We start from the raw sequence: 144,179 nt of genomic DNA on the forward strand, positions 1-144,179 counted from the left end.
AGAATGAAATCATACAAAATAGGGTGAAAGTTGTGGTAACTAATGATAATATGTAAAGATTTCATTTAGACATGTTTTTATAAAATGATAGAGTTTTGAAAGGGTTTATTAAAGATTACAAGAGGTCTGAAAGAAAGTGTCATCTCAACCACATGGTACAACGTGACGATCATCCGCACAAGAATGTACAATATGTGCATACTGAGAGAGAGAGAGAGAGAGAGAGAGAGAGAGAGAGAGAGAGAGAGAGAGAGAGAGGTTTCCCCTTTTTTGCCTCTTTTTCCTCTCCAGGTTGTGCAGACTCCAAGGCTACAGTGGGGCTCGGCGCAGAAGGTCATCCACGCACGTCTCGGCATCACAAGCCGGTCACATGCTGCCGTAGCCAGGCACGGGATGCAGCTTATCCCACTGCAGGAACGCACTGGCGCGCACGGGAATGAGCATCACAGGATGAGGCTGTCCGCAGGGCTCCTCTGATGCTCAGATGGGCTTTCCAAGAACACCATAACTCTAGATATTTTACTCAACCATGTGATTGGCCAAGTAAATATTACTTAATGATTTTCTCTTAAATCTGCTTTTCCATCCAGACCAAACACAAGAGGGCAGTGTGACCTGTTATTTGTTAAAAAAAAAAGAAAAGAAAAAAGAAAGAAAAAGAAAGAAAGAAAGAAAAGAAAGAGCAGTTTGTGCCAAAGTGCCTAAAATACTGAAGAATTTTCTCCCAATCTCCATGTCCTCTTAAGACTCAGCAATGCATTTTTGTTCTCTTTAGGGGACAAGAGTTTCACAGCTGTACTTAAAAAAATAAAATAAAATAAAAAATTGACATCCACTGCAAAGGACATTCCAAAAAAATATAAGAAAACTAAATAACACTAAATAAAATAAGATAAAATAAAATAAATAAAAACTGTATCAGAAAAAAACTGTTGCATCATGCTGTTTCTGATGAAGGCAAATATTTAATGTAAAAAAGCCAAAACTTTTACTTTTACTTGCTGGGTCTCAGTAGGATATTGTGCATCTTTATAGCCCTATACCCTATTTAATTTCAGAGTCAAATATTGCCTTTGGATAGCTTTAGTTGCTTTTCTTTTTTTTTTTTTTTTTTTATTCTTGTGTCCAAGAAAATGCAGACTATTTCCACATACATTCATTGGGAATGTTTGTACGACAACTGAATTATTGAAAATACATCTTGGATTGGCTGAAAATACATCCTCACAAAGCTGCAAATACAGCTGAGTTCACGAGGAGTTGAATTCTTGAAGTTTTGTGCCTCTCACAAGGCTGTGACGCTACATATATGTGATGATCTTCTAGAATGGGATGCTTTCCTGTACACTATGCAACATTATATAATCCTCACTTTGTCTATGGGTATGTAAGCATTTGTGAAAGTCTCCCTTGGTGTAGAAAAGTACAACCTCAAAGCTATAACTATGGTGCACACAAAAAAATGACAGACACGTAGTATCAGATGGAATTTTTTTTTTAACTTTAAAAGAAATGATTAATTCTCTAAAGGGATGCATTTAGTGCTTTCCAAAAATCAGTTTGATTCATTTAAAGAAATACAAACTAGGCGATCAGCAGAGATTTTGTGCAGGGAAATGTGTGCATATAACTCTGGCTATATATGCATGACTACCAACACATCAACACACATTTCTAACACAGGGTCAACCTGATAACTGGTTAACTGGGGCCAACATAACATTTTATACACTGACAGCATCAGCAGAACTTTACAGCCTCCACCAGTCCTGCAGAGATGTATAAAGCCTGTTAGACCCTGGAAATACATACAGTAATAACTACTATTTTTGTATGGAGGCACCATAAAAAAGGCCATGAAATGTCATACTGTCGCCATCTGAAATAATTCCTATTAAAATGAAAGTTACTTTTATACACTGTTGTCCATAAAGTTGGAATAATTTAGTTTTCAGACACATTCCTCTTTTTATTCCTGTTCATACACATCAGTAATCACATTTGACCAGGTATAATGATTACATACTGAGTCCCAGTTACATATTATCGATCAAAAACAAATCACAGTGTAACAATCACTTCATGAGAAAAGGTAAAAATATTTTAATCCAACTTTATGGCCAACAGTTTAGTTTACATGGACTCAACCTCAAGGATCAGATGCAACATAACATAAACATTAACGCAACTGTTAAAACATGACTTGGACCATTTTCCTGCACGATGAAAACTTTTATGTTTTGCTGTTAATAATTACTCACTCTTACTTATGATGGAGTATTTTCATAGAATTTTATTAAAAGGCTCCTTGTATAAAGGATCTGATTACATCCTTCCCACTAATCGCAGCATGGTTCCTCTAAGCATTAGAATATGCTTCCATTATGAGACTATGATTATTAGACTGTACTTGATTTAATTCATTAATTTCCATAGAAACCCAGTTCAAATTAACCCATAAAGACCTGGTGCTACTTTTGTGTCAGTTCCCAAATGATTTTTTCCTCTCTATTTAACCTTTCTTAAGTGATTTATCACCATTCATTATAATATTATCCTCTGTATTTTGCATTTTTCACTGTAAATCATGTATTTTCCTAAATTAATTTTCCTACATTTAATTCAAAGGTTATTACATCAAAACTGAGAAAACTGAAGAAAAAGTCACATTTTCATCAAAAATATCAATAACTAAATGTAAAAACAACTGTCTTCATCCACTGTTATTGATCCAACTCTATGGGTTTTACTAGTGAATCAACGTTATAGAAGATGACAGTGTTTCCACATTAACTCCGGAGCCTCTGAACATCCAAATGGGTCATATCTGATGAAAGATGAGGAAAGATGACAAACTGCATTTTACACCAATTATTTACATGTATTGATAGGATTAGTGGATCAACAGGTATTACACAGTTTTGATCAGTAGATGGTTTTGGTCACTGGTGGATATTTGGGTCTTTATGAATTAAAACCCTTCTGCTGCTTTCACACATGACTGGTTAATCGACCTGATTTCTATCACAGACTGAGGCTTTATTTTCACTTTGTTGTTGTTTGTGTTTTCACTAGAAAGTATGAAAATGTGAATCTCTGCTTGATAATTATAGAACTGCTTTTAAAACAGAGGGAGTTGTAGTTGTGTTGAGTCACCTGCTGTTACAACTGTGGATCGAACATGTTGTCTACTCCACGGGAAAGGACTCCACAGGTGAATGACAGACACATAATCCACTATTATAGGCCATTTTCAAGCATGAATGAATGAAACTGGTTGCAGATTTTGAATCTTTCTTTTTTTTTTTTTGTTAATTTTACTCTGAATATTTTGTGTTTTTGGTTTTTGCTCAGACAAACCAAGGCACCAGCAGGGCCATCGAATTTTAATGGGTAATGATCGTTGCAACTATTATGGGTAACTGCAGACTAAAACGCTCTATTTTCTGTTTTCATTGGGATTGTGCAAATTGTATTTTTCCATGACTGCTGGGTAAATTTTTTTCATTGCTGCCACATCTCCACTTTGTGTGCTGTCCCTGTTATCAGACTTTCAGGATAGTCAGAGACACTATGACAGCTTGTCAACCTGTGCTGACAGCTAACATCGACTGGGAGGCTGCTTTAGTTTGTATGCACCCAGACTCTGGAACAGCCTGCTGGATCTGAGGATACAGTCTATTTTAAAGAGACTTGAATTTGCATTTCTATGCATGAAATTTGATTTGTCAACACAGCACTGGTTATAACTTACATAAACATCTGTCTCCTGCAGAGGGTTATTTAATTGTGGACAGAAATCATTATAATAATTAGCTATATATCTGCCTGTGAGATCATTTCTTTTTATTCATGTATGTTTCTATGTGTTTCAACATTTTTACAGACTTGGGCATATCTGCGTCTAACGGCAAAATAAAAATGTTCAGATATGTACTGTAATTTAAATGCAAATAAGGGGACAGGATCCCAACGAGCCAAATGTGGGGCAAAGAGTAAATTGACTGCAAATTTTGCAAATTTTCAATTTGTGCACAAATTAACACACAGTTTGTCCAAATACTATATCTAAATGGCAAAACCTACACTTTTAATTGACCGTATCTTACATTAACTTGATTCATTTTATGTCTCATTAAGGTGATAACAAATCAAGCTAAGGTCTAAACCCTGTCTTTTTCTCTGAGATGGACAGTTGGACATGCTGCTTATCTCCACAAACCAACTCCTAATAGTCATACAACAGCAGAAGATGAAAAACTGCATGAAGCTGCATGTTATTTTTCTAACTTTCTGAAACGTTGGTTCAGAATTTAATACATTAAGATGAAAATTTGTCCATCGTCTGCTTGATTTGATATTTTCTTTCTTTTCTTTCTTGATGCTGTGACTGAAACAACCATGTGCATTGAGAATTTGGAATAGAACCTCAAAGTGAGTCTCTAATAACTGACTTGAGACAAATAAGACATATTAAAACCTAATCTTTCAGGTCAGTGAAGTAAGAATCACATCAATGGAGTGAATCTTCGATAAGTGGCGTCCCGTTCTCTTCCGTGCATTATGTTGTAGTGCATCATAGTTTTTTTTTTTTTCTGTTTGTCCTACTTAGAGTGGGGATATCATAGACAAGTGACAACCCTGTAAATCAGCTGTGTGTCTATGGCAACCATGGGTATCCACTGTTATTTTGAAATACCATTGAATAATTGATTTGCAGACTGTGACACTGACTCTGTTGTGTTCATGATTTGTGGAGGAGTGTAGCAAAAAGGAGATTTTTAGCCTATGGATGTTGGCATGCATGTGATGCACAACGATAACACACAAATAAACAGAACACTTTGTGCAGGTATGTTGCATAAGGAGTCCCTGTAGCTGGTGTAATGTTATTTTGCTCTAACTGGGAGTATGTCATTATAGGATGTACTCCAGTGCAGCCCACGCACTCTGCTTAACATTTCCAGTGTCAGATACACACATTCTCCGCAGTAACTGGATGAACTCCACGTGTCATACCTTTTAACCCAGTCCTCTAATTCAACCTACTCAGCTTAACACTCATTGATTTGTTTCATTTCCATCAATATTAATTCACTTATTGATCCAAATTGATGCGAGTCAGTCAAGTTGCAAGTGTTCCTCTTGATTAATGTGTTAAATGTGTGTGAAAAGAGGGAAAGCTAAGGAGACAAATTGCTCTGATATATTAGCTTCCTGTTGAAAATGTTGTCTGCTACAGCAATGAGGGGGGTTGCCTTGGAAATGTGACCCTGGATCATTACAGCATTTCATCAGACCTAAACAGCTGTATTTAGAGAATCAAGGACAAGATGTGATGTGACAGCAGACAAAAATGTCCCATGTGTTCAAGCTCCGTCGACAAGAGAAGAGGGACTTTGTTATAAATGACTGCGTCTGAAAATCCAGAACATTTAGTCAGGCAAAATCTTTTTAATGTCTGGTCTAATGCCTAAATCAAGCTGTATTTTCTTATGTATTAAACACAAGGTCATTAGTCACTGGTACATACATAATTTGGATCGATGGCAAGTGTTGAAAGCTGGTCATAAATTATAGTATAGCAGCATCAGTATGAGGTTAATGAGCTTTACAGACAACAGGAGTTTAAGAGAATATGGATAAAGGCTGCAGTTTATGGTCAGACTGTAGACTGATGGACCAGTGCTAATCGGTTGCAATAATTTCACTGGACAGGGACATAATATGTAATAATAATAATAATAATAATAATAATAGCTTTATTTATATAGCACCTTTTAAAAACAAAGTTTGCAAAGTGCTTTTGACAAACAAGTAAAGGGCACAACAGCAGGATACAAGATGTAAGTAAAAACACTAAAACAGAAGCAACACAATAGGAGAGATGTGTACAACAATGCACAAACATGACACTTCAAATAAATTAAATGAATTGGAATAAAGAGGGCAGGGATAACATAACATGATGCTGTCAAATCAATGCAAAAATAAAGACATGAGATAAAACAACAGCATGTATGAGAATATAAACCAACAATCAAACAGGATAAGATTCAAATTTTTGAAAAATTAAAATTTAAAATTAAAAGGGACAAACATCACATAAAAGCAACTCTATAAAAGTGTGTTTTAAGAAGTGATTTAGTGATTTATGTGTGTTAATTTTGCTGGATTGAGAGATGCCATGTTGCCAAATGTATGACTGCACTGAACAAGTGTGTGATTTTAAGAAAATGACCCACATTCTAGGATAAATGTTGGTATTTTTGTGCTTTCGGTTACGACTCTTAAAAACATCCATCAAAAACACATTAGATCTAAGAGTTAGAGTCTGATCAGGTGTGAATGTGTGCTTGTATGTTAGCCTGTTAGACCATTAAATTGTGTTGAAACAAGCTCAGAAAAGTGACAGTCAGAGTGAGAAAATGGAGAAGCAGAGGTCAGGGTTAGTAAGGCTATCAGCCTATCAGCTAAAGCCGCATCCAGTCTGCGTGTGTATCACAGAAAGAAAGCGTCTGAAACTGTGTAGTAGTGTGTGCATGTGCATGTCTATGCTCTTTTAATGGTCCACTAATCCCAAATGCATTTGGCTGGAAAATTAATCCAGCCCTGTCATAGCCAAGCTTTTAAACCCCCCTCCACCCTCCACCCTCCCCCTCCTCTCCCCTCAGTCTCTGTGTCTTCTTTTCGGACTCCTCTCCATCACTATCATCTCCAGATGGTATCTTGGAGGTAGGTGTGACATCGACAGAGAGAGAGGGAAAGACAAACCCAGGCGGAGAGAGGGTGACCCTGCGCGGCGCGTGTGGAGCCTCCTCATTGGAGCGCGTGGAGCAGGAGGGGACAGGAGAGAGAGAGTTCATTTGTTGCCATAGTGAAAAAGTAGATTAACCACCGCGCGCATGATGCTCTGATGGATGTATGAGGGATGCTGTGCTTCTCCAGGAACAGTCACCTGTCCTGCAAGCAACGGTATGTGACTATTAACTTACATTTTTTCCCCCCCTCTTCCACTCGTGGAGGAAAATAACAGCATCGCGAGGAGAAAAAGACATGTATTGGTATGAAGTCCACGAATGGGGATGGATCTGGAGTGGTCACCTCTGTTAGAAACTGCGTTGCAAAACATGAAATTAAAACAAATCCACTCTTAAATATGCAGAAATCTATTTGTAAAACTCATTTAGATCCAATGCAAACTGTGCTGATCCAAAACTATAGGCTGTGTTAGTCTTTTCAATGATCCTGAGTGAAATCCTTAGTGAAATCTGGTAGCGACCTAATTGCACATATGGTTATGTTTAATCTCCGATAAATCCTTCTACTTTTGCTGCAAGATTTATGTCGGGTAATGCTCGTTTTTTGGAACTAAAGAGAGTTGAGACCATTTGGTGTTTTGGTATTGGCTTACAGGTCACAACAGAGTTGCGAAAAGCATACATTAAACATCCGATATGCCCTGCAGACATTCGTGATGAAAAAAAAAAAAAAAACATCAACAAGTTTGATATGTAGGGTATGAAAGAATCAAATAGAAACACAATCGCATCAGCCTATAGGTGGGGTGAAGCAGATGTGTTGCCAGATGAAATGCCCCAGCCTTTTTCAGTGCAAAGCCTAGAGCAGCCTGTGGTTCCTGGCAGTATAGTGTCAGTGTGGCTGCAGACGGCTGCAGAGGAGCGGATGTTTCCATTACATTTGTATTGATTTTCTATCTTTAATGATTTGATCTGTGTGGGTCTTTTAGGTGGACGCCAGGCTAAGCTGTATAGGTTAATGGTGCTTTACTCCAGTGACCGCGATGAAACTTCAAATGTTATCGATCTCCTTCACTGCATCGTTACCCCAGCCCACAGTGTCACCTCTGATGTCTATTTGATCACACACAGAGAGAAACACAGGAGGCAGCATTCATCCCTCACACCAGGATAATTCATGGAAATTAATTAGACTTCTAATAAAATAATGAACTGAACCCATGATAAAGTTGCATTATTTCCAGTAGGTCTCTGCAATAGAATGAACCCTACTGTTTGCCGTCAGTTCGGTTATATGCTTCATAATTCTGTCATTTGGACCAGTATAAGTTTCCCTTTATTGATCTGCCAGTATTTCAGCTACAAATAAAGGCTTGTACAAAAACAATATGCATTATGGTAAAAGGACCACTGAGACAAACAATATAAAATGGTCTATTTTTCAGTGGCTCAATATGCTTTTCCATAGCAATTATCACCAAATAAATTTAATATTGACATATTAAACATAAGGAAATGGAAGCACTGATCCTCACATTATTTATTTATTTGTTTGCACAAACATCTCCTAATTTATTTATTATTTGCTTGTGGTCATCCTTTATTTATTTGGCCTAGTTATTTGGGCATCATTAATTTCACAGTTGTCTCCTCTTCATTGATTATTTTTTTTATTATTTTTTTCCCCCATCATTTCCACCAGTGTGTAGCAAAAAACATTATGTAGCAAAGGGTGCCAAAAGATTTGAGCCATTGAAGTCCAAATGGTAAATTTAGGTAGAAAAGTAGTTTGATCATTCTAAGCTTCTGTAGACACATGGCTGTCTTCATGTATAGGACTCACTCAGGTAAAGAAAATTATTCTTTTCAGGTGGTTTTTCTGTCATGGAAACATAATTTTGGATATTGTATCGTATTTCTGCATAATGTCACTGAATAGCCTATTAAATAATGAACCAAAGAGTATAGAAACAAAGAGATGAAAGTCCAGTGATGCTTATTGAGGACAGCTTTGACTCCAACATGGTTTAGGTGTAGCTGCTAACAGGTTAATGGCAACACATTGACTATTGAACAAATAATAATTAGCTTTCACCTCTTATCAATAAAAATTGATTGAGCATGGGCAAGGGGAGATAAAAGACAAAACTGGTGCTTTTTGAATACCACATTCAGTATAAAACAGCAGAGAAGATCTGTTCAAAATGTTCCAAAATGAAATGAAATGTGCAAGTATCCTAAAGTTGTAGTACTACTAATTGGCACTAGGGGTGGATTCAAAAAAACCTGGTTCCCACAGATTGATAGTCTCTCTAAAAATACCAAATCAGTATTTTTTTCCCCCCAGGAGTCAGTCTGGACTCATTTCTCTTATTTGGAGCCTCTAATAAGTGATCTGGAGGTCCATGTTTAAATCATTACTCAGTTAATTAGATCTCAGGTGGAATAGAGTGCTGAAGTCCTGCCCCCTGAACTTGTAGCCCATGGGACCCAACTTTGGAAAAAAAAAAAAAAAAAAAATCACATTATAGTCAATAGCAAGAGAGAAGATGTTTTTCATCTCGTCAGAATTATGCTGTCATTTTCACATATACTGTTTGTGAATTTAAAAGATAATTTCACATGTCAAGAAAGTCAGAGTTTACTACATAAAACTATTGTTTTGGTCTCATCTTTTATTTGTAATTTATTTTATTTTTGTCATTTGGAGGTCTTGAAATTATTAGTCTGACAAATAGATCTCAGGTAGAATAGCAGACTTTGAGCAAAATCAGACTAATATTTTCAAGATTCATGGTATCAATAAACAGCAGCCAAGGAACTATGCAAATTTAATAAAACACCCTTTCCTGACCAGCAGCTTGGCTGTAGATACGGGTACTAGGTTATGCTAACTAGACCATAAAATTGCTTTGTTTTTTCATTTACTTTGTTATGCCATGCTTGATGAAGTTTATAGATTTACTGGCTCATTACGCTAACGTTTAGCATTAGCCTACCCATTACCCCTCGCTCCGCCCCCTTTGTGTAAATATGTCCACTTCCGGCTCTAAATCGGCGGCTGAAGAATCGTAAACTGTCGGCTCGTGAACGACAGTTAAGTAATTAATGGTCTGTTGTTTGACTCATCCTAGCCAGACACGCAGCAATACTGTACAAAGTTAAGAGTAGTTTGTTAACCACTTTCACCTAAACATATACAGGTGAGAGGAAACAAGAGGAAAGCGTTTACAATGCAGAATACATGTACCGTAATGCTTGAGTAAACGTAGTGCAGAAGCTAGCCAGGACAGAAGAAGAAGAAGAAGAAGAAGAAGAAAAAAATGAAAATAATGATGGGTGAAAAAGTGGTTTGAATGTGAATTGTAGAGGAATTAGATAAAATGACGAGGGAAATGTTGTGGATTGATGGAGATATGTTGCGTGAAGTGGATGAGAGATGGACTATGTGGGAAAACACAGGGCAAGTTCAAAGTACCAGAGATGTGTTTGGAGGGAGGTGAGTGGAGGGGAAGGAGAGAGAGGCGGAGGGACAGAGGAGGGGATAGGGGCTGGGAGAAAGGAGAGAGGTGTTTGGAGAGAGGCTCAGGTGTGCGTGACTAGAAAACGGAGGAAGCTCGCAGGCTGCACAGTAGTCAGATGCGGCTCCGGTGTGCTTGACATTGGACTCCACATTATCGCTCGGATCTCTTTTTCCCACTGAGAGTTAAGTTGAAATCTAATTATCCAGCGGGACCCACGCCAGGGGGACACAGACACATAGGTGCACATGAGGTAAGACTCTGTTTTGATGTGTACTTCATTTAATCCTTTAGACTTATCTTGCCTCTTGGAGTCTTTAAACCATTGTTGTACTGTTATTTTCAGCAGTCCGTGCTGTTTGTGTAGAGTCTTATTCGCAGTGGCGCTCGGACTAGGTGCCCTTAAATGTAATCATAAGGTAACATCCCGTATCGGTGTAGCCTAGTTAAAGGAGGCAGCCGATTGCACTGGGGAAGATGTCATTAAAGAAGGGACCGATCAGAAACCCGGTTTTCATCGGCGCATACTGTAGCCATGTTCATTTTAGACGGTGTCTCTGTGATGTTTTGCACCGTCCTCTTGCAATAAAACGGTGTCTGGTCGTTTGATTCGGTGCAAATGATTGAGTCTGATCTACCCATTGCGGTTGACAGATGCAGTGCTGCGCCAGGCATTGTTGCTGTCTCTGAATTCAGACCAAATGCTGTAGTTGAATGATATTTCGAAGACAATCAAAACACCTCTATTGGAATGTGCATTAAATCACCAAAGCTGCAGGAGCAGGAGTGTAAGACACAATGAGGTCGCTTTAAACCGATTGAGACGACTCCCAGTATAGGCTTTGAGTCCTTCTTGAAATTGAGCAGAATGAAGTGATTTGAGGTCAGGGCTTGTTTGTTGGAGTTGAGCAGGCGCCGCTCTGTCACACCTTGTCTGCTGCAGCGGCAGGTAAAGTCGACACTGTGTTGTGACCCCGTGACAACAATGACTATCCATGTATTATTGATACGGCTTAACATCCCCACAGGGAGGCAGCCTTCAAGTGTGCATGCAGGACTCAACTGTGCTGTGCTTGATTCATGCTTTGGGGTTTATTTAACAGGAAAAATAATCGAACGTGGCTGCACTTTCAAGAGGAGTCACTGCAAAGAAAAAACAGTACGTGGACGTGCAACCGGTACATGGAGTTAGTGTCTACATCCCAGTCACTGACTATGATCTGAGCACCAGGAACAGAACCCAGATCATTAAACAAAACAAGTCAGAGATTAGTAATGATGGAAATAAACGTTGCCGAAACATAATGTTTTGCTGGGGCACAGGTGCAATAAATAGTACTTCTGTCCACTAGAGGCTCATAAATGCACAGTGTCACATGCCTACTCAGCAAACGCCTTCCCCAAATAACTTGAAGTTTCTAAAATATTTCTGTTTTTGTAAACCGTGCACATAACAGAGAAAAAAAGCATTGTGACCTATTTTAGTTTCCTGCAAATAATGAAATAATAATAGGAACCTAGTTTAGTTTTGCAGAGTGTTATTGATGCCTGTTTACTTTGTGTGTTTGTTTTGACAGGAATATTCCAGAACATAGTCCTTTATTAAACACCTATAATCAATTTTAAGAAGCAGATTTCTAATATTGGCTTCTGAGGTGAGGATGGTTGCGTATCTTAGAAATATTTGGATACTTAAATAGGCTGTTTCACCTCTGAAGAGAATTAAAGAGAATAAAATGATCCTCTTCACTCTGAAGTACTGTAAGTATTTGCACATGCATTTACATGGTATATAGTGTTTGCATTAGCATGTTAGGTCCCTGTGTGTAAATATGTGTGTGCTGATCGCAAACAATTAAATCAGGGAAGTTTCGGTAGCCAAAGCCAAGCTGCACAGATGAAGCCAAGAGCAAAGAATGTATCCCTGATCCATAATTAATTACAAATGCGTCATACAGAACAAGACAGAGACAATAAATGTGTTTGTGCACGAGAGATACTTTTTAATAAATTGTAGTTGTTATTGTTCCTGTTAAATGCACCGTAAATTAAATGCTTTCTCAACACATTAAAACAGTCTGTCAGTGCTAATGAAAGCCAGAGAGGAAGAATGTTTGTCCCTGCCCATGTTATGCGTCTCTTTAAAAGTTGATTTGAAAGGTTTTATAATGCCCCTGTGTGTAGTTTAGACAGACTTAGAGATATAAATGCCTAATGGCGTGTGTAAGATGTTTGTTTAGGGAATGAGGATTTGATTTTCTTTTCCTTTCAGCTACAGTTAGGCCTACGCAACAAGAGGGAGACGCAGAGGGGGAGCGTGACGGAGAGTCTCAGCATGTTTGTCACTAAATGTGTGAGAAATCACAAAAGAAACAGTGGCTTGTCTTAAAGAGAGAGAGAAATGAGTGCTTTAATGGTGCTTTTGTGAGTGGTGATTTGTATATGGTGTAGGAGTCGGGGGAAAGGTTTAAGAGAATAGGGTTTGGACATTTGAGTTGCCACATTAATGTTCCCCCTGATAGAGACAGTGTGACAGGCAGGCAGACAGGCAGGCAACACTGTATCATAGAATGATGTTAGAGAGTGCTGAGTTTTGTTTGATTTGTTCATTAGTTGAGCAGCAGTTAGCTGTGTTGCCATCCTGGCTGTATGTTAATTACGTGCAGTAAGACTCTGTCCCTTGATGCTTCTTTTTATCGCTCTCTTCTTTTTTATCTCCACTGTCTTGATCTCTTTTCCTCTCCCTGTTCTTCATACACTTCTCTTCTCTCCCGTGCTCTCTTTCCCTCTACCTTCCTTGCAGTGTTCGTGTCTTCTCCCTTCATCTTTCTGATTCCTGTTTTATCTGTCCTCTTGTTCGTTTCCATCGTTTCTTCAGCATCCACCTCACCCTGTCATCCTATGTTTTTGTGTTCACCATAACCCCGCTTTGTCAAATTTCTCTCTTGTTCTCCTTCCTCGACTGTGCAACATCCCTGTCACGACCTTGATCCTGTTTAGCATAGTCAGTGAATGCCATCCTTTGCTGTCTAAAATGTCCCAGCTCCCCTGCTGGTTACAGTCAATTAAAATGTTCTAGTGCAGTGAAGTAACATATCTAGTAGCTTTGAGGTTGAGCAAATAAAATCCTACCCATTAATGCAAAGGAATGACTGTTTCAAAGTTTACTTAAGGGTCAAAAGTTGTTTCTCTCCTATCTGGTTGACAGTTTGCCTGTGTGATTGTTGAGTTATCCACTTAGAGGCTGGTTTATCCACATTTTGCAATGGGGGTTTTTCATTGTTACTTTACTTCTATTTGCACATCATTAATGGCTTTCTATAATTTATAACAACAAGGTGTATGCAGTAGTCTACCTTCTTTCCTACAACAAACGGAATACAGAATACCCTGACTGCACTGTTTGTGCCAGAGGACGTATGACATTCTTTGTTTCACTGTAAAAAGCAATACAAGCTTTAATGATAAAGCAGTGGCAGAATATGAGTGTTACCCTCGAAGTCTGATTTGGATCGAGTTGTGTGGAAGGCACTTAAAAAATGATATATATTTACTGAAGCATCTCTTGGATTTATCATTGCTTTTCAACAGTAGTGTTTATCTTCTCAGACCAAAGCAAGAAGAAATTAAAGTGAAAAATGGGGCTGTCAGAAGTTTTATGTGGCCTTGGTGGTGTCACATCTTTTCGTATGAATTAAACTTGTCAGACAACTGGAGATTACAGATGGAAACAGTAACATCAGATATGATGTTGGGGTTGTGTTTTTGAGAAGTTCAAACAGGGATTCTGTGCAGTGATTTATTCCCCTGGAGAAACAGGACAGAATGCAAAGTCATGCTTTTTGTCTGTTTTTATGAGAACCACTGAGAAAAAAAGAGTATTGTGCCCACCACAATACTCCAATGTTAACAAAGGGTTTAATTTAGTTTAATCTACTATTTTAACAGATAAATGTACAGAATGTACAGTAGCTTAGAAAACTGAGGATGTAATAGGCTGAGAACTACTGTCAATCAGTTCCAGCTCAATCAAATCATGAGGCCAGTGACAGTTATCATCTATAGTTAAGTTTGTAATGTAATTAAAGCCATTACCAGTCTGTTTCCATCTGTAATCTCCAGTTGTCTGACATTACCAGTCTGAGCGGCTGTGTAGAGTGGAGTCAGCTGGTAGAGTGGGTCGGCGGTTCGAATCCTGGCTCTGACTGTCCACATGTTGAAGTGTCCTTGGGCAAGACACTGAACCCTAAATTGCTCCCAGTAGGACCTGGTAGCCTTACATGGTGGCAGCTGCCTACTGGTGTATGAGTGTGCGTGTGAATGGGTGAATGTGAGGCTTTGTAAAGCGCTTTGGGCACTGTGAAATTGTATAAAATGTGCTATACAAGTGCAGTCCATTTACCATTCCATTAAATGTGTTTCAAAAAGTCTTTTGAAGTTCACTTAAAATTGTGTCATATAAAATGAAATGTATCATACTATTCAATGCTACTGTGTTGTTAATGTGAATATAGTATCGGTTGCAAAGCTGTTTTTTATTGTAAGTGTTTTCTGCTCACAGGTTTATGTGAACAGGTCTGTCTGTCATCTGTTACTGTGGAGACCAACTGTGCCTTGTATTTGGGGGAGCCGGGGAGTTATTACAACCAATGAGACTTAGCCCATGTTTTCTTTTGAATTTCACAGGTTGCACTGCTCCACCTGTCTCAGCTGTTGCAGTGATGGTCCCACCTTGAAATCGGAAGGAAAAGAAGAAAAAGGGAATACATTAAAGTTGTTGGCTTTTGCAAACTTGTAAGTGCCACGGGCCTGTGCAATGGCAAGGAAAAGTCTTTTTTTGGCAGGTCGTTTCCTGTAACGCCGCTCTTCTGCAACTCTGATATTTTCTCCACTTTTGATTCCAAAACGGACCAAGACGATGCTTTGGCTGCTGGTTGCTGTGTCTATTTGGGTGGGCCCTGAACAAAGTGACTCTGCCCAGTCCAACGAACGGCGAGTTGTAGCACACATTCCTGGTGATATCATCATTGGAGCGTTGTTCTCTGTCCATCATCAGCCGCCTGCTGACAAGGTCTGTTTCCATGTGATGGTTTGTGTCTCCTAAGCGCTTTACACGCTAGGAACATGATGACTAAACAACACAAAAATACAAAATGTTTTCCTGATTCACATTATTTGTACCTGTGCTGAAGTGAATTTTAGACTGCTACAACATTTGTTTCACGAAATTGTCTGAATAAATTTGCGTTAGACTACCCATGTAGCATATAATAGACTATGTTCAGTGCCTGGATGGAAAGCTACAGCCTGTGGTGCAGCCAAACACAGTCTTCAGCCTATGATCACATGACATTGTCCTAGTAGCTTCTAGTATAGACACAAACAATGAACAATAAAAACAGAACAAGAGATAGGCATAAAACAATATCATGATGAACTCTAGAACCACTCAAAAAATAAAATATGTGAAATCCCTGCTCAATAGCATGATAGAAAACATAAATAGTTAAATGACTCTCTCACACTGCTTGTTTGTGATTAATATAATGTTATATTGACTAGCTTAGTTTAGCCAAACTTACAACATCTACTACCAATTCTACTGCATCTAAAAGTAAACCACTGAATTACTCATTGTACTAATGGACCTGTTGTTAGATGATGCTGTTTGACAATGTTTTTCATTTATTTATTTTTAATAAATAAATTGCATGGTGGCTAGAAACATTAAGCAAAACATCAGCCATTGTGCCATTGTTGTTCTGACTAAACTGCTGTTCTTCTGATGCTCAGAAAAAATGAGTGTATTATGAAAATATCTTTGCTGTTTAAGATTTATTTTCTGCATGAAAGTACTCATCACAAATTAACCACAAACACAATTCAATGTTTGTTGTGTTTTCCATATTCTTTTTGTGCTGGCACTGCAGTGTAATCCTACTGTCAGTGTAGTCAAAGCAACAATGTAATCTATAGTGAGTTGAAAACCTTTTGTTCTATTTAAATATTTGTTGGACAGTTAATATTTTAAAATGGGTCCATGAGCATTCAACCACCATTAGCTGCTCCAGGAAGCTGTAGTTTGCCCACTGACATTTTAGCTTGTTCCACCTCATTGTGAGTAATTGCAAACTGCAAAATTACTCTGAACTTTGATCACTGCACCAGTGTGAGAATAAAAATGTTAGTCTGACAGAAAAGCAACTACTGGCAAAAACATTTAAAATATGTCTCAAGTTTTTAGTTGAGAGTATATGTTAGTTCATTTTCAGTTTATCTCCCACCCCATCTTTACAGGTACACGAACGCAAATGTGGCGCAGTGCGAGAGCAGTATGGCATCCAGCGGGTGGAGGCCATGATGCACACGCTAGACCGCATCAACGCAGACCCGCTAATCCTCCCCAACATCACCCTGGGCTGCGAGATCCGGGACTCTTGTTGGCATTCAGCTGTGGCTCTGGAGCAAAGCATCGAGTTCATACGGGATTCACTGGTGTCGTCCGATGAGGCTGAGGAGTGGGGTGGCGGAGGATCCTGGGGAGGGGGAGGAGGTGGGGGATCAACTATGAAATGTGCTGACCCATCCGCCACCCCGATGCGGGGGAAGAAACCCATTGTGGGTTTAATTGGGCCGGGGTCGAGCTCGGTGGCCATTCAGGTTCAGAACCTTCTACAGCTGTTCAACATACCGCAGATTGCCTACTCCGCCACCAGTATGGACCTCAGCGACAAGGTGAGACATTTTTGAAACAGCACAGATAATAATGCAAAATATGCTATATCACAGAGGAGAATGTTATACTTTAATCTAACAATAGTCGCTTTTCCATTGGACATATGCATAAAACTTTTCCAATATTTAGTAAATGTCAAAAAAACAGAAGTGCATCATGTCGGTTTTTCCATTAAATCACAAATGTGATGATTTGTTTATTTATTATCGCGAGATGACATAAGAAGTCATTCTATAAACATGGTGACGAACGTAAATATCGTGTTGATTTACAGATATATTCATTATTATTATATATTACCCCTCTATCCCGTACTAAATTGAAAAATGGTTCAGTTTGCTGGTGTGCCCACACATATCGCACCATGTTTCTTTTAAAACTCTTCTTCTTCGCTTGTTGTAACATCTATCAACATTCGTTCTTAATTTTTTTTTTATTCACATGACTCTAGTTGCGGAAAAAGGTTTTTCCATTGCAGTTTTGTGTGATATACTAAATGCGCTATGCCCGAAAAACCACCTTTTTCCAGTGCAAAAACTTGTAATCGAAAAATGGGAGTTTTGGCGAAATTGTCGTTTTTCCATTAGGCAAATTTTTATGCACAAGTTACTATATTTGTGCAATTTGAAGGTCAATGGAAAAGCGACTTGTCACACAAACTGACTTGACTGATTATTGAAAGTGTCACTCAATGTAAAACTGTGGGCTCATAATGATGCTTAAAATAACAATGTGGATGATAATCTCCAATACTAGTGCCTGTTAATTTTGTTTTTGCTGTTATTTACTCCCCCTTTTGGGCCACGGAAGCTAAAAAATCGGTGTAATAATAAGTCAGCAAACTGTCTCGAAGACTTCATCACGCTAGGTTTTCATGTGCATCCTTGGTTTCAGACATTGAGTAATTTGCATGTCACTGATTTAATTTCTGTCATGTTAGAGCCTTTACAAGTACTTCATGCGAGTCGTGCCTTCAGATGCCCAGCAGGCAAGAGCTATGGTGGACATTGTGAAGAGATACAACTGGAGCTACGTGTCTGCTATCCACACTGAAGGTATGTCCTCTGAGATACTCCTCTTTGTCTTGTCCTTTATTCATCTCTCTGCCTGAGCCTTTCTAGTTATAATTGCCCTGTAGTTTAGCTCCTTTTTTTTTTTTTTTTTAACCTGAAATATTTTACCCACAATGGCTGGTGGTATTATGCAAAACTGGACCACGATTCAAGTCCTTGAATGCTGTTGAAGGACTAATTCTGAGGATATGTGCAATGCCTTACCAAAGAAAAAGTGGATTTTTTCCTTTCAAATAAGATGAAGTATTTTTAGTCCAAGGACAAGAAGAAAGTGGAAGATAAGGGAGAGAGAAACGTAATTGACTGGAGTGGTTGTAGCAACACTGTAGCAAAAAGGAGGAGGAGGTGATTTTAAAGGTGATTTTCCAGATTATAAAGGGGAATATGCTAAAAATGGACTTTTTGTAGATGAACTGCACAAAGGGATACTTTATAGATAAAAGATGATGGAATGATGGGTTTGGCAGATAAACTGACAGCTACAGTAGATGGAGGACAATGTTCTAATACACACAAACACACATACATACTAAGGACTCTTGATCCTGACCTGTGGCATCACCTGAAGGCATTACATCTTTACACAGAGGTGTGAAATGGAGGGGAAAAAATGATAGGTCAGTAAAACAGAGTGACTGTAGCCTCTCAGCTCCTGTGTATATGTCACAATCGAAAAGACCCTCAACTCCAAATTAGTCCACTTTCTATTCCACTGGTGTGTGAATGTGTGTGTCTGTGTGCACAAGTGTGTTGTTGCATAGGTGTAGATTTCAGTGTCATTTAGACTAACTGCATTAGTCCTATCCAATAAAAACATCCACAACAGGTGGAAATATTTAAGGAAGGAAATATATAAACCAAAAAAACAAAACAAAGACAAACAGCTATAGCATTACAACAGTTTCCTCAAATATTGTCTGTAGAAAGTAGTAGAAATGGTCCTGTTTAACAAATCCTTATTTAGAGCTGCTTCTTTTGTGAAGTTAAAAGTTCTACAATGTCATAAAACGTGACACTTTCTTTCCTGCCGTTCATATAGACCCTGTAAGCTTCTACAAATGGCAGTTTCTGGGAAAATGTGACACACACCTGCAGTGACTGAAATTTGACAATAACACTTAAAATGGCTGATCTAGAACAACAAAATGTTGAAAATTGCTGGATTATATTGTTAAGTGTGTTAAATTTTTAAGAAGTATACAGTGTGTTTAACTGGCAGCACATTATACAACAGGAACTGGAAGTTTATCCCAGTGAGGTGGATGTACACATGTGGAGTCCTTCAAATCAGTCTTCACTGATATGCAATTTGTAGGTAAATATCTTGTGTAAATAGTGTGTAAAAAGTAAATGTATCAATACCAAATCAACACAGAAGAACATGTATCTCAATAATATGGTCATTGAGTACTTAAAATTTTTAGGCTGTAATTATTAGATAAACCACATTAATGTTACCGTTGTTAAATAATATTTTATAATAATAAATAATATTATTTAACCTACATACATATTATATATATATATATATATATATATATATATATATATATATATATATACATATATATATATATATAGGTTTTAAGTAGTTTATTTCCAGCCCTTTTTTTCCCAGAATGTTACTCCCACTGGTTATAGTGGAATGGATATGAATGATGTCCTGTCCTGCTGTGCTCATAAACTGTAGCACTAATCATGCACAGCACAGGCACTGGATAATGCTACCAATCATGAAATCAGGGTTACAGCAGGAAATATGAGAAATGGTCTGTTTGTGTTCATGTTATTTCACTGACTCTGCAAACTGCAGCGGGTGACGTTTGAAGCGGTGGAATGAATTAGCTGATGTGCTGTTACCCTTGGATGTTCTGTTTTCATGGCATGGCTAATTTTCACAACAGTATTTATGGACAGCTATGGGCTCTCCAGAAAACAAACCAGTTTGTGCGTGTTCTTTTAGGAATTAAACTTTACTGTTGGTTTCGTTTACCTTCGTTGTTAATGAACTCATGTTACTTATGAATGTTCAACTCTTAAATTCCCTGACCCTGTCATCTGAACTACTGCTCTGGGCTAGGATGCTCCTAAAAAGACATGTTGAATTTCAAAGAGCCTTTCTTGGTAAAATAAAGGTAAAATAAAATTTTTGAAATATATTCTAGAGATGACCATTAGATCTGAGTTTGGGGAAAGTGGTGAAAGCTGTTTCAGTGTGTTTCTGTGCGTGAACTCACACCAATTTACAAGAGAGAAAAAAAAGACTACACTTTACAGCTGCGGCATTATTCCTCGTTGGTCAGTGTTAAACCTACAAGGATGGAGGGAGTTCATAAGGAAGTAAGTTCATAGGTGTTTAATTCTCTAATGACATCCCCTGCATTTCAAATACTGTCAGAAATGAGCTATAATTGGATTCTTTTTGAAAATGGAAGATTGTTGAACTTAACATCTAAGTCAAAGTAATATACACTAACCAGTTATATTAACTTAGCTTGAGGACATAAAAAGGTGCAGCATGCTTTCAGCTGTTAAACTTTTTAAAATTGTCATGGTACAGTATAACAAGCGACCATACCATGCTCATAGTTTACAAATAAGGTTGTCTTTATAAACTGTTGCAAACTGTGCCCATAAAGTCTGAATAAGATATTGTTTGCCTCTTCTGATGAAATGATTGTGATGTGATTTATTCTTGATAGATAAAGTGTAACTGGGATTCAGTATGTAATCATTGTACCTGGTCAAAGGTGATTACTGATGTGTATAAATAGGAATAAAAACAGGAATGTGTATGAAAAGAAAAGTACTCCAACTTTATGGGCAACAGTGTATAAAGTTAACTTTCATTTAAATAGGAATTATTTCAGATGGCAACAGTATGATAATTTGTTGCCTTTTTTTATGGTGCCTCCATGCAAAAATAGTAGTTATTACTGTATGTATTTCCAGGGTCTAGCAGGCTTTATACATCTCTGCATGAGTGGTGGAGGCTGCAAAGTTCTGCTGATGCTGTCAGTGTATAAAACTTTATGTTGGCCCCAATTACCCAGTTAATAGGTTGACCCTGTGTTAGAAATGTAAGTGCGTTAGTAGCTTCTATGCATGTGTTTGAGGTTAAAATAGTGTTAGTAGTCATGTGTGACCAGAGCTATATGCACGCGTGGCACTGCTGGAGACACAGTAGGTCTGAGTCCGTCTGATATAATTGTGGAATAGGGGAAAAAACTCTTGGGTGTTTGCCTAGTTTGTATTTCTTTAAATAAATCAAACTCATTTTGGACAGCACTAACCAACTGCACAAAAAAAAAGATGTCTGTTTTTGCTCATAGTTACCGCTTTGAAGTTGTACTTATCGAGGGAGAGTTACAGTTACATACTGATAGACAAAGTGAGGAGAATATTAACTGTTAGTTGCTCAGTGGCAGCTTTATTCCAGCAGAGTACATCCTGTGAGCCAGAATAGTGAGTTGGGACAGTCATGGAGAGGAAATAAATGGAGTCTTTACTGTGGCATACAGTATCAATCTGTAAACATCTCTATTAGATTAGACTCTCCTCAACCTGACATGTCAAAAAGTATTTCATCACTGAATTTAATTTTAGTTAGACGTGAATTACTCAGTAGTAAACATTTTATTAACCAAATACAAGTCATCATTTCTGCTGTGATGCATGTTTTGTTCATACTAAACATGTATCAGAGAGGGAGAATGTATCAAACATTCTACACCAGTAAAAACGTTGACCGTTTATATATATATAAACCAAATAGAATTATAAACGAATTAGCTTCATTTCTCCCAAATGAACATTTGAAGGATTTCTCTCGCAGATGTTAAGACATATTTGCAAATCTGTCTGTATTTGTTTATGTAAATGATGGGTTACAAACAAATCACTCTGCGTATTTGTAACAATATGGTGTCAGAATAACATTTGTCTTATGTTTGACATTTATTTCTCTGTGTGAGTTTGGGTGTGTGTGTGTTTGCTGGCTGGTGCACTGCTACAAATCTTTGTGTCAAGTCGGGGAGTGCGTCTGGGTAAATGCCTTTCGATGGCGAGGGCATGCTCACAGTTGCGTGCGCTAGTGTTTTATTTGGGAAAGTGTTGGTCTTTGTATTTCCTCAGACAAGCAGGTCTGACCTTGGAACCGGTCCTCAAGGTCAGCTGCTGCCTCCTCAAACGCAATCAGTCCCAGACGCCGAAAGCCGGTGAGGGAGAGTGGCAGAGGGAAGATGGAGAGAATAAGGATGGGGAAGAAAATCGAGAAGGAGAGAGAGAAGAGGAGGACAAAGAGGGGAGGCTAAAGGAGGACGAGGATGGGAGCAAATGAACGGTTTATAAAGGATAACACGGAGAGGAAAAATGGGGGTTGGGGGATGAAAGGGAGGATGAGAGAACAGGGAATGCAATGATAATGGTGCTAGAAAAAAAACATAAGACGGAGAAGATGGTGTATATGTGTGCTTATTTGTGTGTTGACTTGGAGTGCTTGGAATAGATAAGAGAGCGTACAGGAACTGCAGATTCAGAGAAAGACGAGGGTGAAGTTTATAGAGACTCATTAATTCCCTGCATTAACATTTTGCATCTGGAGGCGAGAGACAATGGATATGAGAGAATCTGAATAATACATGTAATATCAATGCTGCAATTAGATTTAAAGAAATAATATTTTTAGTTTGAGAAATGCTGGGAGTATATCTTTCTTACCTGGAGATGCTCTATATTATACTTGCATAATAAAAGCATGTGATTATTGTATTATAACCCTATAGTAAATGTGCAATTCAAAGATCTGCATTTCTGGGCCACACAGTGTCATCTCAGTTATCGCTGTATTGTAAACCTCTAGAAACACTGTTTTAGACACTTTCTTATCCATATATGGTCGATGACGAAAGAATTAATGAATCTACATAATGTAGGAGGTTATACAGTAAGTGTCAGACAAACTATACTGTAGTGCAGGCTTTAATAGATGCTTTATTAGACAAAAGAGAAGCGGTTAAGTCTTCTCAAAGGAAGGCTTTATCAAATACCCTGGGAGTAGCCTTTGTTTGTTGGCACTCCTCTGTCTCATCTGCCTTTGGAAGGGGAAAAAGAGGTGTTGTCCACTGTCAGCATTCTCCTTACACCCACCTCTGTCCATTCCATTACTGCTCCTAATCTACAGTGTATGCACACAAGCTAATAATTTGCATTTCCACACAAGCTCACATCTGCAAGTTTCAATGGAGTCCATTTCAGTGAGGAGAAATAGCACTGACCTCAGTACTCCTTTTGTTTCTTCCTTTGAGTTTCCCTTTCTCAGTGCACACTCCGGTCACTTCAGTTCACTTCAGCTCAGTGTGTTTTATTGACATGTGTCACCAAAGCACACTCCAACAGAAATTGATCAATCTCTCAATGCATCAAGATGTCAACATTCACGCTAGCTACTCTTTTTTTTTTTTCTTTTTCCCTTGTTGTATTTCTCTCTTTCATTACTTTCCTCTGTCTGTCTTTATCGGTTCCTTTGATCCCCATGCATTGATATTCTCTGCCTTTCCATCCGCTTTGTTTCCTCTCTCTTTTTCCTTTTTCATCCTCATTCACTCACTCTCTCACTGGCTCTGTAGCCTGACATGCCATCTGCCTATTTAACTGTGATGGCCATTGCAAAGCTGAGGAAAATGAAAGTGGGATCGGATGGGGAGGGCGGCGCAGAGGACTGAATTGGAAGGAAGAGAATGACAGGATCTGCTCAGGTTTTTACTGTTGTCTCTGGCAGTGTTGCCACAGGCTAAAGATTCAAAATGGGTCATGGGCCTGTTTCTGGTGGGTCCCCATTATAACAAGAGCCGTGCTGTCTTTTAATGAGCCTGGGTCACAGCAATACATTCAGTCAAACTGGCCCAGGGTCAGGTTTTAGAACCCACATTCTCTGAATCCATTTAATGGTGTCTGTTCAGGTGGAGAGACATTTTCCAGCTCCATCCCTGATATATGTGAAAAAGAATTAAATTGAGTTTTCCTAGTAGCTCAGGCGCTAGTAGGGAAAAAAATGTCAGTGCTGTTGCCATGGTAAACAACATGGATGGACGGATGTGCCAAGTATGCCATTACTTACACCTCTGTATAAACGTGCAGCCTGCATACAGTTTTTTTTTTTTTTATAATATCATCCTTCCCAGAGTATACCAACTATTTGTTTTCATTGTACACAGGATGATAAAAGTTCCAAGCCTTCCATAGTGTTCATTGCTGGCACTCACTTTAACAATATTTCAATTAGACCTCACTCACAGAAAGTACATCCTTCTCCATGGACATGAAATGCAAAGACAACTTTCTTGGTAGGACGTTATTATTAGTAATGGTATGAAGGCTTAGACTTAAGTTTTAGTTTAACTTAAATTAACATGTACATAAACATAAACATGTAATTGATCTTATATTTAAAGATACATGTTTTGGTTGATGCCACTAAACCTTAAGAAAAGGTATCTAGTTTTGAACACTCCTCTGTTGTTCTGCGACTACAGCAATAAATGAATAAAATTAAAATAATAAATTAGTGTTTGAGATTATGAATCATGAATGAATGTCGTTGAATGACAAAGGAAAATGAATTGCGGTTGATTAAAGTCAGGAGTTTATATTTATCTGTGACTGATTGTTCAAGTCAGTTCTGTCTAACAAAGTTGTAGTTTTGTGGATGGAGAATATATTTATGGAGCATTTACAATTTAGAGATTTCAAACCCTTCAGCCATTTTTCTTTTCAGTCATTGTGTAATACTTTAACTGGGTTAAACATAGGAGTTTTCAATCTTGCAGAAGGATACTTTGACAACATAATAATGGGGTAAGGACATGTCTCATGGAAACTTTCCTCTAACCATGAAGTAGGAGGAAAACCCCGCTGTGAAATGGTGTTGTGGGTAGTGATGGGTGTGGAGTTTGAGTAGGGTAGGGGGTTACCTGTCCAACTGTAATGCAGATGTCCTTAGGTTAGATCAGAAGAATAGAAACAAAATATAGAGCTTAATTTGTAATGGTACTGTAGTGTAGACAGATATAAGTTAATTCATAGGTAGCCTGTTCCATCTGTGTTGTCATGGTAATGCTACACAGTGCTTTTAGCAATATACACGTGCTTTACATCAACGTAAGAAGAAGAATTTCAGCTAGAAGTTCAATAAACCAGTTGTTAGAAAACAGAAAACAACAAATGACAGCCACTTAAATGGGCAAATATCTAAACCAAGTTAAAAGTCTGAGACCAGCATATGTCATAATGTCACAAAACGAAAGACCGGTGTGACAAACTTCGCGCCACTAAGCTAACACTAAAAAGAATAGTACAAGTATTTATTCTTTGCCACTAAAGGTCACTGAAGGAGCTAAAAAGAACAAAAATAAAGGTCACATCATGAAGTGATGATTATGACTTTTGTCTTACTTTTGGTGTTTTCTGATTATAACTTGGTTTTATATTAACGAAGCTTCTGCTATCGGCTAATCCATTGTTTTGTGTTACATTGAAATGATTCAGACTAGAAAAAAATGGCCCAAGGTTTAATAGGTTGTCTGGGGACTGCAGTTTCGGGACTATGCTGTCCTTACATGTATACAGGTACACGAGTAGTAATCTACATAGTGAAGGACCCAGTTAGTTTTACTGTGCCTGTTAAAAAGTCTCTAATGACAATGAAAGCAAGAGTCTGATAGTTTTTTTTTAAGGCTTGGATTTGGACTTGAGCGTATGGGACCCCTGGCATAGAAGAACTGTACTGTAGTAACATTTGGCAGCAAACTCAACTGTACTTCTCATTGTCAAGCAGAAGGCCAATCTGGTTTTATACTGTTGAAAATAACCATGAGGCACATGAGTACACAGTCATAAGAGTCTTGTGTAGGGAACCCTAGTCTAGCGATTAGTGATTATGAATAAAAATCTCTTCTAGCAGCTTCTTCACTGAAATTGTTTAAGCCTTACTCTACTATGAACACCTTAAAAAAGCAGTTCACTACCCATCTGTTCAGGCTTTAGTGCTGTTGGGTGGTTTTGCCCTTTTATCTGTAGTCTTACTCATTCTTTGTCTTTAGTCCTGTATTTTATGTCTGCTGCCTTATCTTCTTATGAAGCTCTTTAGGACAATCTGCTCTGAAAATATGTTATATAAATAAACTTAGACCGAGGTGAACCAAGCTTAATGTTTGGTATCCCACTAGCAAGCTAGTAAATAGATATCCATCAGTCCTTGAGTGTGTAATTACATTAGCATATTTCATTACAATTTTCCCCTGTATCCAGGATAGGTAAACATCTCTACAGTTTCAGGTGTTTGCAGTTTGTGTTTTGATATTTTAAATTCATAATATATGCTTTTATGACATTAAAATACACTTACATAATAGTTCTTTATAATGTAGGTTTATACAGATGGATTATGTGTGTGATGCTATAGTGGTCATGGAGGGTGTTTTTTTACATTTGTATTTGTGTGTCTAATCTTTATTGCCATATTTGATATTCAGCTGCTGTAGTGACAGTTTGCTGAGAGTTTACAAAGGTTGAGAAAACGAGAAGAGGTTTCTTTGACATGAGCATGCCCTTTACTAAATAATCTTTATTTTTTTGAACCACAGTTCATGTTTTTTTCTCTCAACTGAAGCAGCAACAGGAGGTGATTGGGACCAGAAAGAGGAAACAGATATGGAAGGAAGAGGCAGGAAAGGGAAGCAACATGTAATTGCATGTGATAGCATCTGATAAGAGTGACAAGAGGATGAAGATGGTAATTGAGTAGGATGGAGGAAGAGTAAGAGGAGAGGGAGAAAAGGAAATTGGGGAAGAAAAACCTATCCTGAACTACCTGTCACTAAGCTGTAAGTTGGATTTTACAGCAAACAGAAAGGTGAAGGAGCAGGTCAGTTAGAAGCCCCTTCAGCTTTATATTTATTTATTTGTTACTGTGAATTATATTTTATCAGATGAATAACCGTATAGAAAGACGATCAAAGAGTGGGTGGATGGGTACACAGAGAATGTTAGAAATAGACAGTGAGAGGGTATTGTTCTTGTTTCTTTTTTATCTTTCAGTTTTGTTACTTCTTTTGCTCGAAGCTGTTTTTGTTCTTTTTTGTTTAGTGTTAAAATATTAAGTTGGAAAGTAAGGATTGAAACTACACAGAGAGACAAAAGCAGCAACAAGAGGTAAAGTGGCGGGAGGGGGATAGGGGGGTGGGATGATGAAAAGAAGGAGGTGATTAAATGTGTAAAGAGGGTGTGAGTCAGATGTAATGTATATGAAGTGGTTTGCTCTACAGGGAGATGTCGCTACAGAGATGCTGTGGTTACTATGTGACAGTGAACATATGTGGAGTTTGGTCAGTGTAGGTGAACAGAGGGAGAAGAGTAATTGCACATAGGGATTTGAAGCATGATGATTTTACTTTTAATAATAGAAAAATGTCTACAGCTTCATTGCATTCTCATTGTTGTGGCGCAGTTCATGTTGAATGGCAATACTTTTTGTTTTTTGGACAAGAGTACTGTCGAATCTTGACAGTGGACACATTTCTGCCAATCTACAGTTCCATACCAGCAGAGAGTTGACTATACATTTTCCACTGTGGGAGCTATGCCCTAGTCTGTCTGCTATATTTTGTCATCTGTTTTTAACTCTGGTTTTAATTAAAAGAGGCGAATAATGAAACATTATTGCAGGACATACAGGATATATGCAGTTACTGTGATATGTAATTACATGTGCCGATCTGAGACAGGTGAAGTGGTAACGGTAATTATTTTGTCATAATGGCTCCTGTCAGTGGATGGGATATATTAGGCAGCAAGTGAATATTTAGTCCTGTTGGAAGCAGTAAAATGGGCAGCGTAAGGATCTGAGTGACTTAAACATGGGTCAAACTGTGATGGTGATGACTGTGTTAGAGCATCTCCACAACTGCAGGTCTTGTTGGGTATTCTTGGTCTACAGTGGTTAGTACTGACCAGAAATGGACTAAGGAAGGACATCCCAATCTTAGGACAATTGAGTATGTGATGGATGTGCTAGACAAATAGGTTGGATCCATGGAGGCCCCATGTTACAGTTTACAGGACTTAAACGGATCTGCAAGGGGATGGCAAAAGGGGGACGTACACAATGCTGGCAGTTGTTAATGATGTTACACTTGATTGGATTGAGATTTAGTTGCCCCTCCTTAGACCCCATTAGACTAAGGAGACATTAAAAACTCTGTAGTTTTGGAGCTGCTCTGACCCAGTGGCCTAGACCAGTGTTTCCCAACCTTTTTGAGCCATGGCACATATTTTACATTTGAAAAATCAAAAGGCACACCACCAAACAAAAATGTCACCAAACGTGTATTTATTGAAATATATTGCAAATCTAGTCTCAATTTACTTACTCAGTGTGGAACCTGGGCCTGTTTAGTTGAACACAAAGCAGATATTCTTGCAGGAATTGAAGAACGACACATGAAGATCTTCCTCAACAGCTCTGAGTCGCTCTCTTTTTTTCATCTTTACATCAGTCATGCTTGAAAAGCCCACTCCGTGCATCACTGGTGAGGGGGACTTCATCAACAGAACACACCGCATCAGGGCCGATTGACTTTCACTTTGCAAAGGGAAACAGGAGACTGTTGTTGTAGAGTGGATCATTGGTGCATGCAGTCCTTTATATCTTTATCACGCTGCTCACTTACAGTACCAATCAGGTGAAATTGGATAATCTTCCATGGCACACCTGATGATTTGGCACACTGGTTGGGAAACACTGATCTAGACATTACTTTCTGGACCTTGTCAAAGTCCTTCAAATCCTTAGGTCTGATCATTTTGCTATTTTGCTATTTACCACACATCAGTTTTGAGAATTAAATGTTTTCTTGCTGCCTAACGTATCCTACCCGCTGACACGTCCCATTGTAATGAGATCATCAACATTATTATGACTACTTCACCTGTACAGTGGTTGTAATGTTACAGCTGATCTGGATATATCATGACAACCTTTTGGACATTTTTCTCACACTTAGAGACACTTCAAGACCAACGTGGCAGAAAACTAACTCAGTGGAAGGCAGGTGTTTCACAGAAGGTGTAGGTGAACTAGAGTAAGCAAGGGGTGCAAGACCTTCAACACTGAACCAAAACTGAATTCTGTGGTCTGGCCTTATATGATATGAATTCTAAACATGAGAATTGTTCTTCCTTCACCCTGCTTTGTGTGAAATAGATGCTTCAAAGATTAGGAGTGAATATAGGTCAGTATTTCCAAACTTCAGTATCAAATATGTCTTTGTAATATGTCTTGAATGCAGTGTGTGTAAAATGTTTGCCAAAAAATATGAAGTTATATTTGTCTGCAGTACGGCTGAGGCGAGGGCAGACCACCTTCTACCTACCTCTTCTACCTTCTGTTTGGCTGTGTTTTGCTGAAACTGGTGAATGCATGTGTGGGAGGGTTTTTGGTTTAGTAGGTACAATGAAAGAATGAATGTATTTTTGTTTTAAACGTTCTTGTAGCTAAAATGAGCAGGGAGAGCGTGCATGTGCATTTGAGAGATTCAGAGGCTTAACGACGACCACGGGGTGAGAAACAGACATATGATAGGGTCTCGGGGGTGGGGGGGTAGAGAGATGTCTAACACATAAATCCCTGTTGAGACTGGAGTGAAGTAGGTTACAAGCTTTATCGATTTTGATGAGAGTAACAGTATGAATGTGTGCGTGAGTGTCTATCTATGTCTCCATGTGCACAGGGGAAGGACGGCCTGTACCATCTGTCTCCCACTCCCCTCACTGAGACACTAATTACAGGACTTTACACTTCGCTCTGCCACACTGATCACTGGCCCGGCTACATACACACATCACACACACCGCACACACATTGATGCAATAACAGTTAAGGAACAGAAGCTGTTTTGTTTTCTGTGTACTTTTTCTCCCCGCCTTTTTCTTTGCATGCCCTGCATTCTCATCAGTTTTTCATCTCATTCCTTTTTTTCCCCCCACTTCCCTCTGTCCATTACTCACTTTATTTCTCTCACTTTTTGTCCTTTGACCTCGCCTTCCTATCAATTTAACAAGATCAATGATGCCTAATTAGGCTGCAGTCTGTTATTGATAGCACACACAATAAGAGGAGGAAGCATTAGAGAAGATAACGATCTCGTCAACTGAGAAAAGAGAGAAACACTGGGAGAGAAAGATTTTTGATCTTGTCTTCAATCAACATAGAAGGGAAAGAGATAAAAGGGAGAGGCAGAAAAATTAAAGAGGGGAATCCTATCATATTCTTTGCCAGTGTGTACAACCCGTCATTAGCATAAATTCCAGGTCACCCAGTTTCTCTGGCAAAGAAACGGGTGCCACATTGGGGAAATGCTTTCTCTGACATATATTTGAGGTCTTACGAGTTGTGCAGTACTTGCTTAGTTACTGCAGTGGGCAAGAAGGTGTTTTTATTTTCACTATCATCAACATCAATACCTGGATTATTTGTTAAAGTCAATTTCATTTCTTGATTTGTAGAATAGTGAATGACTCAACATTTTTTGTTGACTAGACTATATACAGTCACAGAAAAAATTATTAGACCACCCTTATTTTCTTCAATTTCTTGTTCATTTTAATGCCTGGTACAAGTAAAGGTACATTTGTTTGGACAAATATAATGTTAGCAACAAAAATAAGTTTAATTTCAGAGCTGATATCTAGCCATGGATTTCTTGATAATAACCAAAATCACTTAAGTTCATCAATAACTATGACATTGTACTGCCAAAAACAGTGCTTTTAGGTATTCTATGTCTTCTTTTCTGTCTGTTTTAGTCACATGATACACACAGGAGGTAGTACTTGATTGCATAACCATTGTTTTTGATGACTTTTGATGGTCTAAAATTTTTTTTCCGCAACTGTATATCTGTATGTATATTTGACTCATTTCAAACTGCATTCACTAGAAATTCATCAAAACACACTCTTTTAATGTATTTCAGGTAACTATGGTGAAAGTGGGATGGAAGCATTCAAGGACATGGCAGCCAAGGAGGGAATCTGCATCGCCCACTCTGGTAAGACACTCAGGTCAAAACAGCCACAGCCAGTTAAACCATATTAAAACCCAAACATCTAGTAATAGGTCATTTAAGAAACAGGGTGCCTTTTACTGGGTTGGGTCTATTGCTTAGGAAGCGAACATTTACTCCTTGGAACTGATGCTCTCAGGCCAATTGAGCATCTTCAGAGGTCAGGTGGAGTCTAGGACTCAGGTAAGAGCTGTTTTTGTGAAAAATGGAGGACCTGCACAATATTAGACAGGTGGTAATGATCTTCTGCTCCCATAGATGATCAATTGGTTGAGGTCTGGTTGTTTTTCTTTAGATACTTTTGGTAGGCACAAACCACTTTACACTAGGAATGACCAACAAGACCTGAAGATACTCTGACCATGTGTTTGACCATCAGAATTTCTTAGTCAAAGTTACCCTACTCTTTTTCCATTTTGCTCTTGGAGGGCTAAATGTTCACTTACTGCCCAATATATCCCACCCACTGACAGGTCCCATTAAAATGAGAAAATCAAAGTTAATACCACTTTGCCTGTCAGTGGTCAGAATGTTATGGTTGATTGGTATAAATGTTCTGAGTACTTTGAATTTCAAAGAAATGTCATCAGTGTAATGGCCTGTCAGGGGCATCTTATCCCTTTTCAGTAATCTCAGCATAAAAACATAACATTAAGTAAATAAAACATAACATTTGCTCATATTTTAATATGATTTCTTCTTGAATCACGTCAGATAGATTTATCAGCAGTGGTGGAGAACAATGTCCATCATCCCACAATACAGTACTCCATGATGTACTCTAATAAAACTTTTATTATTTATATCGAGAGACACAGTGTGTAGGAAATTACATACTATGTGTTTAATGTCAAGTTAAATATTCATTGGACACTACTTTAATAACTCCTCACTTGCTCCACTGGTTGCTACCAAAAAACATCAAAGTCTCTACAAACAGTCTATGATGGCATAATATGATGGACACACTCTCATTCTAGAAAGCAGCTCATTCTAGTTAACAAAATCACAGAGTTTCTTAATTTTGTGTCATTATGCAGAAATGAAAATGTAATTATGAGTATTGTATTCCATTTCTCAATAAGATCCTCCTAAATTGCTCAAAGTCTTCACACCTTAAAGAGACTCACACATTCAAATGCTTTCTCACATTATATATTAAATAAGAAGATATACCAAGCAAAGTGAAGAAAAAATGAAACTGTGGAAATAAAATGCGTCTCAAGACCTGATCATTAAACTGATTATTTGACATGTTTGCCTGACATGTTTTTTCCAGGCAAAATCTGGAGCAATGCTGGGCAGCAGAGCTTTGATCGGCTGCTGGAGAGGCTGAGGGCCCACCTGCCCAAAGCCAGAGTGGTGGCATGTTTCTGTGAAGGCATGACGGTCCGCAACATCCTCATGGCCATGAGACGCCAGGGACTAGTCGGAGACTTCCTTCTCATTGGCAGGTCAGTGGCAACACTGTTTAATTGTGTTAGATTGTGACAGATAATGGCTTAGAAATGTAGTGCCTTTGCCTGTGTGCCCTCCAGCTTACTGACGGAGAGGGATAACATAATTTAGGTACTTGATATATCTCTGTCTGTGACCCTGCGGGTCAGGTACAATCTATTGGATTTGACAAATGTCAGTTCATTAAATATTCAGATCCATATATAATGTCATATATGTAGCAGCTATAATGTGATCCATTGAGGATTCCTGCCACTGAGGATTCGGAAAGACAGATGGAGATGGATTCAAAGCTGCGCTACTTTTGATAAGAACTGTCTCATATTTGATTTAATGATGGTGACTGATGATTGATGACAATAGAGCATCACAATTTTACTCAATTGTTTCAAAAGCTTAGAAGAAATGGCTTATCTTTTATATTTGTAATGTCTTGAGGGCCACTGAATTTTCCCGCCTCTCGTATTGGGAGCAGCTGTCCTCAGATGGCATATTGAATTTTGTTATATATTATGTAAAAAGACTGCAGGCGTACTGTACAGCAGAAGACATTGCTGTGCCTTTTGCAGTCACAAACAAACAGAGCAAAACAACATGCAGACAGGCCTACTGTTTTTCATTTTGCAGCCGATTTTCACATTAGGCTCCTGTTCTCACTTAGATGAATTCCTCCCACAATTCACTTGCAAAAATAACCTTTCAAATGGACTGCTTTCATCTACATCTGTGAATGTGTGCACTATGTGTGTATATGTTAATAAGAAAGTTGCTTCTAAACCTTGTTTGGGTTGCCATGCCAACAGTGTAATTAACATAAGATGAATAATGATTTTAGCACCTATGCCAACCAATATCCACACAGCAAAAATAGATTTTGAATATATTAAAAATATCCTTAGTTGATTACCATTAAAGTACTGGAAATGTAATTCTATTTTGTTCTATTCTGCTCTTCCTCAGCAGCGTTCCCCACGTAATTAGATCATCGTAACAATTGTCATGTTTTGTTTTGCTGTCCTGGTGGTCTTCCCTCTCATCACCCTCATCTTTATCATCATCATCATGGCCATGACCTTCACCATCATCATCATCATGGTCTGCAACATCCTGCTGAGTGCGAGGTAACATTTTCAGCCATACCAAATGAGCAACACTTTCTGTTAACTGGGTTGGAGAGAGCAGGGAAGAGATGTGGTCTTTGTACTGGATGCACTAATACTGGATTTATACTTCTGCAGATAGTTCTCACAAGATTGTATTTGCTAGATGTATGAAGAAAATAGTTTTCTATGCATTAATGTAGGGTTTAATTGCCTGTTAAAACTGGTATTTTTTGCAGCAAATCTGCTGCTACTCTGTCTCTGACCAGTCTGTTCTGATTAGGACAGTTAATTGAATATCAGCCTTCGTTAGTGTCGGTGTCATAAACGAACGGCAGAGTTGTAAATTGCAGATGGTCACGGGTGGATGCTTTGCTCACTGGAGGTCTGTGGAAGTAACTTTTGATTATCCTTGCTGGGGAGACACTTGTTTAAAAGCTGGGTAATTACATTACCACCAGAGCACACAGATGATGTTAATGAAGGTAATTCACTAACCTAGGGCAGGTTAATTGTGGCAATTAATGAAATAAAACCAAACAAATCTCCGGATATTGAGATTATGCTTTTATATTTTTGAAACTGGCTATAAATTGCCCAAGTACCACAATTTAAGATTTTTCTGTGAAGTCAGTGTACATGCGGCTGATCCACTAGTTTCTTGCATCTTTACTAACTTTAAGTTTTCGATCCTTGATGCCTTTTGGCTGTGAAAAGCTTTGGCACTTGGTCAGATTCAATGTGTTTTTCGTTCAAGATGTTTCATGTCCCTTTTCTAGAAATAATCCTAAAAACCCTCTTCAAGTCCTGGGGCTAACTACCACATCACCAGGAAACTGTGTCACTCACACACACACACACACACACACACACACACACACACACACACACACACACACAAGCTGAATTTGGAGGCTCTGTGTATTGATCGCTTCTCTCCTACAATTCCTCTTGGTGCCAACAAGCTACAGACCCATTAATGAATAGCTGGGCAGAGATAAATATCTAAAACCACATGCAACTCACAAACACACCCACACAGATGCTGAATTTTTCTCTGAATCATCTCAATAACCTTTTTCAAGGGAGTTGTTTTGATACACAAATTAAGAAATTCCTCTGATGCCGTCTCATTTCAATGCTAGATCCAAATAATGCCCTTTAGTTACCATTTCTCCAGTATTTAGTGTCTGTGTATGCCTATAAATACATGTGTATATAGCAACAACAGTAATGCCTTATAATTCCTACATCTCATAAATGTTTGTGTGTTTATCTTGTCACACAGATCTACAGTTAGGTTTGGTGCTGGATGTGTAAACCACAATTGGTTTTAGATTGTATTTATTGTTTTGTACACACACAAACATATACATAAAAATCTACAAATGTTTTATTCATTCTTTCTATAAATCTCTCAAAGTTATCAAGACAGTCTCAGCTAATACAGTGGAAATAATATTTTTCTGTTTTGGTCATTGCAAAGTATAAGGTGTATGTTTCCCCTCAGTCTCAGCCATCTACCTGTGTCACATTCTCCAGCACTTATCCTGAATGTTATGTCACTGTTTTTGACAAAAAAGACTCACTCACTCCACCGGTCAGAAAGTGCAAATAAATCTGAGACCAGTTTTGCAGCTGAGCACTTCAAGCTGAGTTTTAGTTGCTTCACTGAGGCAGCCACAATACCAAACCTGATTCTTTGTGTTTTCATAAAAGGTAGATGTTCTAACTATAGCGTGGGAATAGCTATACTGTTGAATGAATCGAAAGAGAACAGTTCGAATCAAAAGTCAAAAAGCAGACTCCCTCTGGAGATCATCCCGCACAAGTGTGCACCCCTTCTGTCTGCTGTTGCCATGGAAATTTCCCTTACCATATTTGGATGAATCCAGCATAGCAGCTGGGGTGATATGTGGCGCATGCGCATGTGTTTATGTGAATGGGTATGTGCATGCGTGGGTGCCTCAGTATGTGTGTGCGACTGTCAGTAGATGTGTCCTGCATGTCATTGTATTATTCAATAGCTTGTTATTCATAGTGAAAGTCAGTTATTTACATTCAGCTGTTAATACAGCCAGTGGCCATTTTAATGAAGTTTAGATCAGAGTCTGAACATTTCTGCATTCATATTCTGACCCCATTGCCCCCTTATCTCCCATAACTCCACTGTGTTGTCAGATCTCTCATCTTTGTGGTACTCTCCTTACTTAGATCTTTCTTAATACTCTTTCTCCTCTATCAGTCAGTTCTTTACTCTTATCTTTCCTCTCATTTGTGACTTTATCTCATTTAGTTTCAGTCTCTGTGTCACTCTCTGAAACAAGCTACTTGCACTGTTTTTTTTTCTTCTTTTTTTTGTACAGTATAAGAACAGATACTGTGATTATTGATCAAAGATCTGACCCCTTCAGTGTCCATTGAACAAAACAGCTGTTGTCAGGCTACACTTGTGATTTTAAAAGAGAAAGGTTAAATGGCATCCATTGGCAAACATCTGAGCAGCCCAAGATTTCTGAAAGCGGCCTGTCTTTGAAATGGATTTTTAGTGCATTGCGCACCTTCATGGTGGTGAGAGATCAAAGACACTTTGAGGGCAGAGTATAAGAAAAGAGAGCAAGGAGGGGAAAAAAATGGAGGGAAGAGGTGTGTACAAAGGGAGAGGATGATTGAAGAGAGAAAAGATTAGTAGTTGAAGGCAGAGCCGAGAGTAGACAGGTTTAGCATTTGTGTATAGCATTCATATATCACTGTAATAAAAGATTGCTTGTCAGACATGAAAAGCAAATTGCTCACAGTAGGAGTGTACGGTAATTTACACATCTCAGCAGGGTTTGGGTTGTATCCGCACTTGACAAAAGCACATTTACATGGGCACACATTGAGACTGAATGGTTCAAACGCACACTAACACATACATGTCACAAACAGGATCTGCTTTGCATAACACTTGCTAGTATCATGTTAATTTTGCCTTGATTAAAACAAAATATAATTTCATGTCATTTAATTGCCAAAATTGTGGGAATTAATTCTTTCTTACATAAGACCACATTTAATTAAACACAAGGGAATATGTAGGGATGTATGATGGATGGATAGTAAGGAGAGGAAGGGTGAAGGAGTTTAATGGTGTTTTTCCTGTGTATTGCACACCATCACTGCACACTTGTCTGTACATTCTGTGCTTGTATATCTGCGTTTTATTCGTTTGTTAGATAGACTTGTCACAATTGTTACACAATCACAATTATTTGAGCTAATTGCAATCATTTTGCATAATCGTGATAATAGTCTCCAATTACCTGTATAAGAACATCTGGATGAAACTAGCAGAAATGTCACATTTAATCACTATTTCCACATAATTTTCCACCATTGGAGACCAGACTGGCACATCATCTTGTTCTACCCCATTTATCCCAAGGTGTTAAACTTCTATCGGTACCTGTCATTATCAGTAATTTCTTTTTGTATTTTTCTAATTATGACATCAATAACTTAAAAATATATCTGCCCTGTACCCAGATGTGAGATGCTGTACATGTTTAAATGTGTGTGTGAGAGGAGAGAGAGAGAGAGAGAGAGAGAGAGAGAGAGAGAGAGAGAGAGAGAGAGAGAGAGAGAGAGAGAGAGAGAGAGAGAGAGAGAGAGAGAGAGAGAGAGAGAGAGAGGAGAGAGAGAGAGAGAGAGAGAGAGAGAGAGAGAGAGAGAGAGAGAGAGAGAGAGAGATTGTAAGTGCAGTAAATGAGTGCTCTCCCTGTGGTGTGGTCTCCTATGTAAAGGTTCCGAGGTTAAAACATGGCCTCTCTCTGGAGTCCCACTGACAATAATGTTGTAGCTCTCAACAGCTGCAGGCACACACACACACACACACACACACACACACACACACATGCACACGCATACTTTTTTTTTGTGAAGACCTGACATTTACATGCATCCTAAGTATTGCAATCACAAGTGTTGCTCTCTGATGGAAGGAGTGAACACAATCAGACGCATTTAGATTTGAACATTCAGACCAGATGTGAATGCTGTCATGGTTGCTTATGGCCACATTCTTTCAGCAGTGAGAACATAAATCTGTCTTGAGATTGTTTGAAGGACCATCCACACAGCTGATTCATCATCATCGGCAGTCATATAAGAGCCATGAAGTTTCTTAATTACTGTATATACACAGCCTGGCCTTTTAGCTCTGATTACAGCATGCTTTTGCCATGGCAACCTTTCAATAAAATTATGCCATGCCACATAATTTATTTTCATCCATAGTTGCATTACTATTTGGCCACGATCTTGAATTGGTGATGGCACATCCCAAAGATTCTCAGTATAGTTCAGGTCTTGACCAATCCATGTGTGAAAATGATGTTTCATGCTTCCTGACCCACTCTTTCACAATTTGAGCCTGATGAATCCTAGTAATTATCTAACGCAAGGCTATTTGCATAGTTAAATCCAGGTTGCATTGTGCTGCTTGAACATACCTCCTTTTTTTTTACTCCATGACGAACAGTGGATAATCTAATAGCAATTCAGAAAAATGTTTCAGGCGTTTTAACAATCCCTTGTGTACACACCTTCTTCATGTTTAGAGCTGTCCACTTACGATTGGATTATCAATGTATGTTAAGGTGAAGTCTGACCAGAACATTACCCTGACTTTATCTGAACTCACATTTAACATGCTTAACAGCTTGAACTCATCTTTATTCTTAACAGTTATCATCTAAAATGTAATAATTTTTAATATAGGGACCTACTTTGGCCTCTAAAAAAAGTGACTGTGGCCTTTTGCCACTTTTGCTGGATTGTGAATGTGTTTAACCTTGGCTCATAATGTTCCTCTAGGTCTTAGTTGGCAGTGTGATTTGGGAAATCTAGCTTTGGGACTGAATTTATCTTTTTCTTTAAAGATGATGTTTGAGTTGAGAAAGTGAACACTAATCTGTTCTAAATTAACAGTGGAACTAATCAAAATCAGAAAGACAAACATGTTAAGTTTTAACAGGAGATTCCACTGCTCTAATCAAACCCCCATATGAGAAATAATTCCTCTGTATTACAGTGGGAAATGTTGAACACATCAGATTTCAGTTGAGTCAACTATTAAACAGAATCTGTTTGATAAATATACATACCCCAAAGTGTCGAAATGAAGGGGCAACATTCTTCATTACATTTAATACATTTTTACATTGTTCTCTTATTCTTATTGTCATGCTTGTGTTCTGTTTTTCTGTGAAGTTGACAAAAGAAGGAATTCCTTAAGCGCAGTTCTCCATTCTTCATGTCGAAGTGTCAGTGACATATCAAAGAGCGGTGTCGGCAGGTGTGTGTCCTCACACTTTAAAGTTCGTTGAAACTCTGCCTTGACTTTCATTCTATGTTGTCAGTTTGGGTGAAGTCCTCAAAGAGAGTCGATCAAAAGTCTGCTGAATCCAAACTACCTAATATCAAAGAATTCTTTATTCAACGTATGCATCTCTCCAATCTTTCCACATCTCTTAGTCTTTTATCATTCTGTCATCTTCTTTCTCCTCTTCTTCACCTCTACTTTTCATTCTTTTAGTTTTGCCTCAGAATAAGATCAGCTCTTGCATCATGAAGGACTGGCAGAGATATCTTAGCCAACAGACTTCAGTTTGTTTATTAGTACCTGTATGTAGGCTGCAGGTCCACACACTTGCACAGCACATACTATGTAGTGAACTTTTCAATCGGTATTAATTCATCTTTGTGGTGTATTTTGTATTAATGTGTGTGTTGCTATTTTGGTGCCCTTTCCCTCTGGGCTGGTGCCTGCAGTAGGATTGTATCTGTGAAAAATGGGATGTTGAGGCCAGTGAAAAAGCATTACATCATGCATCACCAAAACAGTGTGGTGAGGCTAATGCTGCATTGACCTTGTATCACTGGTTCATGACAAATTGGGGGTAGGTTAATATTAGCAACAAAATTTCAACTGAAGCACAATAAGGAAAATGACAAAAATAACATATACTAAGAAGTGTTTTTTGAAATATTACTGGTCGGAACATTGTCTTCAGATTACGGAGGTGTAAAAACATAAAGGCTAGACAGCGTGGCAATGGTTGGCGCTGCTGATTCACAGTAAGAAGGTCCTGGGTTTGATGGTTTGATGCCAGCACCAACAGCTTTCTGTGTGTTCTTGCATGTTATCCTCCATGTCTGTGTCTCTCTGGGTACTCCACCTTCTGCCATCCAATGACATGTAATTAATTTATCAATCTAAATCACCCTGAACCAATGGTTGTTCGTCTGTATATGTAAGCACTGCGATGAACTGGCAACACATCCATAGTGTACCCCGCCTTTGCCTGTTAGCTGGGATAGGCCTCAGTATCCCTGCAACCCTCCCAAGGATTAAGTGGTTTGGAAAATGAGTGAATGAAAACAGAGAATAGAAACAAATATAATTGTAATCAGTCATACGACGGCTGCTGTTCCTTCTGGTTCTGTATCATCCAGCCTTTTGAGCAACTTTCTGTTTTTTTTATTTTTAAACATGGACATCACACCTTTATCTTGAGAAAACATTCAAGAACAAGAGAATGATGCAGAGATATTTCAAGTGCACTCCCAGTTCTCATCCTCTAGACAGGGAATTGAAGGGTTTACACAGACACAACACACAATACAGACACATCCGTGCACTGATATAATCACACATTCCCGCTAATATACATTCTTTAGCAGTGGGTGACAAACATTTGCAATATTCAAAAAATAAGGAGTCTAAATGCGCACACTCAAGTACATGGGGACGCACGAACACACCTACACACATATTCATCCTCTTATTGCTCTCCCAGGGAATGGCCTTATCCTCTTACAACACTCCAATGGGAAAAGTGCTGGGAATTAGAGAGGATAGGAAGGGAGACAGGCAGACAGACAGCAAAGGTGGAAGGGGACGGAGGTGGATACGCATTGAAGAAAAAAAAACAGACAGAGTAAATATAAATGTTCTCAGTATGTCCTTGTGTGAATTAGCGTGTTTGTGAATCTGTGTGTTGGCACAACAAGCTGCATTGTTTGTGTGGCAAGTCTGCTGTGAGCTCCTGGTTTGGCATTTTGCTGCTCATTTTCGGAGATTTACACTGTGGGATTAAACCGGCTGTTACGTCAGCTCAGTGGCTCAGCATCCTCAAATATATGCAGTAACACATGCAAATACACACACGCACGCACGCACGCACACACACACACACACACACACACACACACAGTTGGATACAAGTATAATCCTTTTGATGGTCGCTGTTCTAGTGATCCACACAGGAATCTGAAGGGTTTTCCTTTTTTTTTGTTTAGTTTTGAAGATAGGTAGATTATTTGTTTTAGTTCACATAAATTAATTACAACAAAGGTGACACCACAGACATTATGACACCAATAACCCACTCCTGGTAATCACTAAAGCTGTATAAAATTCTCCACTTCAGCTTCTTTCTTTCTTCATGTAATCCAAATGCTTTTCATCCATCACACCTTTTAGAGGCTATCAGTAAAGAACTGGCCTGCTTTCTCCTGAAGTGCCTGGACAGGAAATGAATTGGCCCTTAATTTAACTCCGATTCTGAACCAGGCAACTGTAATTAAGAGAAATATGAACTATGATACCTCTGAGAAAAGTCAGACTCGTAGTGAAACAAAAGATGTGAATATGGAGAAACTGAATCCGCAGAGTATTTTGTCAGTTCCTGTATATTTGAATTGTTTTTCAGCCTTTGTGTGAATTGTATGGGAATCAGCTAATCCTCTGTAGTTCATTAACATGTTCCTTTTGTCTACTTCATTTTGTAGGAACCCAGCTCTTCCTGACATGTTAAGTAAAACAGATGCCTCTATCAAACCGTCATGCAATTTGTTCAGTCGCCTGATTTGTTAATGGGTTACAACAAGAAGTGGGTCAGAACATTAAATGAAACGTCTTGTGAAAATGGGTTGCCTTGGATGATTCTCCCAAATCTGTTGAGGAAATGACTGCACACGGACGTCTGACATGACATTATCTCTCATGAGCCAATTTATTCATGCAGAGAAACACTTGATAATTTTGCTGGGCAATATGAGTGTGTATATTTTTACAGCAGATTGAAATTAAAAACACAGCAGAGCAGCTCTTTGGTTGTTATATCACAATGCGGGGATGCTTCTCAGACTATTCTTTTTATTTGCACTAAAAATGAAGCATGGGGTTTACAATAAAAAAGCTTGTTAACCTTTTCGATCATATTACTGAGAATTATTTGTTATCCTGAACATAAATATCTAATTTCACACTGCTGCACTGGAGGATTCCCTGAACATTTTTTCTAAGGAGGTCATTAACAGACACTCAAAGAATGAGATTATGGCCATTTTGTCGAGGAGTGTACACCCACTTCTGCTATAATGATCCACGGATTCTCTGTCAGTGGCATTTAATGTTGAGCAGTATTTCAACAAATGGTTCAAGAGTTATTTCTAAATGAATACAAAAAAACCAAAAGCTGGCTTTTACTTTTACTTCAGAGATGTCATTAATTACTACCACTTACAACCTTTTATAAAAGGCAGCTTGTAAGGCACATTGCGTTTAAATGCAGTATTTTGATAACTAGTAACTACTCTCTACATAATAACTTGGCAACTTGGGAGACTTTAACAATGTGTTAGAATGTCAGTGGTTTTTAAAATGTGAGTGGCAGCAAACTGAAGTCTGTGACAAAGTTTTCCCCTAAAAACCATGTTCACCTGTGAAATGTACCCATATCAGTTTGCTTTGTAGTAGCTTTACAAAGCTATAGATTGTAACTTAATTCACTGCCGGCTATAAAATCTAACACTTATTTTAGTGTTGTAGCTGGTTAACATGTCTTGGACTGGATTTCAAGAATCCTAAAGTTAGCAGGGAACATTATCCTACCCTGTCACCCATTTGTCTCTGTCTCCCTCGCTTTTTCTCTTTCTTCCGGTGAGCTCAGCTAGACGGGTGTGATGTGCACCGCATCACAGCCCCCGCACAGCTTGTTACCATAGCAACACCAGAGATGGAGAGTGAGAAAATTACTGAAAGACAGAGATGGAGTGAGAGAAAGTTAGAGAGGAATAGATTAGGATGTTATCTCATGTACTACATACATGACTCTTCCTATGTCCTTCTACTGTAACAAGGTCAGACTAAATCCTTTAGTCTGAGTCTAAAAAACAGCTGCAACTGTTATAGGAAACAAAACCACCGACAATAAACCAGCAGGATTAAGACAAGTTAGCCATATGTCAGTAATTTACTGATATATAGTGAACAAACTTCACTGTACTCCATTATAATCTTGTACCAAGATGAAACATTTGCAATGAAAACCTACCAAATACAAATCATGATGATTAGAAACCAAACTAAAAAACATCCTTAAAGTTGACACAAATGTCCCAGACGTGGACTGGAGAGTTCAACTATGAGCATACAGTATCTGTTTTTTTCCGTAGTAAAGGGTCTTAAGCCTTTGTAGCTAGAACAGCTTTTATATGGAAAATGGAGATCAGCCCCAGACACACAGATGCCTGTCATTAACTGTCCTAATTTAAATTATAACAACCAACAAAAAATGACCATTTATAAATAGTAAAATACCTTTAAATGTCTTAATGTTTAACTGATATCTATTAAACCTAAAATATATTAAATCTCTCCTCAGTCTGGAAATCTAGTGCATACTATTGTTGTTTTTTTTTTTTTTTTTTTTTTTTTTTTACATAGTTTATGTGTAAATGTAAGACAATATCAGAGTAGAGCTGCTGCTCCTCCACATCAATAGAGGCCGGTTGAGGTGGTTTGGGCATCTGGATCGATGCCTCCTGGAAGTCTCCATGGGCATGTCCAACCAGGAGGCAGCCCTAGGCAGACCAGGGACACGCTGGAGGGATTATATCTCTGGGCTGGACTGGGAACGCCTCACTTTTCCCCTGGAGGAGCAAGAGTAGATGGTTAGAGAGAAGTCTGGGGTTCTCTGATTAGGCTGCTGCTCCACAATCTGGACCTGGATAAGAATCAGAAAAATGATGAAGGTTGATTTTTCACTCATATGATTCATTTTTTTTTAACTATGTCAATTTTTATTTTTCGCATTTTGACCATTCCACATTCTCATTATTCACTGACTTAATTGTTTGATTTACATATTGTTAAGTCTGTGGTGACAGTGAGATTTGTAAAAGTCATTAAAGTCCAGCTAAACTCACAGTTAAGTCACTGTTGATCCGTCTTTTACTGTCTTTCTGACACAAACACACACAGACAGACACACACATGATTCTGTGGGCGATAAGCTGGATCTCTTGTTACTGGGCATTAGCTGCACCGCTCCTTGCTAATCCCTGCTGTCAAACATTCAAGCTGGTGGTGTGTGTGTCTGCGTATGTGTGTATGTGTGGGTGTTTGCTTGCAAGCCCAACCAGTATAATTATTGCCATCGTGTAAAGCAGGGAATAGCTCCTGACTGCTGCTTCTAAGCCACTGGCCCATCATTAGATTACACAAGATTGTCCTTTGTGCCAAGTGTTTACATGTGTGTAGCAAACTAAACCAACCAAAACGGTGACCGACATCACATATTGTTTTCTCAAATGCTGTGACCGGACGTCAACTCGGTTAGTAAATGAATTTGGCTGGTATTGCTCTGTTGCTTCTTAACACCGAAAATGGAAATGAGAGGAGCTTTGATAAATAATTATACTAGTAATTTGTGATGCCATCCCATGCTGTGGCACTGCCTTGGCTTTGGTGCAGAGCCCTTTGAATATAGAAAAAAACAGAGACGAGGCTGGAAAAGACGGAGAGGATCTGGGAAGGGAGACCAGAAGGCCACCGTGGTGATAAAGATAAAGGAAAAATAAGAGAGGCCGTTAGAGAGAGTAATGTTACATTTGTGGTGCATTACCTCAGCAGGTGATATTACAATGTCTGCTCTGCTGAATATAAGGGATGACACTTTAATGTGTCAAGCAATAAAAGTGATGAGGCTAGACTAGGAGGAATAGGCAGAATATACAGCCTGTGTCTCTGTAACTCTTATCCCCGACACTTTACCTCCTGCTCTTTCTGTGTTTCTGTGTCTGCTGCTCCACTCAATCCTTCACCTTCAACATTACTGCCCTTCGTCTCTATTGGAGGCACCAGGTTTACATAGTTATCCAACTTTCAGTGGGGGTGCTGGTCAGTTTCTGTTCTGCATTTTTAAGGAAAGAATATACCTACATTGCAACAGCATTTGATAATTTAATAGTAATATGTAATAAGGAAACTAGTATTAATTATTGAGTCATGATACACTCAATGACATAGTGCACAGGTTTTGTCCATGCACTTTATTCTTCTTAGTTTCTCATATAACAGCTCTAGAGCTTTCCTGTATGGAAACTCTGCTGGTGGTGGCCCACCTGTCATGGTCCAGTCCACAGGTTAACACTATGATAATTTTATTTGAAACACTCACCTTTCCTCGTAGCAACTGCTCAGTGTAGAAAAAAATCCCTTCACGTGCTGATCATCCAATTACCTCAGAAAGGTGCGATGTCACATACAATTTTTTTAATACACATACAATTATTTTTGTACTTCAGGTGTTTTTGCACATGCGCACTACATGGGTAAATTTGTAAATGATAAATAAAGGGGTACATTTTTTTTATTAGCAAATTTTATTAACAATTCTTAATAGAAAAACATAGAATGTTAACACAAACACGATAAAAACACAATCAACTGACAAAGTCATAGATCAGATCCATAAAAAAGTAGACTAGAACAGAAGACAAACGAAAAGAAAACAATAAATCAACAACACTCAGGCATCTGGTACACATTAATAAATGCAGTAAATTCAGTACGACAGGTTTCACTACCGGATGTTTACATGGAAAAGAATGCAGTTGCACATGCCCGACAGTTTGGAGGATGCGCATAATTCTTCAGGGGTAAAAAAAAAAATACAGGGGTAAAAACTGTACAGTGGCATGGAGCGTGCACGGCTTCTTTTTGAAAATATTAGGCCTATTATATGTTATACACATGTATAATAAGTCTGATGCGATGGTGAAGATTTTTTGTATCAAATGTAGGATGTGGCAGCAAGGAAAACCTTACTAGCAGAAACGCTGAACTTTACAAAGTGCTGTCTCTTATTTTGGATTTTTCTCTTCTGTCAGTCATTTTGAGTTGTATCTGTATCACTTTATCTTCCCTCACTGAATGTATTTATACGCACACTAATATTTCACTCTTCATTGGAATAGAAGGATTCAGAATTTAACAGTTGTCATATAAACAACATGTTCTGTTTGGATATCCTGCCTTTTTTCAGAATTTCTCAGGATGTGCTAATATTTTTAGAGTATTTTGAGGATTCTTTTAGCTTTTATACAGCATATTCATTATGTGTCTCATCCAGTCTGAGACACAAAGGCCCTATTTATGGTCATTTTATGCACAGACAAAGATCATCTCTACTAAAGATGCATTCTCTAAATAAAAATAAAAGAATATTTCACCAGGTTTTTAGACGTATCCAAATATTGAAAAGCTGAGAAATGAAAGTAGGTATGTACAGCAGCATCTAAACAGGAATTGAAGTGGTTGATTATCTTCGCAATAACAACTTATTAGGAACTTTTTGGAATAAGGGCAAAAAACTCATTATTTTGTGCAGTTAAAGATGATGAGGTCTCATCTCAGTGGAGGGAGTTGCTTTGCAAATAGAAGTTCAGTGTGATGATCAGTGGCACTTAAACAGCCAACAGGACTTCGAACCATGGAGATACCAAGCTTATTTTGATGGCCCAGATACTGAGATATCAAAAAGTTAAAGTAACAACAGACATCATGCTCTTATGTTTTTATATAGTCAGCCAAAGTGTGTGTGTGTGTGTGTGTGTGTGTGTGTGTGTGTGTGTGTGTGTGTGTGTGTGTGTGTGTGTGTGTGTGTGTGTGTGTGTGTGTGTGTGTGTGTGTGTGTGTGTGTGTTGCATTCACCGCTTACTGTATCCAGACAAAGCCCCATCTGGATAGGAATAATGTCTAATATTTGTAGTCATCCATCTTATTTCCCATATATTCTCCTTTCCTTTCATTCTTTGCTCCCTTTAAATCTCCTCCTCCTTCACCCCTCCTGCCTTCTCTCATTGATTTCCCTCTGAAAGAGGTAACCATGATGTAATTCAACATAGACAATTGCATTATGTTTTCATATAGCATGGGAAAAATCACTTGAACTCAAATATATTTCCTTTCATTTTGTGTGTGAAGTCACTGAAAGCGAGTTCAGTCTGTGTGTTTTGTGCACAATGCGTTGGCTAAAATTAATTCCAATAATCCTTGAAGTAGGTAGATGTAAGTTTTTGCTGGGGATATACTAGTCACAACACACTACGAATACAAAAAAAATGTGAGATGCCTTCCTAAGAAAATGTCCAATTATTACGACGGGGTAATTTTTCTCAGTATTTAAGATTGTCTTTAAATTCATTCTGCTATCCCTGTGTTTCTTTGTCTTTTTCTAACCACTGGCTAATGAGTATGGTTCTCTCTGACCGGATATCTTCTTTCTGTCTTCCTTCATCTAATCAACTCTTTGATCAATTGAATCTATTCAGCACTGGAAATAAAATTCAGTAGAATAGTTGAGACGATTTTCCATTGTGTTACTTCCACTGGTGCACATACATGTGATAATTCACATGTGTCATTCTGTTTTTAAAGGAATATCTCAGACCTCGATCATGCCCTGGTAATGTTGTTTTGACACCATCGCCACATAAATTTTTTTTTTATCAATTGTTCTCATTGCTTTGATATCTTTTCTGAAAATGATGGAGCCAGTTTGAACAAGCCCTGAAGGTCACTACACATTGCTGAAGTTAGCGTGCTAAAAAATGAAACTGTCATACAATAACAGAAAATATTCTATAACAGATTGTACTGTCATTTTTATTTTGCCTCAGTGAGTTTACACACAAATGAAAATCAATTCAATAAGATATTCACACACTACTTTTTCCTATTTCTATATCACAGACTATTCCAGGAGTATATTTTGTGCCTTTTCTATGATTGACTCTCCTTCATGTTGTTGCTTACTCATATTTATTTCTTTGTATGTTTTTCTGTTTTCTTTTCGTCTTTTTACTTCTTCCCATCTGTAATCTATAGCTTTTGGTTTTCCCTCACTCACTTACTCAGCCTGTAAATCACCTTTTATTATTTAAAATGTACACATGTTTTTGTATGTTTGAAAATTAACCCATAAAGACCCAAACATCCACTGGTGATCAAAAGCATTCACTGATATAAGTGATTATTACCTGTTGATCCATTAATCCTATCAATACATGTAAATAATTGGTGTAAAATACAGTTTGTCATCTTTTCATGGTCATCAGACATGACCCATTTGGACGTTCAGAGGCTCTGTAGTGAACATGGAAACACAGTCATCTTCTACAGCATTGATTCACCAGTAAAACCCATAGAGTTTGATTAATGACAGTGAAGGGAGACACTTGTTTTTATGTTCAGTTACTGATATATTTAACTTAAGAAGTCACATTTTCTTTATTTGTCTCTGTTTCTGTTATAAAAACCCCTAACTTTAATCTGAGCTTTTATGAACATCTACATGATCAGTAAATTTTCACTGAAAAAAAGCAAAATACAGAGGATAATATTATAATAAATGGTGATGCATCACTTAAGAAAGGTTAAATGGAGAGAAAAATGTATTTGGGAACTGCTACAAAAGCAGCACTGGGTCTTTAGGGGTTAAGGGAATTCATCCTATACATCCATTCTGTCTTTTGTTCTGGACATTGTCAATGGCATACCATCATACAATACATAAACAAACAATAAAATATCTTTATCTTACTTCTGTGTACATAAACATTTAACTTTTTCTCACTTCTAAACTGTGAGTGGGGTTATTGTTGACACAAATATATTTATTTTTATTTATTTAGTTACCTTTATTTAACCAGGAAGTCCCATTGGGATTAGAAATCTCTTTTTCAAGGAAGAGCTGGCCAAAGTAGCAGCCATACAAGGTCAAAACTATATACAATACATACATATAACTATAACTACATATAATTTCAAATCAGAAATATGGTAGTTTTCATGTATGTTACATTAAAATTAAAACTGAACAGTAATTTGTAAATTAACTTTGACCAGTATTTTACTGAAAACAGTACAACAGAAAATTGTTTAATGTTTCATCTCACAAGCCCATTTTTTAATTAAACGCTTATTTCACAACATTTAGTAGATGTTCAGGGAGGAAGACGTGAAGTGCTGAAGTGTGCCAGGTGTAATTTTCTCTCATTATTCCTGAAAGGAAGTTGTGAGGTGTGCAGCAGTATGGGGTCTGTGTTTAAAGATATGCCACATACAGTATTCTCTAATGGGGAATAGTCGGTGTCTACTCAGTTCAACCTTTGTTGTGTTTTGAATCTGTTTTTGTTTGAGGTTGTCATCTTCTTAATGTACATATCACCATCACAGAAATGCAAATTACCTTTGCCACAAAAACTAAACAACCCCAGACCACTACAGACCCTGGCCTCTGGGTTGGATACTGCTAACCGTCTGAATGGATTTTTTGGTCTGGAGCATTTATGTCTTTGGGGGAACAGTAATTGTTTAGATCACCAACACCTCTAAATTCACTAAGGATTCTGGATCCAGTTAATAAGCGTTTATGGATGTAACTAAGTATTGTGGTGTTTGACAGGTTTGCCACAGTATCAGATGTAGATGAATAATGGTTCTAATTGTGCTGCCTTCTGAGGGATTGGAAATCACAGCTGTTCTACTTGTGCACAATGAGATTCTCAGGTTCTTTGACTTTTTCACTTCTTTTCTGCTTCTTAGAGATTAAAATGTTGAGATCCCTTTGTATTTTTCTGAGGAACATTGTCAAAAAATGCATGAGAAAATTCTTGAAATGTTTAAATAAACTATTAAAAAAAAAAAAAAAAAAACAGAACAAAATATAACAAACTTTACTGCTACTTTTGGAGAGTTGACTTGTGACCGAAGGGTCATTCGTTCGATTCCCTGGACTGGCAGAAAGTTGTTGGCTGATGTACCCTTGAGCAAGGCACTTAACCCCCCATTTGCTCCCTGGGCACTTGTTAAGGCAAGCCCACTGATACTAGTCTGCAGTGTGTGGTGTGTTCCTGCATTTTCTAGTGATGGGTTCAATGCAGGAGGTCAATTTTCAGTGTGTGGTGCATGTCTGCATGTGTGATCTATATTCTGACAAATACAGGATGGGGAAGCAAAATTTACAATATTTTGAGGCAGGGATTGAAAGACAGTGTATGACCAATTAGTTTATTGAAAGTCATGAGAATTTATTTGCCACAAGAAAATTGACATAATAGAAAAGGTTTTTATTCTATGTGTCCTCCTTCTTTCTCAATAACTGCCTTCACACACTTCCAGAAACTTGCGCAAGTGTTCGTCAAATACTCGGGTGACAACTTCTCCCATTCTTTTTTAATAGTATCTTCCAGACTTCCTCGTAATAGTTTTGCTCATAGTCATTCTCTTCTTTACATTATAAACAGTCTTTATGGACACTCCGACTATTTTTGAAATCTCCTTTGGTGTGACGAGTGCATTCAGCAAATCACACACTCTTTGACGTTTGCTTTCCTGATTACTCATATGAGCAAAAGTTTCTGAAAAGGTATGGATAATAGTGTTAGGTATGATTATGACATCAATATATGTTTGGTTTCAAAACAATTGACGTAGTGCCTGCTGAGAAAAAACAACTAAATGTTCATTGTAAATTTTGCTTCCCCACCCTGTAAAGAATCTTAATCCTAATCAATTTGATTTGTATTTTTTCCAACTTTTTCCAACTTCTTTGATTAGAAAAAGTTACAGAAACAATGAAATGGGAGATTTAGAATAGATAGGTAGATGGTTGAACCAGCTCCAGAGTATGCAGGCATGAAGTGCTACTCCATGTTTATGTGCTCTCTGACCGCCACTGGGTAATGCATTTCGATCACTCGCATCATTACACAGCTAGGTACACACAGACTACATCCATCTCGCTCTCTGTTGCGCACGCACACACACACACACACACACACACACACACACACACACACACACACACACACACACACACTTGGAGTTTAGCACCTCTGTGTCTGTGTGGAAGACAATGCTGACATTTGGCTTAATGAGTTTTAGTGTTGCCACAGTGAACTTTGACCCCTGTTTGGTACAAGTTGTTAATAGATGAAGTGAAGTGGCTCAGAAGTGGTCGGTTTTGATCGAAGTTGGTGCTTATCTTCTTTTCAGAAAACTCCAACCTTCCATCAATAGATCAATTTTAAGTATTATGCTTGCTGATGTTACAACCTACCTTGGCACTAAATACATTGGATTTGCCACGTTTTTTTTTTTTCCTTTTTTTCCAGATTTGATTGCAGAGAAACACATGGCCCTTTTGCTCCCTTTTAACATATGCAAATTATCTTAAAGTCTTCTGTACAATACATGATGATTCAATACTTGATGATGAATGCATAGTATCAAGTGACTGCACAGTTCAGGAGTTGCAGTTGATTCTTTTAGTAATATTCTCCATTGTATTGCTGCCTCCCTCACAGATTGTGTCTGTGCATAAACAACACACACTGTGAAATACATGTGGTTTACCTGCTTTATCTCATTAGGGTGAAACTGTTAGATGAGGACTGAAGCTGTGTGCTGTGCTGTGTTCATGTGCCTCTACGGTTTGTCACTAGTACAGCTTTAACTGTTTTCCCAGTAAAACCTAAATCTTTGACATCTTTTCAAAGTCTTTTTGCTTATTTGAAGTATATTTACAGGTTTTGTATTTTGGACTGCATAGCTTGTTAGACGTGTAACCACTGGGTTGCCAACACCAGTGTTTTGGGTGTTTTCATGCAAGCACATCAATGTCCCATGCACAGCAGATATGTTGAATTTAGTTTTTTGCTCTGTTGAAATTTCCCCCAGTTTGAGTTTGACTGGAACTCTCTGTGTGTGAGCTTTGTGTTCACTTGGCATTTTTGTGTCATCTGTCTGGCTAATTAACGATGTCAGGTTGTGTTGGTGGACTGCTGGTGTGTGTATATGTGTGCAGTGTGTGTGTGTGTGTGTGTGTGTGTGTGTGTGTGTGTGTGTGTGTGTTTGCTTACTATGTATGGTTGTAAGCAGCAGATGCTCATCTAGAATCTCTGCCAGGTTGCCATGGTAGCTAGAGAGTGGGTGGGTTGGGGTCGGGTGGCATGTTATTATTGAACTGAGACACTAATTACTAAAGTGACCTATCGGCTGTACTGCCACAGATCACATTCAAATATTTTGCAAATATAAAAGTCTGTGACCTTATTGTTGAGCTGTGCAGGGTTTTCTGAACGGTCCACACCCTAATGTAACACAGCTTAAACTGAAAGGCATTCATTTTCTTGCCAGGGGATCTCCAACTGTATTGTGATCAAGCGCAGGATGAATGAGGTCAAAGGGAAACAATAACACAAATGGATGTTTACAGGATGTAATCTGTGGATCCAAAAACCTTGCACTCATTCATATACTGATCAAATGTTATGAGTTGACTACAGAGCAGATTAAATGTTAAACTGGCTCATATGAAGCTGCAGGTGTGCAATGATCTCTGATGAGAGACGTTTTATTATTACCATCTTTTGTGATCCTTTTGTAAAAAAAATATTGATATTATTACAGCGTCTGCTAATGAACAAACTTGTTTTACATTATCTCCATCAAATTAAACACAAAACAGCAACTTCATTGAGGGAAAAAAGTAAAAACTGGGCATAATAATAATCTTGAAATGGCTAATTAATGCAAGCAAAGTCAGTGAAACAGACTGGCTAATAAAAGCAGTGTTTAGGACTCCATTATATACACATAAAAGTTTATAGAGTAGGTTTTAAAGGAAAGACATCACCTTTGCAATCTGTGGAGAGGGCAAGCTCAGACACTGGCCTTCTCTAAAAGGGAGTGTGAAAACACACTCAAATGGAGTCAAATGAGGTCTTCATTTCACCATTTCATTTAAAGGCAAATTTTACATTTCTTCAGAAAAAGAGTAGTGGATGGAGCGTTGGTGCGTCAGTGTTTCTCCCTGTTCAGGTGTCAGAGTAGGGGACTGCTCTGTGTTTACAAATGTTAAAAAATTGAAATAAAAGGTAGGCATCAGAGAACATTGTCTGTTCAGAATTTACATGAACTCATAGGAGACAGTTAGGTTTGTTGTTTTACCAAATTTCAGTGGCCATACATAGGTATATCTGTCTCTGAATTAAGATACAAACAGAATATTCAGGAAATACATTTTAAAAATGTTGAACTGGTCTTCAGCTGTTTTCCACCATGTTTTAATCAATGCATGTTAAAATTTCTGTTTGAAGCTACATCTTGTCATGAGAACAGAAACCACACTAAACACTGACTTCTGACTGTATAAGCCATTTAGTTCAAATTTTATTGTATGTTTTCCACATGTTTGTACATATACCTATACAAACATGGGGGTGACCATGGCTCAGGTGGTAGAGCAGGTCGTCCAATAACCGAAGGGTTGGCAGTTCGAATCCCCCTCTATCCTAGTCAGTCCGTTGTGTCCTTGGGCAAGACACTTCACCCTCCTTGCCTCCAGTGCCACTCACACTGGTATATGAATGCGTATGAATGTTTGGTGGTGGTCGTAGGGGTCGTAGGGGTCGTAGGGGTCGTAGGCATGAATTGGTAGCCATGCTTCCATCAGTCTGCCCCAGGACAGCTGTGGCTACATATGTAGTTTACCACCACCAGAGGGAGAATGTGAGAGCGAATGAATAATGGATCAATAATGTAAAGCGCTTTGGGTGTCTAGAAAAGCGCTATATAAAATCCAATCCATTATTATTATTATTATAAACACATTTCATGCATTCTCTTGTTACTTAACCTTCAAAGACCAAAACCATCTGTGACTAAAATGTTCAATAATTTTTCACCACTAATCCTAGCCATATGCTTTGAAACATCAGGTAAAGTGCAGTTTCTCAGCTTTTCAATGGTACCACAGAGGTATTGTTTAGATGTTTAGACACTCATTAGGAAATGTGCTTAGACCCTAACATTGTGCAGAATTAATTCATTCTAAATTCATTTGAGTCAATAAATGGCTGCAACTAATTTAGGAAAGATTAGATGTAGACAATTCCTTTGGGAGTCTAAAGGTAAAATTCACACTTAAAAAATGAAATTGGTGTTCTTTTGAATCAGACTGATTCTATAGAAGTACTTCAGATAAACTAAATAGCCTTGTAAAGGTCAGGTACCAGAAAAATTCTTCTAGGTCTGTGAGTAACACTCAGCTAACACTCAGCATATGCTATTCATGCTGTGAAGGCTAATACCTTGTTTTCTAAAAACATACCTTGTGTATATTATGTAGATGCTGTCTTTCTGAGTCATTCTTACGGTTAATTGTCTACATCTGTAAGACTATTTATCAGATGAATAGTAACATCAAGTGATTTTGAGTATTTAAGATGGATTCTATATATGTTTCTCTAGAAGTCTGAAAAAAACAATGGTGCTTGAAACATCACAGCTGAAGTAAACCTTAACACAGGAACTATGCTAATGTGGTGATTTCATCTTGTCGTACTGCTATTTACAACCCTACAAAAACAACAAAACTGAACACCCAAGACTCATACAGTACCATACATCAGATTTGTGTGTTGAATACCAGTGTAACTGCAATCCGATGGGTCAAAAATGTCTGACTCCAGATAAAAAACCAAGAAGGAACCAAGTGAACATTAATAATTGTTCGCAAATGAGTTCCAGTTTCCATTTATATTCTGAATGAACACGAAGGAAAGGCAATTGCCCCAGGCCTCGGTATGTAGGATTGGTTTGTAAAATTTGTGCTTAAGGTAGTGCAGTGGCCTACAACACTGGCATACTGTACTATTATGCAAATAGCATTTCCAATATTGGTAGAAACAGGCCGTCTAATGTTAATTGAATAGAGAATAGAAAAGTGTGTGAGTGTGTGTGTGTGTGTGTGTGTGTGTGTGTGTGTGTGTGTGTGTGTGAGTGAGCTTAAAGGGGAGGGTGTATGTCTGTGTGTGTGTGTGTGTGTGTGTGTGTGTGTGTGTGTGTGTGTGTGTGTGTGTGTGTGTGTGTGCATACACTTAAAATCCAGTGTGCTCTAATGAGACAAAAAGTACAGACAGCAGGTTGAGCGTGGGCTGGAAACCATGGCAACGGCCTCGGGCTCCTAGACATGTGGAGAGACACAGCGAGATGGAGAAAGCCAGGATGTCATTAAGATCAGATATTTTGATCAGGAGTATAATGAGTAATTGATTAGCTCACTTGGGCTGTGGCTATTAATTATTGTGATAATTAAGTATCCTACCCATCACTCCATCAATTAATCAACTAATAAGGAATGAGGAATGCTCTTTGCTTTATTACAGAACAATAGTAAACATACAAAAGAGAGGTTTCTTAAAATAAGCAACCATTTGGCAACATTGTTATAGCTAAAATTATATACAGTAACATGTAAAATTTGCTGCATAAAAGTGTCTTACAACCGTTTCCTAAACAAATAGAGAAAAACATGGCTTCAAATGCTTTTATAACAGTATACAACCTAAAACTAAGACATAAATTCTAATTTGCAGACCTACTTTTTATAGTAACATGTAACCACAGCCATCACTGCATTCCATGTGCATAGATGTACACATGTACAGCACCATCAAACATAGATACAGAACACACTCTATCCCCTCAAGACTTCTTCTGAAGGACTCTTCTTGTAGCAACACTGCCCACACACTTACATATAGTATGTATTGATTGGTAAACAGCTGTTTGCTATATTTACTTTAAAATAACTACAGCATACACTATAGATACTATAGATCTAAGTGATATGAAAGAGAAAGATTACAAACACCAATCATGTGGGTGCACAGCATTTGGAAGTATGTATCTGGCAATTTTTGTAGTTGCAGGTAAAAGTACAGGTGATTCAGTGACAAAAATCTTATAAAATACTGTAAAATGTGTGGCCATTCTCAATATATTGCCCATCTCATATGGTTTCTCATGGTTACATACCCTAACTGTTTTTTTCTCACTACCATTTTTGCATCAGTATTACATTTTTCCAGCAAGGCAAACTGTTCCTATAGATGCAACTTCACTGATGCAGGACGATTTTCATGTTCTCCCACTCCTTTGGTAACCCTGAATGTTTGTGTCAACTGTTTTTGATTCATGTGAATACACATCGTACTGTCTGTGTTATAATATTGTGACTGTACTTCCATGTTTCGGGACTTATTAGTTGTTACAATTACTTTAAAACATGACAGTGTCAGTAAAACCTATTTCACACTTTGATGCTTAGACTTTGCAGTTCATCCATGGTTCACTGTGGAGGACACATCCATATGGGTCACAGATCATTTATGGTCCATTATATGACTACATGCAATTCAAATTCTGGAGGGACAAGGAGACGTTTATTATGGTTGTAGTAAGTACTAAGTTCTATGGTTTAGTGTGGCCACCAAGAGGCAAGGACCTTGGATCCAAAATGAAGCCAATGTGGAGGTATCTTAAAGGTGTAATACAACTGATTGCCACTGGATTTGGTGTCAAAAAGCTCCTGGTAGACTTCAGAAGTTATTTTTACCTCGGCCAAGGAATAGCTGAGGTTATGTTTTCATCGGGGTTTGCCTTTTTGTTTGTTTGTTTGTTTGTCTTTTAGCAAGATAACTCAAAAAGTTATGAACAGATTTTGATGACATTTTCAGGGAATGTTGATACTGGCACAAGAAACAAATGATTAAATTTTGGTGGGGGGTGGGGACTGATCTGCCTTGGCAGAGGTTTGTGCTCTCCAAGTGCTTTTCTACTTTTTTTTTTTTTTTTTTCTGGACTCATTCATCCATCTTATCTGTAAAATATTAAATCTCTAAGAAGTGATCTGTTGTTCCATCCTTAAATTCTTCCTCTGCTAATAAGATCTCGGGCTGAATAGAAGGGTTTTTTTGTCTAACCAGTCGGACTTTCAGAGTTTCAGTTCATTGAATTATCCACGTTTTATTGACAGACAGCTCAACTGTAGTTGTAGTTAATATTTTCCATCAACAAGAGTATAAAATGACTTGATGAAGTTTACCAGTCAGTTTTACCACACCAGTAAGCTAGTGTTTAGCATTTGCTTACCCCTGATTTCTTGAGCTCCTATAGTTCCCATAGGCACTTCTAGCTCTAACATGGTGACAGCAAAATCACAGACTACTGTCTTCCAAACAGCAGTTCAAAGACCAATGGGTGATTTCACGGTTCCTCAATCCACTAATTAAATGCATTCTATCGTGCCCATACATTTGGAAAGCAGCGTTCACGGTTCATTCATGGTTCAGTCAGTCTTGGTCGTCCTCTTAAGAAGTACTTCCAGTCCAGTCCAGTGAGGGTCATTATTTTGCACAGATCAAACTTTGACTGTAGAGCTTGTTGTTGGTTTATTTGGTTACATTAAACACCTTTTTGTGAAAAATAACCCAATATGTATTAATTGTCAGTATATATTGTACATGTGGAAATGCAACACACTGAAACTGACACCCATCAATAGCTGAACATGCAGGAACACACCACACACTACAGACTATGGACCAGTGGGCTGTGGGCACTGTGGGGGTTAGGTGCCTTACTGAAGGGCACATCAGCCAACAATTTCCCTGACGGTGATCGTTTGGTCACTGCCACTTTTTTATCTGTGTTAGATTATGAAGATCTAGTTATTTTATATGAATGCATCGTTAAAATGTCTTCAAATGGTTGACACAGTTTATCATGCTTTTCTGAGGTTTATTACTAATTCTAAAGCCATGACACATCACTTTGAGTTGTATTCTTGAGTGGGATGGCCGGCCCTGTCCACTAGGAGGCTGGGACATTGGTACACCTTTATTTACAAGGCCATACTTGGACTATTGCCTTCCTTTATCTGTAGCTTAATAGCAAAAGAAGAGTTGATTACCTCTGCCAAGGAGGTTATGTTTTTGCCAGGGTTTGTTTGTTTGTTTGTCTGTCTGTCTGTTTGTCTGTCCGTTAGTGTGCAACATAACTCAAAAAGTTATGGACAGATTTGGATGAAATTTTCAGGGTTTGTTGGAAATGGGATAAGGAAGAAATGATTAAATTTTGGTGGTGATCAGGGGTGGGGGGGCCCACAGGGGGGTGCAGACCAGAAAATTTCATCAAAATCTGTCCATAACTTTTTGAGTTATGTTGCACACTAACGGACAGACAGACAGACAGACAGACAGACAGACAGACAAACAGACAGACAGACAGACAAACAAACAAACCCTGGCAAAAACATAACCTCCTTGGCGTGGGGGGGCCCACGGGGGGGGGGCACTGATCAGCCTTGGCAGAGGTCTGCGCTCTCCGAGTGCTTTTCTAGTTCTTACTGTCTACGATCAAATGATGAGTTGTTCCTCTCTGTGTCATACGCCCTCACAGAGCTGGGTAAAAGGGCATTTGTCCACTCTGCTCCTTGCACATGGAATATGTTGCTAAAAGGAATATGTTGCTAAAACTGACTGAATTGATCCCCTTAAATGCTTTTAAATCCAAACTGAAAGTGCTATAGACTAACTCAATACCTTGCACGTGTTTTTTGCAGTTTGACTTGTTCTGTAAATTTTTTTATGTTGTAACTGTGTGTTGTATTTAATGCTGCCTCTTGGCCAGGACTCTTTTGAAAAGAGGTTCTTAATCTCAATGGTTTTTTTTTTTTTCCTGGTAAAATAACGGTTAAAAAAAAAAAAAAAAAAGCAACCTTCTTCTCCAACCTTCTAGGCCACAGCCGTATAATTTTATGATACATTACCTTATTATATCCCAAAGTAATACAGTGCTTAAAAGAATATGGTTAGTCATGAATTTACATACAGATAAAGACCACAAATATATCAAGAATTAAAGCTACAGACTAATGAATGCTGCAATTGTACTGAAAAACTTCTGGATTTTTCCCAGCAGTGTTTTTTTTTTTTTTTTTTTTTTTATCTCACATTGATCACTTCAGTTCAGAGACTTGGCTCAAACCTTAATGATGCAGTTTTTGAAGTTTTAGAACTTTCCAGAAAGTTTTAGTTTTAAATGGTGATTGATCTGAGTGTGGTTGTGAATGTTTTTTTTTTTTTTGTACACAATGCCAATGAAGCATTTTTACGGCTCTGATAAGCTGCAGGTATCAAGCAAATGTGAGAGAAATAAAATGATAAAAGTGAAAGGATATTCACTCTAAAAACCAAAAAAAGAAAGGACTTAAAAAGGATCAGGCAAACAAATCCTGCAGGAGGAAGTTTATGCATATGAGAGATTTATAGATACAAAGTTTGTGTAGAAAAAAGAAGGAAGTATTGACAGACGGATGCAGTAGAATGTGACAGAGCTGCAGGATGTGAAAGGGGAGTGAAGGGACTCGGGGGAAACTGAAGGAATTAATGAAAGAGGGCAAGAGAGATTGAAAGCAAGAGAAAACTGTCTGAGCGGGACAAAGAAGTAATCTATTGACAGGATGCCAGAGAACTCATTAATGATCATTGATTGTTTACTTCTAAATCTGTTGTCACCATCTCTGCCTGTCAGTCTCTTGATTTTATTATTTTTCTTTTCTCTTGTTCCTCTTTTTCTCAGTTTCTTTTCCTTCAGCTACTGTCAATACAGCATTGTGTTAACCACACACTAGAAGCGAATATGCACATAAATATCCAAAATCCTTTTCATGCTGACCCTCGGGGGTGCTACAGATTGATCTACAGCGAGAACATGCGGCTTGATGATAGCACCTTGTTTCTCTGCATGGGACAGACACCAAATGGTCTATGGTCTGAGGAGAAATGAGGATCACTAAAAGGTCAACGCAATGAATGCTCAAAACTATTTCTAGCTCCTTTGATTTGCTCTTTGTCTGAGATGTATTTTACAGAGATTTATACTAGAGTTACAGAATAGATGTGCTATGATTCATCCAGACAGTTGAATGAAAAGTATAAAGCAGCCACAGACATTATGGGAATTAGTCTATAAATAATAACCAATAGGTCAGTGGAATGAGTTTATACTAATACATGGAATATCATTTAACACATACCAAAAGTGATGATGCCATGTAGTGCATGTTACCTATAAGATGATCCATTATTATAACACACATTCATCCTCTAGATTTAGATCCTAATGACAAATTTAGTGTCTCTTTGGATCCCAAAGTGACAAAAATGTCATGAATTGCTGTAGATCTGTATTTTTACTCAGTCTTCCACTGTTAAAACACAGTCTACATTAGTCTTTTTAGGTCATTTTTTGTCTCCTTGTGTCTTTTATGTTGATTTAATGTTGTTCCCCCCTTTAGGTCTATTGTGTCTTGTTAGTCTTGTTGCATTTTACATGAGTTTTTGTCTTATTACTTATCCTTTGCATCATTTCTTTCTTTTTTTATTACTCATCTTTTATATCCTTTTTAATGTTAACTTTTTTACAACTTCCACTTTTCCTATGTCTTCACTGAGGTCAACATTTATAACATAAAAATGAGCTTGTGAGTGTTGCTGGGAATAATAGCTCATTAAGTTATTTTCAAAAATATGTGATTTTCAACCATATAAATGGGTTAAAAATAGAATGAGATGAAAGTCCTATTTTTACAGGACTGTGTTCGGATTCTATTTACAAATCTGACTATAATTCTCTACCCCCCGCGTTCGTTGCATTGGTTATTACCTTGACCATAAAACAGACCTGAAACAGGATTTAAGAATAGCAATGAATCAATCATTTAATGAGCATTAATCAAACTTACACAGATCTGTGCTCTCCCAAGGTTACAGAGAATCAGACTCCCTAACCAACAGACATCTGACATCTGACCCCTCGTCCTCAGGAGCCCCGAATTATCTTTTTTCCTGCTTCTTTATACTCTTCTATGGGGTGTTGTCTTTTTACTCCTAACTTCAGCCAATACCTTCACATATCACCCACGCTACACCTGACCTCTTCATTCTTACTCCCCGTCCTTGCACCCCACGCCTCATAAACTCTTATCTTTATCCCTAGTCTAACAATGTAATATCGTACTTCTCCTTTATCCATTCTAATCCCACACTCTACCCTCCTAAAACCAATCTAACCAACCTGTGACACACTGTCTGTATTTTTCCGTTTTACCCTTTGAAGGTTTTAGCCTTCTAATGTCAGTATGCCACACAACTCAGAGCAAATCAGTAAAACACTGAAATTGTAGCTATATCATAATATATTCTGATTACAAAACATAGAAATCATGGTTTTAATATTGCATTCTAATTATGTAATGTTTATATTGTTATATGTTCTTCAAATGTATAATTCCAACAACTGATAAGACCTGTGGACCTCCTATGATTTGGAAATTAACCCACTTCATCTGTGTTTTATATGGAGGATTCACACAGGATAAGCTAAGGCTGTTTTTTACTTGAATTTACTGACATGATTCCCAAGCCATAAAGTCAAGGGCAGGCTTACACTTACAGGAAACTGTTAAAAATAGGAAAAGTGTCCCTAACTTTAGCTGTCAAACTGTCATCCATCACATCATCTTTTGAAATTTTGCTTTTCCGAAGGATTGAAGTTTGCTCTTTCAGTGAATACCCATTCAATATTGTGACATGTATTTCCACTTCATCATCACCACTGTAGCGTCCATAGTGTTTGACCAGGAAATAAGACTGAATCAATGCTGAGAGAAAACAAAATATTGCAAATCAGAGATGTTAATTTGCATTGGACTAATATGATCACAGGACCTGTGTGTTCACTGAAATAGGCTAGATCCTTTACTTGGGAATTATTACTTTATGTGGTCGATTTGCACAGGATTGGGATCTCAGATGACCTCTGCCATTATTACAAATTACCAGAGGGCGACAGTTTGTACTAGTCCCATCCAAATAGGGCTTTAGTTGGGTACTTAAAGGAAATCACCTTTGTCAGAACTAACAAGAGGATATGCTGATATAAAGGAGGATGTCTTCACCAAAACATGCACTGACCCCTGTCTAAAGAAACACAGGGAGGTGGATCTTTGGACTTTTTTGCTGCTGTAAAATAATCCCCCTCTGTTGCGATGACAGAGATAAAGTAGGTTAGTAGCCTTGTTGAGGTCTTACGCTTAGAAATATCACCGGTCAAGATAGTAAGACAGATGCAGACTTGTCAGTTGCTGAAATTAAACTGTAACTGAGTGAGGCTGAAGGAAAATTATTTGACTTGGAAATTCAGAATATTCTTTTGAAGAAACAGATGGCCAATAGCAAGGAGGCCCTAGAGAATTTAATGAATCAGATACAAGACCTCAAAAACTGGAGGCACTGACTTAATATCAGGCTGATGGGACTTAAAGAAAAGGAAGAATCCTACGGAAAAATATGACATATCATTTATGAACTCTTCCAGAGAATGTTCTTCTGTTTTATTCTGAGTAATAGATTCACTTATTGTAATATTGCTGTGACATTTCTTTTGCCAGTTGAACATTAAATATTAAGGTGAGATTAAGCCTCAACTGAATGTATTTGGAAAAAAATGTATTACAGGCAATGACAAGAGACAAATATATACTGTATTTTTTTTTTTTTATTCCTGTGGGATTAATTCCATCTTTGACAAATATGATGTTTGTCAGTTAAAAAGATAATTTAATGTTTAGAAAGATGCAGTTTGTGGTAAAGCTGTGGAAATACGTTAATAAAAAGGCTACACACCCAAAAGTCACAGAAGTGACATCATCGTTACCACCTCTCTCCATGATCAGTTCAGAGTGGCCAAAGATGTCTGTGGTGCTTCAACATGCACAGACTGGTAGTGATTTTTAATCATTTGCTTCTTTTGTCACCTAATCTCAAAGAACAAGGTTAAATATGCTGAGTTAAAAGGTGTTTTGGTGTTGGGGATGTGCAGTCCACAGTTATTTCACTCAAAACTAATGTTAAATTTTCCATCCTTATGACAAACTGCAACCTTCGTAACTTGAAAAATTATGTTTTGAAAAGACAAAAAACAGGGTTCAAACAAGACTGAATATATGTTTGCCACATATTTTGCCACTGAAGTACATTCATATTTTGTCATAGTTAGGTCCCATGGATTAAACCAAAAGGGGCCGAACTTTACCTCTATATAAAGATCAGCCATATATATCCTTTTAAATATTAGATATTAAATTGAATTTTTATAGTCAGTCCAAAATGTTATTGGAGTTAAGGTTCGCAGCAGTAATATCACAGCTTCATGGTATCACTGTACCTAGTGTCACACAATTATTATTGATAATATCATTTACAATGACTTTGGTAGGGATGGAAACAGTGAGGCTTTTTGGTTTAACTAATGCCTTGGGCCAGTGATTCTCAAACTTTTTACAGTGGAGTACCCCCTGAAATATACTTTAGCCAAGTACCCCCAACTCTTGCTTCAGCATTTTTGATAGAAAAAAATTAGGCAAAATTTGTTCCTGTGTCAGAGGTGTCTGTTTGTATTTTCAAAACTTTGTAAACAAACAACATATATTTAACTGTAATATATAAAAACTAACACATTTTTTAATGGAAATTTTGTGTGCAAAATATAAACCGAAAGTGCCCTCTTTCATTGATAAGGAAAATAAATAAATTGGTCATTAATTAATAATTGAACCTTTCATCAACAAAAAATAATTACTTAGCTGCTAAAATAAAGTCATATTGAATAATATAAAATAGAAATGTTCTTAAAATGTTACCAAAGCTTAAACAAGATGATTGACAATAAAACTATTACATGAATGTATGTATTGTGTTTTATATTTCAGCATTAATTGTCATTATTTATATTGTACTTGGTACATGATGACTTATTTAATGTATTTTTGCAAAAAAAAAATTTCAAGTACCCCCTGGGCTTCTTCTAAGCACCCCTGTGGGTACGTGTACCCCACTTTGGGAACCCCTGCTTTAGGCTATTACAACTGAAACCTCACATTTTAAATAGTTAACAGAACTGTAATCACCATAACTCTTCAAGCATTTGCATTAGATCAGTGGACTGAAATGTATAATACAGTGGACATTCTCTGGTTTGTTGTTCGATACAGCTGATTTTTCTGAAAACAGTCACAAAAAAGTAAGTAACTTCTTGCTCGGTCGCTTAGAATTCACACCAAAGTCTAATTTCTGGATCGGGCACTGAATTCAAAGAGTTTTGCAGGTTTTCTACTGGGATGAAGTCACTGTCCCCATCACCATGAAACCCAGTTCCACTACAGAAATACACGCTTAATGAAATGTATGAGCACATGATGTAACGTGTTGGATATCCATGTAGAAATGCTACCACAGTGATTTATGACTTCAGCCCATCGGCAAGCAGGGATAAGAGGAACAGCAGAAAGAAGAATGGGGAAAACACAGGGACACTTAGAGACACAAATGGTGGCAGTCAAAGGAGACACTTTAAACACACACATAGACACACATGCACACTTCTGCTGCTGTAGGAGAAAATTAGTTTTGATCTCTGGGGGCTCAGAGAGAGAAAGAAAGGAAGAAAGAAAGAAAGAAAGAAAGAGAAAGAAAGGAAGGAAGGGAGATAAAATTTCCACTGGAAGAGCTGAGGATCATTGTCTTGCTTGAGGCCAGTTTGGCAGTAGTTGTGAAGGAAGGAGAGAAGATTTGTCATTCACATCCACTTGCGTCTCTCTTTTCAGCTCTCCCTCTCTCACAAACACACAAACTCTCTCACTGCCATCTGTGCTTCCTGGAGGAGCAGTAAAACCCAAATCTTCCCCCCAAAAAATGCAAACTACAGTGATATGTCTCCCAGTCACAGATAGTGTGTGTATTGTGAGATGCTTATATTCATTTTGCTGGTGTCTGGTGGGGCATCGCTGCTGAGCTGCAGCCAAAATACTCCATTTGACCTAGATCATGACAGCACTTAGGTGTGTGTGTGTGTGTGTGTGTGTGTGTGTGTGTGTGTGTGTGTGTGTGTGTGTGTGAGAGAGAGAATGAATAGTGTTTATGCCCGTTTGTCAGCAATATGATGAATTCTGGACATTGCCCATAATGATGTAAGAGCTGCCTCCCACATGTCTTCTGACTGTCTGCAAATCAACCCATTTCTATCAGTTTCCCATTCATTTTGTTTGTCCCGTCTTCTGAGGAAACTGGATCACTCACCGATTCAGTTTTTAATAGTGTTTATGCAGATTCGGGGGTGTGCAGAGTAATTGACTAGTCAACTTTACCACCCAGAATTAATGTCCACAACATCACATCGCTAGTATTGGGATCACAGGATCTGACTGAAGGGACGTTCTAAAGCGCTTTCCGTAAAAAAGCTTAACGTAGTTTAACCCATAAAGACCCAGTGCTACTATTGTGGTAGTTCCCAAATGATTTTTTTTCTCTATATTTAACATTTCTTAAGGGATTTGTCACCATTTATTATGAGATAATCCTCTATCTTTTGCATTTTTCGAGTGAAAATCCGGTATTTTCCAATGTTAAATTTACTGATCATGTAGATGTTCATAAAAGCTCAGATTAAATTTAAGGGTTATTACGATGGACAAAAAACAAAACCTCCTATCTGAAAAAATTACTTTTTTCAGGAAACAAAAAAAACATGGATCCTGGAGGATTCTGTTGGGTTTCTGTAAATTGGCTTAGAGTCTGGTTTTGACCAGTTCTATATGTAAAGTGTCATGAGATAACTTTTGTTATGATTTGGAGCTATAAAAATAAAATTTGATTGATTGATTGATGGTTTAGTTTTATTATAGTATGGTCTTTGTTGTTGTTGTCAGGTGACCTTCATGTCATTAGAAAGGGCGGGATTATCTTGCAGATAGACTGAAAATGTGGAGTCATCCTTGTTCTTACCATTTAATATGAAAACTCAAAATCTAAAAATTTGCACATATGAGGTTTTGTTTTTTGGCCATCAATATTAGAAACAGAAAAAACTGAAGAAAAAGTGATTTTTTTCAGCAAAGATGTCAGTAACTGAACATAAAAAAAGTGTGTCCATCCACTGTCATTTATTAAACTCCATGGGTTTTACTGGTGAATCGGTGTTGTAGAAGATGACGGTGTTTCCACGTTCACTACTGAGCCTCTGAATGGGTCATATCTGATGACCATGAAAGGATGACACTGTATTAAACACCAATTTTTTCCACGTATTGATAGGTTTAGTAGATCAACAGGTATTAAACACTGTACATCAATAGATGGTTTTGGTCGACAGTAGATTTTTGGGTCTTTATGGGTTAAGCTAGGTCAGATACCGTAAATCAGGACATTATATGCTTATTTTTCTTTGATGCATTTCCTCTTACCAGGCAGTTTATGCACAAGTATTTGAAAAGGCTGAATTTAAGTGTTTCAGAATCAGAATCAGAATAATAAAGTAGGTTTACACATACCAGTAATTTGCTTTGGTTTGTTGATGTGCTGAAACAGACAATGACTGGGTTTTGTAAACAATAACTAGATGGGAGGAAAAATATAAGAGCATGCAGACATAGTGCAATGGACACATGGATGTTGTGCAAGGACAAGAGTAATAAATACACTGTACAACTATATGATGTATATACACATGCAACATAAGACCAAAGTCAGTGTCCGTGGGAGTCTGGTTGTGTTAATGAGCCCAGCTGCAGTTGGGAAAGAAAAAACAGAGGGGAGGGGTTGAAAGAGTTTGTATCCAAGGTGAGAAATGTCAGCCACAATCTTTAAAGGGGTCATATTTTGCTAAACCCTCTTTTATTTTTCTTTGGTAGAGTTATTTGTGTATTTGGGGACCCTAATAGTTCCAGAAGTTTGAATTTGAACCCTCCAGGTGTTGCAAAGCTATCTTTATGTTCATTTTGTCAAAAATCAAGAGGATTTCTACAAACCGTTTTAATTCCCTCTTAATTTGTTACATCTGTAACTAGTTACGTCACAACATTTGCACATATAAGATCAAGACTTCTGATGAACATTTCTCAGAGTACGACATAATTGTTTGTCAGCAGCAGCGGTTGTAGTCAGTACTGAAAATGTGTCCAAACTTTGAGTTAATTACTTAAAATCTTCAGTTCTTGGTTGAATGGGACAGAGCAGCACAGCTAACAACCTGGAGGGGGTGGGGCGTGAAGTGGCTCATGTGCATTTAAAGGGCCAGCGCTCAAAACGACCTTTCTGGTGTCATTACTCAGAAATAGGGTTGAAGATGGACCTGTGGAGTTGAATTAATGAAGAATTCAGACCCAAGCATAGCATTTACAGTTTATGTAGACCACAGGGAAATGTTTTAAAATGCATAATTTCATTTAAAACAAAAGATATCACTCCTTTAATGCTAACCCCATAGTCCTGGAGGTACACAGGTCCAGAGGAGATGGTAAGTGGCAGCTAATCACCTTCTCCACGGAGCAAATGATATGACGTAGTTTTTACTTGTCTCCAGCTGCAGCGAACCAGATGGACTTAATCGATAGGGCTATATATAGACTATAATAATGATACTTGTGGTATCATTATATATTTTGTATTTCTACAAATGTCACATACATTTTTGTTTTCTCTTCAGATTAACTTTGTTTACACTTACAAAATGCTTCCGAGATTTTAATAATCTGTTTGTTGTTCTGAAATGTCCTTAAGTGTTTCTTAAGTTCTGCTTCAACTCTTAGTCAGAATGAAAAACATCCTTAAAAACAGATCCGAGTATGACCATGTTAACATTTTTAGAAGTGTCATACTGACTGTCATAACAGGTGTGTGAAACGAACAAGAAAAATATCTTTTAGAAGGTATAGTTATGAAGGCCCAGTGTCCCAGTACTTTTGTCAACATAGAGTATATTTTAGCATTTTAAAGTTTCATGAAAAATACGGTAACAAATTTATATGGAACAAAAAGACAAGAAAATGAAAAGAATGACTTGAGCTTTGAAATTCCAATTTGTCACAGGTGCCATAGCAAAGCACTGGTTCTAATACATAATTCCTAAACATTATAGCCTTATTTCAATACACCAACACAGGCATTTGCTAAATTTAACCACATTTACATATTGAGAAAAAATATGTAATGTTTTCTTTGTAGCGTGACAAATTGCACTTATTTTTAATCTGACCACACTACTTTTAAGTTGTCTGTAGGCTCTTTGACACTAGATGGAGATTATTGGCTTAAGTAACATCTTATTCTAAACATCTTATTGCTTGTTTTTTTGTCTCAAGTGTTTTTTTCTCTCATTTCTCCCTCTCTATGTATTCCTCTCACCTCACTTTCTCTTTTCTGTGACTTATGTGAAAACAAGATTAATTTGTAAATAGTAACCTCTGCTTTTGTTTTTATATGTTTTTAAATGGTGACATTAATAGAAATATATTTCTATCAGAGACCTCTTGCTTGCACATTGCAGCAGCTCATTAGGATAGTCTGGTATATAATATGTAAATGCAACAATAGAAAGTGTTTAGATTGTCATCATTGATTGTCAAGTCAATATTTACATGTAAAAGTGTATTTCATGCTTCAGAGATATGGTGTACTCAAGTGAAATCGGTTATATTTATTTAGGCCAATATTACAAATCACAAATTTGCCTTCAGCAAAGATAGACCTGGTGCATAAAAATAGCAGAGCAGTGAAAAGAGCCTGACATGAGACGTGACATGCCTGAGAATGTAAATAGTTTCCACACGCCATTATTGTACTTCCTGCTGAATTGCTCACAGCTTTGTGTTACTGTATTGCAGCTGGTATTATGTACTCTGTAAAAGATTTGTACATTGTGTCATTATTGACTTGACTTTCATTACACAACTGGATGTGCACATGGGTGTGAAATATGGTTGATTTGTTATTTTTATATACTGATGCTTTTGTTTTACCGCTATATAAATTGCCATTCTCAACACAATGTACAATTACCAACAGTTATTCGGTGTTGTGAAAAAGTCTTAGACAGCCTTTTTTGCTTTTTTGTCAGGGCTGGACTGAGCAGACATATTTATTTCTTCTTTTCTACAGGCACAATCATGAAATATACACTACCGGTCAAAAGTTTTAGAACACCCCAATTTTTCCAGTTTCATATTGGGTCTGCCAGACCTCTTCCTGTGAGCATTTCCCCCAGTTTCTGAGTGCCTTTTGATGGTGAAGGAAACTGGACTTACTGACACCTTGACTTTCTTGGCAGTTTCTCTGAAGGAAAGACCTACATTTTTAAGTGTTATGATGGTCTGTCTCTCTTCTATCGTTAATTGCCTTTTCCTCGCCATTTTTATAGTAACACACTACTTTCTGCAGTACAATACTGTTCAAATAATGCTCACAACGGTATGGTGCCAAAGTGTGTTCCAACACTACTTTTATGCAGACAGAGGGAGTTGGAAGGAATTCAGAAACGTTGGGACACCTGTAGGAATTGGTAGCACCAACTTTCGAGGCTTGGTCAACCTCCATTGCTGCAGAAATGCTTTAAGTTGTTAACCCATTTCTTGTTCACTGACAAAGGCCTTTTTGTATAATTCTGAAATGTACATTATTTTTCAGTTTTGTTTAACTTTACCTATTCCTTTTTTTTTTTTTTTTTTTTTACCTCTGGCAGTTCACCAGTTACCTTTGTACCATTTCAAGCTGTTCATTGGACTTGAACTGCTTGAATTTCAATACAAAACTGGAAAAATTGGGGTGTTCTAAAACTTTTGACCATTAGTGTATGAACGGCATTAAAAACACGCAAAAATCAAAACTAAATGGCTTCAACAGGTTACAGTCAGTATTCAGTTTGACCTGTGTTATCACAACAAACATTATCCAAAATTGTATGAAACATTTGTCATGTTAATAAATTCAACCTGGTGTAAAAGAATGCTAATGCAGTAAATCTCATATTGTCTGTCAAAGAAGTCCTTTAAAGTCATATTAAATACTCGCACTTACTTTGGTTTGTGGAGGCTGCTTCTCCCTGAAACATTAGTTTTTAATGTTATACATATTTCCTGTATATCTTTGTTGTGTCTTAAATTGAAACTGAGATGTGTATGTGTCTGGTCATTATAACTTCACTAACCAGTCTTAAACTTTTGCACAGTAATGTATAATGTGTCATGCAGAAAACATAGCACTCTAATGGGCTCTAAGACTTGAAACACACATCTTTGTGTCTGCACACATGGTCAGCTGATTAGAATAATTAATTACTCCAACAAGTGCTGTAGTTATCATTAGTACTTATTACATCCTGTATGCGTAGGCCCTATAAATACCTCCTATGGTTATTTAAGGGGGACGCTGTGAGAGGGTTCCTGGTAGAATAGAAGTTTTCAGATGAGTCATTGGCTAGTCAGACTGAAGAACCAAAGTTAAAATGCCCACTGGGGTCCACTGGACTGTTTACAAATCACTGAAAAGCATCAAATGCTTATTTTTATTCTCCAAACAGCTTGTGCAGCACCATCATTATTTTAGACTGATCAGAAGATTCTGTCATATATTGAGAGGAAACCGCAAACTATGTTTTTTTATCTTGAAAATTTAGACCAGACTCTTTGATGACAAGGCCTTTAGGGTCACTTAACATATTTTTTATTGTTTGCTTTTCTTTTTTTTTTTGTAGTGATGGCTGGGCCGACCGGTATGATGTGACAGATGGCTATGTAAAGGAAGCAGCCGGTGGAATTACCATTAAGCTCCAGTCTGCAGATGTGAAATGGTTTGATGAGTACTACCTTAAACTTCGCCCGGAAAACAACCACAGGAACCCGTGGTTTACAGAGTTCTGGCAGCATCGTTTCCACTGTCGACTGAAAGGCCACCCACAGGAGAGCAACAAATACAACCGCACCTGCAGCAGTGAGTAGTTAAAATAAAATAAAAACTAAAATACCTTTCCCTTTCAGAGATACCATAATCAAATCCAGTACAGATTCTTGGATATAGCTGCTACTTATTATTATTTTTTAAAGGACTTTGAGACATACAGTTCCTGCATAAAAGCATAGATATTCACACAGCACATCTAAGTCAAAAATCCACCATAACCATGTGGTGTATTAAAGACAAACGGACAGCGGCTTCAGAACAATCTGCATTTTTATTGACATGCATTTGTAATGGCTGGTGTTAATGCAAATAACATATACTCACAAAACACACAGAGACTGGCTGTGGATACACCTACACATGTACCATATGGATGTACAGAAGCTTTGCAGTTCATCTGGAGATATCCCTCGTGGTCATTGGTGCACTCTCCCGTTACTTCTTTGTATTCATCTCCACCCATCTTTCTCGCGCTGTCTCGTTCCCACCATTCATAGGCAAAATGATGTGTGAGGGCTGCATCAAAGGGAGTCATGTCTCATGTATTCTAATGAAATTGGACATGAAGTACAAGTGAAGAGGATAGGAAGAGGCAGAAGGTGGAAAGTGGTCAATGAGGAGAAGTGAGGGGACAGAGTTGTCTTTGATGTCAAGGGGAGAAAACGTGCATTTCAGAAAACTACAGGGAAATATGGAATTAAGTTGGTCTTATATACGTACCTCTCTGTTTCTATCTGTTCTCATCAACCCAATTCCCCCTGTCCCTGTCTTCTATCCACCCACCTCTGCAGAGCGAGAGTCTCTTCGGCAGCAGTACGCCCAAGACACTAAGATGGGGTTTGTCATTAATGCCATCTACTCTATGGCATATGGCCTGCATAACATGCAACGGGCACTCTGCCCAGGCTATCAGGTAGGTACTGCTGTGATGAATGAATGAAGGAACAGTAGGACAAACCAAGGAGGTAAAGGAGGGAGAGGGGGAGGGTCGATGAAAGGACGAATGAGTGAAAAAAAGACTCATATGTTGACTTTGTCATGTAATATGCACTTCACAGAGAACCTTCCTATTGCAAGTGCTGCTTGATGAATGTGTAACAAAATGACATGAAATGAAATGGTTTTGGTGTCTGTCAGATATGATATTACTGTTCATGTCCTTTAAGGGCTTGTGTGATGCCATGCGACCTATAGATGGTGCCACTCTGCTGGACTTTCTAATGAAAACCAACTTCACAGGCGTGTCAGGGGAGGGAATCTTATTTGACGTGAATGGAGACTCACCTGGCAGGTATGAACTGTTACTGAAATAAACAGTAAAGTCAGTTTTTTGTAGCTATTGCACTGGTATGGCATAAGGACATGGAGCATGGTTTGTTAATGTGCCCAGTATGCTGTTTTTGTGTCTTCAGGTATGAAATAATGAACTTTAAGAAAATGGGAAAGGACTACTATGACTACATTAATGTTGGAAGTTGGGATAACAGTGGCTTGAAGATTGATGACGATGAAATCTGGCCAAACAAGGAATCTATCATCAAGTCCGTCTGTAGTGAACCCTGCGACAAGGGTCAGATCAAGGTAATCGAACTAATGTGGAATGACTGATGCTCTGTTCTAATGTTCTATTCCAGTCGATTTTTCAGACCTGTCAACATTCTTTTAAACTTATTTATATTTGTAAGCATTTCTGACATGACTTTATATTAAAAATAGAGTTTCTTAAAAAAAAAAAAACAATAAAAGTCTGAATCCTGTAATGGTAAATTTGGGTCTTAAAATGTCTTAAATAAAAGAACTTTTAAATAGAATGTGGACAGATCTGACAATTTGATTGGATTATGAAGTTAGTATTAGTATCATAAACCAAAATTTTGCTTCTAAATGTGTTTTTGGGACAATGTATGTGAATGCAGTAAGAAAATGACAAAACAAAACCAACATGGGGCCAATAACCATTGATTCGTACAGTTTAGGGCATAATTTATTACAGCACACACAAGTAGTGTACTGTGATGTGGCATTTCCTGTCATGAGAAACATCTATTGTGAGAAATAATAAAATGATATTGTTTCCGTTAATATTCTCCAATCATACATGGGGATAAGTTCACTCTCGTATCCACTCATGTTATATATCATATCTGTCAGAATTATTACATGGAAATAAATGATATGGGTTTTAAATTGCATTTGTAAAGGAAAATGAAAATCTGCTGAAGAGATAATACATCATATATGTCACAAATATAACAAATGCATAATAACATTTTGGATATTTCATGTTCCTATTTCTTCTGATTATTTGCGGGATAAAAATAAAACCTGTATGATGCAGTCAGGGCTGAATATGATTAATGGGATGAAGATGTTGGTGCCCAGCTACAGTGTGTGCGTTTCCCCTTCCAGGTTATCCGTAAAGGTGAGGTGAGCTGCTGCTGGACATGCACACCCTGTAAAGAAAATGAGTTTGTGTTTGATGAATACACCTGTCGAGCATGCGACCTGGGCTCCTGGCCGACAGACGACCTCACAGGTGAGCACAGTAAAAGGTCTGAGATTGTTATTTTCTGTTTACGTGTACTTATGGAAACATCTCTGTCATGGAACTGAAAGCTCATGGTTCATTTGCTCTCGTTGATTTTTCTGGCCCTTTTCCTTTTTTCAAACAGATTGTGATGTATGGTGGGTTTTATACAATGACTGACACCACTGAGACATTCACATTTTCAATTTGCTGTAGCAGAATTAAATGAAACTAGTGCACTGACCCTAGATGTGGTAGTTTTTATGCTGGGGAGAGCTGACTTTTGGGAAAAGATGTCACTCAAAGAAGGTCATGTGACACCTTAGTAATGTTACCCCATTGTTCAAGTGTAGGCAACGTGATTCTGGGTACAGCATCATGATTGTAAGGCTATTGTATTCCAAAATTACTAATATCTCCCAAAATATTGGTCCTATCAGCCGCTTTTGCTAGTCTCTTCCTTGACCAAAAATACATAAGTATGCCAAACTGCAGCAGTCAGCTTTTTCTGGATTTTGTGTGATGCCCTAGACACACACACATATAAACACACACAGAGTCCACTTCCTTTTTATTACATAATAAGGTAAGATAAGATGGACTGTATATTTTCTCAAAAGACAAACAGAAACAACTGCACTTGTAATCTTCAGTAATGACAAATCTATTTCCTGAGGTTTAGGATTCAGTTTAGTTTACATTTTGTTGCTTTTTGTAGGTCTTTCCACAGAGATTTTGTTCTGCACCCATTGATAACACCCCTTATTAATCACAAAGTTCCACACTAAGTCAGGCCAACATTTCTGAGTGAATGATATTGTTCAGAAGTCATATTTTGAATTTTGTGAACAGTGTTGAAATATGCGATAAACAAATAGTAGTGTGAGTTGTTTAAGTCCACAGTCACTAAAGCTAAAAAGTCACCATACAACTTAGGTTGGGTTGTTTTTTTTTTGTTTGTTTTTTGGCACCAGTTTTGGGTCAGCCTGCTCTACACATTGCATACACGCATGTCCATACACTGCACAAGCTTCACCTCCTCATCATATACTGTCCTGTATTTTTTCCATAGATGTAGATAAGAAGCAGACTGAACTATTGAATTGAAGCTTAGACCTTTGCATTTATATGTATTGTTGAAATAAAAACATCAGGTCAGTGACACTGCATTGTTGCTATAATGCTCTAGGAATGATGCTGTGTTTGTATTTATTAATGTTTGTGTATCCATGGTTGTATGTTTATGGTCATAAGATAAATGATGTAGTAGAATTAGAAAGATCTATTTTCCCTGATGCAGTGTGCTATTAGAGCAAATTATTTTAAGTTCTCCACTAATTACTTTTGTAGGAAAAACTAGGAGACGTTCCCTTCATTTCGCCTCCTCCTTCTCCTCCCTCCTCTTTCCCTCTCCACCCCTTCCTCTCTCTCTCTCTCTCATCCTTGTAATTTGTTACCAACATGGTCACCAATGTTTTAATTATTCTGCATCAAGACCAGCTTTCAATGCAAATACATTTCGGTTGCAATGAAAATTTATTTCCCCTCCATTGCATTCGAAGCGGTTGGATATTGCCTTGTTATGCTTTCAGCTGCTCATTATACTGTGCATTCGCTCCTGACCAAGCTCAATGATTAAAACATGAATCGTGCGCCGCTGAAAATTCAGATCGAGCTTCACTGCTGCTTGAACCAAAACAGGGAACAAACCAGTGAAAAAGAGAAATTTTAGAATGGGGGAAAAAAAAAAAAGAAAATGTTTAATGATTGAATGTGGGATTGGGATTACTCATGCATAACTTTGTGTGTATGTTCATTACGATGAGTGTGTGTTTGTGTGTTGTGTTTCATCAACAATAAGTGCCGTGTGTTCCCCAGTGGGCTATATGGAACAGTAATAATGAGGTGTAAACAAACTGCTAGCCCTGTTCCTCCAGCAGACATTTTGATCTCTCTCCCTTCAGGCCAAAAGACAGGAGAGAACAGAAGGAACAGAGAGTGAAGAGAGAGGGAGTTAAAGAGGCACAGGGAATAGAGGAGATGAAGTAAGGTCTCAGCTGGCAAGGACAGAGGTAAAGGGGGTGTGAAAACATAGAGAGCAATAGGAGAGCAAGGTAGACCGAGCACAGCGAAACAGCCGAAACAAACAAAAAAAAAGGACGAGAGAGAAAAGTGAGTTAGAAACATCAAGAGGCGGAAAAAGTGTGTGTGAGAGAGAGATGGAGATGAATAGAGAGTCTGACAGAAGCAGCAGCCAGGGAGAGTGAAAGGAGCAGAAAAAGGGAGGATTAGCTTTGGGATTTGCGCCTCTCCACTGATCGGGAAAGTTCCACAGTTTGACCTCTGAGTGTGTTTGAAGGAGTTTGCCTTTAAAACTTTGTATTGACTGAACCTCCGAATGGTCCCGAACCCTAAATACACTGCTTGGCATAGGGTCAAACACTACACAATTTCCTGCAGGTCAGTGAACTAATTAAGTATTAAAGTGCACGACGAGGCCAATACTTTTTCGAATTCTCAGAAAAAACCCAGGAGAAAAAACACTGATCTTGGATTTTCAGCCCCCACATCTACAAGTATGTGGGCTGATTAATTGGACTAAATCTCAGCAAGTTCTTTAGTTTCTTCCTGGGTTAAATTTTCACGGGGGGGTGGTCCTCATCCCTTATGGCTAAACAGGACAGCTCCTTCAGAGGGTTGTTAAGTAAAATGGTAATGAACAGTGGGCTTTTTTTCTCTCTTGTGTAATTGTGTAATATAATGAAGGGAAAGATCTATACTGGCCAACACATCTTCCAGAAAGATTCTCCATGTACGTCTGCGACTTTGGTATGTCTAGACTAACCAGCCGGTAATTTCAGCAAGAACTAAGACGGATCATAATGTAAACGTCCCTTTAATTAATGACACCTTATCTCCTTGCCTAGAAGAAGACAGAGATGGAAGGAAGGACAATGGAGGGAGAGAATTAAGAACAAGGTGGTGGAGAACAGATATTAGGAGAATATGAGGAAAAAAAAAAGGACAGAAATTAAGGGAAACAGAGGGCACCGAGTGATGAAGTCAGTCAAAAGAATGTGTAAAAGAAGCTGGGAAAGAAAAAGAATAAAGAAAAACACCTCAGATAAAAGACTCCAAAAGACTCCTCTGAATTTGGAGGGATGGGGATTCACACATGTCAAATCTAAGTCCTTGATTATTTTTGCTTCAAAAGATATTTTTCCACAGACTTATTTTTGTCTTCTGCCACCACTAGGCTGTGATCCAATTCCAGTGGAGTATCTGCGGTGGGGAGATCCTGAACCTATTGCCGCTGTGGTCTTCGCTTGCCTCGGGCTTATGGCCACATTCTTTGTCACTGCAGTTTTCATCAGGTAACACATTCCTCATCTTTATCCTATTATGTGAACCAATGCAATCATCAGTTAATTGTCAGTCCCTAAGGTGTAGCCATATACAGTTGTCATCACGGGGTTATCCACCAGTACTGAACAGCACAAGAAAGACATGGTTTTTGTCTTTCCGGGTTGTTTTAAGTATATCAGTGAAACAAAAATATGAGGGAATTAAATAGTAGAGTGATTAGTCTGTGTAGTTTTATCAGTACCAGCAGAGTTTGAGCCCTAATGGGCAAATGTTAGGTTTATCATTTTTAAGAGATACATACTTAGACTATGAATCAGGTAATTTAACAATATGAGATTTATTTAGACCAAACAAATGTATAAATATACAGATATTAGTAATAAAACCTTAATATTTATCAAACTGTCACCTGAGGTAAGAGCGTGGATGTATGGAGGATGAAATACATGTATTATGTAATGTTCTACATCATAATTTTATGTTTATAACAGCTTTGAAGAACATGCTATGTCATTATATACAGTATGTGTAGGTGAAATACCCTATAGACGATGACTGAGTGTAGTGATGCATGAAAAACAATGAAAATTTGATGGTTGAGTGTTGATACAGATCAGTATAAGGCATAGCTGTCATTCCATACTTCAATACCAACTTCACTAAGTAACAAGACAATGACCTGAAATATACGTCCAAGCTTTTTGAGGGTTTTTTAGAGACAAAACAGTCAGCTAGAGCGTTAACTCTCATGGAATGAGCTGCACTGTCACTTGACCTAAATCCTATTGAACTACTCTGGCATGAACTGGATCACAAGGTCAGAAAAAGGAAGACGATTGGCAAGTTTTCCAAGAGACATGACAGTATTTCAGCTGAAGGTTTGGCAAAACTGACTGCCCTGATGCCAGTTGGAGTATAAAACTGTTAGGGATAAAGGAGGATTTTTTGATCATAATAAAGTTTAACTGTTTGTCTGTACATTTGTTTGATCAAAATAAATCTTCACACTGTGATACTACCTAGATTGTTGAAAAATTATCAAAATAAAAACAGATTTTTTTATCCAAACTTGGAACTGGGAAAAAATACCTAAAATAATTAGTTTGATGTTCAGTTCCAGATTTATGGATTAATTTGCTGAACAGCAGGTCAGCTAGAAGGAGGTAGCTGGGAACCTGCAGCCTGACTTTCAGTTTTTATAATTGTATTTATTTATTTAGTGTTTTTATTTTACAATAGGAGGGCTAGTGCAATTTATTGTGAAGTATTTTTTATTGTTGCTGTGATTGTTATTGTTACTTGGTTGTTATTTATTTTTCAATATTGGGCAGAGAGAGAGCCAGGGCACATTGTGTTTCATTGCCATGGTACTTGTACCTGAACGCACATGACAAACAAACTTGAAACTTGAAACTAATTTTGTATCATGTACTTTTTTATCTTGCAACTTATTATTAATGAATATATTTATCAATGTCCAAAAACTCCTAAAAGTGTTAAAAGATTAATTTTGTTTTTGAATATTTCTTGCATCAATGATCATCCTATAGCTCACTTGTTTCTGCCCATGACTGTTTCTGGGTACAGGTTCCGGGACACTCCGGTGGTGAAATCTTCAAGTCGGGAGCTGTGTTACATAATATTAGCAGGAATCTGTTTGGGCTATCTGTGCACCTTCAGCCTCATAGCCAAACCCCATGTTATCCACTGCTACCTCCAAAGACTGGGTATAGGCTTGTCACCTGCCATGAGCTACTCTGCGCTAGTTACAAAGGTAAGGTTTGAAATAAAAGTAAGGAGGGGGTATAGATTTTGTGCGCTGCTGTCATGAGTTGGGTGTTGTAGTGGTTAATAGCAGTATGTAGATAAAATTGTACAGGGAAAACAATAGCTGGGTAGAAACAAATCTGTCTTAATCTGAGAACAAGGAGCAGACTGTAGTGCACCGAGACAGTATTATTCTATTAAATCCTTAATGGTTAAGGTGCCCTAGGACTTTACAGCCCTTGTCTCCTGGGGTTATGAGGCAGCAGGGAGGTAGAAATGTAGGATAAGACGGTACTGGAAAATTCTTCTCTCCTATCAGATTCAGGTCATAGTAGTAAATTCTCATGAACAATAACTTTCAGTGTTTGTCACAGCAGCACAGTCCCAGAAAGCTGAAGACCACAATATGAAAAGCATACTCAGTGTACATTTTAATAACAGAGGTGTTTACGATCCAACCCTAGACAAACAGAATTGCACGGATCCTGGCAGGCAGCAAGAAGAAGATCTGTACTAAAAAGCCGCGTTTCATGTCTGCCTGCGCTCAGCTCATCATTGCCTTCCTGCTCATACTGCTCCAGCTGGGCATCATCGTCGCTCTGTTCCTCATGGAGCCACCAGAGGTAAGCTGTGTGCGAGTCTGAGCCTGTCTGTGTGAGTCAGTGGGAAGGTGGGTTGTTGACAGACAGATTACAGAGGCAACGAAAGACACACAAAGGCAAACAATCTGTGTCCTGGCATTGACGGCATGACATTTTTTTCTCAAAAATTAAAAAAAATACATTGTGTGTTTCTAAGTATATGAAGTTGCAGTGCTTGAAAGAGTAAAAATTCACCATATTGGAATTCATGTGGTTTAAGAGGACACAAGACCTCTATATCTGACTCTTTACACGTGTTTTCAGGCTGTAAAATCTATGCTGAATTTCAGATTTTGTTTAATCATAGGTGTTTTCAGACTCGTAGACGGTTTAAATCCATGATAGATAAGAGTAGTTACCAGTTGCTGATCAGATTCCGTCAGATTCTACCGCTCTATCCAGGGTCATGAAGTTGAAGCTTGGGAAAATCGCTTCACTTTTTAATAACAGTATGAAACAGCATCAGGTCATCTATATTTATGTTTGAGTCTTTTGATTTGGAATGAGAGAACAGAGCTGCAGAGGGTAGGTGTGTATTCTCAAATTCTGGTGTTTCTCCTCTGATTTAACCTCCTGCATCTTTAAATATTCAGAAAGAGTGTGGTAGTGTCTTGAAGAGATGTTTTATCCACCTCCAAAGATTCTTAAGCCTTTAGATGTTACTCTGGCTCTATGTTGGTTTTTTTAGTTTGTGTTTTTTTCCTTAACCTCACTTGGCGTTCTTTGTTGTGCTTTTGGAGTCATCTCAGTTGAGTACCAAATGAGTTGCAAACACTCTGTATAACTACAGACTGAGTATCCAAAGTGTTTCACAGAACTTTTGAACCTTTTTAAGTTTTATGTAAATGTACAATCATATCATATTTTAATGCAACTCTAGTGGTGTTGTCTTCATTAAAACAGTATCATTTTAACTGAGCAGAACAACTCTTAGAAGCTGAAATGATCGACAATAAGTTTCTTTAGTTATACTGGATGAGCTTTTAATCTTAATGTTGTCACTTAATGTTTGACTGTTTTTGTTGTTTGCAACGATAATATCCAATTGACTTGAACACACAAAAAGTTTAACTTGCAAAACGTAACTTAAGATTACATTACATGTTTCCTCCTCTGTCTCCACAGGTGATCCATGACTACCCAAGCATCCGCCAGGTCAACCTCATCTGCAACACCACTAACCTGGGTGTGGTTGCTCCGTTGGGATACAATGGCCTGCTCATCCTCAGCTGTACCTTCTATGCCTTCAAGGTAGGCAGATTCACTAATCACAGTCTTGGCAACAGTAAAGAAAAGCATGCACCACATGAAAAGTGACCCTTTGGTTAATGACAAAACACCAGTTAATTTTCATTATATTCTCATTTTAGTGAGGCCATTTTAGCTATTTTAGTTTGCATGATTATCTAAAAAAAAGGCTGTTGTTCTACATGTTATTACAAAAAGGACAGAAATGTCTAAATGGCCACTTAAATAACAATATTCATATTTATGATCAGCTATAACATTATGACCACTGACAGGAGAAGTGCAACTAATATTGACTATTTCACTGGGTTGGATTTATTAGACAGCAAATGAACATTTAGTCCTTTAAGCTGATGTGTTGGAAGCGACAAAATGATCAACATAACTAAGGAACTGAGTGACTTTGCCAGGTCCATATTGTAACAGTGATGACTGGGTCAGAGCATCTCCACATCTGCAGGTCTTGTTGGGTGTTCCTGGTCTGCAGTAGTTAGTGTCAACCAAAAATGGACTAAGGAAGGACATCCTTATCTCAGGACCATTGATCATCTGTGGGAGGTGTTGAACAAATTGATTTGATTTGTCTATTATTGTTATGAAACGGATAATTTAATTTGTTTTTGATATGTGTATTATTGTCATGAAATGGATAGAGTTTATTTTTGTTTGTGATATGAGTATTATTACTGCTACGAAAGGGACAGAGTTTATTTTGATGTGAAATGCTGTTGCAAAATGGACAGAGTCTATCCTTGATATGTATAGCATTTTTGTGTTTTGTGCTCAGTCAGAATTTAGTCTGATATGTGTAGGACTTTTAAGTTACTTATGGGATCTGACATAGGAATTTAGGGGTAGGTATAAGGATGGGGTAAGGGGGCGGGAAATTATAAGATAAACTTCATCCTGCTCGTTTTCGAATATTTTCCTTTCTTTTTATATAAATCTTTTTGTGGTTTGGTTTTAATGTTATATTCGAAATAACTAAACAAACAAAACAAAAAAGTCTAATCCATGGAGGTCCACCTCTCTACTTCCATGACTTCAGGGATCTGCTGATAATATCTCGGTCCAGATGCCACAGTACACCTTCAGAGGTCTGGTTGAGTCTAGGCCTCAGGTCAGAGCTGGTTTTGTGAGAAAAGGGGAACCTATACAATATTAGACAGGTGATAATAATGTTCTGATCCCATAGCTCCTCAATTAGTTGAAATCTGATTGTTGTTCTTTTGTTGTTCTTTTCTTCCTTGGTAGGTACTAAACATTTTACACCACGAATGAATAATAAGATCTGGAGATGATCTGACCCAGTGATTTAACCACCACATCATCTGCCTTTGTCGAAGTTACTCTTGTACATTTTGTTGTTTCTAACACATCAACTTTGAGGGCTAAATAAGATAATCCAAATGAATATCACTTTGCCTGTCATTGGTCATAATGTTACGGCTGATCTGTGTATAGAATCTAAACATTTTACAGCAGGTGAGATCTGCTCATGTGAATTGACGATGGATGGTTCCTAAAATAAAGTATGTTCATGTATAGAAAGAGACCTAACAATCCCCAGGTTTAGCAGATATTCTACGATTAGCTCCTAAATATGACAAAAACCATATGTAGAGAAAACTGAGTGAACCATTATTTGTCTTTGGAGCTTTACACCTGTTTAATAGCAGTAAATTAAACTGTATTGCCCCTGACACATTTTAAAGTCAGTGTTTGATATCAGTGGCCTGCAGTTGTTCATTTTCTGCAGAGTGTGAAAGTAGAATTACAGAGAGACAAAAGTTAACATTCACCTCACGCAAATAAATTGACTGTGAACAGTAGAGCAAAACGAATAACGCAGGACAAACTAATATAATGTGCTGTAGGGTCACAATCCCATGTTTTACCTAATTAACGTCAACATACTGGTGAGGTCAGCGTCCTTATTATAATGTAACAAATGCTTTGGGTTAACGGTGTGTAGCAGTGCTTTCTCTGGGTCTGTAAAGATGTGTGATCAAAAGCTGGAATTGTCTTCTTTTGTTTTGCATTTTTCATTGTAGGCAATGTCAAGTGCTGATCCTTAACTCTTTCATTTTCTCTCTGTTTCTCTTTCCAAGACCCGCAACGTCCCAGCTAATTTTAATGAGGCTAAATACATTGCCTTTACCATGTACACCACCTGTATTATCTGGTTGGCATTTGTACCCATCTACTTCGGCTCCAACTACAAAATTATCACCATGTGCTTCAGTGTCAGCCTCAGTGCCACCGTGGCTCTGTGCTGCATGTTTGTACCCAAGGTGAGGCTGAAGTTTCTTATCTTTGTCTTCTATATCCTTAAATATGAAGCTGAATACACTATCTTTTCAGACTGTACAGTTGTTATTCTACATCAGGACTCCACAAACACACTGTGACACACAGTAGCTACAGCCCTAACCATGAGGGAAGGGCTATGTTTGGTAGGTTTTATAGGATAGATGATATCTGAGTAAGAGAAATGACATTTATTTTTCTATATCAGGACACCTGTTGAGTATGTAAGTGTATTTTTATAGCACTTGTTACTGTTACTGTTCCCGCAGATAGACACATGAGCAGAGGTGTTTTCCTTCACTGTGTCTTTCAGTGTGTGAATATTGACTGTGGTGCATGAGAGGGCATGAACACAAACTGATTAGATTGATAACACTACTTTAAAATGTTTTAGAAATGATCTGTTTAAGAGGTAAAACATGCTAAATTGTATTCTCTGATCAGATGAATTGAAGTCTTATTACATATTGACATAGGTTTATATAGGCTAATCTAACAGAGTTATACATTTTATGTTAGAATCAATCTGAAAAGTGACTGTATTGTAATTTGCAGACAGTGAGTACATTTACATGCACACTTATGTTCAGTTTTCTTCCTACAATTCTAGAAAAGACAATATTCCCAGCGAGCTATTACATGCCCACTTAAAATTAATATTCACATAAATTTCCTCTTTACATGCAGCCATATACAGTACAGGCCAAAAGTTTGGACACACCTTCTCATTCTTCGCATTTTCTTTATTTTCATGACTATTTACATTGTAGATTCTCACTGAAGGCATCAAAACTATGAATGAACACATGTGGGATTATGTACTTAACAAAAAAGTGTGAAATAACTGAAAACATATCTTATATTCTAGTTTCTTCAAAGTAGCCACCCTTAGCTCTGATGACTGCCTTGCACACCCTTGGCATTCTCTTGATGAGCATCAAGAGGTAGTCACCTGAAATGGTTTTCACTTCATAGCTGTGCCTTGTCAGGGTTACTTAGTGGAATTTCTTGCCTTATTGATGGGGTTGGGACCATCAGTTGTGTTGTGCAGAAGTCAGGTTGATGCACAGCTGACAGCCCTATTGGACAACTGTTAGAATGCATATTATGGCGAGAACCAATCAATAAGTAAAGACAAACGAGTGGCCATCATTACTTTAAGAAATGAAGGTCAGTCAGTCTAGAAAATTTCAAAAACTTTGAATGTGTCCCCAAGTGCAGTCGCAAAAACCATCAAGCGCTCCAACGAAACTGGCTCACATGAGGACCGCCCCAGGAAAGGAAGACCAAGAGTCACCTATGATGCTGAGATAAGTTCATCTGAGGTCCACCAGCCTCAGAAATCGCAAATTAAACAGCAGCTCAGATTAGAGACCAGATGAATGCCACACAGAGCTCTAGCACAGACACATCTCTACAACAACTGTTAAGAGGAGACTGCGTGAATCAGCCTTCCATGGTCAAATAGCTGCTAGGAAACCACTGCTCAGGAGAAGGCCAACAAACAGAAGAGATTTATTTGGGCCAAGAAACCCAAGGAATGGACATTAGACCAGTGGAAAATCTGTGCTTTGGTCTGATGGTCCAAATTTGAGATCTTTGGATCCAACCGCCGTGTCTTTGTGCGATGCAGAAAGGTGAACGGATGGATGCTACATGCCTGGTTTCCCACCGTGAAGCATGGAGGGGGAGGTGTGATGGTGTGGGGGTGCTTTGCTGGTGACGCTGTTGGGGATTTATTCAAGATTGAAGGCACCTGAATCAGCATGGCTACCACAGCATCCTGAAGTGACATGCCATTCCATCGCGTTTGCGTTTAGTTGGACCATCATTTATGTTTCCACAGGACCAGTGACCCCAAACACACCTCCAGGCTGTGTGAGGGATATTTGACCAAGAAGGAGAGTGATGGAGTTGCTGCGCCAGATGACCTGGCCCCCACAGTCACCGGACCTGAACCCAATCGAGATGGTTTGGGGTGGCTGGACCGCAGAGTGGAAAGGCAAAAGGGCCAACAAGTGCTAAGCATCTCTGGGAACTTCTTCAAGACTGTTAGGAAACCATTTCAGGTGACTACCTCTTGAAGCTCATCAAAGAGATGCCAAGAGTGTGCAAACAGTCACAGAGCTAAGGGTGGCTACTTTGAAGAACTAGAATATAGAGAATGTTTTCAGTTATTTCACACTTTTTTGTTAAGTACATAATTCCACATGTGTTCATTCATAGTTTTGATGCCTTCAGTGAGAATCTACAATGTAAATAGTCATGAAAATAAAGAAAATGCAAAGAATGAGAAGGTGTGTCCAAACTTTTGGCCTGTACTGTATATCACCTTGAAAATAATAATAATGATGAAAATAAAGTTTTTCATTGGTTTCAGATATTCATTGTACACACTCTGCCTCCCTCTTTTCTTCCTTCAAACAAGATCTGGAAAAACTGGCTTTCTGATATTTGCTTATATCTGTAAATCTGCTAATATCCTTTGTGATAATGTTAACAGTGTATGTTTTTCTCCTTTTCTTTGGATCCTTGTCTATGAGAGAAGATCTTGTCTTTACTCCAGCTGAATATAAACAGGGACTGTGTGTTGCTAATGTGACTTATTTTTCCAAATGCATCAGATACACACAGTACCCAAAGAACTCTCATAAGACCAGAGTAGCATTGGCTGCATGAGTCTGAAAATGCTTCATTCTGGAAAAAGGCCTAATTTGGAACATCCAGTTTTTCTTTTTCTTTCTTTGTGACTCAGATTTTTCACTACTTTTGTTCTGGAAACATTTTGCTTATAAACCAGAGTATTCTAATTGTGAATCAACACTGACAGTTAAACCAGTTTGAAATATCTTTAGTTTTTTTTCACTTAAGTAGATATAATCGACACAGAAAAATGAATAGAAAAACTTATTGTACTCTATTGAATGTTCTTATTAAGGCTTCTCACTCTTAAGTGTTGTGTATCAAAAGACAGTTTGGAACCGACATTTGTGTTGATTCTGATGTAATGGTTTTGACAGAAACTAATTTCATTTCAGGTGTACATCATTCTGGCCAAACCGGAGCGTAATGTGCGCAGTGCCTTTACCACTAGTACGGTGGTGCGCATGCACGTGGGCGATGGTAAATCATCTTCAGCTGCCAGCCGTTCTTCTAGTCTGGTTAATCTGTGGAAACGCAGAGGCTCAACTGGAGAGACACTCAGGTATGTCTGTGTGTGTGTGTGTGTGTGTGTGTGTGTGTGCTCTAGAGGCTGGTTTCCAGGTTAATGCCAGGTTACCCCTCAGTTACAGACCAAGGCACCATTTCTGTAATGGGCCAACTCCGAGACTATTTATGGCGAGAAGTGTGTGTGTGTGTGTGTGTGTGTGTGTGCGTGCGTGCGTGTGCGCGCGTGCGTGTGTGTGTTAGTGAAGCTCTCTGAGAGATTGATTCTCTGGACTCCCCTGAGTATGCTTGACTGTTCTTCTGACCCTAACATGAACTGAGACAATTGCCTAATGGAGACATGGCAAAGAAGGTGGAGGAGAGACAGGAATGAAGTGAGGAAAGGAGGGAAAATAACAGAAATATAAATACACAGAGAAAATTTGATGGAGGCGATGGACATATAGATGAGGTACAGAAGTGATGGAAAAGAAAGAGAAGAAAAGGCTGAAGGAGCAGTGTGAAAAGGATAGACGTACCGCTAATAGCTTTCACACCCGGCTTAAGGCCATCCACAAGTCATCTATGGTGACAAGAACCCGATCAAAGGACACAAAGGGATTGATGCACGGCCACTTGCCCAGGATGAAATGGGAGGAAAAAGACAGGAACACATTTTCGTTTGTCAGCAGGTTACTCCAGCTCACCCCGCTTGGCAAGCAAGATTTCAATCATGCTCTTATGTGAAATGTCAGGAGAGTTTCCATCGTGGTTTCTTTTATTCCTCTTTCCCCCTCTACATCTCTTTTGGTCCTATCTTCCTTTGTGGGTGGTAGTAATTGGCAGGGCTGTCTATCTCCTCAGTGCAGGGCTGGAAGCTGTTGCCTTTGAGATGCTGTCATTGTGAAGTCTTGAACAGATGCAGACAGACATGAAACCCACAGACCAGGGGGAAAAAAAGTAGAAATATTTAAAAGAAAGAAATATTTGAATGATGCTTCAGCTAGGTCTTTGAACTACTCAAGAGTGCTTTGTTTATTTTCAGTAGACATTAAAATCAGCAGAAGTGAATATGTAAGAAATGCTTGATCATGCGCCAGAAGCAGGTTTGGCTTGGTCATACCTCCTGTGTTAGAGACTCCTCATATGAATTCAGAAGAATAGATCCAACTTGCAGTGTATAAATGGGTGCATCTATTCTATGTGAGTGTGTGGACGTGGAGTATTCCAATTCCAGCTAAAGCTGGTTTTAAAAAAAAAATAGGACCAAAAGCTTTGGGAAATGTATCCAGATGCCATTTATTATCACCCAGTTCTGTGTATTTATTATATTACAGAAATAGCCCATGTTTTGGTCATATTCCAATCAGATCTGTAAAAAAATTCAAATTCCAACTTGATATCATTGATACTTACTGATTTATTGGATCAATCCACTTCCTATCTCTTGTAATGGGAAAATTTTTCAAAGTTGCACCAAATCCAGAATCAGATCCGGATGGAAATAATTTACCTTGTGTTGACATCATCATAAAGAAGCTGTATACCAAGTTTGAAGTCAATCAGAACTGTGGTTTCAGAGAAGATGATGATTGAAATTTTGTCCCCATAAGAGCCCATGTTAAATTTTCTGTAAGTTCCCGGATCCAGAAGAAGATCCCGATCAGCATGTGGCCATTATGTTTTGGTCATCTCCCCATCAGGGCTGGACTGTAGAAATTTCCACTTGATATCATTTATATTTACTGAGTTATTGCATCGATCCACTTCCTATCTCTTATAAATGGGGAAATTTTTCAAAGTCACACCAAATCCAGAATCAGATCCGGATCCAAATAATTTCACTAACATTTGTTGACATCATCATAAAGAAGCTGTATACCAAGTTTGAAGTCAATCGGAATTGTAGTTTCAGAGAAAAAGACAGTTGAAAGTTTTGTAACGGACAACAGACAATGACAGACGACGTCAGACAATGACTCCGCCAGATGCCGCATGACGACAATAGCTTATGGCCTATCGGCCGGTAAGCTAATAATAAAAAGCCTTAACTTTGTGGTGAAAGCTACAGAACTCTAATGTCTGTGTATTTTCATGGAGACTTGAGCTCTTTTCACCCCCAGACATGGTGGTGTGAGGTTTAATCAGACGTTCCACTATAGATTAATCACACTAATTAACCTGACAAAAGGATGAGAGGAAGAAAAGGGGGGTGTGGGTGATGGTACAGGGGACGGAGCGCTGTGACTGATATGCAGTACAGAAATACAGGGGGGAAAAATGAAAGGAGAGACGCTGACAAAGAGGAACGAAGAACATACTGTTGAATAAAAATAGAAAAGAAAATGATTAGCGATGATATTACTCAGTGTGTGAAGTCCACTTGGTTTACGGTTGGTTAATTTGAGACAGCTTGTATCAAATAATTAGCATCACTTTTCTGAAAATACGGACTGGAGTGAATACACAACAGACCCCGGTTATGTGATGTTTTTCATTGTGCTTTAGTTACAGCGATGTTTCTGTTTTTCTACTCATCCAAACACGCTTTACAGTATTTTGAGCATGATGCCAATTTACTAATGAGCTTTTGCTTCATAAAATATGTCTTATTCTCACTATGCAAAATTAGTTTTTAGTATGTAAAACAAATTTAATTAACATACCTTATCCTTACAAAATGATGTTGCTCTGTAATAATGTGCATAGCAGTGTGACATTTATTGGGAAAACTGCTGTAAATGTACAGTTACAGAGGCTCATTTAATGCAGCGCAAACGCATCTTTTAATCAGTTCTTTTATATCTTTTTAATGTTTCTTATTCTCCGGTGTTTCATCAGAGGGAGCCCTCCATGCCGGGGGGCGGCTGTGGACTCCGGGGGCTGTGGCGCCTTCTCTCACTGGGGTCCGCTCCTTTCTGGTGGGTGGGGGTCCCAGCTGGCCCTCTCCCACTAGTTGGGATGCGGGGCTGTGTTGCTGGTGCCTGGTCGCCGGGGTCGGCGGCTGCCTCCTGGTGCAGATGGCTCCCTGAGACAGCGCCTCCTAAATTGATCTTTTACTTTTACATTTTTGTTCTGGTCTACCCGTGCTCAGTCAGTCCTCTTAAGTATGTGTGAGCTTGTGGGTTTGCATGTATATGTGTGTGTCTGAGTGGGTGGGTGTGGGTGGGGGGCGGTACTGATTTTTAAACTGATATGTAAAGCACTTTGTGCTACAGTTTTTAATGTATGAAAAGTGCTATATAAATAAAGATTATTATTATTATTATCTAAAACAATACAGTTCACTCCTGTTACACACAAAGCAGAATGAAATAAAACCCTCTACAGAAAATACAAATATAGTTCTTTCCTTTGTCTAGAAGTCTTTGCTCAACATATACAACTACAGTATATACTATTATAAACTCTTGAGACCCAGCAATGCATTTTTGTCCTCTGTAGGGGACAAGAGTTTCACAGCTTTATTTAACCCATAAAGACCCAAACATTCAGCACTGACCAAAACCATCGACTGATATAAACTGTTAAAACCTGTTAATCCACTAATTCTATCAATACATGTAAATAACTGGTGTAAAATGTAGTTTGTCATCTTATCATGGTCATCAGATATGACCCATTTGGACGTTCAGAGGCTCCGTAGTGAGTGGAAACACCGTCATCTTCTACAACATTGATTCACCAATAAAACCCATTGAGTTTGATCAATGACAGTGGATGGAGACGCTTGTTTATTTTCAGTTAATGATATGTTTTATGGAAAAAGTAACTTTTTCTTCAGTTTTCTTGGTTCCTGTAGTAATAACCTTCGACTTTAATATGAGCTTTAATGAACATCTGCATGATCAGTAAGTTAAATATAGGAAAATACATGATTTTCAGAAAAAAAAACACAAAGTAAATAGTGATAAATCACTTGAGAAAGGTTAAATATAGATAGAAATTCATGTGGGAACTGCCACAAAAGTAGCACTGGGTCTTTATGGGTCAAAAAAAAAACAAAAACGCTTTTTAGTGCAAAGGACAGTCCATAAAAAAAGTAATTTAAAGAATGTCTGAAAAAACTGTGGCATTATGCTATTTTAAATTAAGACAATTATTTGATAAAAAAACTTTTAATTTCTTTGGTCTCAGGAGGATATACAACTTATAATTATATACAACTTATCGTATACAACCAAATGACAATTTACTGCTACGAAAGAGGCTGACTAATTGATTGTGAATCTTCTACCACTTCTGTCAAATCTTCTCCTTCTGTCTTTCCTCTAGTTCCAATGGGAAGTCAGTGTCTTGGGCGCAGACAGAGCGCAGCAGTTCTCGTGGCAACCACCTGTGGCAACGGCTGTCCTTCCATATCAAGAAAAAGGAGAATAATCAAACCGCCGTCATCAAGCCCTTCTCAAAAACCTCTGAGGAGCGCTACTGCGGGGGGAGTAACCTGCCCCCACATGTCCCTCTGCCCTCCCTCCCGTCCATGTCCTCCCTGCCCTCTCATCCTGACACCGCTACCGACAAGACGCTGTATGAGCTGTCAGAAGCAGAGGAGCGCTACTCGATCACGTACCGGCCGCAGACACCTTCGCCGATCAGCACTGTCAGCCAGAGGCTAGGCGCAGGTTTGGGGGAGGAGCCTCAGATGAATGTGTTGCCAACGTATCCGGGCAGCACCTGCAGCGGCGGCAGCGGCAGCAGCTGCGGTCCACCCAGCAGTGGCTCTGTTGTCACCGGTAGTGATGGTCGCTTGGTTACGGTGGACGACCACCCCGGAGGAGCCCAGAGTTCACTGATGGATCAGATCAGCTGCGTGGTGAACCGCTTCACGGCCAACATCACGGAGCTCAACAGCATGATGCTCTCCCCCTCTCCGACGCACACACACAAACACACACCCCCCTCCCCTCACCCTGCTGACCCGTATCTGTTACCCCGTGAGATCCACATGCCCCCCACCCTCACCACCTACGCTGATGTCCAGCCCCTTCCACCTGTAGAGTCCAGCCTGGTGGGTCGGGGAGGCTGCCCCGTTCACTCTATCCCTCATCCTCATTCCCCGTACCCCCTAACACCTCCCCACCCCCACCCCCACCCCCAGACCTCCCCCTCCCTCTCGCCGATGAGAGGGGGCCGGGTCAGCTGCCTCACCGACTCCCCGCTCAGGAGGGAGGAGATGGAAGAGGAGCTTATTGCTTTGACTCCCCCGTCGCCCTTCCGTGACTCTCTGGCATCCAGCAGTGGCTCACCTGTCTCGGAGACAGGTCTGTGTCTCCCCCCGGTCCCCTCCCACCCTCCCCCGTCTCCCCCCTCACCCAGGTACAGCAGACTGACGCTCAGAAACTACAGCCAGAGCTCCTCCTCACTGTGAGGCACGAGAGTGGCGAGTGAAGAAAACGCAGAAGTGAAGAGACGTGGAGTGGACACGGCTCAATATTAGAAGCAAATGGATGGACTGAAACCCCAGTCGTCCAGGAGTTACAGAGGGCTGGTTTGTGGGACACCAAACAAGTTTTTGTGTTTACATGTTTGCAGTGAAATGCAGGTGTAAGAACTGTGCTCACGTCATATTTACTTAGTGCTGTCTCTGACGAGTGAGAGGTGGCAAAGCTGAGGTGGCCACTCCTCTCAGTGGATTGGCGTCTGCAAGGCTGGAAATCAGTCTCAAAGGCCTGCAGGTGTGACTTGGGTTCGGGTAGTGGCCTTAAGGTAACATGGCTATCAACTAATTAGAGATTGTTAGTGTGTGTGTGTGTGTGTGTGTGTGAGTGAGAGCTTATGACTACATGAAAGAAAAGGGACTAGAATAGGTAAGATTTCTAAAGCCTGTGTACATGTAGAGGCTTTCAAGGGCACATATACAGTAGATTTGCTCACACACACACTCACACACCAACATGTCTGAGCACACCCAAACATATACAATGTAAGGGAAAAACACTGTAAATAAATGAGAGGTAATGGATTTTTCTTAAGTGAAAAATTCCAACATGCTTCTGACAAAAGTGCATTGTGCTAACATACCAGAAAGTATGTTACTCTGAAGAACTTTACCATAAAAAACATCTTTTCTTTCATTCCGCTCTTCTTCTTTTCCTTCAGCATTGCTTTCTTTTCCTCAGTCCCTCTTTCTCTTGCTGCTTTCTTTTATCCTGTGACTACATTTTGTTTTTGTTTGTTTTTTTTTTTCAGATGTTTGAATGTATATTTTCTACATGATTCCAGAAGCAGTTGGGACCAAACCTTTTGTACCTCTCTGTCTGTGACTGGAGAAAGAGGGAGAGGAGGAATTGACAAGACCTGGCCCTGTTTCGCTACAACATCTTAGTCTTTAAGTCTCATTCGTGTTGATTATTAGCAGAAATCTGACCTCAGAGCTTATTGTTAGTGTGTGACATTCAACAGAGCATTATGTGGGGCTTAGCTTGATCCCACTCATGACATTATCCCCATTCAACGTGTCAGCAGGACACAAGTGCCTGATCAAAGACAGTGCTTTGAATGGAATTAATTGGAATCACAACCATCTTTTATGTTGATGTGCAGATAAATTCATGGTTGGAGGGCTCCTCTGTCCCCAAGCTGCTTGGGTCTGTCGTGTGACACACAGGTGCTTTTTACGGTACATTAGTGTTGGGCTCACAGGATCCTCTCGGCGGAGCATTAAGACTGTCAATTCACATCATTTGGCCAGACCCAAAGCCGTATGCATGTACAGAGAGACTTCATCTGTGTCTCAGTTCATGTTCTTCCAAAGTAACACTTGACATTTTTAGCGCAGAAATAGCAACACTGGAAATTAAACCAAAACACAGGACACTTCTTGGTCCTAAGCGGTAGAAGGGGAGGAACCATCACACTTGTGAAAACGACAACTGAAGAACTTCCACCATCTGTCCTAAGTGTTATTGCCGCTAATTTAGTTAATCATGACAAGTTGTTGGCATAGATGGTGGTTTAATTTCCTCCTTGTGCGAAACAAGGGACACAAACTGCAAGAAAACGTAAAATCATGTTCAGACCAAAAAAAAAAAAAAAAATTGAAATGAATGTTTTTGGAGGGTAAAGTGTTGCAGATGATGCTGCTGCTGCTCCATCTGGTTGCAATTCACCATTAAAAAGAAGGATGTTGCAGTCATCATCTCAATTTCCAGGATGTGCACAACAGCTGTACTGAATTTGAGACGACACAATACATGCACAATACAATAAAATCATATTTTATGCATGGAAGTATCTGAAATGAGACACAGTGTAGGTCTCATTTATGATCAGACTCTCCTAACATAAGCATGAAGGTCAAATTTAGCTGAAAAATTTACAACCATAAATGTCTGAGCTGGTAAAGGCTGCTAGTTCCTCTTGTTTTAAAAGGAATATTGTGTTGTATTTATATGTGCCAACACTTGAACAGAATTTTGGAGCACCCGGAGCAGTGCTGGGATGTAAAATGTGCCGATGAATGCATTCAACAAGATGCTTTTGAGAAATGGGGCCTTGGCTTTGTGTCAGCTCTCTCCACAGAGGAAAACACTCAGCAAAGTAAAGAAAAAAAACAAGAAAATCTAAGTCAGAAGTTTGGGATACACAACACAAACATATTTTAAGGCATTTATGCGTATGCTTCAGTATACGTGACTACATTACAGTTAATTGGACTGTTGATATCACAGCAGTAGTCAGTGCTTCAAAATGTTACCTGTATATTATCGTTCATGATCTCCACATTTTCAGCGGCATAAGCATTTGTCTGCTGTGACAGCTGACCAGTGCAGGTGTAATCCATCATCTGACTTTTCCTCACAGGTGTAGTATTTTTGTTCTACAGTAGCCAGCAAGAACAAACTCAGACAAAGTGATTCTGTAAATAATAAGGGCATGCCAAGACAGTTTATGTTTCAGATGAAAGTTTCTTTACTTACATATCAGCAAAGGAGAAAAAAAAGAAAAAAAGTTCTTCAAGAGATGTTTTGAACTACATTATAACATCATACAGTATCAATATGTGTTACGACTACTGAAACTGTGTTACTACTCTGAACGTGTGAGTGACCATTCCTTATCAAATGTCTTGTAACTCGACAATATAATAATACTTAATATGAATATGATTATTGTGCCAAAGGGGTTAGGGAGGGACTAGCCTAGCGTGTGGGTCAATAAGTGGTTTCATACAAAAAAAGAAAAAAGTGTAAATGTAAAACTGTTTTTATTGTTTTGGATATTTTCTATATAAATATTCCATATTTTCCAGTGTAAAAGCAATATTATCCATATGTAAAAGGTGCACATTTGAGGGGTTTCTTAAAGTATGAACAATGTGTTAGACTGTCGTTCTTTTCCATTCTTCTGTAAACTCTAGTGGACAATTCGAGGAGGATTTGGAGTAGATAAGTTGATTTGTTTCTCTGTTTATTTTATCTAAATCTATATTTATCGAAAGGGACATTATTTAACAATTTGTAAGAAGAAAGATGTTGCGATTTTCTATTTTTGCGGTGTTACGCTCTGACTTGCATCCCTGGTTCTGTCTCTGATTTCAATCCACGATGACGTAGCTATAGTTTAAGATTGCTGAAGAGAACTGAAGTGCGCGCAGGACGTCGTCTTGTACTTTCGCTGTTTTGTAAAGTGCACTGGTTAATTACAGTTCAGTCCTGGTCTGGTGTCCTCGCCAACAGCTACAAAGGAGTACACCTCTTCTTGGGTAGTAAATCAAATAACGAAAGTAGATGCACACAGGCAACATTAAAAATAAGCAGATGCACATTTTACTTGATGATTGGGATAAATTACACACTGAGAAACAAAAGAAACACTGCTGTGCATAATTGGGAATGTAATTTGTCGTCGTCTGCGCATCATTACTTCTTTGTGTCTACTTATGGAGAAGTGGGCCCTGACCTGTTGTCAAATAACTAACCAGTGCTTTGTTAAGCTCTTGTTGGGGCGGAGCTGGTATATCTGCTGCTGTCACTAACTGTGTTTATAATGTGCTGCTGAGAGAGTAACAGGGAGCTTGCTTCAGCACTTCAGCAGCGTGTTATCAGCCCCCTGGGTGAGGCTCGACAGTTGTGTGCTGCCTCTGCAGAAATAGATGGAATCAGCGCTTACATCTACTGCTTTCTTATCCTCTTTAAGGGCTCAGGTCTCTGACATTGTCTTATATTGGAAACATACATGACCAATAATAAATAGACATTACAATCTGAAAGTTTCTAAAAGTATAGTGGGGTTATTTTATTTTGCAGGAAGTGCCAAGTAGAGAGTCATAGAGTCGTCTGTGTGTGTGTGTGTGTGTATATATATATATATATATATATATATATATATATATATATATAATCGTCGGCTTCCTGATAAAACCTGCTAAGTGGCATTTTTGGTTAGGAATAAAAACCTGCTATCTCCCCTATTATAGCGTCAAATTTCAGTCTCCTGTGAAAGTTGTTTACATTCCATCATAAGTACCAACATTAAAGGAACAGATATTTTTTTGTCATATTTCACAGTTTCCTGTTATATAAACAGTTTTTTGTTTGTCCTGTAAAATTTGCCAAAAGTCACATAGCAGGTTTTATCAGGAAAACGACGATATATATATATATATATATATATATATATATATATATATATATATATACATACATACACACACACACACACACACACACACACACACACACACACACATATAATGCAAGTATTATGGGCTATGAAAAGTGGACTGACTTGCAAACTCACTGAACCACAGGAAGTGGAGAATGAATCTGTCATCTCTGTATCATTTTGACAAAATAAGACTTCAGGCCTTCTTGCATTCAATTCCGATCTCTTTGTGCGTCAGGGGGATTATATACAAGGTGAACCCAGCCCTGTATGGAAATGAAAGAAGTCAAGCTACAGTGAGCGTGCAAACAGGACATTTTGCTGATAGACAGTGAGTCATTGGCACTGATAATGCAGCTCCACATCTGAGCCCCACCTCAAGGATCACAGAATGCTACCACTCCTATTAACCTGGGCTGATCTCTGCTATATTGTAGCCAAAACATGATGATGATGAGTAAAATCTTATACTTGCCAGGAAGATGATCTCCTACTCTACCGAAAATGCTGTTGGCTTACTTATCTTTATAAATGCACTCTAAAAAATTGAATTCATAATCCCTGCACTCAAAAATACTTCTAATCCAAACATGCACAGCTGCTGATCGTAGAAAACAGACCTAAGGTCATTTATTTTATTATTTTATAATCAAAATATGAAGATTTTAACCAGAGGCACTTCCTGCCACTCAGTCCTAAAACTCCAAATATCGTCATCAGGCTGTTTTTCTCCACTGTTATTTATAACTTTTAAAGACAGTCAGGGTGCAGTACGATGCAGGCTGTTTTGGATGGATTGCATAATTGGACGTGTGGGCAGACTGGTGGCGTAATCATGAGGGAGATTCTTCTTCATTTTTAGGGCTTTACTGATGATTTGCTGAAGAGTACTTTAATAAACGACAACCAGCTCCTGCTGCTTCCAGCAGTCGTCCACAGTGAAAACAGGGAAACCTCCCTGAAGAATCAATAGAGACATCAGAAACCTTCCTAAGACTGAGCTGCTGCAGCCTTTCTCTCTGCTCTGCCTGATAATTTTTTAATTTTAATTTTAATGCTGAAAACAGAACTATGTTTACTGTGTAAACACCGTATTCTCTGTCAGGACAGGATGGGAAAGCTCTGTCAGCTCACTCCTGCACATGTATGTGGAATAAGATGTCACAAGAAAAACTAGTCACAAGCTTTCAGTGAAGCTGGTAATTCACACATGCACCAGGTAACAACCAGAGTGCAGTTCCAAACTACACTTACAGAGTTGACTAATAAAGTGTATTTCGCATGTCTCTTCACATACTTGTCACCCAAAGAATGAGCACTGATGAGGATAAATCTCACATGTTGCTCTGGAAAAATTGGCAGATTTTTAGTGTAGTCTAAAGGATCCAACAGAATCATAAAACGATTTGAAGTTTATACTAAATATATTTACACTCAGAGAATTTTAAGTGGTTAGCGTTTCAATGTCCTGAATACTGAATATCTCTGCAGTTGTTGGGTGAATCTGCTCTTGCTGCAGCTCGTTTAGTGAAACACCCGGGGGTGACGATGAGATGTCTTAAAAATTGTCAACAGTATTTTTGTAAGTTCGTCTTAAGCTGCTGATTTGAATGTTGCTTTTTTTTTTTTTTTTTTTATAACCGAGTGAAGAGCATTTGTGTTTTAATATGCGGTTGTTCCCTCAGCTGGTAGAGTCCAAGTTTAGGTAGTGAGTGTAGGTCGCATAGTCCAGGACATAAAGTTTGCATAATAAGAAGCAAATTGTGTTTGGTATTTTATTGAATAGAATTAAGAGGGAAGTTTGTGTAATTGTTTGGCTTCAGAATTTATAAGGAAAGTGGCATAACTTATTAAGCAGGTGGTATGTGTGTGTCTGTTGGATTTTGTTTTACATCCAGAGCAGGAAAGTTTTCAGTATTGTGTATTTATTACTGGTTGTGAAATATCTTTAGTTAGACGAACTTCTCCCACATACAGTATGCTTATTTATAAGAGAATAAAACCAAACTAAACTGTGATATTGCACCATATTACACAGAACTGATGGGCATGAACATGGTCATAAGCTGTGTGCTTTACATATTGCTCATAAATTGTTTTGTTTGCATCACAGCCATGGACATAAACAGCCAAACCCCATTAATACTGTGGGTTTAATTTCAGAGGAGTGTTAAGGCTATCAGCAGGAGATGAATGTTGCCTATATTCTTACTGTTCACTGGAGATAATCAAGGTTATTATGTTTAATTAGTGACTTCACTTGTACACTTGTAGTGACATTTTACAAGCGTATAACTAAATGTTCCTGTTTTTGTGTGAGTGCCAGAGACACTGAGGTGAATCTGAATGAAAAACCAACTTTGACTTAGACAAAAGCAGCTCATCTGCATATAAACATAAGCGTTATGTTAAAATATCCTCAGATTTATCAAAACCATAATTCAGCCAAGATCAATGAAGCAGCTACTTGGAGCGTCATTTTGATAAAAACAAAATGAAGATGGGTTACCGTAAATCTAATTAAAAGACAAACGATGGATATTGATTGTGTGGAATGTAATATAGTTTCTCTAGAGGTAATTATTAGAGGTATTTATTCAATGAAGAGAAATTTATCATCCTAGTTATATATTTATTTATTTACAAAAACTAGAGTTTAAGTTCAAATGACTTTACATCCCCAGAACCCAGTGGTGATTTTATCATGCCTCTGTTAATATAAACTCCTCCACTCAGTGCCATCTTTTTAAGTGCTTCTGTATTTTAAAGCTGGGGTGGATAAACACTACAGATCTTCATTAGATCATACACATTTTCTAGACTACATCTTAGTGCCCATTTCTAGAAAATGTCACAAAAAATGTTACCTTGTAGTGTTTATGGATCTCATTTGCAAGTGAATGACACTTACTGAACATTTTTTAAGCTTTGCTGTTTTTGGTTTTACTTTTTTGTTTTTTTTCTGACGTTCAGAACTGTAGAATGTAATTTGATGCTATATCAGTGTGATAATGGAAGATGGTTTTATATTTGGATATTTGATATTTAATATTTAATATTTTCACTCTGCTTTGTAAAGTATGAAATGTAAGAATTATATGGTTTTAGCTGAAAAATGTTTATGTCTAAGTGGCTTTTTAGCGGGGGGTCATGGACGTCTTGAGTTCTGCTCTCACCCACTAACTGGTCTGAACTTGTCCCACATTTTACAAACCTCCCAGACATGAACCGTCCTCAGACTGGACTGTGATCCAACCCGGTTTGTTGCTGGTCTGGTTCACAGGCTTCCAGGAGGCTCCTTACAACACATGCCAGTTACAAGAGCCATTTGGGGCCATAATGAGTTCTTCACAACTCCCAGTTAATGAATCTTCGTTTCTTCTTTCCAAATTACCTCACAATGATGCCCATGATGGCACTTCTCTTGACCATTGGGAACTCGGAATTCAAGTGAACAGAAATAGGGCATCATTAACAGTGTTCTCTGCACTTTTAATATACCTCCAGAAAGTTTTGTAGAGTAAAGAGATTCTTATTAGAGCCCGGAGCTTTTTTTTTAAAGCAATAAAAACACAAAGATCATTGTGTGATTAATCTACCCTGATAACATCAAGTTTGGAGCCGCTAATGGTAATTCCATTCCAAAATTCATTCATCTGATCCTTTGAAAATGAGTGTCTAGTGATTATTCTGTGGCACATTTAACACTGCATGCAATTAAAACAAAACCAAGCAGCCAGGAAATTCTAACTACATGATTTTTCTTTCAGTAAGTGGGATCTGAGAAGACTCAAAAGACAAACAATGGACGCTCATAGGTTGGCTCTCCCTTGGTAACAAACTGTAATCCTTTGACAGCGTTGGGTAAGGAAATACAGGAATTAAATCTTTTGTTTGCCAGTTCCCCTCTGCAGAAATACTGTACTGCCACAGCAGTTTGGGGTGAGTGGGTTTTAAGTCACCTCCATCAGCACCAAGAAAGAGCTACAGTACCCAGCTCATAACAAAAACATATCATTCATTAGCCCTAATCGACAGATTATCATGATGACGTGGTTCTCCTCGTGTTTTGGGTGTATCTCAACATTTCTGGAAACTTCCAATCAGTGTGACCACTGTGCATCAGATGGAAGAAAACAAACAAAAAAACAATAAAAAAGAGTTTTGCTTTTGATTTTTTTGCCATTGATAAAATCATTGTGTAAGTGTACTACAAAGTACCTTTGAATTGTTATTAAAAAACAATGCCTGACATGTTTGTCTTTTTCTTTCTTTTAGTCAGACAGCGACATACTCAACAAAATATGCATATATATCATAGATAAAACATCCTGATCAGTCAATGCGGTGGTTGTGGTGAAGAAAGATTACACTGGAGCTGAGAGGGCTTGAAGATCAGCCGATTTCTCAATATCCTTAAAAAACAGGTGGAGTCCTCAAGGATTTTTATGTAGGACTGATATTCAAAACTATCATCAGCTGGTGTAAGTTGTGTACAAGAACACACTAAATCAAGTAATGCTAGATCTACACAGACTGTCAGTCACTGAAAGACATGAAGCTCTTTCTTTAAATGCAGCTGTATGGTATCATCAGGTTTTCTCCATCAAACAAAAACTCAATCAAAAATAACACTGTCTTAGAATCTTCACTTGCTGCAACAGCTGATAGTTTACATTATAGCAGTTAGCGTAGCTCTGTTTTTAGACAGAAAACAGCTACAGTAAAACCACACACCACCTCAGTCTTCTGTGTGGTTTGTGTTGTCAGTAAAGACCTGTTTGGAATCGCCTAAACAAGGTCAGAACTGTCACAGTTCAGTCTGAATCATGGATCAACGAACAGTAAACTTACATTTGCATTTATGCATTTGGCAGACGCTTTATTCCAAAGCGACTTACAGGGGAAAACCAATCAAATCACTCAGTCAATCAAATTTTATTTATATAGCACCAGATCACAACAAAAGTTATCTCATGACACTTTATATATAGAGTTGGTCAAAACCAGACTCTAAGCCAATTTACAGAAACCCAACAGAACCCAAAACTTAGTGAACATAATAATATAACATAGTACTTCTGTAAGTCTCATAATCACACCATCCAGTGGAGAAGAAATAATGCGCATCATTCTTTTTCTTTAGAGTTGTCTTCAGTGGCAGTGTTTAATTTACTTTATTATCCACAGGGACATTCATTCTCTATCGTTTACCTCTTAATACACACCGCACCTAGCATTAGCATTAGCACATAGCACATTAGGAGCAGTGAGCTGCCATTAAAGGTGTTCAGGGACCAACTCCAGATCTTAACCAGTACCCTGGGTAAGAGCAACGAGAGGAGAAGTAACCTATGTGTACTTGTTTTTTAATGGTGGTGGAAACTGGAGACAACAGGCGAACTCAACACGGAAAGGCTCCAGTCCAGACCGATGGGGAATCAAACCTGGAACCTTCTAGGAATGTGTGTACCACACCACCTCTTTAGTATCAAGCAGAAAAGTTACTATACAGTAAACCTTTATGAAGCCACACAATGTAAACATGATGTTCTCTGGATCCAAACATCACTAAATTACAGACATACAGTAAATGCATCACAAAACTTCAGAAAAGTTCTATGTTAATATTTTTCCAACAGGTGAATGAAGTCCCAGTTTTCACACCCACATTAAATACACTTTACAGTTTATGGATCTCTGGCCTACACACTGAATCCATCTAGTAGAAACAGCCTGACAACACACTGTCAGTTCCCGTGATACTCGTTTCCTCCTCCATCTCCTTCAGTCACGGTGACAGTGACATGGCTCTGCTGTGAATAAGCCCCAAAAACATTTCATTCATTTTACATGACGCACACAGGTCAAGACAATGAAATTACCCAGCCATCTTTCATTCTCGCTCCCCTTCTCCTCCCGCTCTCCTCATTTCAGCCACTTATATTTCGCTCTGACACTCTGTATGTTACCATTCTGTTCTTTCGTCTCAGTTACAGCAATTGCTCTCTGTGAAGTGAAACCTGTAAATTGTTGAAAATGGCCCTCTGTTCACATAAATGGGACAGATGAAAAGGCAATAAACACATGTCAGGAATACACAAACACAATAAACAAATACAATACAAACAAGATGGGCTTGTCGCTAGGTTTTTTCCAACTAAAGCAGCTTACACATGGATACCTACATTATATTATTTAATTAATGGGTTTCCAATGATTACTTTATCTATACTGTGTATATTTTATAGTCTCCTGTGGTGAGCTAACAGATTTTTCTCTGGAGGAATACATACTGGTTTAGTGCTCAAACAGTCATCTGCATCTCATGTTTATGCATCAATTCTAATTTTTAATTGTTAGATAATCTAGTCCTGTTCAAGCCCCATGAGCGATATTAATAGTACAGCATTTTTTCTATGCAATACTAATCATAGTCCACAGTATACACCTAATTGCTGGTAGGGTCTATCTGTACTACTCTGCATTACAGTTTGGTGTCCCCGTTATGCGGTAACATGTATTTTGTACATGTTGCCGTGTAACAGGGATACCAAACTGTAATGCAGATTAGTACAACAAGTGGTGCCAGGCTCAACAAACCCCACCCCTTGCACGTATTGTAGCTTATGTTGGCATCAATCCAATTGATGTCATGTCTATGCTTGTAGAGATATTAGCATATTAATTGCCTCCACGTATATATGTGCCAAGTTTGAAGTAAATTGAAACAAAATAATTGTTTTATGGACGTCTGAAATTTCCCTCATTATAAGTAAATGGGAGGGAATTTTTTTTTTTTTTAATTCATAAAAAATTTAAACTTTGACTGACTTTTCCCAAAATGTAATGACATTTATTTTGTGTCACTGGCAATCTATAAATCCAATTTGGTATGAATTCAACCAATAGTTTTGCTGCTGTTAAAAAAACAAAGAAAGAAAGAAACAAACTGAACCAAAATCAATGCCCCTTGCCTCCCCTTCAAGGGATGGGATAATAATTTGTTTGTGCATTTCTTAACCTTCAATTTAAGGACTACAAAGAAATACACTCCCCATTCACCAACATTCACTCAGGAAATATGTGTTACTTAACAGCACAAAAACTATACTCATCCTGCAGAAGATCATACAAAATGCAAAGTGCTGTGTGTATATGGATTGGATTTGATACATTTGCAAACCAGAAAAACATGCATGTATAGAGATGATTTTTACATGGCACAAAAAAAGAAGAGAGTAAAAAAAACAACAACATGTGACACGATGACTAATCCACATCCATAGCGTTTACACACCATACACTTAGTCCCTGCTGAGTGTTGTTTGTTCCAATGTAAATGACATGTTGTGGGTTCATTGTAGTCAGATGGGTCCTATATATAAAGTCTATGTGGGCAAGTGGTGTCATGGCAGCATGTGGTTAACAGTATGTGTGAGCCTGTGCCTACATGGACATATAGTATATGTTGCATGTATATACATAGCATGTGTGGGCATGGACATATGTATGAGGAAGGTGGAAACATTTCACTCCATGCTGCTGTTCTTTTGTGTGTAGGTGAGCGCGTATGGCTGAGGTAACCGACCATGAAGCCACTTCAGAGGACTTAATTTAAATGTGAAGGATGTTATATTAACACCACAAGGCTGGAATGGCCAACTCCACTCAGTGATGGAGTGGTTCTTCCCACATCCCCAGCTTGATGAAATTCTATTTTTGCATCATTTTTACAACTGATCAATATGGGGAACAAAGCAAAAGTAGATGTAAATATTAGCCGTACTGAACAAATGTAGTCATGATACAAAGAACTATCAAAGTGCAGCTGGATTCCCACTAACAGTACATTCATAATGCAGGTATTAATGCTCAAATCCAATTTTTTGTTGTTTAGTCAGTTTTTTTTGCACGGTTGTTCACATTATAATTTAAATGTGACTGCCATTAGACTTGTGTTTATGGAAGTAAATATGGATCTGACCGGGTCCCGCCTCCTCCAGCGCAGAATGGTGATGTCTGTTGCATTTCAATGATGCAAAAGTTGGATGAAATGTAACATAACTGAAGTCGCATTGCAAAACATCAGATATTGATCTAATTTAGGAGCGTATATGCAAATAGTCTAAAAAATGGATTTGTGCTGTTCAAACTATCACAAAAGCAGATATGAGTCACATATGCGTCACTGTGTTTGTAGTGTGGGGACAGTGGTTTCTGAACATGGTACTAAAATTAAAAAGACAAGAAAAAGCACCTTCCTGTCTCTGGATCTCCTAATTCATTATTCAGCTTTATAGTGAATGTTTGTTAAATGAAGACTTAATAATAATATTTAACCTGTTAAGTGATATTTTCATATTTCAATTTGTATCACCGGTAACTTAAACAGAAAACTTTAAAATATTGAAAAAAACATAATGGACCTCTGTATTTATCAGATGCCCAAAGGATTTTTAATGCAAAATACAAACCTGTGAATGTTATTTAAATGCTTATATTTTATACTAATAATAATACTTTACCTGTTTAGTGACATTTTCCCTTGAACATTTGAAGAACATGATGAGTCTGAAGGCTTTGTAAAGAACATCTTAATGTCTCAGTCCATCTTTTGCAACCTCTCTACTATGTGTGGGTGTCAAAGCAAGAACAGTCATAAATGTTACTTAAATGATGTTATTACTCACCACACAAAGAACATTAAAGCCGTGTTGGCTGGTACAATCACTACAGAGAACCTCATCATGGCAAATGGCACATGATTAAAACGTCAAATGCTACTTAAGTGCTACAGGAGTTAGATAACTGTCGAAGTAACATGTTAATATATAAGTGGCAATGACCTTGGCTCCGAAGTCAAGTATGTTAAAGTTGTAATTCAGCTATCAGTGTCATTGTGTAATTCAGTGTCCCATAGACTTATACTGGAATTCTCTCTAAATATTCTACTTAAATAATATATTCCCCAAGACTCATTTCAGTTTTATCATTTTGTTTGGAACATGTAATAAATTACACATCGGTCTGTCTTCAACATATTGTCTTAATCCGATCTCAGGCCACGTTAATGCTTTGATTGACAGGTCTGTATGACAGCTCGCTTGCCTGTTAAGTCAGACTTACGAGTTTCTGTTTATTTATTAAAACACTTTTTTTTTTCCTGACAGGCAGCTCCAGTGTAGTTGGGGTTAACAGGTTCCACTGAAATTAATGTTATGCAATGCTTGAAGTTTACAATTTTACCAAGTCAATAAACTAGTGCTTAGCATTAGCTCACCTGCCACTGTTTGGGCTCGTATAGTTCTGCACCTTTTGTCCAAATATATTCACTTCTATGTCCTTAAAGCCAACATTGTGATGGCCAAATTACAAACTACTGGCTTCAAAAGGACAGTTCAAAAACCCATGTGTGTCACGTTTCCTGATTATATATAGTTGAACTACACCACTTCTTTTCCTCTCTTCTCTCTGAGTAAATCAAAGACTACATATAAAGATAGACAATATGGCATCATTTCCAGTCACCATGGAAAAGTAAAGCTAAAATATTGCTTATCATTAAATGACTGCCATGTTGAATTGTTGATAAACCATATTGTTGAATTTTTTTATTTATTTATTTGTTTATTTTATTTTTTGCAATCACATGTTTACATTCTTTATGGACAGTTCAGTCTTTTTTTTTATATTTATGGCACAGCTTTGCTATTTCTTGTACATAGTTCTTAGTTATTACCTCCACCAAGGAGGTTATGTTGTCATCAGAGTTTGTCTGTTTGTTTGTTTGTCTGTTAGTGAGATAACTCAAAAAGTAATGGAAGGATTTTGATGAAATTTTCAGAAAATGTTGATACTGGCACAAAGAACAAATGATTACATTTTGGTGGTGAATTATATTATATATAATATAATTTTATTTTTACCTACAGGGTGGGGAAGCAGAATTTACAATGAACATTTAGTTGTTTTTTCTCAGCAGGCACTACGTCAATTGTTTTGAAACCAAACATATATTGATGTCATAATCATACCTAACACTATTATCCATACCTTTTCAGAAACTTTTGCCCATATGAGTAATCAGGAAAGCAAACGTCTAAGAGTGTATGATTTGCTGAATGCACTCGTCACACCAAAGGAGATTTCAAAAATAGTTGGAGTGTCCATAAAGACTGTTTATAATGGAAAGAAGAGAATGACTATGAGCAAAACTATTACGAGAAAGTCTGGAAGATACTATTAAAGAAGAATGGGAGAAGTTGTCACCCAAATATTTGAGGAACACTTGCGCAAGTTTCAGGAAGCGTGTGAAGGCAGTTATTGAGAAAGAAGGAAGACAGGAAGGAAGACAGGAAGAATAAAAATATTTTCTATTATGTCAATTTTCTTGTGGCAAATAAATTCTCATGACTTTCAATAAACTAATTGGTCATACACTGTCTTTCAACCCCTGCCTCAAAATATTGTAAATTTTTCTTCCCCACCCTGTATATGGTGCAAACTTTATAAAAATGGGGACAACAAAGAAAGTATTTTTTTGGGAAGTAAGAAGAAGCAGCACATAGATGGAGGCATACTGTGCAGCCACACTTCACTCATAAACCTGCATTTACAGTAGCTTGTGTGTGTGTGTGTGTGTGTGTGTGTGTGTGTGTTGTTGCAGTCAAGTAAACAAGGGTCGGTCTCCTCTTTTATGAACCATTTCCCAAACATCCAAGCGTGTGACTGGGAGTTATGTTGGCAAAAACAAGCGACAAAGTCAGAAATGTAAAGAGCAACAGCACAGGAGAGGCAGCACGACAAGAGAGAAGCCAAGCAAGTGAGGAACGAATCAGTGGGTGCCAATATAGCAGCGCTAGAAGTCACTTGAGTTTTAATTTCCTGCCAGTGGAAGCGAGAACAATATCAAGATTGAAACACGAGTTTCAATGAGTCACTCTTTGAGGGAGCTCAGTGGGTTCAGGCTGTTAGCATTCATAACATCATCCCTCCGTCTCTGCCTCTCTGCTCTTTGCTCCTCTCTTTTTACTTTATTGCATAGGCACACACACATATAGACACACACTCGCACAAGAAGAACCACAGAAACGCAAAAGCACTAGCTCACTTGCACTAATGCTCACACACACATACACACACATACACACACACACACACACACACTCCCACATAAACACAGTGTAATAGACTAATGAGACTGCATGACTAATACCTCTTCAGTCCCTTCTTTAGATGAGTGCTTATTATGGTCTGTCAAGGAGATGAGTCAGTCTATGACATGGTTACTATGGTGATCAAAGCCTCCAGCACTTCCCTTAAGTGCCCGCTGGCTAAAATAAGCTCTTTAACCCCTTTAACTACAGACTGATCAGGATGCAATGACACATGTACACACACAAACAGCCACTGTGACTTTCTGACCTCCCAAGGGGTGATTGGGGGGGGGGGTCATTTTCCTCCACAGGATTTTTAGAATAGTAACGCTATGTTATCAACATGAGTGACAAAGGCTGACAACACAGAAAACAAAAGAAACTGTGTTATTAGATAGATAGATAGATAGATAGATAGATAGATAGATAGATAGATAGATAGATAGATAGATAGATAGATAGATAGATAGATAGATAGATAGATAGATAGATAGATAGATAGATAGATAGATAGATAGATATTTCAGCTTTTGCACATGACTACACTACAGATACAGATCTTTCAATATTTCAATCATATTCATTATACTTACAAAATCCCCTCGTCATTATTCATGTCACTCGTCTTTCTGCTTTACCTGCGGGGTCTCTCCAATCCCCTGCTTGCTGTCTGAAGCTCTCGCCTCCCTTTGCTCCACCTGGCTCCCATCAGTAATCAGCCACTTAATAAAAGCCACTACTTCACCCCTGCCAGGTGTCTGAGACTGTCCTGTCCTTGTATCTTCAGTATGTGGATGAGTCCTTTCACTGGGGCTACAAACGATAATGAAATATGCTCTGGTGAAAGATCTTTGAGTGTGCAGAATGTTTTACTTTCCACAGGATTTTTTACCAGAACTGCAGAGGAAGTGTCATTCTGCTGCTCACAGACAGCATATATGTGTGAAGCCATCAGTATCTTTATGGGCTTTTTCAGATTTTCATATCTTTTATCCACTCTTTGTCATTGTTGGCATAAATTTCACTTACAGAGAATATCAACTTAAATCCATCTCAGGATGTGTTTATGTTCACACCTTCAAATGTGGTTGGAACGACTGACTCTAAGGCCATGTATTTGTCGAGGCCCAAAATGGAATCTGGCCCGATTCAGAATCGGGCCGGCCCAGAATGGAATTCTATTCTAGGCCGGCCTAGAATGGAATCCTGCTGCTATAATGTTATTTTTATACCATGTTTAATGCAAATGATCTAAATTATTACAAAAATCAATACATGGAATTTGCAAATATGTGAAAAAAAAAAGAAACAAACAACATTTTAATTGTAAACTATAATACACTTTATTTACAAATAGAACCTAGTGGTACTCCCCACCAATATATGGTACAGTGAAATCGACTGAAATTGACAATAGTTACTCAAGGTATGTAAGACTGAAAATGTAAAATTATGACAAATTATGGAATTATGGATCATTTGCATTAAACATGATATAAAAATAACATTATAGCAGCAGGATTCCATTCTAGGCCGGCCTAGAATAGAATTCCATTCAGGGCCGGCCTGATTCTGAATCGGGCCAGATTCCGTTTTGGGCCTCGACATATACATGGAACCTGGTATTTGTAGAAATGGACCTCCCCACCTCTGTTTTCAATAACATCGGACACATTAGATCAATAGATTCAATCTACACAAACCCGCATAAATCCATCTGTAGAGCACTGTTATGGGGTTAAGATAAAAGGCCACACACATGATGTTTTGGACCCAAAGACCTTTTTTTCCTCAGTACATATGCAAGCATGAAAACAGTTTTCCAAAGTCTCCACTTTGACCAGAGTATTCAGAAATAATTTTCAGTGAGTTTTTATGTGGATTATTATAATGCAGGTGACACAGTGGTGCAGCAGTTAGCACTCGTGCCTCACAGCAAGAAGGTCCTGGGTTTGATTCCAACACCAGTCGACGGGGGTGAGACCTTTCTGTGTGGGGTTTGCATGTTCTCCCCGTGTCTGTGTGGGTTCTCTCCGGGTCCTCCCACAAGCCAAAGACAGGTTAGCACTGATAGGTTAACTGGTTAATCTAAACTGCCCATAGGTGTGAATGTGACAGTGGTTGTTTGTCTCTATATGTCAGCCCTGCGATGAACTGGTGAAATGTCCAGGGTGTACCCCGCCTTCACCCATAAGTAGCTGGGATAGGCTCCAAGCGCCCCCCGTGACCCTAGTGAGGATAAAGCAGGTTCAGATAATGGATGAATGAATAATATAATGCATGAGAAAATAGATACCTGGCTGGTGTATCCATGGCATAGATGTGGGTTCATGTTAACACAACACAACAACAATTTGAGATTCAGATTCTTTGCATGCTGCAAAATCAGAGATGTATGACTGTCAAGGCTTGGATTCGTGGTTAGTGATTCTCTGAAAACATCTCCCAGCAACTAAAACAAACTAAGCCATCGTTAATGAAATCAGCAACAGCTGTGATTGGCCTCAGAACGTCTGCTGTGAATGTGGTCCACATGAGGAAGGGGAGCAACATCAGTCAGTGTCAGACTCAGGTTTTTACCAGTAGTCCTCTAGGTGTGTTTGTAAGCTTAGTTAGCTGACTGTGTATCGATATGAAGCTCGGCGGTGTGCTGTTGTGTGTCTTCCTGATTTGGGTCGAAGGGTCCTGGGGTGATACACCAGCCAACTGCACCTATGAGGACCTGCTGGGGACATGGGTGTTTCAGGTGTCCAAAGGAGGACATGACAAGACTATCAACTGTTCTGCTGAAGGTAGACATCGTCGCTCATATGAGGAATATGACCTCACCAGCTGATGGAGTAAAGCTCATATAGTATAGTTTAGGTAAGTGTAGTATGTGTTTTCATCCACAGCCACAGGTGAGAGTACAGTCACTGTGACCCTGAAGAAACTGTCAGTGGCCACAGATGAGCTGGGCCACACTGGCTTCTTCACCCTCATCCACAACCAGGGCTTTGAGGTGGTCCTCAGGGGCTACAAATGGTTTGGATTCTTTAAGGTAAAGGAAACCTGAATATACGAAAATGTGCTTAAGTTTCCTCGCTGTAAAAAGTGGTCACCTGAGGATTCATCAACTTTCCATTGCTCTGTAAACTTTGAGTCACAAAGTTGTACTGATTATGTACTCAGCTTCCTCTTCATTCATTCGATAAGATTCTTAGAATGTGCAGATATTAAGATTAGGGCCACTGCTTGAAAACTGGTGCATTCAATTTGTTTTTTTTAACCAACATGAGTCTTGATAGAAGGAAGTGCTTTATGTTTCATGTTATCATTTTTCCATGTCTCACTGAACTTCCCCATTGTCTGAAATTGGTGCAGCTTGAGTTTTACAAATGGAGGGAAATATCCTGCAAAAGCGGATTTGTGGAGCTGTTTTTTCCAGCCTGTTAATTTGCATATTTAATTTTTAATAAATTTACATTTATGTGTTCTGCAGTACACTGAGGAGGCCTCCAAAGTGACCAGTTACTGTGACCAGACCCTACCTGGGTGGATCCACGATGTCCTGGGGAACAACTGGGCCTGTTTTGTTGGGAAGAAAGTGAAATCTGTGCCAGCCCGAACATATTACAAACGTCTCTTCAGAAACAAGTATACTTACAGCATACTTATATATAGAACTATGATACATGACACGCACATTTTAAAATATGTGCAAGTCTCTATTACCAATATTGCATAGATTAGCCATTGTGATGGTGCAAAAAGAGAAACCGAATCAGACAAACTATAGTAAATGAACATCTCATCAGTGCATTCTGGTGCATGCCAATGTCTACTTGCCCACTGAGTCAGTATATGATTTTACGTGAACTCCTTTTCTTTCCCCTGCCTCAGATGAGCCTGGAAATTGAATTCTACTCAGAAAAATCAGACTGTAAAGACAAATAGATGCTGAATACTGAGTTCTATAATGTAAAGACTCAGCATTATTTGCCACTGATAAAGATGGATCCCCTTTGAGCCTCTACCTATTTGTCCAATAACATCTCATTTACACCTTAGGCTGCAGAGGGGCTTTCTATATACTATCTATTTGTTTTTCATTTTACAGTCAATACTGAGTCATGCAGAAATGGAGAACATTTTCTTACCTTGATACTTATACAATACTATATGTGAAACTTTGCAGATTTCAATCTATGATGTCCCAGAGCAGGAAACGGATGGGATACTGTTGAACTGGATTTCTCCTGTCTGTTTTTTGGTTATGTCTTTTTATCTGTAGCTTAGTAGAAATGCCTGATGGTTTGTTAACTGTAGGTCTGTAACTTCATCAAACATCCACATTTTTAATGATAGAAACACAAAACATTTTACAAAATTTCATATTTCTTGAAATTATGATCAACAACTTCAACATAAAAAAAACTAAAACTTCTGCCTCAACTGTGTCACATTGCAGTATGTCATATGAACACATATTGGACAATTATATCCATTTACAGGAAAGTTCAACTGCAGTATTGCGATAACTTTCCAAAATCAAAGCATCATCTGTTCTTATTTTCCAGGCGGTTCCAGAGGCCATACAAACATATCCTGGACTACATTGATGCGATCAACTCTGTCCAAAGCTCCTGGAGGGCTCACGCCTACCCACAACATCAGACATATACTCCACAGGAGGTGCAGTACAGAGCAGGAGGGCCCGCCTTTCAGATCCCCAGGTGACTATTCATCACATTGAACGTTCATGAAGTTAGAGAATGTTTGAAGTTGCTTTTTTTTTAATACATTCTGAAGCCTGTACTTCACAAGTTCTAGATATAATCTCTTCCCCAGATGATTCTGATCTAATAAATAAGGAAAATAAATGCAGATAAATTCCTCTTGACCTTATTTGTCACTAAAAATATTGTCTATTTGCTTTGTAAACATGTTGGTGGCAAAATGGTGCTTGACCCAATAAAAGGAAATTCTGTTTAAGCTGTTGAAGCTCCACACTTTCTACCTGAATGAACTGAACCCTGAAAAATAACTTCAACACGATGTAGAGAAGTCACACCAAGCACCACCTCTGATGTTACTGTAAGCAATGAGTCCAACCAAGCCACTCTCATAAGTGTTAAGACCCAATAGAGTAAGTCCTACCTGTGACAGATTCACCAAGCAAGTCACTAAAATTCCAAATGACTGTATGTCACCTGCTGGTCAGTTAATGGAGAATATGAAGGCTTTTCATAAAAGAAAAACTGACCTTAAATTTATTCTGCCTATTCATTGATTCCCTCAGTTCCATTTAAACTATAAAGACCCAAACAGCCACTGGTAACCAAAAGCATCCACTGATCTAAAATCTTTAATAACTTCTGAACCACTAAACCTATTAATACGTTGAAATAATTGGTGTAAAATGCAGATTATCATCTTTTCATGGTCATCAGATATGACCCATTTGGACGTTCAGAGGCTCCGTAGTGACCATGGAAACACCATCTTCTACAGCATTGATTCACGAGTAAACACCATGGAGTTGGATCAATGATAGTGGATGGAGACATTTGTTTTTTGTTCAGTTGTTGATATATTTTACTGAAAAAGTCACTTTTTCTTCAGTTTTCTCTGTTTCTGATATAATAACCCTCATTTTTAATCTGAGCTCTTTTGAACATCGACATAATCAGTCAATTAAATATAGGAAAATACCTGATTTTCACTGAAAAAATGCAAAACACAGAGCAGAATATTATAATTAATGATGGTAAATCCCCTATGAAAAGTTAAGTATGGAGAAAAAAATAAGTTGAAACTGCCACAAAATTAGCACTGGGTCTTCATGGGTCAAATGGAAGCTTGTTTTTCACACCATGTTTCTTTGTCACAGCACATCATCTCGAAGAAAAGGTAAAAAAAACAAAACAAAACAACAACAAAAAAACAGTGTTTATTAATCTACTCTTTGTCATCCCAAAACATCATAAATAATATTGAAATATGTATAAATGGCTCTCACAGTAGATGGTGATATGTGAATAATATTGTTAGCGTTGTAACATTAAAACTACCAATTGTCAGGATCTGTGCCTGTGTGACTCTCAGCTCCTCCCTTTTGGTCATGGTCTGTGTGACCCTCAGCTCCTCCTTCTCATAATCATCATCATCAGACTCACCTGCTGGCGCTGCGTGGCTGCAGCCAATTACCTCCAGCCTATTTAAGGCTTTGGTTTGCAGCCATGCAGCACTGGTCCATTTCTCTCCTTTCATCTCCATAACCCGGACATTTATCCATCTTCTCTATGGACTCTGTCTCAGGTTTTGTGTGGGTTTTTTTTCTATGGACTCTGATTTAGCTCTTGTGTTAGGTTTTCTGTTGTGTTGTTTTCATTTTTTTAATAAACTTGTGTTTTTTTTCTCTTCAGTACTGTGCATTTGAGCCCCCCCCCCCCATTGTGACACCAATGACTTGAATTTACCTGTGGTTGTGTTTTTCAATTGTGTATCACCTTGTTTCAATAAAAGTGAAATTCCACAGTTTTTGACTTTCTGAAAATTATGTTATTACATTTGCTATTGTTAAATATAGTTATGATAAATCCAGATTAAAAACAGGGGTACTTACACCTGTAACCACCACCAGGTCAAATTTACCCCCCAAAGAAACACATTGATTTGTTTATTTTTGCCCCTGTTATCTTAAAACTTTCTTGGTTTTTACATAAAATTCTTTGTTTTTCAGACGTATTCACCGTTCACCTGTGATCAGTGACACTAACATGGGGTTGACTCTACCTGAACAATGGGACTGGAGAGATGTTAATGGTGTTAATTTTGTCAGCCCTGTGCGAAACCAAGGTAAAACTCAAGTGATATTGAATAGAAATACAAAGTTATTGCATCGTCTTAAAGTCTCTTCTTTTTCAGTCACTGTTTGACAGTCTCTGATTTTCATAGACATGTGATCAACATAAACTGAAACATCTGTGCGTCTTATAGATGAAACGGTACATTTACACACGAGTGTCTGTCAGTGGGAGTGGATGGTTAAAACCAGGCATTCGACTCCTTTGCTTCATTCATGACAGGCCTGGGTGCACTTTCTGCTCTCCTCCTGTGTTTCTGCATGGCCTTATGTACGAGCGGTGAGATTATGTGTGCTGAGTAGTTGAGTGTCTGAGAGGGGCTCTGCAGGTCTGGGTTTAAGGATCTGGAGAGGACTGGAGTGTTTCAATAGAAGCCGTCTAAGCCAGCATGCAGCACTGTGAAGCTTATTCTGCTCCAGCCCTACAATTCACATGGATTTAATAGGTTAAAAAATGTACAACTGACATGAGTGTGAGATCATGGCCACCAGCGTTACGCAAGACATAGAAGTGACACTGACAGGGTTCCTACATGTTTCTACAAGTTCAATTTAGGACGACTTATAACAGAATTTAATGCCCATTTCATGGTCATACTGGCAAAAAATTGAGAGTCTTAGAATTTAGGAAAATGTTTTGATTTACTCCATAGCCTTGATTCCCACCATTCTGAGTCATTTCTTACCAGAGACTGCAAAATTAGCAATAATTGGTTCCTACTATCATTATAAATTGTCTGGTTGGAACAGGAGGAACTGCAGAGACTAACATGACTTTCTTTGTAGCTTGGACATTTAACAGACACATTTAAACACAATACAGCTAACAAGTTTATCGCAACATAACTTAAGACCTACCACATCAAATTTAATACCTTTTAAAGACTTTTTTAAGATATTAAATGCAGATTTGTAAATTTGAGACTTTTTAAGACCTCGCGGGTTAACTGCACTGAAGACACCTGAACAGAGCTCTAACGTTCTGTCCTTTAGTTCCATTATTTCACTGAATTTACAACAATGAAAATGTGGGAAAATAACAACTACAACATAGACTTTAAAAACGCTGGAATTTTTTTACCCATAAAGACCCAAACAGCCACTGGCAACCAAAAGCATCTACTGATCTAAAATGTTTAATACCTGTTGATCCACTAATTCTATCAATACATGTAAATAATTGGTGTAAAATGCAGTTTGTCATCTTTTTTAATGTTCATCAGATATGACCCATTTGGATGATAAGAGGCTCCGTAGTAAATGTAGAAACACTGTCATCTTCTACAGCATTGATTCACCAGTAAAACCCATGGAGTTTGATCATGACAGTGGATGGACACACTTGGTTTTATATTCATTTTGTTGAAAAGTCACTTTTTCTTCAGTTTTCACTGTTTCTGATATGATAACCCTCAGCTTTACTCTGAGCTTTTATGAAAGTCTACATGATTAGTAAATTAAATACAGGAAAATACTTGATTTTTACTGAAAAAACACAAAAAGTACACTGGATAATATTCGAATAAATGGTGATCAATCACATGAGAAAAGTTAAATATAGAAAAAAAAAAAAAAACCTTTGGAACTGCCACAAGAATTGCACTGGGTCTTTATAGGTTGAAGAACATTGTCGGTTTACTTTATAAATGCACACAAATAAGGAATGTGTGCTATTTAAAAAAAAAAAAAAAAAAAATTGTACCATTATATAAATCCAAAATTTTACTATATGTATAGACGCTTATGTCAGATTAGCTTCCTGGAAAAGTATGTCTTATTAATCTTGGGGGCCTTTAAGTCATGGATCCAAATAAAACCTGTTCTTGCTGTCACCCAGACATGAATCATTACAATTACTCTACCCTGCAAATCCCTTCATCCTCTGCTCTCTGACCTAATTTGTTTCTGCAGTGTGTTTTATTAAGAACTTTCTGCTTCATACTGTGAGCGGTGACCAGTGACTTTAATCAGCACGTCCGTCTGCTCCTTGTCATATTCTTCTACTAATGGAGATAACTTGCATCAGAGGACAACAATACGGACAAATATGATGGATTTTTGAATAAATCTTCTGCACATGTGATTTCAGGGCTGTTGTACTGGTTGCATCAGATCGTACAGGTGTATCTGACTCTTGTGTGACTCTCTGATGTTCTGTTCCAGCGTCATGTGGCAGCTGCTACTCCTTCGCCTCCATGGGAATGCTGGAGGCTCGTATCCGGATCCTCACCAACAACAGTGACACTCCCACCCTCAGCCCACAACAAGTGGTCTCCTGCTCTCAATATTCTCAAGGTATCACAACTCAACAGTAGCAGCACTTAGCAGTTCAACACTCAGTTATGGCAGAATGATTGACTGGTTGTTAAAGACATTAAATGCAGCACATACAGTAGGTCAGGAACATGCCCAAGAGCAATATTACAATAGATTAAAAAAACCTGAATATCTCTGGGCTCTCCTCTCCCCAACCTGAAAACATCTGAATGCTCCTTGTTCTGTACTTTTTAGATTTATACTTTAAATTGAAACATCTCGTAACTGATCCGCTTATCTTGACTAATGACACTGATGGTATTGTAGTTCTTAAGATAATCTTATCACCCTTTTTTGAAGAACTCATTTAAGCATCACCTGTATTTTACCTAGTCTTCAAGACCACTCAGGACCAAAACTTTCAAAACAATGTCTGATGATTTAACCCTCTGGTATCTCATCCAGCAAGGCCCTTACTAAGCACCAAGTGTGCATTTTTCACACACTTGTGGAATAATGTCAAAAAAATTTTCATACAGTTTGTTTTTATTTCTTTTACACTTTTTTTTCTATTTCATCAACTTGAGTCGTAAATAAAAATACCAAATGCTCAATAATTGTCACATTTTTTTTTAACCCTTTAAATGCCGTGTTTGTACTGTAAACAAACCTTTTTTTTTTGGATGCAAAAAACAAAAAAGAAATTTTTTTTCAATATACTACATAAAATGTGGATCACATATTATTTGATTTTTGCAGCCTGGCATATGTCAGTGACTAACTCCAACATTGGTTAATTTGCATTATTATTTTTGGCGCTAGGTCAAATGTTCAAAAATACTAGCATCTGTCAACAAGTGTGCGTAAAATGCACACCTATAATTCAAACTATTAAATATTATATATTGATTTATTTTTCTGCTCTAATTTGATTTTATTTTTGTAAATCAAGGTCAGCCCTAATCATACATGTCAAATGGAAGAAACAGTGCGTTTTAGGCACACTTGGGAGACAGATGCTAGTCTTGTAATTTTCTTTTATTTACAATGTGCAAATTTTAGTTAGTGGCCAGAATTTTAAAGATCATGCAAAAATGAACAACTTTTGAATTCTAACCTTATTTAAATTGTGAAAAATAATATGAAGTTTTTTAAAACGAAGTGCAAAGTGTGCCTAAAAGGCGCACCCGGATACCAGAGGGTTATTATCATTACTCTGTTTGAAGCAAAATATCCCGCCTCAGATGCACCAGTAACTTTACCCACTTCTGCCTTTGAAGTTGTGAAGGAGCTGTGGCCATCTACAAGTATACCACACTGTGCAAAAGTCCTAGATCACTTCAGCTTTCTTGTTTTTTGTGGGGTTGAACTGAGCATATATATTTAAAATACAGGAAATATGTGTGCAGCCTTAAATGACACACACAAAACTGAATTAAATGGACTCTACAGGTTAAAGTCACTATTTAGCATGACCCCCGTCCTCATGACAAGAAGCAGCACAAACAGAACCATCTGACATGTGGAGAATGAAACCTGGTATAAAACATCAGAAAATGAATCCCATATTGTATGAAGAAAAGGGTTCTGTGTGAAGGGAGGTTACACTAAATACTACCTCTTTGGTTTATAGAAGCTCTTTTTTTCCCTGAAAGTTTACTTTTTAGTGATGTACATACTTCCCATATATCCAGATTGTATCTTACTACAGAGTTTGAGAAATGCATATGTCTGGTCATTAGAACTTCACCAAACCAACAAACCTAATGTTGGCTAAGACTGCAGAATACTGTAAATAATCTGTAATTAAACATGTCAACTTCATCTATATCAACAGAACCAAAATAAAAAAAACAGTAGTGTCTAAAATTCTGTGAATTTTAGACACTACTGAGATGACTGAGGTCATGTCAAATATATCTGTGTCAGCTAATATAAGCTACCTAGATATGCACTTGAATGTTTTAGAGCATTAATTTCATTTGGTTGCCAACTGTTGGTCACCTAGCTCTGTGCAAGTTAACTAATGTAGTTGTGATATATGAAAGAGAGACTGGTGATACGAGGCACTCGGAGATGAATTTTTGCTCTTAATAATGAGACTGATGCAGTATTCTGCCCCGACTGCATATTTTGTGTAGTTTTTGTCTTCGTCTTGACTCTGGCTGTGTGACTGTATGTTTTTCATACTTTACCTTTTGAACCAAGTCGAATTTCTTTTTGTTTTTTCCACTTTTTGTTCAGGTTGTGACGGTGGGTTTCCGTTCCTGATTGGGAAATACACACAGGATTTTGGTGTTGTGGATGAGTCTTGTTTTCCATATGTGGCTAGAGACATTCCTTGTGATGTCCCTCTAAACTGTAGCCGTATATATGTAGCAGAATATAACTATGTAGGTGGATTTTATGGTGCTTGCAGTGAAGCGGCCATGATGTTGGAGCTGGTCAAGAAAGGACCCATAGCAGTGTCCTTGCAGGTATGTGCCATTATTCCACAAACTATTAACAATGAGTAGGGACCTTTTAGACTGCACACATTATTGAATCCTTACAAAGGTTACAGCGACACATATGGTTTAATGTTAATATAAAATCAAGACAACTGCAGGTAAAATATAAATGTAACTTACTGAAAGACAATCTAACTGCCCTGATATTTTCCCAGGTTTATCCTGATTTCGAGCACTACAAGGAGGGTATTTACCACCACACAGGCCTCAGTGACTCCTTCACTCCCTTTGAGTGCGTTGGTCATTCTGTGTTGCTGGTGGGGTACGGCCGCTGTCACATGACTGGACAGAAGTACTGGATTGTGAAGAACAGCTGGAGCACCGACTGGGGTGAGGACGGGTACTTCCGTATCCGCAGAGGAAATGACGAGTGTGCGATTGAGAGCGTGGCAGTCGCATGTGATCCCATCCCTAAACTGTAGAAGATGAAGATTCAGTATGGCTGCAGGGCAATGCAAAAGCCACTGCTTATGTTCTCCTGTAAATTAAATGTTCATTAGAAGACCACTGCTGAAAACATGTGAAGTCTGTAACTACAGCCTGGACTCAACTGCCTGAGAGCAAATGTTTCATTAAGCTTGTTTGATATGAGTCAGACCTGGGCTGCACAATGCATGTGACTTACTGATCAGAGGTTCTGATGAAAACTTCTTGAAGAAAGTCTGTATTTTAACTTTTAACAATTTAGAATGACTAATGAGTGAGATTGATGCTGTCGGGGCTTTGTGGCAGTTTTCATCAACACAAACAATGTCAGATGAAAACTGCTTATAGGCGGGAAAGGAGAAATTATGTAGGAAAACTTTCAGATAAAATAATTTTACATTTCAGAGCTGTAAATATGATGGAATCACACCACATTTTAGAATATGTAGCAGAAGAAACAGACCACAGTCGGCAGAGGTGTAGAGCAATTTAAAATAATCCTACTATAATCAAATATTTTATCAGCATAATTAATGAGAAATAGTTATCTGAATAATATTTTGAGCAATGATAGAAACTGAGTGAATAGTATTTGTTGTGGTTTGTGTGAATGTATTTGACTGTGGACAGATCGGTTTCTCTAGGATATGAATTGGACTGAATGACACCTCTTTGGTTTTCCCTCATTCACTTTAGAAAAACAGACCATTATGACTGAAGTCTCAGAATTCTCCAGGATCTTGGAGTTAAATAGAATAATAAAAATGATTAACAACTCACCTTGCTGTGGTGTCCTACCGTCCTCAATATATGGGCTTTATTCCCTGAAGTTGAGACAACATGGACTACCTATAATCCCTGAAATGTGTTCATGAACATATATGTACCTTATGATGCTTCTGTTCTGAATAGAACCACATGCTTTTTTCAGATCACATGTGGTCCACTTACTCTCCCTGTGGATCTCAGTTATAATAGATCATTTTTACAGTGGACAATTTAATTTCTAAAAGCAGGCAAAAGCACAGGTGTTATTGATAACAAGAACAGTGGCTCTCTTCCATTTAGTTACCCCAGAAGATCATGCCAGTCTCTGATCTCTAAAACTAAACCACTTGCATAGTAAGCAGACTTTTCGGTCACCCCCGTGAGTCTTCTGCCTTAAATGTCCACAACCTCTACAATGAAAAAGGTCTACTGTCAGTTAATGGCCAGACATAGCTGGTGCCATGACCATAATTCAACTTGATAGTAATAATAGACCAAACCAAACATCAAGAGCCAGTCACCACTGGGATGCACACAAGAGGATCGGGTGAAAAAAGGGGAAAAAGGGAACACTGAGCTTGGTGGAGCTCAAAAAAATACCATGAAATACAATATTAGAAAAAACAACACTGACTATTTTATTGATGGTTTCATGAAAGACAACTGTACAAAGTCCTGGTAAGTTCAGTTTTTGGCTCTTGCCTCTTGATGTTGGGTAAAATCTAACATTACCAAGAAATTCATTACAAACAGATATTTACAGCCTTCATTCAGTGTTTATTACATAGGAACTAAAAGTTTTTCCAAATAATGCCTGGAGCACAGGGGAAAATAAATTTCACAATTATAGTTACCACTTTGATTCCAAGAATTTTTGGTCAGCACCGGAGTTGTGTTACCAAGCAATCGCACCACTATCACAATGTTATTAGGGAGCTGTAGTGTTTCTGTAAAGGAATGAACAAAGACAGGAATATAAAAAAATAATCACATATGCATTTTATTTATGAGCACCTTTAAAACTACACTTAAGGTAATACCTGACAATGCGTGAAAAATAGCAGTACTGATGGTGAAATACTAATTGCATTCAGTTTAACGTAACCTTAGTGTCATACAGCAATATGTATTTATTAAACAGTAAGACCTACCCATTTGTCTTTTTCATGACAAAATAACAAAAAAATCTGTATCCTAAGTGTCCTAACAGGCTATTTGGTAATACAATGAATTTAAATAAACGTCACAATTTTCTTTTTTCTTCTGTATTATTCATCATTAAAATTCCATGCAATTGGTCTCATTTGGATCTTTAGAGGGGCAGACCTAATTTAGGTTAAAATATCTAATATCTGGAAGTTTAACACAGTCATGTTTGCACTTTGCAACACTTCCACAATTTGTTCTAACCTACGCATGCGCCGACACCGCCTCCACAACTAGGGTTACTGCGCATGTGCAGATCCGGAGAACCGTGTGACAAACCGAAACCAAAAAGGACAAACAAAGGAGACGAGACAGCAAGAGGTTTAGTGATTCCTGTTTCCTTGTCGCTTACATCACGACAGGCTTGGTTTTGAATAAAAATTTCGCAGAACTCTAGCTTATAGTTTATACGTGTAAAATTAAATGTATAAAACGTGGTTCTGCATTATGTAGACTATTGCACGATAAATAAGTTATTTGTGCTATACTAAAAGTTAGCTTGCTGTCGAGCAGTTGAGTTTCAGGGACTTATCTTGATGATTGCAGCATCTTTGGGAAAAGTTTGGGTTTGCATAAATAGCGGGCAGAGGGTCAACAGAGGAATACAAGTTACACAGGAGACACTGGGAAACTGAAGGCAGTGTAAGGCCCACAGGTTTTATTAGTATTCCTCTAGGTGCGTTTGTGAGCCTAGTTAGCTAGCTGTGTATCGATATGAAGCTCGGCGGTGTGCTGTTGTGTGTCTTCCTGATTTGGGTGGAAGGGTCCCGGGGTGACACACCGGCTAACTGCACCTACGAGGACCTGGTGGGGACATGGGTGTTTCAGGTGTCCAAAGGGGGACACGACAAGACCATCAACTGCTCTGCTGAAGGTAAACATCATAACATTCATCAGAAGTTGCTAGTATCGCGACTTGGAAATCATGTGACATGCTAGGGCTAATGTATAAGGTTTTATATAGTCCAATGTAGACCAGGTGACCTACTGATCACTTCCTGAATCATCTTAATTTTCCAAATAATTTTGACAAAATGGAAAATGAAACAGTAGACACGTAGATGTTACAGTTAAAAATAATGTTAATATTTAGGGGCAGTATCTTACCAGCTGTGGAGTGAAGCTCATGTGACTCAATTTGACTGAGTCATTGTTGTCTGACATTTGCTTAGATTATCTTGTGTTTTCATCCACAGCCACAGGTGAGAGTACAGTCACTGTGACCCTGGAGAAACTGTCAGTGGCCACAGATGAGCTGGGCCACACTGGCTTCTTCACCCTCATCTACAACCAGGGCTTTGAGGTGGTCCTCGGGGGCTACAAATGGTTTGGATTCTTTAAGGTAAAGGAAACCTGAATATAGGATTCGTCAACTTTTTTATTGCTCTGTTGGAACTTTGAGTCAGAAAGTTTGAGTGGTTGTGTTTTAGGTCCTTTGACTTTAAAAGGTGAGAGTTTTGCAACAGCTCAGTTTCCTCTCCATTCATTTGATAAGACTGAGAGCATGATGAGTCTAAGAATGTGCAGATATTAAGATAAGTGGCACGCATTTGATTGAAAAACAGTCACTGCTTAGAACTGGTGCATCCAAGGATAGTCTTTTCTTTTTATCCCATGTGACTCTTGATTTAAGGAAGTGGTTTTTTTTGGTTTTAATGTCATGGTTTTTCCATGTCTAACTGAACTTCCCCATTGTCTGAAATTGGTGCAGCTTGAGTTTGCATATTAATGGAAAAATCCTGCTAATATGCATTTGTGGAGCTGTTTTTGCAGGCTGTTAATTTTCATATTTAGTTTTCAGTACATTTACATTTATGTGTTCTGCAGTACACTGAGGAGGGCTCCAAAGTGACCAGTTACTGTGACCAGACCCTACCCGGGTGGGTCCATGATGTCCTGGGAAACAACTGGGCCTGTTTTGTGGGGAAGAAAGTGAAATCTGTGCCAGCCCGTACAGATTACAAACGTCTCTACAGCAGCAAGTAAATGACTTTGATAGATGACATGCATTGCTAATATGTAAAACATACACATTTTAAAAGATGTGAAAGGAAGGTTTCCTTAAACAATATTGCATAGTTTAACCACTCTATTACTGGTGTTACCTGAAGGTGCAAAAATGAAAAGAAAAGACAACAAATTACAGTTAATGAGCAAGGCATTATTGCACTCTGACTCATGTGGATGTCCTTTTCTGCCCACTGTGTTCTCTCTGTGACTTTGTGGCTTTTAGTGAACGCTGCACTTTTTACATCTCTGTTTCAATCTGTTTTTCTTTTCCTTTCTTACTACAAACAATTCTCTGCCTCATATGAGCTTGGAAACTAAAGTCACCCTAAGAAAACCGACTTTAAAGACAAACAGATGCTTATTACTGTGTTCTGTGTGTAAACATAGGACATTATTTACTTGTGATTAAGGTGGGATTGATGGAATTTCAGCTATTGGACTCAAGTTAACCCTCTTTTGCCTCTACCTGAGGAATCTTATTTTCTGACAGGAAAATAAGATCTGCCTTATAACATGGAGTTATAAATGTATTTGAAGTAGTTTTGAAACTGTGACATTACAATGCAGGAAACAGGTGTGATGTGTTTGGTTAGACTTTGCAGATATTTTTAGGCACTTTTAAGCTTTTCATCTACAGTTCGATGCTATAGGTCTGTTTTTAAAGTACCATAACATTTGACATTACATATCACATAATACTGTGTTTAATCATCATTTTTGTAATTATTTTTAACACCAGTCATGCATCAACTTCAATCTTCCTCAGTTTTTATCACAATGTAGCATGACATTATATGACTAAGTCTGAGCTAGTCACATCCATCTGAGATGTTTTAATGTGAGACAGTTTAATTTGTAACTTGACAACAGCTGAAGTGTGATGACTTTCCATGGCAGTAAAACAATTGGATTTACCTGTGCTTGTTTTCCAGGCTGTCCCAGAGGCCATACAAACACAACCTGGACTTCATTGATGCAATCAACTCTGTCCAAAGTTCCTGGAGGGCTCATGCCTACCCAGAACATGAGACCTATTCTATACAGGAGCTGCAGTACAGAGCAGGAGGGCCTGCCTCTCAGATCCCCAGGTGAGTATTCATCACATTCCCGATTCATGAAGTTAGGGGATGTTTTGACACATTTACACCTTCACTGTAAATTCCGAATATCATCACCTTCCTCAATGTTTCTGTGAATCCTTCATAAACCTTAAATATTTTTTTCACATATATCATCATGTGCTGAAATTAAACTGTCAAAACATTAAATATGAATTGTTAATTTAATCTAATGTTCATAGTGTGTAGATTTTGTGTAAACTGTGTTTATGATTTTTACTTGTTCATCAGACGTGTTCACCCTTCGCCTGTTACAAGTGATGTTGCCAAAATGGCATCAGCTCTTCCTGAGCACTGGGACTGGAGAAACGTTAATGGCGTTAATTTTGTCAGCCCTGTGCGAAACCAAGGTAAGAATTATGGATTTTCTGACACTAGTAACAGACATTGGTCCAATACTGACCTATACAAATGGAATGGGTATCAGTGATAATACCTCATCCACAGATGTATTTAGTTCAGTTCTCTGTTATGCTGTGTTTGTGTACTATGTCTTTCTGCAAAAACAAGTCCCTTCTCACACTAACAACAAACTCTACTTTCACTCTGCTATGCCAACTAGTTTTTACCCAGTTCCTGGTGCATGATCATTTATTAGGGGACCAAGCCTACAGGGAGAGGCCCTATTTATATTATTCATTTTTTATTATATTTAAAATAGTTGAGTAAATTAATGTATTATTTACATTTTGTTTACAAAGTTACTAAGAAATATTAAAATGAAGCCTGTTGGCTCATGTAAAAAGAATGATCCCAGTCCCCTCCATGCAATGAGGCATACCTCTTATTCATTTTTCAACACAAGTAATGGATTGGTCCTCAGTGTTGGTCAGGACCCAAATCCTGGGTATTAGTGCCTGCTTCAGCCCTGAATAGGTGAGATCGATTCCATCCGGCTACAATTCATTGACGTCTATTGCAAAGACTAAACTGTCACCCAAAATATCTGTTCACTTAGTTTTAGTATTGATATTGTTCCTTTGCACAGACATGACATCAGAACATAAACGTCAGCATTCACTGTTTGACTGTCTCTGATTTTCATAGACATGTGATCAACATAAACTGAAACATCTGTACATCTTACAGACAGATGAAGCAGTACGTTTACTCATGAGTGTCTGTCAGTGGGAGTGGGCTGTAAACAGCAGGCATTCAGCTCCTTTGCTTCCTTCTTAGCAGGCCTGGGTGCACTTTCTGCTTTCCCCCTGTGTTTCTGCATGGCCTTATGTACGAGCGGTGAGATTATGTGTGCTGAGTAGTTGAGTGTCTGAGAGGGGCTCTGCAGGTCTGGGTTTAAGGATCTGGAGAGGGTTGGAGTGATTCAATAGAAGCCGTCTAAGCCAGCATGCAGCACTGTGAAGCTTATTCTGCTCCAGCCCTACAATTCACATGGATTTAACAGGGTCACAGAAATTGCAGAATTTACATCAGTGTTAAACCTTGTTTTTTTTTTGCCTCCAGTGTTAGTTAAAGAAATTGCAAACCCACTATGCTGACTAAGTCCACTATGTTGTGAGTGCACTCATTTAGTTTATGTTATAGATCAGTTCCTGGATCCTTAAAATATACTCCCAATCATTGGTGTCAATACTGCCAATACTAACATCAAACTGACTGTGGTCAGGTTGTAAATGAAAAAGCAATGAAAGAAGAATGACTGCAAATAACAAATCTGAGCTACCTGTTCAAGTATAGAACTGGGGACAACTGTTATTTGTGAAACTGGAAGTGTATAAGCTTGAGTTATTTTGTTAATTGTAATACTGTAATGTAGATTTAGTCAAATAATGCAAAGCTTCACCACCTCAACCCTCACTAGTTGTTACACCTTATTAATCTTGGGGGCCTTTAAGTCATGGATCCAAATAAAACCTGTTCTTGCTGTCACCCAGACATGAATCATTACAATTACTCTACCCTGCAAATCCCTTCATCCTCTGCTCTATGACCTAATTTGTTTCTGCAGTGTGTTTTATGAAGAACTTTCTGCTTCACACTGTGAGCAGTGACCAGTGACTTTAATCAGTGCGTCCGTCTGCTCCTTGTCATATTCTTCTACTGATGGAGATAACTTGCATCAGAGAACAACAGTACGATGTATGATGGATTTTTGAATAAATCTTCTGCACATGTGATTTCAGGGCTGTTGTACTGGTTGCATCAGATCATACAGGTGTATCTGACTCTTGTGTGACCCTCTGATGTTCTGTTTCAGCGTCATGTGGCAGCTGCTACTCCTTCGCCTCCATGGGAATGCTGGAGGCTCGTATCCGGATCCTCACCAACAACAGTGACACTCCCACCCTCAGCCCACAACAAGTGGTCTCCTGCTCTGAATATTCTCAAGGTATCACAACTTGACAGTAGCAGCACGTAGCAGTTTAATTCAGTTATGTTAGTATGATTGTGTAAAAAAAGTTTAAATACAGCAGATAAGAAATAAACACCAATGTTTATCTCTTACCCTAACATAGGTGTCTTCATGTTTTGCTTTGCAATAAGTGTCAGAAAATTTCTTTTTTGCCAATTCTTTTGCACCTTTGTTTTCAGGAAGAACTTAACTTTCAATATCTGGCCATTAATTATTATTATAAAGAATAAATGTTTGTGTTTTAGTAAAAAATGAAAAAACAGATTTGAAGTTTTTAAGGTATTAAGTATCAAAAACAACTGTAAATGTCCATAATGAAACTTTTTGAGATTGCAGAAATAATCTTTCAATTATTAACATCTGTTCAAACATGCTTTTTGGTCTTGAACATTCAGTATCTATTCACTTCATGTTTTTTATTTCCAGGCATTGTTTTAGCCTGTGTGGAAGTCTCTGAAACAGTTCCTTTCCAATTGTAATAGAGTCCCACATAGCTGCTGTAAAGTGTTATGTAGTGTTGGAAAGCCCAGGATCACAGCTTTCCGATGCCATTTGAATTTTGTGGATAGCACAAATGGTTGAGGAGTTACAGTAATTTGAATGATGTAAAGTGCAAAGTGCAGCGCTGGAGATATTACCGTTGTTAAAGGGTTAAAAAAAAAAAAAAAAAACATGTCTGGGTCCTCTCTTCCATAATCATAACAAATAGCACTCAGAGTTTTTCAGAGAATAATTTTACTGTTTATTTCCTACAAAACAAATCATTTTATAACTGATTAGCTGATTTTGTCTTATTAATTTGTTCAGGAAAAAAGCCTTCTTTATTTTTCCAAGCAAATTAACCACATTTTGAAGCATCAACATGACTTTAACATTTATTTATTTATTTACTTTTCCCTTTTCCTTTGTTTGTTCAGGCTGTGATGGTGGGTTCCCATACCTGATTGGAAAATACATACAGGATTTTGGTATTGTGGACGAGTCTTGTTTTCCATATGTGGCAAAAGACACTCCATGTGGCGTTCCTCAGAACTGCGGCCGTATTTATGCAGCAGAATACAGCTATGTAGGTGGATTTTATGGCGGTTGCAGTGAAGCAGCCATGATGATAGAGCTGGTCAAGAACGGACCCATGGCAGTGGCCTTTGAGGTACAAACACACTTATACACACTCAACACCGTCAATTGCCAGTCACTGTGATCTTTTTATATGTGATTGCTATTTCATTTTTGGTAGAGTATGCATGGGTATCAAGAGCTGCTAATGATGCAGTACCATGTCTAAAGGCACGCTGACATCAGCGATTCTGTAACTGGAGATAGTCGTCACAGTAGCTGGAGAATGAATGAAAGAATGAATAAATCATGCTCAACGCTAATTTCGTATTTTTTAATTGAAGTCAGTAAATGATGGCTATGCGTGTCCTAAAGGATCATTTTTCTCATTATACTGTATTGAGTTCTAACACTGTGTTCCTCTGTAAATGCTGTTTTGTATTTTCTTTTATATCATACAGCAGTGTTCACAGCACTTTTAACCAGGTGTTGGAGTCTAACTACAATCACTTACTTAATGGTGGAATGGTTTAACCCAGTCTATATTGTACAGATATTTTAAAACTGGTGTTTATATGATGGTTTTAGGATTCACCGCGCATATGATGTATAAATGTAATGGGTTAGTGGGTGGTGGCATGTCCCTTCTGTTGTGGTAGTTCCGCACTGAACGTGTGGTAGAAGAAGACACAATGTGATGATGTCATTGAAAAAGAGTCAAACAATGGGAAGAAATGTGGAAATCATGCTAAAATAAGATTCAGGTGAGTAATCGCAGAAAGACTAACGGATTCGTGATACTTAAACTATGACTGAGGTTTTACGGATTTGATGAAAAATCGGTCACGAAAGTCTCCCGCACCTTTAAGGAAAAGCTTTGGCATTAGTTTTGGTCCAGGACTTAAGTGAGTTGGTGCATTGGTTCAGTCCTCACCAGTGCATCGTCTTCCACTAGAGGTCACTTTATCTGCCTTTAAATACATTAAAACCTGTTGCATATATGGTTAGTTTTGTGGATGGGTGTTTATGCTCAGGTTCCTGTTAAAAAAGTGACGCATCAAAAGCATCTTTAGTATATCGAAGGTGTATTTGAATTAAAATCTAAACCAACAAAATCATTTGGATTGCATTGAAATTAATGACAATTTCAGTTATTTTCTAGTAGGTTAAATACTAGACTTGGTGATATAATCTAGAAAAACCCCAAAACATGTGATTCCCCGTATGCTTGCAATGCAATGCACAGGGGACTATTGTTCGTCATATTTATTATTATGACTTATTATTTTAATCCTTTGTTTTTTTTTTAAATGTGAACAACTACAGATAAACTGAAAAGTCCAGATGAACTGAAACTGTCTTGTTTTTCCAGGTGTATCCTGACTTCATGACCTACAAGGAGGGCATTTACCACCACACTGGCCTCGGAGACCCCTTCAATCCCTTCGAATTGACGAACCATGCTGTTCTGCTGGTGGGGTACGGCCACTGCCACATGACTGGACAGAAGTATTGGATTGTGAAGAACAGCTGGGGCACCGGCTGGGGGGAGGGCGGGTACTTCCGTATCCGCAGAGGAAGTGATGAGTGTTCGATTGAAAGCATTGCAGTCGCAGTCAATCCCATCCCCAAACTGTAAAAGCTGTCCAGTCAGTATGAGAGAGAGTCTAAATTCTGCACTCGGTTTCACTCTTGTAGCTTAACTGTTTTCTTTTTCACCTCATGAACCTTTGAAATCGACTGGAATCGATTACTTTTCAGAACATGTGACGCCGTATGTCGCAAAAAAGTGAACATTTCTATGAAAACCTTTGATTTAACTCCACTTCTATGATTCAGATTAATATTAAATATATTTGAAAGGGAAGTTTACCCCCCAAAAAGAAACAAGCTACTCCTTGAACCAAATATGAGACACAATATTTAGAAGGTACATATTTAATCCTTATTAATGATCTGCAAAAGATTAAATATTTACAGCAGTTTATCCAAGAAATTAGTGGTGAACAGATGGAAACCTGAGTGAGAACTTCACTTACAGCTACAAAGAATATTTAGGATTTGTTCCTGAGAGTATAAACCTGATTTTTAGTTTACAGCTCCTATAATGACAATTGTTTTGCTTGAGGCATAGTCATTTGGCAGGCTGGTTATTCAGTGTTTGTCCAACCTGCTGTTTTAATTCTTGCACATTTTGATGGCTGTGAACAACTTGATTGAAATTATTGCATCCAATACACCCCAGGTGATTTGTTTGGTTTATATTTTACATAATTCATGACAAGTGGAAGATTAATTTTAGTATGTTAAATGGAATCTGTGATTAAAATGTGTTTTGTTTTGTTTGCTTATCAGTACAGGACCTTGATATTTCTTCTCAGGAAAGCACAGATGAGAACTCTCTCTGCTTAAACTATTACTGCCATTTTAACCTATGGGACAATAAATCTTACATATGTGAAACAATTTAAAGGGAAACTTTAATCAGGTTAAAAAAGGATGTAAGTGATTGTGATGCCTGTAATGCTGCCTCCTGTCTGATGTGTAAGCATTTTTTACATACTGTTGTAAGGTTTGCACTGTTTTTAAAGGGAATAAAAGCATTTGTGGAAAAGAAGTTAGGTTTTTTGATGATTATCTCATCGTTTAGAACAAGGTCTAAAACAAGAAATTCTATATCTGTGGTTTATCTCCTGTTGTATAGAGTCGATTATTTGTCCCAACCAGGTGAGTATTTTAAGGCCAAAAGTAGATTAGATTAGACATAACTTTATTTTAGGCAGAACCCTTGGAAAAATTAAGGTTCCAGTATCAGCACAGCAATGCATGTACACATATAAGAGGAATTAGAAAAGAAAATATTAACAGCAATAATTAAAATCAGGCAATTGCACACTGGAAATACTAGTAGTAATAAAAGTAATATTACAGTACTGATCTATAACAGAAATAATAGCAAAAGTTATGATAGTGGTGGTAGTTGTAACGATATTAATAGTATCAATGATTGCAGTAATAGTTATGATTACCAAAAAGTACGTAGTCTTAGTAACAGTACTACTATATAATAATAATTAACAATAAAAACTAAAGTAACAACAAACCGCATTCTGAATAAACAGTAAACATTGCACAGGTCAAGTGTCTTAGTGGGACTTGAACCCACATCTTTTATTCAGCTTCAGTATCCTCAAACAGTGTTTCTCAAACTGGGGGGTGCGAAGGTTTGCTAGGGAGGGCATGGGATCACTCCTGGGTGTTTTTTTTTTTTTTTCTTTTTTTTTTTTTTCAGGTTAGAACATGTAGCAGGTGGAACTATGTTTTAGCATTAGATCACCCTGGACTCATATTAGGGACGTACAACAAACCAATCTACTGCCATGGTGATCTGTCACTAGACTAGACAAAGAGTTTAGGTTTGGAGAATGGACAAGGATTGGACTGGGAAAGAAAAATGTGCAATGTTTCTGTTTTTGCACAGTTTGCATTTTAATGTTCTGAGATGTGCAATGTAAATGGGCTCAATCTAGCCACTCATATTGTTAAAATATTCATCTTTGTTACCAAAATTTGTTTTTTGTTCTAAAAAAAAGTAACTTGATTGTCATAGCTGTAAGAGAATAGTTCATTTCCTATTTTTATTTGGAAAAACATTGTCTTAAGGAGCAGTCTTGTTGAGTTTATTTCTATTGTTCAAGCAAAAATCTAAGCTATTTTTAATTTGCACAACAAATTACTCAAGAAAAAGCAAAAAGTATTGTTACAATATTGATGTTTCTTTCAGTAAAAGTTATAATTGCACCACTGTTAACCCTTTCATGCACGAATTATGAGAACCTCAAGACTTTTTCCCTGAGTGTTTTCATTTGTCTTTAAACATGAAAAAAAAACAATGTGATTGAAAATTTTCTCATGAAAAATAAATAAAATACATTTAAAAATAATAACAAAAAAAAGTTTAAAAAAATACATAAAAAATTGTAATATATATATATATATATATATATATATATATATATATATATGTATATATATATATATATTTTTTTTTTTTTTTTTTTAAATCTCATGAACCTATTTTTCATGAAGTTGCAAAAATGTCCACTCAACTGGACGCCATGTGTTTAATTTTTGAAGCGAAGAAACACGTATTTACTGATAAATTGTGTGAAAACTATAACTATTATGCTCAGGGGAGATCTACACAGTGTTACCATTCATGTCAGAAAAGATGTGTAATGTGTTAAAACTTTAATAAAGATATGTGCAAAAACACAAAACAACAAAATCCATGAACATACAAGAGAAGAGCTGTAGAATAGCCGTCCACTGTAGTGACTACTATGCATGAAAGGGTTAATATTGGGGTTTGGTTTAGTTTAGTTTAGTTTATTAGTTTGATCCCCATTAGCTGCTGCATACCCCAGCAGCTACTCTTCCTGGGGTCATCAACAACACAAAAACAAAGCACCAACAATTTCCCACAACTCACTCAACAAACAGGATGTACATACACTTAACACAACAACACAAAACCAAAAATCAGCAACAGCATACAATACAAAACAATTACAATAATAATACCAACAACAACAGAAAAAAGAATAAATAAACCAAAAATCAGAAACAAAAAAATAAAAACATAAAATAAAAACAATAAAAGCAGCTCCACAACAAACAAAAAAACAAACCGTCTAGATGATGTCACTATAGGATATGCAATAGCTCAGACAGTTATTCTTGGGGAAATATGAAAATTCTCAACCTTTTAGAAAAACTAACTGCTCGAATTTCTGAAATTAAAAATGATGGCAATGTATTCCATGCCGCCATTGCCCTGTATTGCACACTACCCTGTATTTGATTCGTCCTACAGGCAGGCAACAGGAAACGTCTGTCCTCTGACTGACGTGTGGAATGTTGATGGATGTCACTGAAGAAAGTCAGTTTACTGTAAAGAAGTTCAGGTGTTCAGGTTGAGGGGGGCCTGGAGATTTTTCGTCCTCTAAAGGTGGGCCCGACAGAAAAAGATTGAGAACCACTGTTTTAACCCTTTCATGCATACTGGTCACTACAGTGGACAGCTACTCAACAGCTGTTCTCTTGTATTTTCATGGATTTTGTTGTTCTTTTCTGTTTTGTTGTTGTTGTTGTTGTTGTTGTTTTACACATATATTTATTAAAGTTTTAAGACACTACATATCTTTTCTGACATGAATTGGTAAAATTTTGTAGATCTCTCCTGAGCATAAACCCCCAGAATCACAAGCCCTCTCCATAGTTTTCACAGAATTGATCAGTAAATACATGTTTCTGTGCGTCAAAAATGAAATGTGTGGTGTCCAGCTGAGTGGATATTTTTGCAACTTCATGAAAAATAGGTTCATAAGAATTTTATTTTATTTATTTATTTATTTATTTTCATTTTTTAATGTATTTTAATTTTTTTTAAATTATTTTTTATTTTATTTTATTTTATTTTTTAATTTATTTTTCAGAAGAAGGTTTTCAATCGCATTGTTGTTTTCATGCCTAAAGAGGAATAAAAACACTCAGGAAAAAATTTTGATTAAGGTTCTCATAATTCGTGCATGAAAGGGTTAAAATGTTAACCTAAGATCTACAATTAAATCTCTGTGATTTAAAAGTAGTGATGAAGGTCCAGTTCTGGGGTCCTTCCTCTCCTCTCCTCTCCTCTCCATTACGCACAGCTTTCAGTCCATGCCGTCACTCCCCTGCATGAGTCACAAGGTCCGGACGTCTGAGCTCCACGTCCCTCTGTGGGCCGGCCCGTACCTTTCCACCCCTCTTCTCCTTCTTCTCCTTCTTTTCCAGCCTAGTCAGTCCCATCTCATGCGTCCTGCTCTCTGCTTCTCCCCTTTCACGCCCTGATCCTTCCCATTTAAGTGGATTCATGCTCAGCTCTCGCCCTCCTCGGTCGCCATGCAGAACAACCACAGTAAGGAGCATCTCTATAAGATCCTGGTCATAGGGGACCTGGGGGTGGGCAAGACCAGTATTATCAAACGTTATGTCCATCACAACTTCAGCCCCAACTACCGGGCCACCATCGGGGTGGACTTCGCCCTCAAAGTCCTGAACTGGGACCAGGAGACGGTGCGTCTTCAGCTGTGGGACATCGCAGGTCAGTTTTACGCACAAAAAGTTCAATGAAAAAGGAGCTGAGATTTACTGTAAAAGTTGTATTTACTGTTGAATTTATGTATAATTTTACTCATGTGAGGATGTGAAGTAACATTTTTATCAGTAAATGTAGAAAAAAAAGTCCTTATTTAATATATTATTTCAGATTCTGTTCAAATGTGTTCTTTTAGATGAAGTTTACATAGATCCTACTAATCAATAAAGTCCCTGTTTGTTAGATTTTGGTTTATTATAATAAACTGAAGGTTTTAAATTAGATCAGTATCAGTCTACATTTAAAATCCATTAATGTAATGTATAAAATGATCCCAGTGATTTGTCTCATTACCCATTTCTCCATCCTTACTGGAAACCATACACACAAAATTCCTAAATAAATGATACATTAGACATTACAAACAGAAACAGATACAAAATGAGCCAATTGTATCAGTGCAGATAATACAGTTTGGGATGAAATGACAGTGGCCCCCCCATAAATAAGCATGTGACCATTTCGTCACAGTTAACTTTTTTTTTTCTGTTAAAGGATGATATAAAGGGTTATTTAAGGTTGATGTTACTCGTGTGCACCAGCTGACCTGTTGGCATTACTCACTGCAAATCACTTGGCTACACATTTCTGCAATTACAAACAAGTTTCACACACAAGCCAGAGGAGGCTAGAAAAACCAACAGAACAAGCACATTTGGATATATTATCTTATTTGATCAAAAAGTGTGTTCTTTGAATTTTAGTGAGCACTTTTAGCTGAAATGTCATATAGTCGCAGAAAAAAAATTATTAGATCACTCTTGTTTTCTTCAATTTCTTGTTCATTTTAAAGCCTGGTACAACTAAAGGTACATCTGTTTGGACAAATATAATGATAACAAAAAATAGCTCATAAGAGTTTAATTTAAGAGCTGATATCTAGGCATTTTCCATGTTTTCTTGATAATAACTAAAATCACTTCAGTTCTTACATCAATAGTTATGGCATTATACTGACAAAACAGTGCTTTTAGGCATTCCATTGTTTTTTTCTGTCTGTTTTAGTCCCACGATACACACAGGAGTTAGTACTTGATTGCATAACCATTGTTTTTGATGACTTTTGATGGTCTAATCATTTTTTCTGTATTAGCAGTAGCATGTTAAGTGTCTTTTACTGTCTTACACTCTAACAAACTCAACTCCTCGTCAGTGTTTATGCAGTGATGCTCTCAAATGTAGACGAATGAGTGTTTTCAGTGGGAAATTGGAGGAATTTTTTTTTACAGTAACAGCTCTATAAGGACATTTATAAAAGTAACTAAAAACAAATAGAAAGTTAATTAAAATATTGACATGCTATTACAACATCAAAGTCAAGACACTCATGGCATAATACATGACTATTGTAACAGTCACACTTTATGATTGTTTGTCATCATCAGCGCATAACTCATGCCCATTATTTTTCCATTTATACTACACTTTAAGTCACATGTTAGTCATGTACTTCTTCATTACGTAAGCACATAAATCTTTCACTGACTTGCTCTCGGGTCTGTCTGTCCCTTTTTGGACCAATCTCTGTGTTACTTTTTCCACTTATGTTGTATCCTTTGACATTTTCTGTGTATTTAATCAGATTTCTCATAGATATAACTGAGTGAGTTTGATTCTCTGTTAAGAAAAACAGAAGATATCTTTAGTCTGATGCTAATACCTTCTTCTGCTTTAACAGCCTTTGGCAAAAATCTGTAATAATAAAAGCTTTTGACTGGGATGCTGTTGGGTAAGATAATAAAGCTAAACGCCACAGCAGTCTCATCTCACATGAGTGTCGGCTGAGGTTTAGAAGAATCCTCTGACCTGCTGCTCTCTCTCCTCCTGTGCGCCCTCTCCTGTAAGTGCAAGCAGTCATGTGTCTCAAACTCATGTGAGTGAGATTTGAGGCCCAAGTACTTGTATACAGAAAGCTCCGATTGTGAACTCAGGGTGTCTCCTTCAAATAAAACTGCTGTAGGTCTTGTACGTTATGTTCTGCCTTTACACTGGTCCTTCAGGTGGGAAAGAATTTAATAGTTAGATCTTGGGTGTGGAATCTATAAGTAATCATTTGCAGTATCTATGTGATAGAAAGTGTAATTTTTCATTGAGTATTTATGAGGCAAATCCATAATATATCTCCTGTGTTTTGCATTTTATTTTCCCTGGCACTGCAGCTGGTTTGTTTGAAGATTGGATGACAGGCTCAAGTTTTTCTCACGCCACACAAGTAATAAATCACTTGCTGTTTCTGTGCATTTCCCAAGACAAATAATAACTTTATCATCCTATTTCTGTCTGCCATTTTTCTACTGCATGGGCTGACACGGCTCATTACACAGAGCTGTAGCAAGAAGATGAGACTGAGGCAGATTTGGGGTTATTGGAGCTTCATAGATTGGTCAAAATTCACATATCAAAACATCTAAATATATATACTTCTTAAATTTCAAAACTCAAGCTGCGATGCTGTATACTGTTACTGTAATGTGATAAACACAATGTACGCGACTGTAAAGGCGGTAAAACTTCACTACAATGAAAATATCTTTCACTGTAAATAGAGAGAACAATCCGTTTTAGTGAGTCCACAGTGTGAAAACTGTGTGGTTGGTACTGATGGGGCTGTAGCTGAAGATATGGATGGGAAAATCAGTGTGGATACAACATACCAGCAGGGCTTATCGAATTAATTTTACCCTCAGGAATTTTTTACAGACAAACTTGCAGGCAGACACACACACCCACTGATTCACCAAAGACTGATTTTCTCTCACTCCTGGCTGCTTTCATCCCACTGTGTCTCTGCCCATGTCTGTGCCTTATCTCTCAGTCTGCGCTGCTGCAGCAAAACATAGAAGACCTCGTGTGTGTTGGAGTGATCGGAAATATTGATACAACTGAGTGGTGCAGAGTTGTGCTTTGTGATACTGTACGGATTCTCAAAGTGCTTTAGATTTTAATTAATGGTTTACATGTATGTAGTTGTGCCACTTTGCAATAAATTTCATGCTAAATTAAGCCAGGAAGTAGAATAAAGGTAATTGTCTTTATTCTTTTATGAGTGTGGTGGTGTGTCCTTTATATAGAATTTAAAAAAAAAATCTGCTTACAGTGTATACAGTATAATAAAAATATATTTCTTCTATTGAATCTGACCTTCTCTAATGGAACACTGGTTTACCACAACCATAACCATCATATCCACTCACTTTACTTAACATTACAAAAGCAAGAGACTCACACTGAGGTACAAAGGTCTGCTTTTATTTACTACGCCCTACTTACTTGGAATTAGCCCTATTAATCCTTTAAACTATCCTCATTGAGAGACATCATTGATAATATTTGTTTTTAATGTTTAACATTACTATAACTTCTAAGTTTTGTTGTTGTTGTTGTTTTGGCTTATTGTAGCGCTGTGCAACTGTGGTTATTGAAATATCTTGGTTCCTTTATTCCAGTGGTTCCTAACCTTTTTTGGCACGTGACCCAATTTTAACATCACAAATTTCTGGTGACCCCAGACATTTAAAACGGAGATATTTTTCTCTTGGAGATGTCCTAGCGGGGCCAGGCGGGTGAAGAAATCTTTCCATTTTGTGTTTGGTTCAGTTTTCTGACTGCAGCTGTGTCCAAGCAGGTTGAAGCGTAGTAACAGACATGGTCACATGATCGGGTCAGTCAAGATAAGCCCTCTCAGATATTACATCCTGCATTTTATTTGAACTTGATTTTTATTAGGAATAGTGTGTGGTGTTTTAATAATAATGAAATATATATTGAATCATTAAAAAATCATTTTTATAAGTAATTCTTTATTTTTTTATTTTTTTTTCAATTACTAGAAATTTCAGGCAACCCCACATGTGGTAGCGACCCCAAAGTTGAAAAACACAGCTTTACTCCTTCATGCCTCATGTTCTGTTATTTTATTTGACGTTACTTGATACCATTGAAAATTAGGGTTTAAATGAATGAATGAACAAATGAATGAATGAATGAATGACTGAATGGTGATATGTAAGTGGATAAGCAGAGTCTTGTTTGAAACTGGGTGGGGTTATAGTGAAAGTGTGAATGCAGGCACGTATGAGGCAGGAGTTTGATAAAATGAGTAATCTAGGTGACTCTTTTTCACACGTCTGCTACAGTACATGACTTGGGGTGTCTGTATTTGTATCACTCAAAATATAGTGTGTAAAGTAAAGTATTGAGGTGAAACTTTGTAATATATGCCCTTATAAATAAAATCCAGTTCTATTCACTTACTAAATTATTGTATCTTTATGCACGCATGTCTTTGTGTTTGTTTTGTGTCTTCCAGGTCAGGAGAGGTTTGGGAACATGACCCGTGTTTACTACCGTGAGGCCATGGGTGCCTTCATTGTGTTTGACGTCACAAGGCCTGCCTCCTTCGATGCCGTCACCAAATGGAAAGAAGATTTGGATTCCAAACTCACTCTTGCCAACGGGAAACATGTAGCCACCGTGCTTTTGGCAAATAAATGTGACCAGGGTCGGGATGTACTGACCAATAATGGAATAAAGATGGAGCAGTTCTGCCAGGAGAACGGCTTTGTGGGATGGTATGAGACTTCTGCTAAGGTGAGAGGAAGACGATGCACACTCGCACATACACAGCAGTAACACAGGCGGTAGAACTGTGCTGTGAATACAAAGATCAGCCTTCAACAGGAGCTCTGGGGCTCGGGCTCCAGTGTCAGCAGGCGTCTCATTCCGGCTCAGATGTCCTTGAGCAGCAGCTGACTCCCTACCAGCTCAACTGTATCACACCAGCACCTGATCACCCTGTGGAAATGCCACTCCACAGACACACTGAGGACACTCTTAGTCTTTTCACCGTGTGCTCAATCATTTAGTTCCGCTGCTTATGTCCAGAGCTGGTTTGTACAGAAAACACTCTGACGATTTTATTCCAGGTCATCTGCTCTGGTATCAGGTGCTCTATCATTCAGACAGGAATGCATCAGCCCGCTGACTGACACGCATTTTACAGGTGGGAAATGTACAGATTTTAATGAGCTGCTTTTCATGGAAGACTGGTGCATGACAATTCATGACAAATAAAAACAGTTAAAAACATTTCAAGTACATATTTAGTGACCTCTGGAGGTAAAGTGACAGATTTTCGGCCCCTACAAACACAAAGACCCTCATTATGCATCCGTGTTTGTTTTTTCCCCAAGGGACAAGTCCACCCAAAAAGGCTCCCAAAGGCTCCAGCTCCATAGACTTACATTTTACTTTTCTCTAAAAGTAGTAAGTCATTTTTTTTCCAGGAGTCATTCCAGTTATTTGGACTCTCTAATAAGTATTCTGGTGGTCCAGCTCTAACTTTTTCCTGCATTAATGAGATCTTGAAGTGAATAGAAGGCTTTTATGTCTGCTAAGTCAGGTTTTGACTGGCTTTAATTTAATAAAACCCTGACAGTGGCTGACAGCTCAACTTATACTAACAAGACTGTAAAATCATTTTGTTATGTAATGTCCGGTGAAGTTTACTATTTTACTCAGTCAATAAGCCAGTGCTTAGCATTAGGTCACCTCTGACCCCCCTTTATATTAACTGAGTCACTTCCAGCTCCAGAGCCAACATGGCAATGGCCAAATCACAAACAACTGGCTTCAGAATGGCAGTTCATTCACCAATGGATGATGCTATGGTTCCTCCAAGTTTTATACAGTGTAGTTTTTTTTTTTTATCCTGCCCCCCCAAAGATGTGGCAAGGGGTATTGTTTTTGGTTTGGTTTGTTTGTTTGATTGTTAACACTCTAGCAGCAAAACTATTGGTTGAATTCATACCAAATTGGGTTTATAGATTGCCAGTGACCCAGAATAGATGTGATTACATTTTGCGAAAAGTAGGTCAAAGGTTTTAAAAATCTTCCCATTTACTTATGGGTGAAATACATGGAAGGGGCGGGGTTTGTTGTGCCTGGCACCACTTGTGTTTTTTGTTTTATTTTTTCAGGTATGGGCTTAACTCCTTACTCTGTTCCACACTCATATACTGTTACCCATAAAGTTGGAATAACTTTATTTTCACACACATTCCTCTTTCTATTCCTATTTGTACTTATCAGTATTCACCCTTGACCTGGTGTAATGATTACATACTGAGTCCCAGTTACTCTTTATCTATCAAGAGTAACTTACATTGGCAAATTCATTTTAGGAGAAGAACTAAAAATATTTTATTCCAATTATATGGGCAACAGTATAGTTGGGGACATTAATGTACCTAAAACCTGAAAGCCATCCACTATAAAAACTGAAAAATTAAGACGTTGAAGTCTGTTTTGTGTTACTATAGAAACATGACTGACTCTGAAACTGATGTGTTGGATATAAACGTATGAGGTAGTGAAAACTTATTACAATTTATAATCTTAAAACGTAACTTTTGTTTTCAGGTGATTGTACACTACTGGAAAAACATTAGACTGGATTTCACTAAAACCAGTAAAATTTTCCAAACTCAACTTTTGAAGTATATTTAATTCATATTTGTCCCTAAATGCATTATATGTTAAATTTTAGATCTTAATACTCATGCATTCAAGATCCTGGCAAAGCCCATATCACATGCTGGACAATTCCCATGAGGATACAGCTGAAATGAAACGTTCTTTGCATTATGATAGCATTTTAAAAAAGCAACAAACTGCGCAAATGCCTGTGTATACGACTAGAGTAATGTAAAAGCTCAGTGCAATTCAGTACTTAGCAAACAGAATGAACGAACTGGGCGAGAGAGTCCTGAATGTGAGCTGAAGATTCACCCACCTACACACTAACACACTGACACACCAGCGCAGGCCCAGATTATAACAGCTAATGTGGAGCAGGAATCTCACAGCTGGATGCCGACGGAAGAAAATAGCAACACAACCGGTCCTGTGATATTTAAGACCAGTCATAGGCGTTTATACAATGAGAGTTAAAAGCTAAAAAGAGAAAGACATTAACTCATTCTGCTCTTTATTTTGAGTTTATTCTTCCATTTGCGTGCTGATTAAGTGTTTGTTATATGCACAAAAAAAGAACACAATTGCCTTTTTAAGCAGAATGAGTGTCTCCTTAAGACTTCTGGGTAATAGTTGACGTACTTTGAGACTTTTAATAAGCCCTGTGCTGCCAGAAGAATTATTCAGACCTTTTATCTTCAACAGAGCTGGACATGTTTTATGCACACAAGCATTATATAGAGTTTAGAGCTGTTTTTTTTTTTTTTTTTTCATTTTGGTATGGAGGAATCTTTTCTTTTATATCTCACAGATGGACGTGAAAGGTTTTCAGTGTGCTAGCAATGTGAGAGGTTTAAGGCTCTTCAGACGGCGCCATGTCACATCCTACTGAGCCTACTGTTAGATCTCTTGAATATTTAGTCTTTCTACTGCATCACACTTCACATATTAACAGAATGTGTGTGTGCATACTCTCTGAATAACCACTGCTGGTGCTCTCCCCATGTGAATCTCTCTAACACCTAGGGCCATTTTCTACTTGATTCAGCTCTCACTTCTGTTCAGAGTTGCTCTAAATCCTCTCTGTGGTGGATTTTTTTTTTTTTTTTTTGCATTGGTGTATATTTTTATGTTCAGAGATTTCTTAGTACTGCACCAAATCAGAAATAGTTAGGACAGCGTGAAAAAAATGAAGCAGTGATGTTAAAATGTACTTCTATGATCCCAATTTGTGTCTGGTAAGCGTATATATTCATTCCTCACATTCAAGCTGCAGCACAAACTGAAATAGGATTCATTTAGGGCTCATAGTCAGTTAAAATGATGAAATAATGATGATATTTGGTGTGATCATAATGCAACAACTTGGAAATGAAGAACTGAGTTGAGGATCACCAGTTTACAAAAAATGCACAAGAAAATCATTGAAATGTTTTTAAAATGGAGTAAAAGGGTATATTGGTATTACTCTTTTATTCTCATCAAGCCATAGTCAAAGCTATAATATATACATAATATTGCAGTGTAAATAAAGATAAATGAAGACGCACAGATTTGCTGTTTAAGTCTATTTGTTTGACCCATAAATGTGTGTGAAAGTAGACAGATTACTATTTTATTGGGAATAATCATACAGATTTGTCCATAGTTTAGTATTGATCCGTTTGCTTCACTCTTGCTTCTGCGTTTGCATTAATCATCCTTAATTCCTTCCTGTCTCCTCATATCCTTTTCATTTCTCCATGTGTTTTTTCCACCTCAGGAAAACATCAACATTGATGAAGCAGCAAACTGCTTGGTGAAACACATCATCGCCAGTGAGAATGACATGCTCCAGTCAGAAGTCCCCGACACCATCACCCCCCAGTTAGAGAAGGACAAAGGCGGGACATGCTCGTCCTGCTTCAGGTCCCAGTAACACCTCCTGACAGTTGGACGTCTTTTTGCATCTCATTACACACACAAAGTCAAGTTTGTCTGTGAGCAAGAGACAGAGGGACAATTTCTTTGGCAGGTTTTTAGGAGAAATCTAAGTGTGCCAACTCTTTCCTTTCACTGTGTGTCTATGTGTGTGTGTGTGTGTATATGTGTGTGTGTATGTGTGTGTGTGTGTGTGTGTGGGGGGGGGGGGGGGGGGGGGTAAGGTGTTTAGGGGGGAGGGATGATAAATGACAGAGAGGCAGTGGACACAAAAATTACATGGACTGAAACTAAGACTGAAAAACAGAAGTCAGAGAGCTGGATGCAGCTGTGCATGCTTGTCAAGGACAAGGTCACCCTCTGGGCAACTTCAAGCTCTGACACCCCCACTGTGGTAACCATGACAACACAGTTAATGAACACATGTTCATAAACAATGCAGCATATTGGAGTCTATCTTTGCTAAAGACTCATAGAGCTCATCTGTATACAAACCTCATCAGGTGCTTCTCTTTCTTTGTCTCTTTCATTCCCTCTCTGTGTTTCTAAACCTGCTGTTTTCCCTTTGTCTTTTGCCCACTTTTTTCAAATCATTCTGGGCTAATAGGCAGACAAATACCACCTATGTTTTATTTATCCAAAGAAATTCACTCACTCATTCTATTCACTAATAACACCAAGTTGCATTCCTTTTTTAGCCTTTTATTGACAGGGTCATTTTTATGGCACTGTCCCACTAAAGACTGGGGCCAGTCCTTTTTCTTATCATAGAGAACCGAAGCCCCACCCCTTCCGTTATGTCCATGGGACCTAACTCTGGAAAAAATGTAAATGGTGATCAATGGTAGGACAAAAATAATGTTTCGATCCCACTTGGAAAAGATAAAGAAATGCCTTTATTAGTCTGTCATTGAAGATATTCAATTTTCTCACACTATTTCTGTTTTGTAAATGCACAGACACAGACATGTGTAGAAAGGTGTTAAAGTGAGTGGGCTGCCACAGGAGCAGTTGGGGGTTTGGTTGCCTTGCTCAAGGGCACCATGGCAATGCCCTAGTGGTGAACTGGCACCTCCTGGTACAAATTGAGCCACTGCTGTCCCAAACCATCATGTAATGGGAGTAGAAAGAAAACAGCCTCAGCCCTAAAGAAATGCCATTTACATATATGATGTTTGTCTTTTTAACAGATAATTTTACAAACTAAGAAAAGAAAGTGTTCATAGTTCATGGCAACAATAATAAAGTAGTGACTGATGATTGAGGCTTGATAAAATGCATATCTTGTTGCACGTGATGCATGCCACACACACCAAAACCTTGCTTTTTTACCTTAATTTGTGAGAGAGTGGTTAAAAAGTATTAAGAAAAAGGTTGAAATCACTACAAGTCTAATCATGTTGATGCTGCAGAGACAGTTACCATGACGTCCTCTCTGTGACTTTACCTGCTTTCACTGTCTGATACTTAAACAGTTTAACCACAAACTGCAACTCTCTCAAATGGTAAATTACCTTTTAAACTGATAAACATCATATGTGTAGTTGATGGCACAGTTCTAACAGGATTAAAAATATCATATCTCTACCCATTGACTGTAATGTAAGTTAGGTCTAATGGGGGTTGGACTTCAGCTCTCTGTTCCTTATGTACGTCTGCTGGCTCCAATTATAATGTAGCAGATTACACTGATGTACTTAAAGTGCCTTTTCTTAATACAACTGTTATTTAATTTCTTCAATTGATATATTCACTCAGCATTCTATTTAAAAGTGCACTTAAAGTTATATGTCATCGCTCTGTTTTATACACTAAAATAAAACTCATTTCCATAGAAAATATCCAAAAGTCTCTCAAATAAATTGTGATCTTATCCATAATTGCAGTATGTATGCCTTTTTTGTATTCTAGGTTTTATATCAAAATGTGACTCCACTGTTCATAATGTGTCATAATGTGTAATATTTGTAATTATGGAATAAATGCAGATATATATATATGTACATATTATATACTCAGACAGATAACCAAAGATGTATTCAGTTCTCAACATGTTCATATGAATAAACCATCGCTTTCCTGTCAGACATGAAATGATTTCCATTTGTGATTTTGTTTTATGATGAATTAAATGATTGATCTTTTATACATATTTCATGACATTTCCTTATATTACATCACATTGTACCACAAGAAAGAACAAAATGATCTCAACAGCAGAGTTTTCCCCAAGAAACTCAAGTACAGATAAACTTCACTGAATTTACAATATATTTTTTTTAATTACAGTCATTACAGTTTTTACTCAGTTAAACTTGGCAGCACTTTAGTTATTCACTATTACCCTCTTACATAAAGTATTCACAGATATTTTGATATAAAATCACATCCAGTGTAATGACAGAGATTCAACAGGGGCTTTTTAAGTAAGAGCCTGGT

The 144,179-nt window shown here is 38.1% G+C and overlaps 4 protein-coding genes across 4 annotated transcripts; all 4 read left to right on the top strand.

Annotated features, from left to right (window-relative positions):
- The first annotated feature begins 6,685 nt into the window (after positions 1-6,685).
- Positions 6,686-93,753, top strand: grm5b (glutamate receptor, metabotropic 5b). The gene is made up of 18 exons (XM_030151972.1): positions 6,686-6,975; positions 14,969-15,353; positions 16,580-17,017; positions 17,959-18,073; positions 31,123-31,197; positions 32,492-32,666; positions 70,600-70,835; positions 71,597-71,718; positions 71,972-72,096; positions 72,218-72,386; positions 73,215-73,341; positions 76,589-76,706; positions 78,286-78,472; positions 78,930-79,088; positions 80,232-80,357; positions 82,466-82,648; positions 85,703-85,869; positions 90,087-93,753. Exons 2-18 carry the CDS (start codon positions 15,201-15,203, stop codon positions 91,177-91,179), a joined length of 3,768 nt encoding a protein of 1,255 aa, XP_030007832.1. The 5' UTR covers positions 6,686-6,975; positions 14,969-15,200; the 3' UTR covers positions 91,180-93,753.
- A 15,377-nt stretch (positions 93,754-109,130) lies between these two features.
- Positions 109,131-118,611, top strand: LOC115432031 (dipeptidyl peptidase 1-like). The gene is made up of 8 exons (XM_030152800.1): positions 109,131-109,368; positions 109,471-109,616; positions 110,058-110,212; positions 111,136-111,291; positions 113,301-113,416; positions 115,587-115,718; positions 117,924-118,156; positions 118,345-118,611. Exons 1-8 carry the CDS (start codon positions 109,209-109,211, stop codon positions 118,609-118,611), a joined length of 1,365 nt encoding a protein of 454 aa, XP_030008660.1. The 5' UTR covers positions 109,131-109,208.
- A 2,294-nt stretch (positions 118,612-120,905) lies between these two features.
- LOC115432030 (dipeptidyl peptidase 1) lies at positions 120,906-129,761 on the top strand. The gene is made up of 8 exons (XM_030152799.1): positions 120,906-121,463; positions 121,786-121,931; positions 122,417-122,571; positions 123,532-123,687; positions 123,949-124,067; positions 125,936-126,067; positions 127,009-127,241; positions 128,520-129,761. The coding sequence occupies exons 1-8, from the start codon at positions 121,304-121,306 to the stop codon at positions 128,784-128,786; spliced, it is 1,368 nt and encodes a 455-aa protein (XP_030008659.1). The 5' UTR covers positions 120,906-121,303; the 3' UTR covers positions 128,787-129,761.
- A 3,170-nt stretch (positions 129,762-132,931) lies between these two features.
- On the top strand, positions 132,932-141,941 carry rab38a (RAB38a, member RAS oncogene family). The gene is made up of 3 exons (XM_030152996.1): positions 132,932-133,292; positions 137,656-137,936; positions 141,583-141,941. Exons 1-3 carry the CDS (start codon positions 133,091-133,093, stop codon positions 141,736-141,738), a joined length of 639 nt encoding a protein of 212 aa, XP_030008856.1. The 5' UTR covers positions 132,932-133,090; the 3' UTR covers positions 141,739-141,941.
- The last annotated feature ends 2,238 nt before the right edge of the window (positions 141,942-144,179 follow it).

The sequence above is a fragment of the Sphaeramia orbicularis genome, chromosome 13 (assembly GCF_902148855.1).
Source record: "Sphaeramia orbicularis chromosome 13, fSphaOr1.1, whole genome shotgun sequence".
NCBI classification, from domain to species: Eukaryota; Metazoa; Chordata; class Actinopteri; order Kurtiformes; family Apogonidae; genus Sphaeramia; species Sphaeramia orbicularis.

Bases quoted from the DNA above. Each gene is read 5' to 3' on its own strand.
- LOC115432031 (XM_030152800.1), top strand. From the start codon at position 109,209: ATGAAGCTCGGCGGTGTGCTGTTGTGTGTCTTCCTGATTTGGGTCGAA. The intron at 109,369-109,470 runs GTAGACATCGTC...TTTCATCCACAG, and splicing joins TATCAACTGTTCTGCTGAAG to CCACAGGTGAGAGTACAGTC. The intron at 110,213-111,135 runs GTATACTTACAG...CTTATTTTCCAG, and splicing joins AAACGTCTCTTCAGAAACAA to GCGGTTCCAGAGGCCATACA.
- rab38a (XM_030152996.1), top strand. From the start codon at position 133,091: ATGCAGAACAACCACAGTAAGGAGCATCTCTATAAGATCCTGGTCATA. The intron at 133,293-137,655 runs GTCAGTTTTACG...TGTGTCTTCCAG, and splicing joins TCAGCTGTGGGACATCGCAG to GTCAGGAGAGGTTTGGGAAC. The intron at 137,937-141,582 runs GTGAGAGGAAGA...TTTCCACCTCAG, and splicing joins GGTATGAGACTTCTGCTAAG to GAAAACATCAACATTGATGA.
- grm5b (XM_030151972.1), top strand. From the start codon at position 15,201: ATGCTTTGGCTGCTGGTTGCTGTGTCTATTTGGGTGGGCCCTGAACAA. The intron at 31,198-32,491 runs GTAAGACACTCA...TGTTTTTTCCAG, and splicing joins AATCTGCATCGCCCACTCTG to GCAAAATCTGGAGCAATGCT. The intron at 76,707-78,285 runs GTAACACATTCC...TTCTGGGTACAG, and splicing joins GTCACTGCAGTTTTCATCAG to GTTCCGGGACACTCCGGTGG.
- LOC115432030 (XM_030152799.1), top strand. From the start codon at position 121,304: ATGAAGCTCGGCGGTGTGCTGTTGTGTGTCTTCCTGATTTGGGTGGAA. The intron at 121,464-121,785 runs GTAAACATCATA...TTTCATCCACAG, and splicing joins CATCAACTGCTCTGCTGAAG to CCACAGGTGAGAGTACAGTC. The intron at 122,572-123,531 runs GTAAATGACTTT...CTTGTTTTCCAG, and splicing joins AAACGTCTCTACAGCAGCAA to GCTGTCCCAGAGGCCATACA.